Here is a 103,529-nt window from a genome sequence, read left to right on the forward strand (position 1 = left end):
ATCCTGTACTTCTGAGGTTTTCCTCCTCTGGTTTTAAAGACATTTTATTTTGGAAAACATTTAACATTTACAAAAGTAGATGGAATTATATAATAAATCCCTGCTTCTGTTGTCCAGTTTCAACAATTTTCAACTCATGTTTAACCTTTTCTGTCTATAGTTATCCACTACCACCTCCTACCAGATTATTTTTATAAATCCTTACTATTATTTAATCCCATTCATAAATATTTTAGCATGCATAAACCAAAAGTAATAACTCTTTTTAAAAAAGCCCAAATGTCATAATCATACCTAAAAATATTAGCAATAATGCTTAATATTAACAAATACAATTAGTGTTCAATTTTCCCTGTCCTATAAGTATTTTTTCTTTCTTTTTAATGTTTTAAATTTTATTTAAGCAAACAAACAAAAAAACAGTTCACCCACTTCTCCCACCCTCAAACACCTGCGTCAGGAAACCACCATAAATTCCTTAAGCTATCTTCATATTTTTTCATTCTTTTTCCTTTTGGCAGCTCCACTGCCTGGTCTTCAAGTTGACTGGTTCTTTCTTTTTCTGTTGAACAGCAGTGTATTTTTCAGTGTAGTTACTGTATTCTTTAGCTCTGTGACTTCTAGTGGGAACTTTCTGATATTTCCTATCTCTTTACTGAAGTTCTTACTACATTCATCCATGCTTCTCCCCACTTCTGTGAGCATCTTATGACCTTTACTTTGAACTAGTTATCAGATATATCACTTACCTCCATCCTATTAAGATACTTCGCCTTACCCCCCAAGGTTTTATTTTGTTCCTTCACTTGGAGTACATTCCTGTTTTTCATTTTCCTTGACTGTTAGTTTCCATACAGTAATGAAACAACCAATTCTCTCAGTCTTGAAGCAGTAGCCTTATGTACGAGAGGAAACTTGTCATTCAAATAATCCTGCCTCAGGTCCTGGTTGTCTTTCAAACCTCCATGCGTGTCCAGGCAGACTATGATATTTTTTAATAGTGCCAGTAGTTGAGGATGTGCCAAGACCTGTCAGTGTCCCCAAAAGGAAAATCTCAGTCAGGGTGACTGGAAGTCAGACCCTTAGGCATCAGGTTTGTGTGTGTGTGTGTGTATGTGTGTGTGTGTGTGTGTGTGTGTGTGTGTGTGTTTTTAGGTATCAGCTTTTAAAAATATGCAGATATATACAGTCCTGTGAGGCTGCAAGCATCAGATCTGAAGGTGTCCCCTGAGTGGCACTTTCAGACATCAGGGTGCCAGACAAGTGTATATACTTCCTTCTGGGAGATATCTCCAAACCGAAGCAAGACAGAGGGAGAGCGCAAGGACAGTTCCACAGACTGTTTCTTCAGAGAGCTTTATATGCCACCACACATGTGCCAAACTACAGCCTGCTCCCCAGGCTGAAGCCCCAGGACAGGGAGAGGCCTCCTTCACAGGAACTCTGGGGAATGTGCCTCCATCTGCTGTCTGCACAGTGATCTGAATGTGCTAGGCTGGCGAGAACTATCTTTCAGCACAGTCTCATGGGACCCAGGAATCCAAGCCTTGCTTCAGCCACTGGTGCCAGGGAATCAAGAGGTGTCTCCTGGGCAGCAGCCACAAAAAAAATGGGAAATAAAAACAAAGGCACTAGCCTTTTTTCTTTTTCTTAAGATTTTATTTATTTATTCATGAGACACACACACACACACAGAGGCAGAGACACAGGCAGAGGGAGAAGCAGGCTCCAGCAGGGAGCCTGAAGTGGGACTCGATCCCCAGACCTAGGATCATGCCCTGAGCTGAAGGCAGACGCTCAGCCACTGAGCCACCCAGGCGACCCTGCATTTAAGCTCTATTCTGTATCCAGAAAAGCTTTAAAGTTTTTTCCACATGGGCCTATAAAATATTTTGCCCTGCCCTAGTTTTATTGAGAAATAATTAACATATTATATTGTGTAAGTGTATGGTGTATACATGATGATTTGATACATGTATATATTGCACCATAATAAGATTAGTTAACCTACCCATCACCTCACATGATTTTTTTTTTTTGTAGTTAGAACATTTAATTTCTTAAAAACTTTCAAGTATACACTACAATGCAAACCATAGTCATCATACTGTACATTAGATGCTTAGAACTTATCTCCTAACTGTAAGTTTGTACCCTTTGATCAACATCTCATTTTCCTCACCCCTCAACCCCTGGCAACCAGCAATCAAATCTTTTTCCATGAGTTCAGCTTTTTTTAGATTCCACCTAAGAGTGATACTTTATAATATTTGTCTTTCTCTGACCTATTTCATGTAGCATCTTGCCCTCAGGTTCCACCTGCAAATGACAGGATTTCCTTCTTTCTTATGGTTGAATAATATTCCATTTTATAAATACATTTTCTTTGTCCATTCATCCATTGATGGGACACTTAGGTTGTTTCCATATTTTGGCTATTGTGAATAATGCTGCAATGAACAGGAGAGTCCAGACATCTCTTCGAGATGATTTCATTTCCTTCAGATATATACTTAGAAGATCACTGGATCATATGATCGTTCTATTTTTTTTTTTTTTTGAGGAACATCCGTACTGTTTTCCATGGTGCCGCACTGATTTACATTCCTACCAACAGTGTACAAGGGCTCCCTTTTCCCCCACATCCTCACCAATACTTATTATCTCTTGTTTCATTGATAATAGCCATTCAAACAGGTGTGAGGTGATACCTCACTGTGGCTTTGATTTGCATTTCCCTGATGATGAGTGATGTTGAGCACTTTTTCATGTATCTGTTGACCATCTGTATGTCTTTTTTGGAAAAGTGTGCAGATCCTTTGCCTATTTTTTAATTGAATTGGGGTTTTGCTATCAAGTTGTAGGAGTTTCTCATATATTTTTGCTATTAACTTCCTGTGAGATGTATAGTTTGTAAACATTTTCTCCTGTTCCATAGACTGCCTTTTTGCTTCCTTTGCTGTGAAGCTTTTTTAGCTTAATGTAGTTCCACTTGATTTTTTTTTTTAAGATTTTTTTTTTAAGAGAGAGAGTGTGAGTGGGGGGAGGGATGGAGGGAGAGGTAGAATCTCAGACTCTGCTCAGCACAGAGCTCAACATAAGGCTCAGTCTCACGACCCATGAGATTATGACCTGAGCTGAAATCCCAAGTCAGATGCTTAACTGACTGAGCCACCAAGGTGCCCCAGTTCCACTTGATATTTGCTTTTGCTGCTTGTGCTTTTGATGTTGTATCCAAAAAACCAGCCAAGACCAATGTCAAGGAAATTTTTTTGTTTTCTACTAGGATTTTTACAGTTTCAGGTCTTACATTTAATGTTTTAATCTATTTCAAGTTAATTTTTTATGAGTGGTATAAAATCAGAGGCCAAGTTCATTATTTTGCATGTGAATATAGTTTTCCAAACAGTATTTATTGAAGAGACAATCTACATGTCTTAATTTTATTGCTATAGTAAATTAAATCTATACTTCTAATTTTTTTCTATGTAACAAAGCTATTGATGTTTGCATATTAAACTTGTAGTTAGCCCTCCTCCTAAACTTTCCTTTTTTATTTTTCATACATTTCACTGAAAAGAATCATTTGTCTTCGTCCTTTCCATATTTATAGCTCATTTCTTTTTCCTAATTATAATAAGCTTTACATGACTGTCTTGTTCTCACTTCTTAGATCTCAGCTCAAAAGCCTTGTCTTTTAATGTTTTTCCTAAACACATGATTTAAAATCACTACAACTCACTTCTCTGTTGGTCTCTAATTTATTACTTTATTTTATATTCTTCACAATTATTTCTGTATTTAGCATGCATTATGTATTGAATTCTTAATTTTTTGTGCATTTGCTTTTGCCTTCACTTAAATGGAAGTTTCAACTAGAGTGATCAGTCACCTTTGGACTTTCTAAGACAAAAATGAACCCTTTTTGATGCACTTACATTTCCTTCCAACTTCCCACCATTCCCCATTTTTTCACTTTGTCACACTTCACTACATTCATGTATTTCCCATGATTCTGTAGTTGCATGTGTAAATTGCTTCCCTAACACCAATAATGCTTTTATCACCAATCTCCATTCACCCCTTGGTTAGCTTTTATCACTTACTGTTTACTCCAAGTCTCATGAGTATAATAATAGTCTTAACCCCTTTCATATTTGGGAGTCACTATTGCTTTTACATTTGAACAATTTACTAAATGTAATAGTTGGGTCACAATACATTTTCTTACACATTTCCTAGAACTTCATAGACATGGTTCCTATCTAGGAAATGTGGCTCGAATTGGCATACTCTTCCCTTTTTCTTGGCAAGTAGGGTCAGAGGTTTTGCTGGTCGTTTGCTCCCAGTTTCATTTTTCTCTTTATTCTCAGCATTGCAGAGACGGTCCCAAGCTCTCTTGCTTTTGAGTAAGTTCTGCCAATGTAGGCCGAACTAGAGGACAAGTAGAGGGGAAATCCTGGGTTTCTCCCTCCATTTCAGAAGGTATCTTGGGTCAGCATCTTTTCCTTGGATCCAGCTCCCTTCTTCTGTCCATATTCCCAACTCTCTCCTTTAGTCATTTCCTCTAGTAAGGCCTGCCTTGGCTTTACTCTCCACTAGTTTCAAATTCTTTTTGAAACACCTAAGGTGATTTCTATTTTCTGACTCAATTCTAATTCAGGATGATTAAATGTGCTTAATTATACTAAAACTTTCTATCTTCCTTTCTTTCCATCCATCATCGAAGTCTCATGTTTCATTCACTGTTTTGATGTTCGTGGAGAAATGTTTTGTTTAAATATTTTTGTTAACCACTGGAAGATATTTCATCAGCTACCTTATCCTGCAATTCCATTATCAGTATTTTACATATTATCATTGGAACTTTTGGGCTTCTGTAACAGTTACAGAGAGATGTAGCCTGAGACTTAGGCTGGCATTTTCAAAGTCAGAGCTCTTGCCAACCATGGTAATATTTTATCATTTTTAACAGTTTGAGATGACAAAATAAATGTCAAGGCATCTAAATGAGAAAAAAAATGACATTTAAGCAAGAAGTTTTTAAAAATTTCAGTGACTCTCTCTCTGCTCAAGGTCCCTTTAATAATTTAAGACTTTAAGTAATCTCAACACCCAAACATGGGGCTTGAATTTACAATCCTGAGATCAAGTCATAGCTCCACTTGACTGAGCCAGCCAAGTGCCCCTAAACAGATTTTTAATTTAAAAAATATTTTTGAAAACATTATGCTTAAAGATTAAATACACATTTCAGCAAATTTACAGAGCAAGTATTTAAAATGTATAGATTTCACTCATTCATGCAAACATTTTGAGCCTACTTGATTTTTCTAGGTTGGGAGATACACAAGAGACAATTTTGTCCTTGCATTCTACCTTTTTCACCCAAGATGATAATCCTGTAACTGCCTAAAAGAAATAAGAAAATTTATTTTGAGCCTAACACAGCCACATAGCTGATCAAATTACACAATAAACACTACACACCTTAGAAAATGAAAAAATCTGGTTTATGAAGTGTATACAATCTCAAATCTTTCACACCTGTGAAGGGAAAAGCAGGGAATTCCCAGATCCCAGCCATTTTCCTGCAAGATGTTTACATGTAGATTTTCTATTAGTGACACATCTTGAATGTCAACTTGAATGTCTCTTGCCTCACACTCCTGTCCTAAAGTCAGGTCTGGTTGGATGTGAAGGCATCAAGTGGGCCTATCAAAAGCATCCTTTTTTTAAAAAAAAAAAAGATTTTATTTATTCATGAGACACACACACACAGGCAGAGGGAGAAGCAGGCTCCATGCAGGGAGCCTGACATGGGACTTGATTCCAGGTCTCCAGGATCACGCCCGGGGCTGAAGGTGGCGCTAAACCGCTGAGCCACCTGGGCTGTCCTCAAAGCATCCTATCTTGAGGGCACTCTATTATCGATTCACAGTTGATTAAATTGCTTAGAGAGACCGTATTTTATAATGGGAACAATAAATATTAGGTTTGTAGTTAGGTTTTGGTTAACTTTAGTAAATTGCAGTCATTTCTTAAAAAAATAAACCCCAAACCAAAAAATTAGTTGCTGTTTCTTTCCTTTCTCCCACGGTGAAAGGACCAAAAATCAAAACTTAAAATCAGCAACCTTCACAAATTGAAAGTTGTTTTCATAGCCTTTTTCTTAATTCATTCAACACATTTCGGCTGTACTTACTATGTATCAGTCACTGTTCTATTGAAGAAAAAGAGTGAAGAACAGTGATGGTCTTCTTTTAGAAGGAAGGCCAGGAACAGGTTTCTTTGAGAAGACTGGGCAGCTAGCTGCCCAAGTCTACAAAACCAGAGCTTTCCAGACAGAAAATACAAAAACCCTGAGGTGATGGAGAACTAGTGGACAAGATTGTGATACAGTATTCATGGGCTTGAACACAAACCACAGTAAGAGCTCTTGATTTTGTTATGTGAAATCACAGGAGTTTAAGATTATGAACAGAATGACATGCTTTTGATTTCACTCTGGTATCAAAGGACCGGGTATGTGTAGTGGTGGTGACTGAAGCAAAGACAAAGGTTAGGTAGGAGGTTGTGGCAGTGGTCTGGTTCACAGAGGATTGTGGATTGGAATAGAGTAGTAAACACGGAGATAGTGAGCTCGCAGATCCAAAATACATTTTGCAGAGTTTCTGGTTCTTGATAATGGATTACATACAGGGTGTTAGAGAAAGGATGCCTCTTGTTTAGGTCTCAAGCAATGGGGAATGACACTTATCAATTACTGAAAATGGGGACACAGCCAGAGAAAGTCTGAAGCACTTTTTTTTTTTTTTAAGAGAACTTCCCATGTTAAGTATCTGACTGCTGTTCAGAGCTCAAGAAAGAACTCAATACTGAAGACAATTTGGATGAAACGGACCTAAGAGTAGGATTCTAATAGCCAAGGGCCTGGATGAGATCACCTAGGCAGACTGCACTTGAGGGCACTCCCAAAATTCAGAGGCAGGAGAATCTACAGATCTTAAAAGATCTTTAAGCCAAAATTTTCATTGAAATAGTGCAAAGAAATTGAATGGAAACTACTGAAACACTAATTTTAGCTGTAATTTGGTATTTTTTTACTCAAATGCAAATTATGCATTCTAAGACTTCCAAAGACTGTTCTGAAATAACTGCACAATATAGTCAAAACATATTTATTACTTTAAGTGTCATTTTGTACACTCCAGTACAAATACAAGAATATAGCCATATTTACAGGTATTGAAAAGAAATCCGTACGTATATTCAAACCCCTTATCTAAATACAGTAGCTTTAAATTCTGAACTACAATAGTTCTGGTTTGCAGAGTAAATTATTTTATGACACCCCTCCCTTTGAAATAATCCCTTACAGCTAGTTATGTTTAAACAATAGATTGTTTGAAATGGGGTAACAATTCATCTTTGCAAAGTTTTAAGCACCTCCTTTCCAAGGTTTTATAGGTGTGAAATATAAAACTAAGATAAAACCATTCATCTGGGCTATTAGAAGCGTTGAATCATGGAGTTTTCCGTGTGCTTAAAATCTGTTCTGGTCCAAGTTTTGAAATTAAGTTAGTCAAACTAATTAAACAGAAAACCAAAAAAGGGTAGGAAAGCTGGTTCTTAAGAGGACAGACTTTCTAACAGACCCACCTTAAAAAAAATACATTTTATTACAGCTATCAGTTTTTAAGGTTTGAATATAAGACTCCTAATGTTCTCTTAAAAACCCTGAGGTTTCCTGGGGGCTCTTTGTATTTCTATTTCCATATCATGTGAACCAAGGTGAGAATCAAAATGAGATACATGTCCAAAGCCATGGCAACAGGCCAACTATATAAAGAATATTCTTAGATGATATGCCTATTTTAATAAGCATTCCCTAGTTATCAAGGTTAGTAGCTGGATGAAATGTGTTAAAGTGCAATACTTAAAATAATTTACTACAGAATAAGTGAATCAAATATTGTAAAAATATTTCCATAAAAATTTTAATTTTAAAAATTCACCAAGAAATTTCATATTAGGCATCTTCTCCTATATATATATGTGAGCATTTAGGGACATAAACATTTTTTAAAGCAAAGGAATAAGGTGACATAGGCCAATAGACTATTAGCAAATAAAACTCAAATTTACCTTAAATCACAAGTCATGTTGCCATCTGATCAGGAAACATTTGCCTACTACATCACAAATTGCTCACTTCTTTCCAGGAAAGATACAGGACTCCACCAGTGAGAGTTCTAGCTTAACATTGCTCTTTGGAGTTTCATTTACATGCACTAATCAAGCCCAGTAAATGTTAACAATCTTACAGGTATGAACATTTCATGATGATATAATTTGACATTTGTCCTTTCTTACATTTTATAAGTATGCTCAAGTTACAATTAAAAAAAAAAAAAAACAAAAAACAGTTTCCAGTCTAAGATTTTTAATTCCTCTCAATTACACTGGAACATTTTTTGTATTTTAGAAAATCTCATTCATACTATCACTTACAGTTTACTTTTTAAAGTTTATTGAAAGGTCTGAGCATTATCGTCTACACTTTATATATGCTTAAAGCACAAGAGCAATTTTGGAATTTTCACATCCAAAAATGCAAGAACATTAATGTCTAACATCACAAAATAAGCCCTTGGTGCTGGCAGTTCTGAAAGCACATAAATACATCTGCCTCAACAGCAAAGAAGTCTCTAAATCGGGTAAGATTTTGAAATTAAGATTAAATTTCCTGCATAAAGAAACCCTTGTGATTTGATATCATACTGGCAGTGTCATGTTAATAAGGCCATGTGACCAATATTTTAGAAAAGAAAAAAAAAGCCAAAGTAATTTTATAGTAGCAATAGTTTCTTTTTTTATTTTAATATACTTTAGGAAACAATATACAAAGCTGAGCTTTCCCACCATTTCCAGATAACAGAAGGAAGCTCCAATTACACAAATTTAGCGTTTTGTGATGGCTAAGAACAGCAGTCAGCACCAGACTTGAACAGTTAGCTACAACACAAACATCCTTCAAAATGAAATGTCCTAATAGCAAGACAGGTTAAACCAGGGTTTATAACAAATGACAACCACTTGGGAAGTGACTTAATCATTCTTGTTGAATGTCATATTTCATTAAATATCTTATACACAATTTCCTGTTAATATGCTTTAACAAAACCTCCCTTAAGGAATTATTTCAATTAAGTATAAATATTCAACAAGAATAGTTCTGATAAAGAATCCCCAGGTAGTTCAAATTCTAATATGCATTGACCGAAGGAAAAGAAAAATAACAATTTTTTGTTTGTTTTAACATGTTTATTACAACAGATACAATTCACATCTGACTAGCTTTGTTTCCTCTTTCCCCTCCCACAACCATGTTCATTGGGCCATTTCCTTCTATTTGAGCAATCAATGTACTTTCAGCACACATGCCCAGCAGTACTTTTAAGTCCATTCTTACAGGGTGCAAATGGATTTCAATAATTTATACAAACAAGTGGGTTATGCTCAATCACTGCAATTTTAAGCTACTGTACACAGGAATGAAAAGGTTATAGAAAAGTGCCATAGCAACAGTGCCTTAAGAAAGGAGAAAAAGAGGAGCCTTAAAAAAAAATGGATAAAATCAGATCAAGGATTTCAGAGGAAATGGAACACACGGGAAACGAAAAACATTTCTCTGCAAAACAAATGGAGAAGCACTGCTCTTGATCAGGTGCAAGTGTGGAAACAGTTGTTTCATGGTATTTTGTACACTGCCCGTATGGTTCAAAATCGTATCCTTTAGACACAGATCGCCTGGCGCTTGCACTGAATTTTTGAAAATGCAAGATTTCTGAATGATAAATTAACCCCCCAAAATTTTTTTTTTTAAAAAAGCTAATTTTGCAGACAGGTTTACATGTAAAAGGCTAGGTATTTAGCCACCTCAGCATCGATTAGTTTTGGATGTCTAAGCTCTGTTACACATGGCTTCCCATGGCTTCACTCTACAAAACATATTTACAAGGTGAAGAATACATCTACAAGAAATCTACATTTCAAGGGTTTTACAAATCAATCTTGTATCTTTCCCCTGAATTGACTCTCACAGACCCCGTTCCCCTTGTCATTTCCTTTGCCCAGCTTAACGGTCCAAAGTCTACTTAAATGCAGCTCAAAAATGTTAAGATTGGGCAATAAGATTTACAGTTCCTGTACGCAAAACCATGTGCAATTATTCACATCTTCACACCATGAAGGAATTCTGATTTTTTAGCTTTTCAAGTTCCTTAATTTGTTGTCTCAAAAATAGTATCCTGGGGGGGAAAAGAAAGGGCATTAGAACTTGTGTGGTTCATGTAAATGAAACAGAAAAACCAAACAAAACTTTAACTACAAAAATATCTTTAAAAGATAAAATGAGGGCAGCCCGGGTGGCTCAGCAGTTTAACTCTGCCTTCAGCCCAGGGCCTGATCCTGGAGACCGGGATCGAGTCCCACGTCAGGCTCCCTGCATGGAGTCTGCTTCTCCCTCTGCCTTTGTCTCTGCTGCTCTCTCTCATGAATAAATAATTTTTTTTAAATAAATAAAAAATCTTTTAAAAATGTTAAAAAAAAGATAAAATGAATAACTACAATTAAAACTAAGAAATTAAAAATGGATTGGTCTAGGGGCACCTGAGTGGCTGAGTCAGTTGGGTGTCCCAACTCTTGCTTTTGGCTCAGGTCATGATCTTAAGGTCCGGTCCTGAGATCAAACCCCATGGCAGGCTCTGTGCTCAGCAGGGAGTCTGCTCTAAATTCTCTCTCCCTCTGCCCCTCCCCATCTCAAATAAATAAATATTTAAAAATAAATAAATGTGTTAGTCTAGAGTTAAGACAAAATGACCAGTGAATGCATGAAACACTAGGATGACAAAAGTTAGAATGTCTCCTGGTTTTCTAACAATTTCTCAATTAATTTGACTATAAAGACTGATTTTTAAAAATGTCATTTACTGTATCACCACAGATACACACAAAAGGCAGCACATATTAAATATGAGACACATATTTTATTTTATTTCTTTATTCATGAGACATACAGAAGCAGAGACATAGGCAGAGGGAGAAGTAGGTTCCCTGCAGGGAGCCTGATGTGGGACTTGATCCCAGTACCACGGGATCACAACCTGAGCCAAATATGTTTTCTAGGCCACAACAGAATAAGCCTAGAATAAACTAGGTGCAAGAGGCTAATCATTTTGAAGAACAAATTCTCAATATAAACATAGGCTCATAAAGAAAGCTGAGTCAAATTCCAATTAACAAGCATATTTAAAACAAAAAATAAAATAAACTCCACGGCTAACTAGGTTTCCATGAACTTCATAAACCTTCCATGAACTTCTGACCCTTCTTTTCTATGGAGTATGATATTTACTGCCTGTACCAGTGAAATAGGCATAATTATATAGTATTTATAGCTTGGTAATCAGTGTATACTGTTGTCAATAGTTGGGGCAGCAAATAATTTCCTAAAAGTCAAATCACCTGTCTTATTAAGCCAAAATGTAGTCAAGTTTTATGTATGTTTGAAGTCCTTTCAGAGCAATCATAAACAAATCCCAGTTGATATTCAAAATACAACTCCAGAGAATTTAATAAAGGATTAGACAAAAACAGTTTTCAATTTTTACTATAAATGCCAACTTGGTATTTACTAAATATTTGTAGATTCATGTTAAGACTAACTCTACTTGTGACCCAGTGACTTATAAAGATAGGATGTGAGAGGCCCTTAAAAATTTGTCCTTGATTTTATAAGACACATGTAAAAAATATCTGTCCTATTTACTTGGATGTAGATATCCTTGCTTGAGTAGGATACTAGATTAAAAACTGAGAGACAAGAAGAGTTTAAGTGAAAACACCTGAAACAGATATACTTGCTAGACAATTAAATTTCCAAGGGATCTTGGAAAGATCCAAAGACAATGTTAACAGTGATTTGAAATTTCAACTGAAACAAGTATGGCCAGCAACCAAATACTACCCTCAATTGAAGAGGAGACCCTTTATAATTAGTTGCTGTCAACTGTGTTAACAGTTGTTGTTAACATTTAGTTAACATTATATGTTAACAGTGTTATAACATTTCACTATTTAAATACTATTGTACTTTACAGAGTTAGAAGACAAAAGTCTAATGAAGCATCTACCGTGAGTTAGAGAACTAAAATCTAGATGCCATTACCATTCACCAGGATTATTATTAAATTACAAAGTGTAATCATAGTGTGGGGCACCTGGGTGGCTCAGTTGGTTGAGAGTTCAACTCTTTGTTTTGGCTCAGGTCATGATCTTATTATGGGTCTAGAGATCAAGACGTGTTATCAGGCTCCACATTTAGTAGGGAGTCTGCTTAAAGATTCTCTGCCTCTGCTCCCCCCCACCCACCTCACTCACTCACTCTCTTAAATCAATCGTTTTTTAAAAATGCAGTTACAGTGTTATGGAACACGTTCTATCAAAGAGAACTTTAAATTTCAGAAATGAAATTTGATTTATATTCTTCAGTCTGATTTAAGATATACTAAGACAAAAACTTTGTCAGTGAAAAACTTACCTTTGCTCTCGCAAAGTTGCTTGAATTTCACATACTCGGACTAAAGATCTTAAATTTTTTAATTCAGTACAAATTTCTGACATGTGAACACTTCCCATATTATGGGCTTCTTCTCGCAATCTTGATGCCTATAATTAAAGAAATAAAGATCACATACATGCCACAATCACGTACAAAAAAAAAAAACAAAAACCCCAAAACATTAAATTTCTGACAACTTTGTACCAAGATTACAGAATAATCCGCCTTTAAATCCACAAAAATGATAGTGAATCTAAGGGAGAAAAAGGATTTTCTTTAAAAAACTGTCTAATGGTGGAAAGAAGGTATTTTTCCAAGATTTCCCCCTTCAACTTCTGGAGGATATAGTATTTCCAATTTTAGTATTGCATAGCACTAAGGATAGAAGAGCTCATGATTCGTGGTTAATAAGATGCTGAGTCAGCCAGAGTAAAGTTCAGGTGTAACAATGTTAAAAGGGACTTCACTGTATTCTGATGTCATAAGATATGCAATATTACCTCTGTGAACTTAGAGAAAATTTCAGACAGTCAGTAAGCTGCTAAAAGGGAGAAGCCAATGGCAGTTAATTGGAATGTCCAAAGGTCCCTCATTCCAAAGCAAAACTGTTTTCTAACTTCTACTTGCTAGTCTAGTGGAGAGATAGAAGAGTAATAGTATGAACAAGTTCTAAAACTATCAGAGCAGCTGGCTGAGAAGCATCCTGGCTTTAAGCCTCATAACTATTCTAACTGGGTGACTTTGGTATATAATTTATTTGGTCTTAAGGGTCTTCAATGGTAAAATGGGAGAACTCATCTGCACTGCTTAACAGTTTTGAGAAGTGGAGAAAATAAAGCACTCAGCACAGTGCTAAATGCTGAGTATATTAAAATATTTTATGTGAAACCATAAAAAGTTATCTCATAAATGCCCTAAAATAAGTGCTTACCAAATATTTAATTTAATGCACTGACTATAGACAAACTAATTAGACATTACTTTAAATGTAGCTTAAATTCAGTGATCTAGATTAGATTTTCTAGAAGAAATTATATTTTGTCATTCATCCAAAGGTAAAACATCTGCTATGAATCATGTAACATACTTGCTTCTCTGCATGATCTGCAGGCCATCCTTGAACATGTTTTATGAGATTTTCATTGAAGTGTGCTGCTAGCGTAGGTGTTAATGAACATGTAGGTCGGGCAGATGAATTCTGTGGTACAACTGTTGCGTTTGATGCATTACTACTAGAAGTATGATTTGGACCAGGCGATGGACTTCTCTGGCTACTGGAAGAGAAAAAAGAATTGAATGTATAGTATATTTTAAAAAGGAGATACCTAAAAATTGTCAATATCTTCTATTAAATTAAAGATATCCAAATTCCTAAGAAAAATCTGTTATTTTAACATCAAATACATAGAATTTAAAATCCAAAGTGTAGTTATATATCATGTACTCCTTAAACACACTTTTGGGAGGAAAAAGGGCCCTTCTAAGAACACTAATGTCAGTTAAATTTAAACTAATAGTGCTCTTCAAATTTGACAGCAGAACCTGTGATTTTGTATACCAGAAACACTATTCAGAATGTAACTAAGAAATGGTCATATTTTAACAGTTGTAGATATAAGGCACAACTGAGTATTGCATCTTAAGTACATGTAGATAAAGAGGGGGAAAAAAATCTATTGCCTTTGTTTAGTGTCAGAACAAAATACTGAATCAGAGGGTAGATAATGTGAAGCAAAATACAGGCATTTTATTGGACAGCAACAAATGAGTTTAGTGGCAAAATAAGACCCAAAATGACACTCTGAGATAAGTTATCTTCTTTTAAAACTGTATGGTTTGGCTAGGGTTTGGGGATATGGTGGTAAAAACCAAAACTTTAATCACCCAAGTTGATTTCCTACCTGCTTCACCAGACTTGGCTCTGAATGAATTTCAGTTATTTCCAAAAACTAAATCTCCCAAAGGATGAAGAGTTTTCATCACTGAGGATATTTAAAATAATACTGCAGCCTCTAAAGACAATTTAAAAGAAGTATTTCCCAAAAATGTTCTGAGCAATGGCAACATTGCTGGAGTAAGTAGACAGCTTCCCAAGGTGATTATTTTGAAGGGAACAACTCTCATTTGGATGTAAAAGTTCTGAAATGCTTGTTTAGAAAACAACAATAAAAACAACAGTTGAATTATTTTGCTACCTCATAGCAAGAAATCAAAATAGGAAAATCAATCAAATGAAAATCATTTAAAGTTGTATTTGTTAATTAACAAAGAAACATGTAACACAATACAGCCCTATCTGACAAGCACTCCACACAGGGGTCAAAATTGAAGCTCTTAGGAAAACCTGACACATACCAGTTGAGAAATAGTATTTCCCATTTTTGGATTCAGCAATACACTCATATCTAAAACTGCTATGAGGAGGTTAAAAAATGATGTCATTTCCAACAAGTATTATAAAATCAGGTGCCCTCTTTGTACAAGTATGACATATTGTTACTCCTATCATATTCTATTAAGTAAAATCTGAAGAATGACTTTCTTCAAAAAATAAGCTGGCTTCATTACTAGAGACAACAACCTACTTGGAGTAAGATTTGCCTTTGTAAATCTTATAATACATAAAACTTAGGCTAACCATGGATTCTTACAAGATCAAGTTCTATTATACATATATTTTTATAATATTCAAACAATGCAGCATGCAACATTAATGAAAAAATATTTCAACACACATGAACTTACTTTGAGCGCTGAAGACTTCGAGGAGAGACAGGTTCATGACCTTGCTGTTTGTCAGCAGTTACAGGCTGCTGTGTGGCCGATTGTGAAACCGGTCCTTGCTTAACTACTGGAGTACTAACCTGAAATGTCAAAATCTGGTGAGACAGGCTTCTATTATATGCATAAATACCATGGAAAGTACATAAAACCAAAAGTACTATCAATGTGAAGTCTCTTATTTCTATTCTTTAGTAATTTTTAAGATAACATGAGCTGTCCCCTAATTGTTTCATAATTATTAGTGATATAGACATATTTAATTGTGTAAATCATGGTCATCCAGGTCCCCAAATCCATACACCCCTCCAAATCTAGTTGGATAGTCTTAAACTCTGAAAAATCTAGAGACTTCAAGAATTGCAGTTAGATTAAGTTCCCAAAGTTCACAGTTAGAAGAGCCACGTTCATTTTGAGACTAACATAGAATTTCTTCATAAAATGGCCCAGAAGACTTTAAGATTACTTTTTGTAAAGCAGAAGAACACAAACTAGTTCTCTAATGTTGAGCCCAGTTTTCTTTCTAATACACTAAGATAGCTCCTCTGATTCAGTTATTTTTATATCAGTAAAAATTAATGTTACTATATCATACAAATACAGCTGCTCAAATTTAAACCACATATGCAGAGCGTATAGATTGGTCTACCAGTGAATGAGTCAACACTGGAGTGGTCTTCAAAGACATGTTACCCTACAGAGGTGGAACAAGAGGACCATGATTGTCAGTGAGGATATGTACACTACACATACTTACATGCCACAGAAAAAGAAAACAAGTACTTTTAAACACAAGCCCCGAATTAAGGCACGAAGGCAGACAGCCATTTCTGATTAAGTCACATCCTCCAATAATAGTTTTGTTTTTTTCTTCTTTCTTCCTTTTTTTTTTTTAATATTCCCCCAAACAAATCTGGATAGCCTGGCTACATAAAAATCATTTTTATAAGCATTTTTATAAGGTCTACTTAATACTGAATTCCCACTTAAAAAAAAATTTGATGCCCATATACATAAGGGATTTGAAATGCTAATCTTATAACTGATTGTAAAACTTTACAATCACTTTTAGTCATTATTTATTGTACTCCTAAGATACTACACCCTGATGAGTTTTAAGCTCTAAGAAGATCTCCTTTGTTGAAACAATTTTTTCCTTCTCTCACAAAGTGCAAACAGTATGAAATTGCAGAATAGACTAATTTCTTTTTAAATTTTGAGTTAAATGTATCAATCCAGACTGACCCTAAAATGAGTTTAGATAAATGACTTAAATAGGGAAGGGATAAGCTAAGGAAGACCTAAAAGCTGTCCTAGCATCAATTTCAAGTTATCTTTCAATACGTTTTTATTTTTAGGCTTCTGTGAAAAAGCCTAAAGCTTTAAGCCTTAACTTTATTTCAATATAAAATTTTGGCAAGACCCCTGGTTGGCTTAGTAGGTAGAGCATTCGACTCTTGGATCTCAGGGTTGTGAGTTCGAGCCCCACAATAAGCGTAGAGATTGCTTAAAAATAAAATCTTAGGGATCCCTGGGTGGCGCAGTGGTTTAGCACCTGCCTTTGGCCCAGGGCGTGATCCTGGAGACCCGGGATCGAATCCCACGTTGGGCTCCTGGTGCGTGGAGCCTGCTTCTCCCTCTGCCTATGTCTCTGCCTCTCTCTCTGTGTGACTATCATAAATAAATAAAAAATAAAAAAAATAAAATAAAAAAAATAATAAAATCTTAAAAAAAAAAAAAATCTTCAGGGGATTCCTGGGTGGCTCTGCGGTTTGGCACCTGCCTTTGGCCCAGGGCCTGGTTCTGGAGTCCCAGGATCGAGTCCCACGTCGGGCTCCCTACATGGATCCTGCTTCTCTCTCTGCCTGCCTCTCTCTCTCTCTCTCTCTCTCTCTGTGTCTCTCATGAATAAATAAATAAATTCTTAAAAAAAAAAAGTTCCTTCTTAAAAAAAAAAAATCTTCAGCATAAAGGATTGAAATAGCCTACTTTTTAACTAAAAAGAATTTCTTAAATTTACCATTAAGAAAAAAAACTGCAATTTGTGCATATACCAACTTCCAAATCTTTTAATGTTTTGCTGGTAATAGGACTACAAAGCAAAGAATGAGTATGACTAAGATTTGCTTAAGAAATTTTGGGTAAGGGATACCTGGGTAGCTCAGCAGGTAAGCGTCTGCCTTCCACCTAGAGTGTGATCCCAGAGTACTGGGATCAAGTCCCACATCGGGCTCCCTGCATGGAGCCTGCTTGTCCCTCTGCCTGTGTTTCTGCCTTTCTCTGTGTCTCTCACGAATAAATAAAATCTTAAAAAAAAAAAAAATTTGGGCAAGACTCAAATGATATAGTATAAAATCTGAAGGCAGTGTTGTTAAGGTCTGGTTTATATTCCAGTAAGAAGAGACCAGCAATTTTCTAACATCTCTGAGGAGCCATTCATGCAAACTTTTGCTTGGAGAAACACAGGTAGTATAAGCTTAGTAAAATGGATTCTGTGTTCAGAAAGACCTAGGCCTTAAATTCTGATTCCACCACAAAAACTGGATTTAACTGAAGGCTTAATTCTCTTATCTATTAAATGAAGCAAATAGTAGTTGATTCTCATGATGTGAAGTTAAATATAATACTATTAAGCTCTTAGCACAGAAATGGATTCATTTCTAAAATAAAAGTATGGGAGGAAAGCCACTGGAAAACAGGTTATATCTTTTAAAAAGTTAAAAAACTCTACAAATATTAAGACAATTATTTTATCCTTCTTTATCCCACTCTTCCTCCAGGTCACAAATCTCAGCCAGTAAGAGAAAACAATCAGCGTATAAAAGTAACACATATGATGGGGGTGCCTAGGTGGCTCAGTCAGTTATGTGTCTGACTTCCCGGTACTAGGATCAAGCCGCCAGTGAGCTCCCGGCTCAGCAAGGGGTCTGCTTCTCCCTCTGCCCTCCCCCCCCATACCCTCTCTGTAAATAAATAAATATAATTTTTAATTAAAAAAATGTTTAAAAGTAGCATAGATGCAACTCCCTCTAGAGTCCTCAATTTACTGAGACTAACCTGCATCTAAGCTGACCCATCATTCACTCCACCACTACTACACGTTCTCAAAGAGGGCTTTTCCTACAATAGAGAGTCTAAAACATTAAACTTGTTTTTCCAGAAGTGAGTGCTTTCGTGCTTTCTTTTCCAAATTTCCCTCAAAAGCAACATACCTTTGGCTGTGATGAAACAGGAGGAGTACTAATCAAAGGTTTGATAGGGACTGTGTTAGTCTGAGGTGTGCTTATTCTTGGAGACACATACGATCTTGGGGATGATGCATCAGAAGTTAAAGACATTGGAGACTGATTAGATGGCTGAGCTGTGAAAAAGTAAAGCAATAAATTAATTCCAAATAAACCAAAACTTCCGTAATATATATGTAGAGGTCTTTCCATCCCTCTACATGCCCCCTGAACACCAGACAGAACACTTAACTGTTTAAAGTCAGAATCTGAAATACTCACTGGAGTCATGGACTAAAAACGAGCTGTGAATTAGAGAAGCACATCCAATGTATGCCTCCTCCAACCTGTTTTTTCAGGCTGAAGCAAGAAGGTAAGCCTGAACTATTCTCACATGGAAGGCATCCTCACCATTCTTATTTGTTCTTTCTTATTCTATATTTAGGCCTGGTTATACCCCTTTATCTCCTGCCTCATGAGGATAACCAGAGAGTTAAGTCTTTGCACTATTATATTTCAATTTCAGAATAAGTGTTTCTGCTCAGTTTATTAGTTTTCAGAATTGGGGCAGGGGGACAAGTCAAAGTGACCAATTCATTTCTTCTTTGTTCCTATATATGCCTCTTTCCATTGGAGGTTTCATGGAGAAGAGAAATAGGTAATTTAAGACAGGACTTGAGCATTTCTGTATCCTGTGGTCAGTCAAAAATCATTAAACATCAAATGTGAACCAAACCAACACTTAAAATATATTCAATGTTTCATAAAAATTGAGGACCTATCAGTTTACACTCAGCTTTAGAGTACATTGACAACTTAAAGTCTGAATTAAATATGTATTACAGATTTAATGGCAATACTGCAAGATAAATGTCAATGTTTGCCTCATCTGGAAAAAAAAATACTGTATATACTAGTGTTAGAAAAAAAAATCATCAAACATCAGGGGTGTTTGAGTGGCTCAATAGGTTGGGCATCTGCCTTCTGCTCAGGTCATGGTCTCAGGGTCCCAGGATTGAGCCCCACATTAGGCTCCCTGCTCAGCAGAAAGTCTGTTTCTCCCCGCCCTCATGTACATTCTCTCAAATAAATAAATAAATAAATAAAATTAAAAACAAATTACAGGATCCTGTAAAACAAACATCAAATTGTTATAGCTAGTCTCTTCAGAAACCAAAAAGTTTTACCATGAACCCCCTGCTCCAAATTAATATACAATTCTCACAATACCTAAGAAAATGAATACCTTGTGTAGAGAGCTGAGCAGCTTGAGAAATCAAAGAAGTTATGTTGAAAGCAGATGGTCCAGCAGTAAGAAACTTATGAATTATAGACTGCAATGAGGCTTGTGTCACAGCTGCTGTAAGAACTAAACACATATCTTAAATTAAAATAAAAACATAGTGGCACAGTATGGTATTAGTAACAACTTGAAAACTAAAAAAAACCCCAAAGAAACTGCAGTGTTTCAAACTAGAACTCTCAAAATAAAAATCTGTAAGATGGTAATAAAATGGGTCCAGAGATAGGAAATGATCAGAGGTAGAAGAAATTTAATGGTTTTTTTTGTAAAGGAAAACAGTAGTTTTCCTTTGCATTAAAATTTGTGTTCAATTTAAGAAACTCCGGAGACTTTTTAAAAACAGTAAAGAGTGTTCCCTGGAAATTCTGATTATACCAGAAATCTATTCATCAATAGCTAAAGGGCTTTTGTAGGTTACCTGAAATTAAAAAGATAAAGGGTAGTTATTTCATGTGAATGCTTTACTAAACAAAGTGACCATTAAAACCCTACATTAGGGCAGCCCAGGTGGCTCAGCGGTTTAGTGCCTGCCTTCAGCCCAGGGCATGATCCTGGAGACCCGGGATCGAGTCCCATGTCAGGCTCCCTGCATGGAGCCTGCTTCTCCATCTGCCTGTGTCTTTGCCTCTCTTTCTCTCTGTGCCTCTCATGAATAAATAAATAAAATCTTTAAAAATAAAATAAAATAAAACCCTACATTAATACCCACTCCAACAATCTTTTAAAGAACAGACATTAAATAAAAGAAGCTAGGTAATTTAGGAACATCATTTATTTTCAAAGCACAAGATCCTTTATTATTGACATTTTCTTATGCTATCATCTCTTCAAACTGCATAAAGTCCTACTTTCCCTAGTAAAACATGTACCTATCAAATAGAATGGCACAGTTATCTTAAGAGAATAAAATCAAAATGCAAGAAAGTACAGTAAGAACAAAATTATTGACCAACTAGCGTGAAATAGCTCCATTTTTAAGATAAAGGAAGAACTTAACCATTTAGCACTACTGTTAAATATATTATGTAACAATGTACACATACTGAAATGGACTATTCTAAACAGAAAATTTTAAAATGCTCTTAAGACTGTTTGAATTTGAATAGCTTGTCAATTAAAACTATATCCACTTTTATTCAGACTTCTTTGATGTTGCTAGCTAAATAGCATACTGAAAAGCAAAGTTGGAATTAACAATATGCTAGAATTTAAGTGTTTTTATATCAGTTTTTAGAAATGCTCTTTAATTAAAAAAAAAAAAAGACATTTATTATACACATTAAGCAGACAGAATAGCTTTATCTCTGGTAAATACCGTACACAGCAAGTCTTGAAAAATATACAGAGAAAAAAAAAAAGAAAAATATACAGGAAAAATCCAAGTACTACTAACTTAATTACAATACCAAAGGTTTTCAACAACCATGAGGTTATGATATGAATTTCAAAGAATGACGCTCAAATGTGAATTTCAAAATGAAACAAAAGACCACTCCTAAATTGGGGAATTTACTAACGACACGAAGCAAATAATAATAATAAAACTGTTACCAATTTACCTTCATTTATTTTGGATATGTCCACATTAGAATTATTAAGTTGCAGCGTGGCTTGCAAAGCAGGAAGCAGCTGTCTGAGAAGGTTGGGGTCCTGAAGTAATGGAGGTATCGGTGACTGTGGAACAGGAGAAACAGGGATTGCTGACGCAGATGTTGGAGGTGCAGATGTGGGATTCAGTCCAGAGGCAGAGGATGTGGAAGGAGTTGTGCAAGAATGTGATACAGATTTGTCTCCTGGTGCAGACTCTAAGTAAAAAGGAGATAACAAGGCTGAAAAAAAACTACTTGGAGAAAACTAGAACCAACATCAAAAGAGCAACTTTCATGTGCCAAACACCAAAAAAAACTACTTGGAGAAAACTAGAACCAACATCGAAAGAGCAACTTTCATGTGCCAAACACCCAACTCAAGTAATTTCATTCCATCTTCCCAAGGTGACACAGGGAGGGGGCTCAGTAAAGATCTACCTACTTAGAATAATAGGGTTAAGTATTTTTATATCCCAATTTCACAGGTGAGAAAACTAAACAAGAAAGATTATGTAACTTGCTTGAAATCACAAAACTTGGTAAAGCAGTGATTCTGCTATATTCATGTCTGATTCTAAAAGTCTCATGTTCTGTTTACTGGTAATGCTGTTTCAAACACAGTTATGTATTAACTACACGTTCAAATAAGCTTCTATTAAGATAAAGGTACAATACAATTCTCCTGGACTTAATTTAAGGTGAAAATGTTTATGACCACAGTAAGAGCCCTCCAAAACATGACAATGACCAGAAAACAAATCAGGATTTAACACCATGGCGAGCACCTCCAATATAGGCTACAGATCAGAAGAATGAAACTCCAACTTTGAACTTTCATACTTAACAATTGAGTTTCCAGATTACATACTTTCCTTCTATAAATATATCTATTTGTCACATTTAAAACTTATTAGCACTAGAAATGATGCTTTTTTAATAGCAACCCATCCACAATACATATATTCAGTATTTTAAATAAACCAAAAATAAATAAATAAATAAAACATGCACGGAAAATGGTCATTATCTGAAAGCTATAATTGCAAATTACATATATAGAGTCAATGCAATCGCAATCAAAACTCCAAAAGCATTTTTGGCAGTATTTGAGAAGTTGATTCTATTAACTTATTTGAAAAAGGTAAGGGCTAGTACGGCCATGAAGTTCATGAAAAAAAAAGAACACAGCTAGTGAAATGTGTCTTGCCAGTATAAAAACTCACAATTGAAAGAAACCAATATAAGGTCGATTAAACTTCTGTTATGTGTCTTTAGAACTAGAAGATGAAAACAAGAAGGTATCTTTGACATCTAGACGCAGAAAACTACAAAAAGCAAACCAATTACATTCAAAGCACAGATAAGTATTCTAAGGAACTCCTATAATCAGAAAAGACAAACTACACGAAAGAAAAATGAACAAAAGATGAAATAAAGACATTTCCCAGAAGAAACTGGAATGGCTTTACAATTTTTATAATAATACAATGCTTGTTTCTATTTTAGCACAAAACTAGAAACAAACTAAATGTTCACCAACAGAAAGATGAACACTGTACTTTCATACCATGGAATATTACTAATATAATAACTTTAAAGAAAGAAAAAAAGAGGAACAGAGGACCCCTGGATAAAAATATTAAAACAACTAATCAAGATGTTCATGCATATGCTTACAATACTGGCCTAAATATGAAGATTTGCTAAAAATCTTTAATTTTCCATACACACCTATTTCTTGAAGATTTTCAAGTTTGTGTGTGTGTGTGTGTGTGTGTGTGTGTGTATATATATATATATATATATATATCTCCCAAATTAAGACTATTATATGATGTATAAAAGTTGCAGGAATACTGCATCTGAATATTACACTGCTACCTAGTAACTGCAAATCCTCATTTCCAATTCTAAGAACTAAACATTTATTAATCTTCATGTCCCCACAGAAGCTGGGAATTACTAGTAAACCTGTCAGTTCTTACATTTATGATGACAGTTTTCTCCAGATCATACTCCTTAAGGGTCAGCTTAGGGGCATTCCTGATTAATGTTTAAAATGAAAACAAGTTCTGCATTTTTACTTTCTGCATGAACCATCAAATTAGTGCTTACATACCTCTGAAATGATCCTTACTCTTTTGTTACTTTTATTGTGGCTTTCTTCTGTTTTTTAACGTATTCTGATGCTGCTCAATCTATCCACACATTTTTAAAATAAGCACAGCTTAAAAAACTCTTGAGTGCTGCCCTTTAATCCAAAAAAGGAAACACCCCAGAAAAGAAAACTATACATATTACCATAAAGAAATAAAGTAACAAAAACTAAATATCCTTAACTCTTAGTTTTAGTAAGTTTGTTTACTCTAAGATAAATTTCTTTTGAAGTTCTGTCAAAGAAGATCACTGAAGAGTAGTATGGAAACCAGGTGATCCTGCTTAATATCTAGGAGACCCTTGAACAGGCAACATCTTTAAAGGCCAGAATTTTTCTATTAAAAGGTTTGAGTATCAGTTTTCAGCAGAAAGCTTATCAGAATTATCTATAAAGCTAAAAACAAAACAAAACAAAACAAAACAGATACCTGGGCTCCACTCTAATGAACCTGGGGAGGCCCAGGCATATGTTGAAGTTGTAAGAATTCTATAGGTGATTCTGACACCCTAGTTGATTCTGAAAAAACAGGTTAGAGCTTTCAAGGTTGCTTTTCACCTTAAAAACCAAAGGAAACAAAACCAAAACAAAGCAGCATAGCACAAAGGTACAGGAGTGAGTGGAATTAAGGATAAGATGCAAGACAGAAAAGCTAAATCATTTTTCCCAGGTAGGTCTCCTATTTTTTCCATTGAGGTATAACAGACATACAACATTCTAGTAGTGTCAGGTGTTCAACATTCTTATCTACATATACTGCAAAATGATCTCCAAACAGTTACAAAATTATTTTTCTTGCTATGAGAACTTTCAAGACTTAGTTGAAAATATGCAACAGTATTATTATGCACATTATGTCCCCATTGCTTTATAACTGGAAGTTTGTATCTTCTGACTTCCTTCACTTATTTCTTCCCAGCAACCACCAAGCTGTGTGCTCTGTATCTATACACTTGGTTTTGGTTTTTTAGACTCTTCACATATATAAGTATTTCCACACTATTTTAATAATAGCTCCACTCACCTTGTCTCCCTATAAAGACACATCCATACAAATGCTCTTCCAAAACATGTTATATGTTAAACATTTTACATATTACTTTCCTCAATCTATATATATAACTGAGAACAATGTACTGAGTTTAATAATATAAATATGGGATCCCTGGGTGGCGCAGCGGTTTGGCGCCTGCCTTTGGCCCAGGGTGCGATCCTGGAGACCCAGGATCGAATCCCACATCAGGCTCCCGGTGCATGGAGCCTGCTTCTCCCTCTGCCTGTGTCTCTGCCTCTCTCTCTCTCTCTCTGTGACTATCATAAATAAATAAAAATTAAAAAAAAATTTAATAATATAAATATAAAATGCTACTCTGTAAGGTAGTCTTAAAATATTACTAAAGAAAGGTATTGGTTGGGTACCTCTCCTGTGTTTTGAATGCCCTAAAAGAGATCTATTAACGTTACCCAGTATCTTCTATTATATAGTTTATTGTCTTTCCTTTCTTGCAGAACTTTAACAACTTCAGTAGGGGGATTTTGTTGTATTTATCTCTATAGCCCTGGTACGAGAGGACATGACACCAAGATGGCATCAACATGTACTTGTTGAATGGGTACCTGATCCTGCAGTAAAGGCCCAGGTCCACGTACATGCATTCTCCCTCTAATCTCTAAGTATAGAATTTATGATAATACGGAGGAAAGTCTAAGATCTCCATCCTAAATAACTGACAATTACAGCTTTATGCTACTTTCATAAAAGTAAGGAACTATATGTAGTCTTAGAGATAAATTTAACTTATTTAAACTTATTTTAAATAACCCTATAAAATACTCAACCTTTCTTTTTAAAAAACACAGAGAGGAAATGGAACTATTTGGAATAAACAGTAATGTCATCAAATATATATTTTTATCAAACTAAACAAATAAAAACTTGGGTCTTTCAAAATAAAGACCAAGAAGTAAATGTAGGTAAAAGAACAGTTTTTGCATTACAAAGCCATTTCTATAGGCTCTTCCACTTTTAAAGAATATCATCCTCCAGTCTCATTCCTTAAATGTAAACTCTCCCCAAGCAAATCTAGGTTCCTTTGAGCATTTTTTTCAATCTCTTACACACCTATTTTAAACTTAAACTAAGTCACTTTCCCTTCTGATTATTTCTAAGACTTACAGATCTCTAACCAACTCTTTACTATAAACTTTAAAATTTTATCCTCTCATTTTTGGTATATATGCTTTGACAAAATTTTTCTTTCCCCTTATACTTGTATGAATTATTCACTTACATTTCCAATGCTTACCAGTAGGGGGCATAATCTACTAAAGACTAAACTTCAGAGTCACCTAAAAATCTGTTACTATACCCTAATTCTTTTATGGTTTAAAGTTAATATTCACCTCTTCTAAATCTAGGCCCCCATCCAAAATATCCAAGAGCATAAACCAAAGTCAAAATCTATTTTTGACCTACATTTTTCTGGCACGCCAAATAATTCCTTCTAGATCTACAATAAGATCTAAAGACACTGCACTTAAAAAGGGTAGAAGGTACCATACTACATTTCTAATCATTAATTTCCTCTGATGCTTGGAGAGTTGCTGTAATAATATTCAGGGGAACATGTGAACAAAGCTCAAACTACTGTTGCAAGAAGGGCAGTTTGTTTTGTTCTGTTTTGTAGTAATGGTGTTACACTGAAGATTACAACATGGGGAAGTTACAAAGGAAACAAAGTATTCAAAAGTAGTAGGAAAAAAATGTAATAATAAGGTACCTAGGTGGCAGTAACCTGGTATATAATCTGTGATTTTCACTTATTTTTAATTTGATAATTCATGAATATGTTAAATCACATATCCACCCAGAACCTTTTCTATGCATTTTACAAACGTACAGAAATATGGTGATGTAAAATATGTTAAGATATATTTTTGCACCTTGCTTTTTTATTCAACTGAGGAAATCTTTATGCTATACATGTAAAGGATAAACATACTCTGAAATTTATTCATGAGAGACACAGAAAGAGAGGCAGAGACACAGGCAGAGGGAGAAGCAGGCTCCTCGCAGGGAGCCTGATGTGGGACTTGATCCCAGATCCCGGGGTCACGATCTGAGCCGAAGCAGGTGCCCAACCATGAGCCACCCAAGCATCCCCGTATTGAAACTTTTAACAGATTTTATTAAAGGGATTCCTCTAATAACCGACATACACATTCCCACCAATTGTGCTTCCCCACATCCAGCTGTTAACTGTCACTAATCTTAAAGGTGAAAAATCTTATTTTAATCTTAATTTCCAATATGCACTGATAATCTTTCTCTTGAAATTTTTTAGCCTGCTAAAATATATATAACATAAAACTTACTACTTTAACTACTTTCTAGGTTTACAACTCAGGGCCATTAAGTATTTACAAACTGTTGTGCAAACATCACATAGCACTATCCATCTCCAAAACCTTTTCATCTCTCCAAACAGAAATTCTGTCACCAATTAAACAAGGGCTCATCATCCCACTCCTTAGTAGCCACTATACTACCTCCTTTCAGCATAAGGTCTTCAATTTCATCTATGTCACAGCAGCATGCGTCAGAATTTCCTTCCTTTTTAAGGCTGTATGTCTAGCTAATATATATTTTTTAAAACCTGTAACAGCTGATGGACACCTGAACCATTTCCATCTTTTGGCTATTTTAAATAACAATGGTACAAATATCAGTGTATAACCACCGGTTTGATTCCCTGGCTTTCAATTCTTCTGGTTATATATCCAAGCACAGAATGGTTTGATCCTATGGTAATTCTAGGTTTCATTTTTTGAGGAACTGCTAAACTGTATTCCACAGGAGCTGCATCATTTTGCATTCCTAGAAGCAATGTACAAGAGGTCTTAAAAAAATAAAAAAAAGAGGTCTAATTTTTCCCACATCCTCAAAAACATTTATTTTCATTGCTGTTTGTTTTCATAATAATCATCCTATGGGTGTGAAATGTTTTTTTTACTGTAGTTTTGATTGCTTTCCCTGATGCTGAATGCCTTATGTGCTTACTGGCTGGCCTTGGAGAACACGTCTATTCAAGTCCTTTGCCCATTTTTGAGCTAGCTTGTTTCATTTAATTGCTCAGTTATAGGATTTCATATATTCTAGATATTAATCCTTTACTGGATATAGGATTTACAATTTATTTCCTCCTACTGTATGGGTTGCCTTTTGACTCGAGTGCCCTCTGATGCACAAAAGCTTTTAATACTGATGAAGTCCGTTTTATCTTTTTCCTTCGTTGCCTGTGCTTTTTGTGTCACATCTAAGAAATCACTACCAAATCCAACGTCACACAAATTTTCACCCGTTTCCTTCTTAGAGTTTTTATAGTTTCAGCTCCTAACTTTAGGTATTTGATCCATTTTGAGTTAACTTTTATAGCTGTAAGCCAAGGCTGGCAATTTTAATTTCCTCTTCTATAACTGCTTGTTCATATCTACTGCTTATTTTTTCTATTAGATTGTCTTTTTTCCTACTGTTTTGACGTATTCTTAATGAATCCTTAACATATTGCTATACGTGTTGCAAGTATTTTCTACCAATTTGAGATATGTCTTGTGTTTAAATTTATCAACATTTTTTTTTAAAAGGCAAAGGCATACTGGATCTTGATTTAAAAAGCCCTTCCCCACCCCTCAAATTATAAATAGTATATTCTTTCATCACAGCTATTCCCCCTGTCCCATTGTTAAAAGTGCCATCTTAGATTAACTAGCATAATTTTAAAGTTATAGACTAATACAGACTAAATTCTTCTACTAACGTATTCAGTTATTCAACAAAATTTGAATCATGGGGGGCCTGCATGGCTCAGTTAGTTGAATGCCTGCCTTTGGCTTAGGTCATGATCCCAGAGCCCTGGGATCCAGCCCTGCATCCCTGCATCAGGCTCCCTGCTTGGTGGGGTGTTTCTCCCCTGCTTGTGCTCTTTTACTCCGTCAAATAAATTTTTTAAAATCTTAAAAAAAATTTGAGTCACTAACACATCTGTAACCAGTTTTCCTAATTTTCATGAAGAGTTTAGTAATCCTAAAAATTATTATAAAGTAAAGCAAAGGAGTGAGGGCTGAACATGGCCCACTCAAGTTAGTTAATGACCTACTACACTAGCTTATAAAAGGCTAGTACTGCCTTAATGCATAATGAAATCTTCAGGTTCATTTAAATTTCACTCAGTCTACATACCATCAAGACACAAAAGCAAAGTTTATTCCAAGTGACTCACACCTCACATTAATGACTAATCCCCCCTCCCGTTAGATTGAGTGCGGAATTAAGTAACCACATTAAGGATTTAGATGCAAACTAGCCCTCAGCAGATTAGCATTACTCAATGAATAGGTCTGCTTCTTTGGTTATTTTGCCTTACTTTTCAAGTTTGTTTATGCTAATAAATCATAACTCTAAAATTACTAAGTAAGAAACTTATTAATTAAGGTCATTAAACTCCTCTCACTCTGGCAGTTATTTGGCCAAAGCAATGGTTTCCTGCCTATTTTGTCATTTCATGAATCTGGAAGAAAGGGTAGAGTTAGATACAATTTAGAACAGTCTATGGGCGACTGAAGAGGCTCCTGGATGACTTCTCATCCAGGTTCCAGTTTCCAACTCCTGGTTTTGGCTCAAGCTCCTTGTCAGGCTCTGCACTATGCTCTGTAGGAAGTCTGCTAGAGATTCTTTCTCCCTCTCCCCGTTAGTCCCCCAGTTCATATTCTCTCTCTTGCGCTGTATAATAAATAAATAATATATATATACATATATATATATATGAGGAATGGTTAATGGGATACCAACTGATAAAAACCAAGTTTTAGGTGTTTAAGTATATCATTGTCTCTATCACTCTGTTATATGGTTGTCCAATAAAGTAATATGCCAAGAGATGTTCAAATGTTATCCTAACAACAAATACAGATCTAAAAGAAGATGCCTGACCTTGTTTCACCCTACCTAACACCAGGATTGTTTCCTACAAAACCAGAGCTTCAGATTTTCCACACTCTGTCTCTCAAGCAAGCACAGACTTTGAATTTATCCTTTAAATTAATTAATTTAGTTGCTTCTTCTCAAAAGGCACACTGGCATTAAACAGATCTAAATCTTTAGGTTTACAACAATTATAATACTCTTCTTTTTCTCCAAATACATTTCTTAAACCATGAACTACTGTAAGTGCTTTCCAAGCCCTTAACACACACACCATTACCATTCTCTGTTACTTATCCATCTACAAGTATTGATGGTCTATTATTTTTTCCAGAACTAGGGATAGAGCAGTGGGTCATAATGACAAAGATCTTGCTATTATTTAACACAGCATCTTACCATGGACACCCCCAGATAGAGCCTAGCCATACTATTAGCACTTACAACCAAGAGTCCAAAAGTCTGATATTACCCAATCATCAGCCTTTTAATATAAATTATTTGTTAAGGAAAACTCAAACAAGGAAATCAGTATATTGATAACAGTCAATAAAAAGGCTTAACTTAAAGAACATGGATGTGCCTGAGAGAAAAGAAATATTTCAAATTAATGGACACTTCACAAATTTAGACCAACTAATGAACAGTTTGAAAATAGTAGTCTTCATTTATACACAAGGAATACTTGGGAAAATTATACAATTTTTCCTATTTCAATAGTCAACTGCAAGGTAACCAAGTTTCTTCCTGTAAGTTTAAAATTACCATATGTAAAAGTTTTAGAAAAAGTTTGTGATTAGCAAATATACTTTGTAGTATTAAAATGGAATCATCTAGGATTTGTTACCAATTTTTAATTACTGGGGTTCAAATTAATATAGATTTGTGTCTTTCGTTACCCTAGGGTTTTATGGAAATAACATGAATTTTGGAGAAGCTGCCTCTAACATCATGTACTTAAACAGTGGCAATGTTCAGGTTCTTCTTATCTAAAAGATACACCATCTTTGCAATACTGTCTTAAAAAATAAACTAAAATATGTAGTAAACACTTAGCACCAAGCCTGGTACACAGTTAATTTTTAATGGTATTTGGACAGCCCTGGTGGCTCAGTGGTTTAGCGCAGAATTCAGCCCAGAGCGTGGTCCTGGAGACCCCGGATTGAGTCCCACGTCGGGCTCCCTGCATGGAGCCTGCTTCTCCCTCTGCCTGTGTCTGTGCACCCCCCACCCTCTCTCGCTCTCTCATGAATAAATAAATATTTAGAAGAAATTTTTTAATGATATTTTAAAAATTTGTCAGGAATGGTGAAGCATGGAGGGAGAAGGTAGTATAGGTGAACCAAGTTCAACATGTAATTAATACCTAACTCTAAACAGTTTAATTAAGTCAACTAAAATTACAATATGATAGGTGCTATAATAATAAATAAATATAACAGGGAGAGGTTTGGGAAACACAGACTGAGAGAGCATAACTGACGCTGAGAACCCAAGGGCATTGGAGCTGCCTCTTAAAGAGCTCGACAGGATGGAATGTTAGAGCATGTCCTTTTTCAGCGAAAGCTCACAACAAGAATGGATATAACATGCCCAGGATATAACAGGCTGCAAGCAGACTGTCAGGCACTAAGAAGTATGGACGTATCCTGTGGATAATGGAAAAGTATTAGAAGTAACACAATCCAATCTAAATTTTATAATGAAACAACTGTCAGTGAATAGTGTGGATGGAAGGATGCAGAACAGTTATTAGAAGGCTTTTTCAAGAGAGATGCCTGGAGTTTCCATAGTAGTGGCGACAACCAGAGAAAGGATAGAGAAGGCGGAATCCAAGATCTGCTGACAGGTCAGTAGACAGAGATGAGGACAAATTCTAAAGAACAAGAAACAGTTGGGAGGACAGTGTAGTTACTTACCAAGAATCTGAGAATAAGCTGTGGGGAAAGGGAGGCATTTGGGACACAACAAGTCCTTATTGAAATAAAGCAGATAAAAGGTAGGAGTCAGAAATAAAGATTTGGGAGTGACTTTTGTAGATAAGACTGCCTGGCAAAAGAGAACATACTGAGCAAGAAAAAAAGAAAACAGTAAAAGGATGAACAATACTGGTTATTTAGGGGGCAAGAAGAGAACTAGAATATTGAAAAATAGCATTATTCCAGAAGCCAGTGATGGAAAGAATTTCAAAAAGGAGGTAAGAGCTAAGAATTAAATTAACAAGAGAGAAATGAGATAAAGATATTTTTTTTAAAAAAAGATTCTATTTATTTGAGATTTTAAAAAGGTGTGAGAGAAAAAAAAAAAAAGGTGTGAGAGACAGAGGGAGAGCACAAGTAGGGAGGAGGGGCAGAGGGACAGGGACATGCAGGCTCCCTGCTGAGCAGGGAGATGGTTGCAGGGCTCAATCCCAAAACCCTGGGATCATGACCTGAACCAAAGGCATTTAACTGAGTCACTCAGGCACCCCAAGATAAAGACTTTTAAAAGGCCACAGGATTTAATGATTTTTAAAAGAATTTCTGTGACTAAATAATCAAAATTATAAAAATTGAAAAACCGTTAACATCCTTTAGAAAGTACTACCACATTAACAATTACTGCATTAATTCAGATTTCATCCCTCAAGAATTCTCTTTACAAATTTAATTCTGCATCAGGGTAAATATGACTTCAACATATGGATTTTGGTACAAATTATCTTAGGGGAATCTGACAACATTTGGGACGATCTGTTTATGATGCATTAAGCACCAGATGATAAAAGTACGTGGCTTATTTATTTATTTAAAGATTTTATTTATTCATCAGAGAGAGAGAGAGAGAGAGAGAGAGAGAGGCAGAGACACAGGCAGAGGGAGAAACAGGCTCCATGCTGGGAGTCTGACGTGGGACTCGATCCCGGGTCTCCAGGATCACACCCTGGGCCGAAGGCAGCGCTAAGAAGGCAGCGCTAAACCGCTGAGCCACCCGGGCGGCCCAAAGTACGTGGTTTAAATATGGAATGAGTACTTACAGAAGAAATTCAAATAACATGCATAAAAGAAAACAAGCAGCAAAGAAATCTATGAGAACCCTTTGTAAGCAAATTAAATCAATGTGAAATAATGAATCAAACCATAGATTAAAAGCTTAAAGACTCATTAGCTCCCTGTAACATCTCTTAAACCCACAGGACGTTTAAAAGTTTCTCAGAATTTACTCATGCTAATCTGCTAATTAGGCTGCTAATGGGTCTGCCTATAATTTATTTGCCTATTGTCTTTTAATTTCCTTCATTTCTTAAAACACATTATAATGTGTTAAGTTTAGAATTGTGAGTGGTCTGTGCAAATAAACTTATTATCTCATCACTCTGCTTCTGTTGTATGTTATCTCCTGAGTAGTTGTAGCCACAATTTTTCTCCTTTAACATGCTACGGTTATCAGCACTGAGCTGGATAAACACAATTGGAGTTCTGAAGTTAACTTCTACCCTTCAGATTTAAGTTCTAATTCAGACTTTAAGACTCTTTGTCTTCTGGCCCAGGACACAGTTTTCTTATTCACAAACTGAAACCAATAGTTGCATGTTGTGCAGAAATAACAGGTTTTAAAAGGTCTCTATTCATATCAAATTTTAATTAACAGAAAATTGAGACAATATCTCAACTAAACCATCATGACAATTATCACAAAAAACAAAAATTACTTTTACACAAATATGATGGGACAGTCCTTTGACTTTAAACCATTACTAACTTATAAATTAATAAGCACTTGACTTCGAAGTGTCAAAGGCAAAACAGCTAAGGCTTAGTAATTAAAATTAAAAGAAAAAGCTAAATATGGCTAACTCTAGACCTAAATCTACGCAGTAACATTTAAAAGACTTTTAAAAAGAATTTATAATTAAGAGTCTTATTCAAGCTAATGGAGATACTGTAATATAATAAAAAAAACTCAATCTACAGTTCAACGTGCAGCATCTAGTAATAATGGCATACCTTTTCTTTCTGTTTTCTGTGCAGGGACAGAAGATGTGGGTGTAGGCAGTTTTGATAAAGTAGATGCTCCATTAGCATCAAATGATTTCTTTGGCTGGTGATCAGACTGTAGCGTAAATGGACTAGAAGGAAGAGTGCTTGGGGTAGCAGTTGGATGAACCACTGGTTTGATGGGGTGCTGTACTGGCGTAGAACTACTGTGAGTCTCTGCTCTTGGCAGTCTGTAGTCTCTGTCATTGTGTCTGCTTGTTTGAGACAAAATATTCTGTGGGAGCAAACTACTGGCATCACTGGAATGCTTGTCTTCCACTTTAGTTCACAGTTCGAAAAAAGAGATGTTGGAATGACAGAAGGGGGAAGAAAAAAGATTACGTTAGAATCCTGTCTATAACATCAGCTAATTTAGCAACATACTTATATCTTGTTATAAAACTGCAAGCCCAGTTAGTATCTGCAGTTTTACCACCAGCAAATACTGAAAGAGGATATTTAGCCTCAACTCTAAGTAATCTATAGTCAGATTTCAAATGAGCTATGAGCTTTTGGGGATTCTTTAGAACCACACCACAATTCAAACAAAACACTGGAAAAAAAAAAAAAAAAAACAAACAGTCCATATATGGAGTTTTAACGTTTCACTCAAATGAAAAATTTTAAAGTATTTTAAAAATATAAAAAGCAAATGGTCCATTCTTTTAAAATATGGGCCATGGGTTCTAATAATTGAATTATCCACAGTGGTTCAAATGCAAAGGAATATTAGCTTTATTAGCCTGATTTTTCTGAATACTGAAGTAGCTAATTAGTGGTCTCTAAAGTAGTTTGTGCTAGGGCTTTAAATGGGACGGCTGAATTTATGATGAACTGTGCAATCAGTAATTAAATCAGTTCATATTTTTGAAAATGCTAACAATACAAGTTAGTAACAAGCTCAAGTTATAGATAATGCTATCTGAAAACAGAGAAGGCCTACATCCAGCAGCATAGTCAGAAAAATCTACTTGCTATTACCAGTTATATTAAAAACATCCTCTTCCAATTTTAAACCTCAGAAATACTTCTGCTTCCACAAAAAAATAAGGAAAATTCCAATCTTGATAAAATTTATCAAAAAATCTCTAACCAAAATTATAAGTCTAATCAATAACTGAAACTTAAAACAACTTTCAAGTAGAGAAATATCTTAAGATTCAAGCACATATGTAATAATAATATTACCAAAAGATGCCCTCCCCATTGAGTATTTTAGGTTTTTTTTCCCAATTCATGGTTCCTCTGAATCTAGAAACCAAGACAGCACAAAGAAGGAAGTATGCTTAAACTACAAGTCAGTTTCCAAACCTTCAGCGTACAACTCCTACATGTTATACTAAACAGAATGTACTGGCTACTGCCAAAAAGCTTTAGTTATATCAAAACACAAAGTCTTTGACTTAATAAATGAAATTCAGTGTTGTAAGTTACACATATATTAACCTTAACAGAAAAAGGTGAACAGATTGAGCTAATCACAGCAAAATACAAACATCTGTTGCATGATATTAACTCATCAGTAAACTATCCATTTGCATGCACAAGGAACTTAAATTTTATTCTACAATTTCTTCCTGAAAAGAATACTGCTACAACAGAAACGTTTAGGAATAAAACAGAAATAATACCATACCCAATTCCCACCAATCCTGTCACTTGATTACCAATAACTTTTATTTCCTGGACACCAAGAAAAAAATCTCACTTCTGTAAGACTAGAGTCAAAGAGTATCAAGCAAATGTATTCAGATGAAAATTAAAGTTGATACTTCTTCAGACACTTGTAAGCTTTACAGTGGCAGCAGCATTATAGGAACTAAGGAAGCTGTAGCTACAACAGCTTTCTATGATTCACAACTCTAGACGAAACAGTTAACATGGTGACTTTACTTGCACACCGCCTCCACAACAAAGACATTTGGCAAATATAAGGAGACATTCTTGGTTATCACAACTTGGAAGAGAGGAGGTGTGCTACTGGCATCTAGCATGTAGAGGCCAGGTACAGTACTCTATGTCCTAAGACACAGGACAGCAACCCACAACAAAGAATCACCTAACCCAAAATGTCATTGGTGCTACAGTTGAGAAACACCAAGTTAAGGTTTCTCTAAGTATAGAGCAATAATTCTGTAAGGCACAGATTAAAGACAATGAAAATAATCTAGTAGCAGTAAAACCAAATTAAAAATTTTATCCATAAAGTTTTCAAGGTCAAGTTCTAGATAACATTATTTGCTGTAGTGCATAAAATAAATTGATTTTCTACCTTTTTCTCCTTTCATATAAAATCTTTCAATCTGCCCACCCCCACCAACACGCATACCTTGTATTGGCAGTTCAAGCTGCAAAGCTTTAGGTCTTACCCAACATGAACACCAATGTGCTGGACACATGGGAAAATTCTGCCAATACTTTTTGGACAGAAAAAGTTAAGCACTTAAATGACTTAATGACTTCATTACTACCACACTTAGGTATAACTCAGTTGACCAATTAAGGAAAAATAAAAAGAAATATAGCTAAGGTTTGTTTTTTTTTTCTAATTATCACTTAAAACTGAAAAAGTGAGACACATGACTGTACTTCAACACACACAGAGACCTACTGACTCCTCATTTGCACTTTTAGGAATGTGACTAAGGAAGTAATGGGCAAAGATAGACATCACAGCACTGCTGACAGTAGGAAAAGGATAAAAACCACCCAAGTATCCACAGATGATTACCTATAAATGAGGGCACATCAAAAAAAAAAAAAAAAAGAAAAAAAAGAAAAAGGAAAACCATGTAATTTTAACACACAGGGATTTCTAAACTGACACAGAAATATTTCCTCAAAATATTAATGAACAAAAAAAGGTTAAAAATAGTAACATAATGCCATTTATTATGTAAAACACACACATATGTAGTTTTAATACACATTTATATACACGCAGAAAAAAGTGTATGTCCCCAAATGTTCTTGGCTCATGAAATTAAAAAAATCCCCTTTTTATTTTTTAGTAACAAACATGCTTCACTTTTGAAATTACAAAGAAAAAAGAGAAGGAACTCCTTCATTTGTGAAAGAAAAAGATGCACACAATTTAAAAACACAATTCTGATTTTATTTCCTTAAAGATGGTTTATTAGAAAGACAAAAAACACTACTTTCACTTTCATCAATACTTCCATCAGATCTTTATTTACTTCCATTTACTTCAAGAGAGGAGAAGAGACTTAAAATGATAGGGTATTTTGGAAAGAATAAAGCTGACGCACTAGGCTATTTTTTTTCCCTCTCTGGGAACTATCACCCACTAAGTGAGAGGCCTGGCCCAAAATCTTAAAAAAAAAAAAAAAAAAAAAAGTGACTATTTTTTTACAACCATTTGCCACTCCTCCACCATATCTTCTCAATATCCTTCTGCAGTTTGTTCAGACAGAACTACTACAAGCTGGGTGCGGTTTTTTTTTTTTTTTTAAACCTGGAGAGGAAAACCTTTACCTTATTTCTGATTGTTTGCAAGAAGTAACAGTTATTCAAGATATTAAGTAAAATGGAACCAGGACCCAAGTCTTCTGTCTCAAAAATAGTTTTAATTTCCTTACTTCAGTACACTAAATCATTGTTTTGTAAGAATTAAGTACAATTTCACTAGTACAAAAAAATTAAATGTTCAAAGGAACATATCTTAAAAATTCAGTGAAGAATTATGTTACTTTACTATCTGCTTCATCTTAAAACTTTTCCCATCAAAAAAGCAGTACTGTCTTGCTAAGACCAAATACAACCTTCTATGTAAGTTACAGGAAGAAGATGTCCAACAATTCCCTGAACACATCTTAAAAATTCTTCCAAATTTCAAAATCTAGTAAAAAGCCTAAGAAGTCTATGGTGGCATTTAAATTCTATTCTGGGCAAAAGGAAGCCACTGGGAATAGAGGACCTTTACTAAAAGCTTCAAATTCAAATTTAATTTGAATTAAGAAATAAATGCATATTACTCATATTGTCCCACTTAGACAAAATGTGACCTCAAAAAACTTTAAGGTATGCTCACAGTATAGAGATGCTATTCACATCTATGATGATGTAATCAGTTCCCAGATAAAAGGTAAAAAAGTTTCTCACTGATAAACACAAAACACCAAGAGACACTTTAATGTTACCATCTGTGTGTGGCTACAATTCAATTGTTAGATTCAAACATTCAATGAGTTTTGGAAGAAGTTTCACTGTCCAGTTTAACAGGACACAATTCAGCAAAGGGGGGAAAAAAAACCCAAACAACTCCTGTTTTAAGAGTCAATCCACAATATGAGATTTTGTTTTCCACCAATTCAACTGCATCATAGCCAGTATGAGTAGTGAAGAATAACATACGTGTACTAATCCTCCATGAACTCTTTTCCTTTTCAGGAAACAAAATGGTGGAGGTTAGGAAGACAGATCTAACATAAAAGAAACTATACATTTATATTATTTTAGTTTACATATGTAAACAGCTATGCATATGGATATAAACATACAAACTATAGGAGTGAATTAAACATCATGTTGTTTCAAAGAAAAAAAAAATTAATACTTACTTCCACTGGCAAACCCACTAGTGGCTGTTGCTTGCATCACCTCCCTTCTGTAATCCCTATCTTTTGGGAAGCTGTTAACCGCCATCTTGTTTGCTTCTTTTTGTCTCTGTTCTCTAAAAATAAAACATAGATAAACTCATAAAAATTACATCAGGTACAATGAGTTTACATATGACACTTCTGACCAAATGCTCAACAGAATGTTATATGGAAAATAAAAGAACTGAACATAGCCATAATATCAACTGGTATGGGAGATGAAACATAGCTAACAGAACATTAATGTTTCTCAGTGATGGCATTATAGCAATTGTTTATAACACCATTAAACCCTACAACCAAAACTCCCCAATATTAATTCTACACATATGAAGGAAACATTAATATACTTCAAATTATGAAAATGTTCATTATAAATGATAATATAGGTTGATATAAAATCTTAAATATACTGATGGTTTACAAGGTCCTTGTGGACAGTGACTTATCCAAGTTTTTTCTTTCTTTCTTTTTTTTTTTTTAAGCAAAGAGAAATTATAGAAAACATAATGGGCCAACTATTGCAATTAAAGGGGGGAATGAGGAGTTTCACTAAGAAACCTAAGCTGAGAAAGTTCTAAGATGTTAAGCTGTAGTCAAGAATAATAAGTATTTTTTAATGAGTAAGAGCAAATACCTTTCAAGCCACTCTTTTGGTTTTTCCCATTGTGAAACTTCGGTTCGACAATTGTAGTAGTATTTTTTCCCAGAAGAGCTAATATGCTCAGACCAGTCATCTGCAGAATCATAAGGCTTAAAAATACATTTTTAAAAATTAGAAAATATTAATACTATTTAACCACTTATTATGAAACTTCAACAGTCAATGGTTTTCAAAGCACATATAAGGGAAAAGACCATAAAAAAAATGTACCCTGATATAAAATGTAATTGTGTGTGTGTGTGTGTGTGTGTGTAGATATCTATCTATGTGTGTGTGTGTGTAGATATCTATCTATATCTCTTAGGAGACTTTAGTCTATGAAAACCTTCAAAAATAACAATGGAAAATCCAGTAAAATACGAAATTAAAACAGATTCATATACATTAGTTTATTAAGCACAGAATGAGAAATGCAAAATTAACATCTTGACTTTGGAAAAGCATTACCAAAGTTCCCCATTACATAATTTTAATTGCTGAAATCCTGTCACATGGGGGGGGGGGTGGAGATTAGAAAACCCATACTTAACTGATTTCATGACATGATGGCGTATCAATTTTAAACTCATGCACAATAATACTCATATATATTAGTAACCAAGAACAATTGGTCTGTATTCACTGTTACTTAGTGAAGAAAAAAAAAAACCCACAGAATTTAAAAATAGAACTATAAACACAGAGCTAATTAAAAGCCATATATTTGCTTCACCTTCAAAATCCATGAGATTGGGCAAGCTAAACCTTGTCTCACATAATATATGAGGTCAGCAGCATCACTCATATCCCTGTAACAAAAACTAGCCTTTCAAAAACTCTCAGAAACATTCTCTTTAGGTATTTTACTGGTATAGTAAAATTATAAAGAAATTAGAGAAATCTGAAAGGAGGGCCAATTTCCATGCTACTGATCTAAAAAGTGTAAAATTTAAAGAAGTGCACTGGCCCCAGGAATCTGGAAGAATCCCAAGTTACTTCTAGATGAATTTCTGGACTATTTCCTCAAAGGAGCTTTGAGATTAATGAAATGTTATACGTTGGTAGTCTACAATTCTGGTTCACCAGTGGACAGTGACACAATCTTAAAGCTTGAGGAAAAGAATGAACCTTCATGCCCTGCTGACTCAGCTTTAATTTTGCCAAGTAGGCAACAAGCCTAGAGATAGTCGTAAGAGTTATCCATACGCCATAAAACTAATTGGTGACAGAAAAAAGGATAAAAACTTAAGTTTCAGGATGCCCATTATTGCCACCAAATCAATACCAATTCTCAAAATGCTGCAATAATTTTAAGAGATGAAAAAATATTGCAGATTCTGTCACGCTTATGCTCTTGGGATTATGCCTCAAAATAATGAAGCTATTGGCAATCAGCCCTGTGCCTCCAAACCTCTCATATAGAAAGTTAATTCTCAATCCTTCTAGTTTCCAAAGGTAGGCTACAACCAAGTTGCAGAAACCCAATCACAGAAGGCCAAGTTCTAAAAGCTTTTTCACCACTTACTACTCCCTGTACCTAAATTATTATACAAACTGAATACTTTTTTTAAAGATTTTATTTACTTATGAGAGAGAGAGAGAGAGAGAGAGGCAGAGACATAGGCAGAAGGAGAAGCAGGCTCCATGCAGGGAGCCAACGTGGAACTCGATCCCGGGTCTCCAGGATCAGGCCCTGGACTGAAGGTGGCGCTAAACCGCTAGGCCACCTGGGCTGCCCCAAACTGAATACTTCTATGCATGTATCTGGAAGATTTGGGTTGCTTGGAAGGTGGTTGGTTACATGAGATTGATTATGATAACTAGTCTGGTCGGAGAGGTAGATAAGATTTGAGACAGGTGGATGAGAGGACATCAGAGCAGGGCAGAGTGATCTACACCAGTGCTCTTCAAAGCGATGGCTTTGTGAATTGTTACCTGTTCTGCAGGGGATAAGGAGCATGCATCAAAAAAAAAAAAAAAATATATATATATATATATATATCAACATACTTTTTTCCTTGTCAAAGTCTCACTTTAAGAAAAAAGGGTATTTTTTTTTTTTCCAGCTCAAGTAAATGGTATATTATTTAATGACAGTTAATTTACACCCAGGTTAACTCCAGGACAGTTAAAAGTTTACAGGCCAGAACCTTGAAGAATAGGAGTCTATGACACTGTGTGGATTCTGCCCACCAAATCTTAGCTCAGTATAACTTAATGTCTTACTTAACAAAATGTGTTTCAGCGTACAGCATTACAACAACATACTAATAACTCTAGTTTATCTTCTCCACCCCACTTCCATACTCAAAAAAAAAAAAAAAAAAGTTGTGGGGGGGAAACCTTTTAGTAATGGGAAATATTTAAATACTGTTGTGCAATAGGTGTTACAATGCTTTTCTTCATTGTGTATTTTCAACCTTATTGAAGTATGATTGACAAAACTGGAAGATATTTAGTGTATGCTGTGATGATTTGACACTGTGAAAGGATTCCACCCATCTGGTTCATTAACACATCATCACCTAACAGATTTTATGAAAACATTTAAGTCTTCATCTCAGCAAATTTCAATTACACAATATAGTGTTACCAGTTACCATCACCATATTAAACATTAGATCTTAAAGTTGTTAAATTTGATTAAAAAAAAAAAAAAAAAAAAGAAGAGTATCTAAAACCAAGAACTAGGGATCCCCTGGGTGGCTCAGCGGTTTAACACCTGCCTTCGGTCCAGGGCGTGATCTTGCTTCTCCCTCTGCCTGTGTCTTTGCCCCTCCCCCCCGTGTGTCTCATGAATAAATAAATAAAATTAAAAAATAAAAAAAAAAAAACCAACAAGCGAAGAACTAAACTTCAAAAAGGTCTGCAAACACTTCAAATTTGCTAGCTTAGGCTTGATATACTAAGGCAGGAGTTTTCCTCGTGTTGTCCAGGAACCCTTGAGGGACCCCAAAATCATTTCAAAAGATCAAAACTATTTTCATAATAACACTAATATGATGGTCTTTTTCTTCCTCATTCTACCACAAAAACAGTGGAGTTTTCCCAGATGCTGTAGAAAAGTATGTTATCATGGAAGATTGAATGCAGAGCACATCTGAAGTTTCCTCTTAAGAGAGGCATTAAAGAGATACTCAAGATCTATTTTTTTAATTTTATAATTATTTTTCATAAAAACATTACATAAGCTAACATTAAAGGGTTTACAATCAACTGATTTTAGAATTATTTTTCATAGTTATCAAGTTTTTTAAATAAAGATTTTGAGTTGGGGGACATGGCAGGCACTCTTAGGCAAGGGTGAGGAGCGGCGGGAGAAGCAGGCTCCCCACTGAATAGTATGACATTGAGCTCTATGCCAGGACCCTAGGATCCTGACCTGAGCCTACGGCAGATGTTTGATTGAGTCACCCAAGTGACTCATTTATCAAGCTTTAATTTTTAATATGGTAAATATTGGTAGAAGATAAACAACAGCTCTCAGTTTTCATGACTGTAGAGACAGAGGTCTTGAGACCAAAAGGGATGAAAAGGACTGCTCTGAAAGAATGTACTAAACAAATAAAGAGGCACCCATCTGCTCTCCTTCAATTCAAAATGTCTTTTAACCATGTTTTTCTCCTCTTAAAAAAGTGTATATCCCTTTCTGCACTCTCCCTTAAAATACAGAATCCTACTACTTCTTCCCCAAGTGAAAAGATGGAAAAAAAAATAGTTAATCCTAGAAATTAACTGATGAATTGTTAATAAGGAATGGTTCACTGAATAACATCTACAACATCAAGGAAAGGCATTTACTATAACAAAGAAATTCATGGGGCCTAAGAGTTTTCTGATAAATTTATATATTTTAAAAAATTAAGTAGAATATCTTCAGGCAAAGACTGGTTACAGAAAGTAGATCTTGAGAGCCTCAATTTGAAAAGCTCCAAAAAATGCAGAAGATATTTAAGGGATAACAAGTGGTGCTGGAATATAAATGCAAAGTCATCTGTGATTGAATTTAAAGAACTTCCCAGCAAATCAAAATTGGTAGATATGTAGAAGGGAAGATATCAATTAAGTCTTTAAATGTGAATAATTTTTTTTTCTAAATGAAGCAATTCGGAGGCGTCTTAAAAATCACAAATATGCGTAACTAATCTATAACAAGCTACATGTGATCTGTAAGTCTTATTATGATTTATATTAGGAAGGAAGAGACATTCAAAAAAGTTTTTCCTAAATAGTTTATCACAGGCTAGGTTCTATGTTAAATCACAATAAATGTTCATCACAGGACTTAGGGAACTACATGTGAGTATCTTAATCTAATACTGAAAAAATAAGGTTAACTTCTACTAGACCATCAACGTTTGATACATATAAATCATTCATACAACCAAATGTCTATGTAGATAACTAGATAATATTGTTACTGATTTTCAAAGTTGGATTTAAAGTCTGAAAACTTCAAAGAGAAAAAAGAACTATTTTTTAAAAAAAGTTATTCCATAACTTCTTAAACCTAGGTTAAAATAATGTCTTACCTACATTATTCATCTGTTATTTTATTCTTTCATTATGAAAATATTAGATAAAAACTAATTTTATGTTTTAAAATTTTTACTCAAAAACTTCCATTAAAAGTGATTTAAAGACAAAGTGAGTTTACAGTAACCTGCAGAAAGATTCAAAAGCTAACATCTCAGATAAGATTAAATTTGTAATTTATAAATAATTTAGGTGTTATGCTCACAGCACTGGGTGCATTATAATGAAAAAGACCATTACTCGGAGATTATATACCTATACTTGAAATTTATAGAAAGGGAAATCCTGATTCTGAAAACACGTAACACTTAATCCATTCAGGTAACAGTCTTCAGCTTCCACCCATAAAATGAAATCCCCTGACACCGTTTATGATTTGGGTCCATCAAGCTTACATGCCCATTATTTATTCTTTCTGATTTCACTACATTTAGCCCATGTCTTAGAAATCAAAACAAGCAGAATTAGTTTTCTCTGAATTATGATTTTTTAAAAAGCCAAAACAATGTCCAAGTGGCCTGCCACTGTAACTATCAGCAAAGAACTACCAAATTGAAATTGTAATGATAAATGGCACTTTAGAGTTTGTTACTTTGCAAATTAACAAGGCCACTTTCCACGAAATTAGATTCATTCTAAAATCCTGAATATATACTTTATTGGAAATAACTCATTACAAGTAGTCTGATGACAACAACTATTAAGGTTTACTTAGCTGCTGTCTCAGCCTCAACACCACCCCCTTCTCTACTGTGATGCTACTAGGACTGGGATACTGCAAATAATGCTGTTTAGTCAGCTAGCTTCCTGTTAGATTCTGCCCATAGGAGGCACTGGAATTCACACTGAGAGGCAGGACAAGGAGACACCTAGCAGCCACAGCTCCAGTTTCCAGTTCTCTGTTATCTGACCCAAGCCAGAACCAGCTTCATCACACCGCTTGCAGGTACTATATCACCAGTTCTGCAGGGCCCCTCCTTTAAGCCATTAGGTTCTAATAACTACATCCTCTTCCTACCATACTTCAGCTCTCAGGGTAAATACTATATATACTGTATGTGTGTTACCTCAGTGTTCCTTTTTGGTTTCTCCACTCCTCAATAACAGGCAGTATGTGCTTAACCAATCCTGCATGTAAAATTTTCTGTGTTGTCAAATTTTCTGTGCTAAAATAACTAACATGTTTTGTTTTCCTACCTAGACTCTGTTACAGTATTTAAAATTATTCTAAATTTATCTTCATGAAAATGCTATCATTTATGTTTTGAATTTCTTTGGAAATGTACTACCCACAATGTTTCAAGAAGGGGTAAGAAATAATCAGTCTCAAAGACCTTTCAAATCTGATTAAGGTAGGATGATCACCCAAATATCCAAGGCAAAATCTGTTGGATTCAACCTACACTTTTATAGCCTTCTAGTTGTTCTTTCCTTTCTGTATTTTCCACGCTACCATCTGATAGAATTTTTTAAATTCCAAGTACGAGGTTACTTCACCATTTATATTATTCAATAGCTCTCCACTGCCTTTATATAAAATTCATATTTCTTGGTAATATACAATTTTTATGATCTAGCTCCCACTTATCTCTGTAATCTGAGCTCTTGCGCCATTCTTTCACACTTTCAAAATACGTGCAGTTCTCCAAATATGCTATGCCATTTCACACTTCTGTGTCTTTATAGATGCTGTTCCCTTTGCATACAACAAAATTCCAGACCTCTTCAACTGGCTGTTATATTCAATCTGCTGGGGAGTGTTACTTGCACCCATACCTTCTTCTCATCCAAACTGAGTGTTCCCCTTTTGAGTGCTCCCAAGCCCACTTTAACATGCACTGTTTTAATTTTCACCACAGGTCCAAAAGTTCCTTTAAGATGGGCCACATTTTCTACTACTATCTACAACCTAGCATATGCTTGGCAAATCGAAATGTTATTTTATTAAATGTTTGTTGAATTAATGCATGAAAAATTTTCATTTGAACCCTGACTTGAAAAATAAAAAATTCCAAGCTGAGTTACTTTAGTTTAGAAATATATAAAATTCTTTTCATTCCCTTGAGGACAGAAATCTTTATATCACTAGTGTTTAGTCAGGTGTGTAATACACAAATGTTCTGAATAGTTGTTTAAAGTTTATATTGTAGTTAGAGAACGAGAACAAGCTCAAGGTAAACCACTTTAACTCAGAAGTTTCATAATCTACAGTTCTTTATATTTCAGGTATTGCAATGGCAAACCTTGCTTTATATAGGAAGTGATGAAATAATACAAATGGTATCTCCTGATTATTCTCAGTTCTAATACGATTAGCTCATTACCTCAAATACATTTTAAAAAACGTCAATCTTGATTAAAATAGAAAAAAAAAAGACATTAGATTTAACATACTTGTTGGAGGAGTTTTTTTTTTTTTTTTTTTGAAGAGGGGAGGGTAATAAATTAAACATACACACATACACATGAAATGCCCCCTCAAAACAAAATTGGGCATGTTTATATACTTACTGTATCTGAAGTTTTGCTTGGATTATTGCTTGGATTAGAAGAATGTGAATTTGAACTATGAAGAGCACTGTGGTTGTGTGAATTTTCTTGTGGAGAGTAACTGGTCCCTTAAAAGAAATAAAGACCAAAGTGAGTTATAAGTTGTATTTCATGTTTCATTTCAACTGGCTTCTATCCCTAAATCATCATTTTACTTAAGCATCTTGTATGTGCGTGTGTATACAAACACGTATATGTGTACATACACACACACACACACAATTTCTTACATATCAAGTATTTGTGAGCCTACTAAATATGTGGCTTAAAGAGCATATAGCTTACATGGCCGATAGCCTATGGAAAAATGTTTTGTATAATTAGATGAGCAAAATCTCATCAATATCATTTCTAACGACTTTTTCTTTAAATAAGAGTTTTATTAAAGACAGAAACACAACATAAAGAAAAAAGGCACAAAAATTCACGGATATAGAAAAAGAACTAAAGTCATAAATATTCAATATGACTTTGCAATTATTTTTCAATTTCTTCAACAGCCTCTGCAACTTGATTTTTAAAGTTTTGCCAATATTTCAACTAAAACAATATTGAGAGTTAAGTCTTCCAGAATGTACTACTCTCTTTCAAGACAATGAAAACAGTCTCAAGCAACTCTAAGAATTGCTTAAAAGTATTTCATGAATTTTATGAATAATCCACACATTTCAAAGACCATCAGGGTGACAGTGTTTATTGTCTTAAGAAAAGCCAAAGTATAAAAATACAGACCTTCAAAACACTGATTAAGGATACAAAAATGTTCACAACAGATGTCTGATTGTTATGTTAGTATTTCAATTTCATTCCACATTTTAATTTTTCATCAAAAAGGTACCATAATTCAATGTTAAAAAAAAAAAAACTACACTGGTAATGGTATGAAGGTTACATCGCAATGAGCAAAAAGTGGGGGAGAGTCACAGAAATGGTTGAATGGTCTAGCAATCAGTTACGGGTTCAAACTACAACAGTTATGAGCAGAAATGATTAAGAATTAACTATTTCAGTCAACAAGGGAAGCTAAGTAGGTAAGAAAAGTGAACTGAGACAGAAGATAACTCTGACATCCAAGTGGAAACGGTCAGCAGATCTACATAGCACTAGGAATTAATAAGAAGTTGATCTGGAAGTCTCCTACGCTAGAAGTGAAAGGTAGGGACTCTAACTTTGCCTTATACAATATCAACAAGCACTATGAGTTTGGAATGAAGAGTATGGCACAAAAACAGGCAACGGCCAAGGTTATCTAACCTTGGGTAAGGGCCAGTTTGTAAGGGAACCTAGAAGCAGATTCAAAGACCTAAAAAAGCTAGTGATGTGACAAAAGACAGCAAAGGATTACTGAAAAACATGGCACACAGTGTAGGTATAAACAGAGGCAATTTCTCAACAAGGCTACTGCTTGATGACTTCTTTATCTACTTGTTTTAATCTTGCTGTATGACATGTGTTTATATAAAACACCCTAAACTTTAATACAGCAGGCAAAATATTCTTCAGTAAACATTTTAAGGATAAACACAATCAAAAAGAAATCAGTCAAGATAAACTCAGTGGGCATAAAAGTTAACACAGCAGGCCTAAGACTGTTATCCTTGGAAAAGCCTGCCTGCCTGTTTGCACAGTTGGTTTTTGGCTGACAAGTGGGAAGCTAGATTTCTGGAAAGTTCCCACAAGAGCTAACAGTTGCTCACTGTGCCTAAGCTGTTTGTGCATACAATATGGGTTATGCTTAACATGCTTTCCTATTGGAAATCCAGATTTTTGGTACATGGTAGGTAGAGGTACCCATTTAACAAGCCAAATCCAATAAAAATCTTGGGTACTAAATCGCCAATAAGCCTCCTTTATAAGTCAACCTTTCACAAATATTGTCACAATTCATTCTTGAAGAAATCAAGTATGTCTTGCGTGACTCTACCAGGAGAAGACTCCTGGAAGCCTGCACCTGATTTCCTCCAGGCTTTGCTCTGCATAGCGTTTCCCTTGGTTGACTCTGCTTTGTATCTTTTCACAGTAATAAGTCAAAGCCATGATAATGACTAAAGACTGGGTCCTGTGACCCTCTTGGGGAAGGGGGAGAAATAAAAAACTCCAAAACACTCATACAAAGAAAAATTTTCACAAGTTTTTAAGAAAATCTTAAACATGGGGCACCTAGGTGACTCTGTGTTTGAGCATCTGCCTGTGGCTCAGGTCATGATCCCACAGTCCTGGGATCAAGAAGCAAAGGCTAAAAAAAAAAAAAAAAGAAGCAAAGGCTTCTCCCTCTATGTTTCTCTGCCTCTTGTGTCCTTCATTAATAATAATAAATAAATGTTGAAAAGAAAAGAGAGAAAAGGAAATCTTAAACTGAGGCCAAAATTTGCACTTTTCAGATGTAACTCTTTTTTTTTTTTTAAATCAGGTTTACAGGACAATACAGATAAGAAACAATAATATATAAAAAGAATGTCATATTTATGCATCCTTAGTAGAGCTGAGATTCCCATAGAAACTTCAATATGTTGGCAATCATGAAGAAAAGGCCAATTTTATAGACTAAAATGAATCCTAGAATAATCCATTAAGCCTGGGTTAGATGCCCTGACATTTATTTGCATATATTCTTTTTAAGATTTTATTTATTTATGTGACAGAGAGAGCGAGAGAGAATATGCACAAGCAGGGGGAGCAGCAGAGGGAGACGGAGAAAGCAGACTCTCCACTGAGCAGGGGAGTTCCACGTGGGTCTCAATCCCAGGACTCAGGACCTCAGCCGAAGGCAGATGCATAACTGACTGACCCACCCAGGCAGCCCTGCATATATTAAGCAAGATGATCTATGCTTAAATCTATAAAATTGACAAGCACCCAATTAGTTAAGCTCTTACCTCTAAATAAACAGTGCATCGTCCATCAGTCTGACAGGTGGGATCAGACAGCTTTTGGCCTAGCCTATGTTTTTTTTTTAGAGGGCTTAACAATGAAAAAACACAAGTATCAAGGCATACTAGCCTAAGACTTTAGAGACAAGAGAAAACTGAATCAGCTGTTAAGAGGGAAGACATTTTCAGAGACAGGAGCTTTCTGACTAGGGATTAGAGTCTACATCCTGTGAAAAAGATTTTTCTAGACCATAGACCACTTAGCAAAAAAGAAGTGAGAAGCAAGATTAAGATATAGATATTTTAGTAAGGGGCTAAGAATAAACTGACGTTCATAAATAGGATCCAAAACTAAGTAAAAGAGGTTTTATAGAAAGCATGGTATGGTATAGCAGGCAATAAATCTTTAGATTCCAGCCAAAAGGATGTGCTTAAGAACTGAATGCAGCGCCGATTTGCCCCTACATAACAGGAGCATACTGTTATGTCTAACTCTCCTTAAAAACTGCAATTTATATTATCTTCCAATGTATTTGGGGGGGGGGGTAATTTCACTTGAGCCTTTTAATTTCTCCACATAGTTCTTTCCAAACTGAAGTAATACACAAGTAGAAAAGCAAAGTGATTATAAACACCCTACCCAGCATCAGAGCAATGATGATGGTGGTTATGATTTTCCAAAACTGCATTTTCCATACCTATATACAAAGTGCTACAACACAAAATTTCTTTAAAATCTTTTATCTTGGGACGCCTGGGTGGCTCAGCAGTTGAGTGTCTCTGCCTTCAGCTCAGACCCCCCTGGATCCTGGGATCTAGTCCCACATTGGGTTCCCAGCAGGGAGCCTGCTTCTCCCTCTGCCTGTGTCTCTGCCTATCTCATGAATAAACAAAATCTTTAAAAAAAAAAAACTTTTATCTTAAAAATCCACATGAATTTTTGTTATCCTGCCCTACAATGAAGTTTGTATGTTTTAGGATAAGAAGGTTTTTTTTTTTTTTTTTTTTTTTTTCAGTAGTATGGTGCATGTAAGCCTAAGATTGAGAGAAAAAAAAACACGTGATTTGTGGTTGGCAATATATCCAAAGAAGAATAGAGCCATGCATAAAACTTGGAAGTCAGAATTTTAGTATTAAATTGGTGATTATTCAAGTGCACAAAGGAAGATAATATATATACTAGTAAAAGATAGTCTCATAGATGCTATTTGGCTCAAGAGAGTAATGGAAGCAAAAGCTGTTTATGTGGTCTGGTGCCCTTTATGCTCTCTACATATTACCAAAAAAGGGGGCTCAGTACTTAAAAAAAAAAAAATCTCTTTGAGGAAAGGTATTTATGGATAAGTGAGAGAAAAATGATTTTAAATGATACTTTAAGAAATTAAAGTTAGCATTAATGAAGCAAGTCTTATAAAATTTCAAAGAAATGGATACTATTGAGATTTTGAGTTTGGGGGCAGGGTTATAATACATTTATGCCTGAGCAAAGTTCTTTCATCCAGTGCTTAACCAAAGGCAAATATGAAATGGAGGTGTATTAACTTGATTGGATGCTAATAATGTCAGACTAGAATCCAAAGATCAGCAAATTACAACATGCTTGGTGCATGTTTGCATCATTAAAGTTTTATCAGGGGATCCCTGGGTGGCGCAGCGGTTTAGCGCCTGCCTTTGGCCCAGGGCACGATCCTGGAGACCCGGGATCAAATCCCACGTCGGGCTCCCGGTGAATGGAGCCTGCTTCTCCCTCTGCCTATGTCTCTGTCTCTATCATAAATAAATAAAAATTAAAAAAAAAAAAGACAAAAAAAATAAAGTTTTATCAGAACACAGCGACAGTCAAGCATTTAAGTATTACCTATGGCTATTTTTTTTTTAAGATTTTATTTATTTATTAATGAGAAACACAAAGAGAGAGGCAGAGACACAGATATAGAGAGAAGCAGGCTCCTTAAGGGGAGCCTGTTGTGGGACTTGATCCTGAGGCTCTGGGACCATGCCCTGAGCTGAAGGCAGACACTCAACAGTCCCTACTTTTTTCTCTTTTAATTGTGACAATGATTGTGGGACCTACAGGACTAAAATATTATTCAGCTTTTTAAGAAAAATTGTGCCAACTCCTAGATTAAACATTAATTTAAGATAAATAATATAACATACTGCAAGATACTGACCTTTTTCCCTGACAGAATCTTCAATATTTAAAAGGCAAGATAATCCCTACTTGGCATCCTCTGTAACTTCAGAAGCTAAATCTTAAGGGTGAGAAGGCTAGAACCTCCAGGCTGAGAAAGATGGGAGCCCTAGGAGAGTACTCTGGGAAATGGGTCAAAATATGTAGCAATATGTACCTGTCTCAGCTAGAAATTAAGCAATTACATTGTACTTCCATTTAGAAAAGGAACTTGGATATTAGAGGAAAAACAGAAGGAATATATATATATATCTTATATATATATTTGTTTTACTTACTTATTAGAGACAGAGAGAGAGAGAGAGAGGCAGAGACACAGGCAGAGGGAGAAACAGGCTCCATGCAAGGAGCCCGACGTGGGACTCAATCCAGGGTCTCCAGGATCAGGCCCTGGGCCAAAGGCGGCACTAAACCGCAGAGCCACTGGGGCTGCCCCAGGAACATCTATTTCTATATGAGCAAACAAGGCTCGGAAATGCAACCAGCTTTTCAAAAAGTGAAACAACAGTTTTCATTCTATTTAGAAGTAAATACTATGGCATTTTTGTGTTATTCAGAACATGACAATCACTAGACTTCACTACCACATCCTCAGAGTTGGAGATTAAGTCTTAATGCCATCTACAAATAACTGGAAAGAATGTGTAAGGTATACCTAGAATACTAAGTGAAAGATTTCAAGGACATCTGTCACCCTAAACTGCTATTCAAACTAATAAAAACAGATAGTAGTTAAGACTGAATAAAGTTCAGCAGTGGATCTCAAATTCCAGTATATTAAAATATAGATTTCAAGGCTGCATCTCACAGAGATTTTGATTTGCAGTATATGGGATGGGACCCCCAAGGTGTAAATTTTTAGTAAGATGGTTTTGATGTGGTTAGTATGTGAGCCACACTTTATTTTAAATGCTCTACTGTCTTCTGCAGTCTTTGGTCTTCCACTCATTAGTTCGAAACAAGAGACCACAAACAGTTAAAAATAAGGAGATTTTAGAAAGAAAAAACCACATCTATAATGAGTATTTTTACTATAACATGTTTTCCTGACAAACCTTAAATTCTGCAAAATCACACTAAAACCAAGTCTTATGGAAAAAACAGAGTAGGAGAAAATCACTGCAAACTATGCAACTTTATTATAACCAGAGCTTTAACAAAAACTTGAACAGCACAGGCAAGCAGCTCAGCATGGTTATAAATTGTTTCAGGAGATACTAAAAACGCAAACAAAACAAAACAAAACAAAACAAAAAAAAAACCCAAAAACAAACAAAAAAATTAGGGTAGAAATGAGGCTTGCTGAGGCTAAGAACACAAAAGTGAAGTTCTGAGCACTGTGGCTATCGTTAAAATGGACAGATAAAAAGTGTAACTTGCCACAGACAAAGCCATGCAAGGCTGGGAGAGCAGAACTGAATTTTCTTTAGAGATCTTGCCTGTGCAGCAGCTGGAGGAGAGCTTTTTCTTTTCTATTTGAAGGTTATAACCCTACTCCTGCTATTCTGATTCTCCTTGCCTAAAAAAAAAATTGCACATATGAACCAACACAGCTTCAGTTTATTGATGTCATTATCCAACTTACTAATTGTACATGAGCTAAATGGTGGTGGAAAAGCAAAATGTAGCTAACTAGACTATGTCTCCTGGTGAAAGTGGAAAGGATTAAGATAATGTGTCAACAATAGACTTTCATTTGACAGTGCCCTATAGTTGAATTACTCCCTCTAGGGTTGGTGTTATCCAAGTGATAGCCATTAGGCCAGCTACTAAGTACTTGAAATGTGGCTAATCTAAATTGAAATTTGCTGCATATGTAAAACACATACTGGATTCAAAGACTTAATACAAAAATAATGTAAAATAACAGCATATTAAAATTTTAAATGGATTACATGATGCACTATTTTCAACATATTAGATTAAATGGTATATATAATTAAAGTTAACTCCAGACATTGGCTAGTAGAAAATTTTAAATTGCATACATAGCTCACTGGACAGCACTGCTCCAGATGAAGTTGCCCATTGTCACCTTCACCTAATTAGCTGAGCCTAGAACCTAATTCTGCTTAACACAATATGCTACATTTTTTAGGACTATAACGGCTGTGAAAATTGTACTGTAGAGTACTTAGTTTTGTTTCAAACTTTTACCAAGATGTTTATCACTTGGAAAAATTTCATCACCAACAATAATGCCATACAATATATCTGCACTTTTATCTGTCATGAACAAATAGTAACAAGAAGATTCCTTTGTTAACAGACTAAGGACCAAAAATTAATAAACTAACAGAGATAAATCAAAGATGTAGCTTTCACTGAAAAAACTACTGCTGGGGCACCGTGGTTTTTCAGCTCAGGTCATGATCTCAAGCCCGGCCATGTGGCTCAGTTCTCAGCAAGGCGTGTGCTAGACATTCTCTCCCTCTGCTCTCCTACCCTGGGGCTCACATAAATGCATTCTTTCTCTTAAATAAATAAATCTATAAAAAAAAAAGAAAAAAAAACAGCACTACCCTTTACCCTTTATCCCAAACGAATATGCACATATCTTTTTTGCACAGTGATACAAACTACTTTGTACAAAGTATGTATTACATACTTCCTTTGGAACAACCCACATCTTTCCTACTCTGGTATGTGTAGGTAACATGTTTATCTACAAACCAGAAATTAAATTTATAAAATACTTTAAGGGAAAGTACACATGCAAAAGAATAAAGCTAAGTTGGACTCTTCACACTATACACAAAAACTAATACAAAATGAATCACGGAGCTGAAACCCTAAGACTCTTATAAGAAAATACAGGCTTATTTCATCACCAAATTTCAAGTGAAAAAATTATATAAATTAGACTTCGTTGAAATTTAAGCTTTTCTTGCTTCAAAGGACATCATCAAGAAAGTGAGAAGTCAATCCAGAGCATAAACAGATTCGCAAATCCTATTCAAAGGACATTTATCTAGTTCTATTAGAAGAAACTCTTACAACTCAATAAAAGTAAACAGTACACTTTAAAAATGACTGAAAGATAACAAACATCTTTTCTAAGACAACATACAAATGACCAAAAAGCACATGAAAAGATGCTCATTAATATTAGCCATTAGGGATTTGACTATCAAACCTACAATGATACTACTCACAGCCACTTAGGTATTATAGTCAAAAGGACAGACTGTAACAAGTGTTGAAGATGTAGAGAGACCAAAACGCTCATACACACTGCTGTCGTGAATATAAAATATTCAGCTGCTTTGGGGAGATAGTCTGGCATTTCCTTAAAAGGTTAAACACATAGCCTTAAAAAGGTTAAAACACAGATTTACCATATGATCCAGTAATTCTACTTCTAGGTATATATCCAAGAGCAGTGAAAACATGTGCCCACACGTGTTCATGGTACATTACTCTTCATAGCCAAAGGATGGAAACAAGTCAAATGTCTGATTAACGAATATGTATTATTCAAAAATAAAAACGAACAAGTACTGTCACAAGATGACATGGATGAACCCTAAAAATATTATGCTGAGTCCAATAAACCAGTCACAAAAGACAACATATTGTAGGATTCCACTTAAAAACATCCTCCACAATAAGCCCATCTATAGAGATAGGAAAGAGATTGCCTAAGGCTGGGGGCAAAGTGAAAGCTATAGGGTTTCTTTTTGTGTGATCAAATTGTTCTAAAACTGATTGTGATGACACCTGCACAACTGGGAATAATACATTAAAAACCACTGAACTGCAAACTTTAAATTGGTAAACTTTACGAGAGGTGAAGTACACATCAACAAAACTGTTAAAAAAAAAAAAGTACCATACATGTGACTTTGACTTGTCTAGCTTAGATTCCCATTTCATCATTTTTCAAACTCTAATATCCTATGAGATGCTTTAAATAAAAAACTGTCACATGGTCATGTAAATCTGGAAAAAGTGGAGTATGATATTCTCCTATAGAAAATTTTAAAGGACCTAAGAATTACTGAAGTAAACAAACTTTAACCTGGGAAAAAAATAAAGAGAATTAAGTACTGACACATGACAAACATAGATGAATCATAAAAACACAATGTTAAGTCAAAGAGGCCAGTCACAAAGACTATATATAATCCATTTATACGAAATGTCCAATATACAGTCCATGCAGCATGAAGATGGAAGGAAAAAAAAAGTCCAAAATAGAAAACTCTCATCAGGATACATAGATGATCAGTGGGTGGGGAGTGGGCAGGGAAAAGAAATAGGGAGTGACTACTAACAGGTATGGTGCTTTTGGTGGGAGTGGGGGTGGTACGTGACTATACCTCAAATTTTAAAAAATAGACATGTGAAATGACCAGTGAGATAAACACTCAATCCTGTAACCTGGGACTTCAGTCCAGATTTTGCCTCTGCCTAATAATAAAAGTGAAGGAGGTCACTTAACTTTTTTTTTTTTTTACCCTCTAAAACAGATTTCCCCTCAACCACCTCCTACTACGTGCCATTACCATTTCAAATCACTATTTCATTTAAGGCACAAATCATAATGTAAAATTATCCTGTTTGTCCATTTCATATTGTCCCTCTATTCTACTACGAGAGAAAAACTCCTGGAACAGAGGGACTTTTGCCTGTTACGTCATGGCTATAATCCCTGTGATTACAACAGTGCTTGGGTCTGTCAGTAGACTAAAATATAATGGGAAAAGTGCTTTTCCCAAAATCATGAAGTATTAGAAGGAAAAAAAGCTGCATATTATAGCAGAGGTATCTCAAAGAAAACATGGGGTTTTCCCTTATAGGTAAGACATTTTTGATACTGCTCTTGAGTGTCTCTGTACACTGCACACAACATTATCTATCCAAAAATTCCCATCTGTCTGCTACTTAGTCATCCTGCCTGTGTTGAGACAGTCAAGGTGGTTGCAGTTTTGTATATAGCTACTGGTCATCTACCATTGGACACTGAGTCTAGGTGTTAAAGGGTTGTCTATTAAAGAGAAAGTAAACATTGGCACACTGCCTAAGTCAATTTTATATACATTAAGTAGCAGATGCAAATGTTGCTTACTATAAGGTATTTTAAAAATTAAAACAGAAGCTTAATAATTAGGAGAGAAGAAGCTCAATAGATCCTATTGGCTGATAATGTTTAACCGATGTATCAACTTTATGGCAACATTCTTTGGACAAATATTACATCCCTTTTCACTCTCTCTTCAATCCTATGTGGCCATTTTCTCACCAGATTCCTTGTCCAATCATAACCCTAGCCAGATTTAGATTATATAGGTTTATTTAGAACAGTTTCAAACTTTCAAGGAAAAAGAAATTCCTATAATGTATCTGTTCCAGAAACAGATTCAGTCATAAAAGAAACAACTACAGGGCACCTGTAGTGGCTTAGTTAATCATCTGCCTTTGGCTCAGGTCATAATTTCAGGGTCCTGGGATCGAGCCCCATGTCAGGCTCCCTGCTCATCAGGGAGTCTGCTTCTCCCTCTCCCCTTGTGCTCTGTATCTCTCTCAAATGGAAAAAAAAAAAAAAAAAAAAAACCCAAAAAACAAAAAAACCCCAAACTATAAAGTCCTCACAAAGATAACAAGAACCACAGAGCAATACAGAATTAAGAGAATTTACAACTATATACATACCTCAGGCCAAGAACGCACAAAAGTTGAATACTGAGAGACTTGCATGAATACAAATCTTGAATGCTTATTTCTTAAAAAGATTTATTTTAGAAAGAAAGAGCAGGCAAATGAGAAGGGGGAGGGGCAGAAGGAAAGAGAATCTAAAGCAGACTCCCCACTGAAATCTTGACCTCACAATCAAGAGTTGGACACCTAACTCACTGAACCACCCAGGTATCCTTGAATGCTAATTTTGAAAAGCAGATAGTGAGAAACCATTTGATAAAATTTAAGCAGACTTTTGACAACAAATTACGATCTATAGGAATAAGTAGACGTTTCCTTATTATGAAAAAGATGAACTTCAAAAAGGGATGAGCTTTACATAGTGATCATTTATCATAAACTAATACCTTTCAATACCAAGAACCTCCCCAATCAAGTATTTTTCCTTTTTAACCACTCTTTTGGAAATGTCATAACTTACCTTTCTAAAATAAAGAACAGGTAATATTACACTCAGAATCTAGAAAAACTTCAAGAAAAAGAACTCTAATCTCTTAGGCTTTTTTCTACATGTACTTTTAATATTCAAAAGTAGAATCATACTACTTTAATGCATGGATTTTCCTACTTAAAATTCAGAGCCATTTTCCCTCATCAATAAAAGTGGTTCTACTACATCATCATTTTTAATGGCAACATTATACATCACATTGCATGCATATACCATAATATGTAATCAAAGAAATGGTTACCATTTATCTAGGTGTTGGAATTTCCAACCCAGCAAAGAACCATAAAAGAGTCATCTTAAGAGACTACTTCCAGGGGTGTATAGGTGGTTCAGCTGTTTGGGTGTCTGCCTTCAGCTCAGGTCCTGGGATCAAGCCCCTCATTGGGCTTCCTGCTCAGTAGGGAGACTGCTTCTCCCTCTCCCACTTCCCCTGCTTGTGCTCACTCTCTACCAAATTAATAAATTAAAAAAATTTTTTTTAAAAGAGACTACTTCCAAACTAATTTTAAAAGCCAGTGATACAAGGATTCATATAGCACAAAAATAGGGCAATAAAAATTACATTAAAAGCAGACTTCCAGAAAGATAACAGCATAAGCATGTTTCTGTATTTGCCCTCTGTAAAACCTATCCAAATTAGAGGGAAGAAAAGAAAATTTAATCAAACCCAACAATGGAATAGTTACAACCCAATAAACTGGCATTGACAAATGGTTTAAGGAGAAAATTAAAATTCATACACAGCACAGAAAAATTACTAAAGACCAACACCCAATTCCTCTAAAGTCTAACGTTACATGCATACTTTAAAAACTATGGCAGGCAGAAGAGCTAGGAGAGAAAGGTCGTTTGGCCCATAGACTTTTTGGCCCAACTGAGCAGAGAACTACTTGAAACGGGAGGGAGGGCCCCACCATTCTAAACCTTTGCCTAGAGTCCAAGAGTGAGCTCTGAGAGGAGAGTTCATCACATACAGAAAAAACAATGAATGAATTGCCCTTTCCCACATTATTATCACTCTCCTCTTAATAGACACTTCTCTTACCCTTTTCTCTGATCTTTAGGCAGATTATAAGCAATTAACTTCTAAGGATACGTTAATGTAGTGTCCAGGAGAATAAGAAACAGAGTCAGAGAACTGAATCACTCTGCATATATACATTCGCATATATCTATATATACAGATGTACAGATACTCAAATTTACTCAACACAAGAACATACATAGAAAACATCCTACACAGGGCCTGTACAGAGACGAAAGTGATGGTATATTAACATTAATATGGTGAAGAAAATAATTTGAAAGAAGTATCAGGAAGCCGATAATTTTTAGACAAATTCTGTTCTATTTTAAACAGGAATTCTATGAAACAAGAGATAAAAGGATAAAATAAGGCGTGGGGGAACTGGAAGAAGTAAGAGGAAGAACTTAAAGATGAAATCATCAAAGAAACAAATACTACATTTGAAGTAATAAAAAAAAAAAAAAAAAGCTTCCTGAAATATAGGAAGCTCTCAACCTGGAGATCGAAGGGGGTCACCATGTACCGGGAAAAATAAAGAACGAATAAAACTGAAACATTATCTTCATAGTCCGGTGAAGCTGTTGAAATTTAAAAAAAAAAATTCTTAACGCATTTAGGCAGAAGAAGTATACCACTTATAAAACAAAAATGCTAGAATACAAAGTAGTAATGTCTTGTGCTAAGAGAAAAAAAATGGATGGGATCCAGAAAATTATTTTTCCAACTAGGATGCTATTTATATATAACAATAGGAGGACTTATCAAATATTTAAGAATTCAAAAAATCAAAGCACTTATAACTTGGGGATGGGATTATTAACAAATAACAAAAATCGTAAGAAAAATCCAGCAAATCTGCAAATTGAAGCTATACTTCTAATACAGCAGTGTGCACTAAATGCACCTAAACTCACCTGGCTTAATATGTGGAATCAACAGCCACTTAGGATTACTGTTTATCTTGAGGATTTTTATGCCAAATGACTGACATTATATATCAAATATTAATTTCCTCAAAATATACTCTTTAAGTTTTTCCTTTATTGTTATTTTAATTCATAAAAGCATTCTATAACAACCATCCCTACACACACACACAGTACTTATTTGACAAATACTGAACAGCAAATGCTCAAGATGGTAAAAGACACTTACAGAATCAAACGGAACTCATTCTTCCCTGGAGTTTTACTTAGTTTCCCAAACTTAACTAGGTACCAACAGAAACCCGAGGTGCTTTTTAAAACTGTTAATATTTCTGGTCCCATATCACCCCTTTTAATAAGGAGTACTTTCAGATTTGTTTGTTTGAACTTCCTAGGTGATTGATAGATACTTGCCAAAGCTACAACATATACTGTAACTTCTTCAAGCCTCCTTATCTTCAAGGCAGATTAAATAACATCCAGTAAATTTTACCATTTACTGTATTTTATCCTATTGCCAAGTTTTTTGACAATTGTAGTTTGGTAGGTATTGGCACTCTGGTATGTCAGATTCTAGATTGTGTCACTAGATTTGAACACAACTTTAAAATCTCTTAAAAATACAGTAGCAGCAAAATATACTTCTGTGAAAAAAGAACAGCTCAAGAGTTTGGTAAGTTAAAAATTAGCTTAAATATATTAAATGAATAGTATATTTGTCCCAATGAATATACTGACCAAATATGAAAATACAGGTTATCCAGAAAAATTGTATATATTATTTTCTGAGCAAAGGAGAAAGCAAATAGATACATTTACCATCACTCTACATTGGATATAAATATTGAAGCCTTAAACTAGCATATAGTAATTAAGCCTCTCCTTAAAAAAATTCAGATACTTGTGTAATGACTTACAGAAGAATGTGAAGACGACCATCAATGAGAATTAAATTCTGGTTAATAGTAATGATTTATAGTAATATAGTTCAATGACTGAGGACAGTAAGTAAACAGTTCCCTACTTATAATTGTCATTAAAAAGTTAAAGCAGCTAACAAAGAAAAGCTGTTTCACACAAAAATGTGTATGTGAATGCACAGCTAGTTGGTTAAAAGCCCCAAACTGCAAATCACCCAAATGTCCTTCAACAGGTGAACAGTTCAACAAACTGAAGTGCATCATACCATAGACTACCCTGAGCAATGCAACAGAAATCCATCATGGATATATACCCCCTTGGTTCTCTAGGGAATTACGCTGTGTGAAAAAAAACTCAACCTCAAAAAGTTACACAGTATGCTTCTATTTACATAACACTCTTGAAATGACAAAATTCTAATGATTGCAAGACACTAGCTAGCTTGCTAGAGTTCAGGGAAGAATGGAAGGAGAGAGACGGTTGTGGCTATAAAAAGCACAAGATATTAACTGTGATCAAACTGTGATGAGCTGTTCTGTATCTAGACTGTGGCAGTAGTTAATCTATTACTGTGTTAATCTCATGTTAATCTATTCATGTGATAAGACTGTATGAAACACAAACACACATACATCACATGCAAAACTGGTAAAAATCTGAATAGGGCCAGTGGATTGTGAAGAAGGACAGAATGTCACCACAAAATATGCCACTTTGGCATGTACTAAAAGACCTATGTGTATGGCAAAGCAAAATTCTATTACAAACATCTGCTCTTCTTATGATGCTGTGAGTTGCCCTCCTTCCCCTACAAAGCTCCAGGCTCCATGCCATTCCTTAGCTCAGGTTGTCTCATATAACTCAACTGCCAGACTCGCCCTAGAGTCCAATGTTTGGGGCACTTGTACAAAATTAATTTGTTTTCCTCCTACTAATTGGTTTTATGTCAAAGAACTTTAGAAAGAAAAAATTTTCCACCCCTACTATTGTAACTATGTCAAACTACTGGTTTTGATAATAATATACTATAGTTATGCCATGTTATTTACAAAGGCAAACTGGATAAAAGGTACACACTCTGTAGTATTTTTTGCTGGAAGGGCAATTTTATTATTGCTCCTCACTAGCCCCACTAAAGTTCCTCATCTCCATGAAGTATGTTTTCGGTTTAATCATCCTGGTCACTCATCTAACCTCCACATTCTCCATCTGTCACCTTCAAAATCAGTCGTTTTGCCATGCAGAGAAAACACCAGTATCAGCCAATCACACCAACAAACTCTACACTATTCCTTTCCCACTGCTCTTGCTCCTTGAGTTTTCATTTTTCCCTTTTTTTCCCCCTACAATTCTAGGTTTGGTACCATTTCAGAAAGACTTTATTCAAATAATGTTTTACTGTAATTCTCCTTAAAAATAGAGTAATCTCAAAAAAAAAATAGAGTAATCTCTTTTGTTGCTATCATTAAATTGCCATAAATTTTTTTAAAAGTTAAGACAGTTCAGGTTAGGCTTACTGTGAAATTCCCAAATCTAACTGACTAGTGCTAGCATTTTAAGAGTTAAATTCTATTCAATATTATCAATGAAAGAAAAAACAGTGCCACATTTAACGTTCCCTTTTTCGTATTATTTTTAAACCCAAAATCTCATGTGTTCTACCTCTAGAACACAATCACAAAGCTTGGCTCTAAAACAAAATAAGAAATATTAGGTATTACTAAACATTCCAAATATAGGAAAAGAGATTACTTGAAAAAAGTAATTCTGAAAGAATATAGTTCTTTGTGCCTAAATCAAACAGATTTTTGCTCAAAACAGAAAGAATCATAAAACAGATAAAGTAAAATACTTTGATTACCTTGAACACATTAGGGATTGTTACAGATTTCAGGTACCTTATTCCATTTAATCCTCAAGGAAATTTACAGGGGGAGTAATAAAAGTAAGTATTTTAGGGGTGCCTGGATAGCTCAGTCAATTAAGCGTTTGACTCAGTTTTGGCTCAGGTCGTATCTCAGGGTGGTGAGATTGAGCCCTGCCTCCTTGGGCTCCAGGCAAGATTCTCTCCCTCTCCTCCTCCTGCCCCCTTGCGCACAAGCGTGGCTCTAAAATAAATAAATCTTTTTTTAAAAGCCTATTTTACAGCTCAAAATTTATTTTTTAAAAAATATTTTATTTATGAGAAATAGAGAAGCAGAGACATAGGCAGAGGGAGAAGCAGACTCCCTGCGGGGAGCCCGATGCAGGACTCTATCCCAGGACCCCAGGATCAGTCTGTGAGCCAAAGGCAGCCGCTCAACCACTGAGCCAATCAGGTGCTCCAATTTTATTAATTTTTGTTACCTTTCTCATCTCCTAAAGTATTTTAAGTTATATTCAAATTCAGAAACTACTATTGACCATAACATTATTTTCTCATTAAATCACCATATATTTCAGCAACTATTATGTGTAAGAACAAGACACACCAGATCAAAAGTATAAGGTAAATATAAATAGTGAAATCATTCTATTTGAATCAGATTTTCTTTTTTTTTTTTTTTTTTTGAATCAGATTTTCAATTAATGTCACCACCCTCAAGGAGCTTGGGGGAAAAAAACACTGAAAATATCTATGAGGAAACAACTCAAATGTCTGCAACATATCATGTATCACAATCAGTTCCTAGTTCTCTGTTCCCCTATCCTCTCATGCTAACCCTTCCCCAACCATGCCCATTCCAAAAAAAAAAAGATTCTCATATAAAAATCTAGAGGGGGAAGCCATATTTCACTCACCATCCCACCTGATGAAAAAACTTAGAAGTTCTGCAATCCTTGTTTACCCCTTAGGGTCAAACTCCATTAAAATACAAACATATCCAAACACCCTAACGTAAATTGTTTTTAAACTACTGTTTTAAAAACACCACTTAGGAGTATCTGGGTGGCTCAGTTGGCTAAGTGTCTGCCTTCAGCTCAGGTCATAATTTGAGTCCTGGGATCCAGCCTCGTGTAGGGCTTTCTGATGAGCAGGGAGTCGGCTTCCCCCCTCACTCTCCCAAATAAATAAAATTTTCAAAAAAGTTTTTATTTTTTTATTTTTTAAAGATTTTATTTATTTATTAATGAGAATACACAGAGAGGAGAGAGAGAGGCAGAGACACAGGCAGAGGGAGACGCAGGCTCCATGCAGGGAGCCTGACATGGGATTCGATCCCGGGTCTCCAGGATCAGGCCCTGGGCTATAGGCAGCGCTAAACCACTGAGCCACCTGGGCTGCCCTCAAAAAAGCTTTTAAAACACCATTTACAAGTGAACTTTTCCTTTCTAGTTGAATTTTATCAAAAGATAATTTACGTAAGTACATTTTAGATAAAGCCTACATAAGAAAGTCAAATTCATAGAAATGACAAAAGGATAATTTTAGGAAAGGGGCAGGGCTGGGGGTGGGATGTCCAGAGGATAGTATGATTGAAAAAGGGTAGTACCCAAGAAGTTTCCTTTATTTTAAGAATGTATTTCAAATTAAGTGGGGAGCATACAGTTCTGAAGAACAGATCATTACCTTTCATTACTGTTCCTTTGACATCTATCATTTCATATTAAAAGAATATACTTTGACAAATGGTTTTTAAAGTCTCTAAGAAGAATCATTCCAAAACAAAATCCTACCCAGAACAGATATCTAGAAGAAATAACAGTAGAGTTGGTCTCTCCTCCCTTGCTCCTCCTAACAGTAACCTGCAAGGTACTTTTTTGCAGAACACCAATGGCACCAAAATGGCAGCTTCAAAGCATGAAGGACACCGATTTAGCAACTATAGTTTCAAATAAATCTTCCTTCAACTTAAAAAATGGTGTTACTGTGATCTCTCCAGCTATAATTAAATGACAAAGAATAATCAGTATATAACACTGTAATAGTAATAAGCTGCCCTCTTAGTATCAATGAACTGTTAATGCTCTGATCTAAGGCCACTCTTCTATTTTGTATACTAAATCTCAACACTGCTCCAGCAATTGCCTCTTTGTAATATCCTACTCTGCTATATCAGTTTATCAGCATATCAATATACTTTAATGGCTCTCATAAAGGAAAGGGGAAGGGAGGAAATGAGGAATGGATGGGAAGGGAAAAGGGGAAAAGGAAAAGAAAGGAAAAGAAATGAAAAGAGAAAGAGAAATCCCTTTCCTTTAACCTACATCCTACTCTAAAAGCCATACTTTTGTTGTCTATTCCTTTTATTCGAAAACTGGTGCCAGATCTCACATTATCCAACCAACTGGCAGACCTAGACGTAAGTCATCCACACACATCCTGGAACACTTTCTTCATTTGGTTTCCAGGAGATATTGTGCCTAAGGTTCTCTTCTACTCCACTGGCTGCTCCTTCCCAATCTCTTTGCTAGTTACTCCTCCAATCCCTGAACCTGCAGCTCTTTGTTCATGGCAGAGGTATGCAAATGATTTGCTAGTTGAATCTGATCACACCCATTCCTTTACGAAATGCCAAAGCTCCACCACACTACATTAGCTGAGTGGGGGTATTTGCAAGAGACCTTATGGCTGCAAAGTTGAAAATATTTACTCACCTTCTATAGTCTGGGTGAAATCTGGTCTTATGGTTTTAAATTCACTCTATATGCTAACGTCTCCAGCTCAATCTCCTTGAATTCCAGACCCAAGTCATCTGCCTACTCCACATCTCCCTTTGATGTCTGAACAGGATTCTCTAAGACAACCCAAACCCACAAAACTCACAATTCTACCCATATTCCAAACTTTTTGTTGTTTAGTTGTTCTTGACCTCAATAAACGAAAATTCCAGCTTACAAATACTTAGGTGAAAACTTTTGGAAGTCATTTTTCACTTCTAGTTTATCTGTTGATTCTTTCAAAATACATCCAGAATCACACCACTTCTATTTTATCATCCTAATCCAAGCCACTACTCTCTCTTTCAGCAAATCCAACAATGTCCTAAGTGATATCTCATTGTTGCTGCTTCTCTTATCCAGATAGATTAAGTCACTCAATATCCTCCAATGGTTCTTCATCTTATTCAAAGTAGAAGCCCAAATCCTTTCAAAAGCCTACAAACAAGGCCCTGCTTGATCTGGCCCTTGCCTCACCTCTTGAACTCATCAACTTCTATCACTTCCTCACCCTAAAAGCCTCCATCATCCATAGCTACCTTGCTTGTTCAAGCATATCAAACATGTTCTCATGTGATGCCCTTGCCATTTACTGATCTCTGCCTGGAACAAACTTTCTTCACCCCATAGTCACATGCCTACCCTTCCTCATTTCTATATAGCAACCCTTCCAAAATTTCTTTATAACAACCTCTACTTCCCTAGATTATTTTATTTCCTCTTATTCAGCTTTATTTTTCCATGAGGCATTACTTTTCTCTAACTCATATTATTGGTTTATTATCTCTCTCCCGTGAATGTCAATTTCTTAAGGGCAGATTTAACTATCTAGTTGTCTGTGGTATCCAGAGTGCCTGGCACATAAAACATGCCCAATATACTTGTATGTGCTACATCAATCTCTTACTGAAAATATCATGTTTTTCCTTACATTTTCTTACTTTACATATTCATTTGCTATAGTAAATTCATGTTGGTTGATCTGTACCAATGCACTACTACAGATTGCTTGATCTCTTCTAACTTTGTTTCTAGTCAACCTTTCACTTCTAGGTGCCTGCCAACTGCATCAATTAAAAAGTTTACAGTGTATAAAAATTTTGCTTCACTTTTTGCAGTGTCTTTAAAATCCCCAGGGCAGTCCTACCTTAGGATTCCTTAAACTTCTTGAATGCAGATTTTTATTGATTCTGAAACCAATTCAGTATTTTTTTTACTTGCTTTTGTTAATATAACTGTAGTCTTTGACACAACGGAGTGCAGTAATAAGGACCAAGGAGAAGAAGAAAATTCTTAAAACTTACACAGGTTGGTCTGCTCATATAAAACTTATTTTTATATATAAAAAAAAAAAAGCAGACTGCTGGGGTGCCTAGGTGCTCAGTCAGTTTAGCGTGGGACTCTTGATCTCAGCCTAGGTCTTGATCTCAGAGTTGTGAGAATTCAAGCCCCGCACAGGAAAAAAAGAAGAGGAAAAAAAGTAGATTGCTGCATATAACACTGAAGAACCAAGTAGAGTAGCAGCAGGAAAAAAATGAAGAAAAATAATTTCACAGAGGTAAAATTTTATCTCTTAAGACTGAGCTTGCTAAATCTCATATACCTTATTTAGGTAATGAGAGCACTTTATGAAGCTAACAGTCTTATAATGCTGTTATATACTGCCTCAAAATGACGCATACTGGCATTGAAAATGCATTAAATTATGCCTAACAGAGCAGCGCTATGGCGGTTGGCAAGAACAAGCGCCTTACGAAAGGCGGCAAAAAGGGAGCTAAGAAGAAAGTGGTTGATCCATTTTCTAAGAAAGATTATTGGTATGATGTGAAAGCACCAGCTATGTTCAATATAAGAAATATTGGAAAAACACTAGTCACAAGAACTCAAGGAACCAAAATTGCGTCTGATGATCTCAAGGGTCGCGTTTTTGAAGTTAGCCTTGCTGATCTGCAGAATGATGAAGTTGCATTTAGGAAATTCAAGCTAATCACTGAGGATGTGCAGGGCAAAAACTGCCTAATTTCCATGGCATGGATCTTACCCATGACAAAATGTGCTCCATGGTCAAAAAATGGCAGACCATGATTGAAGCTCATGTTGATGTGAAGACTACCGATGGTTATTTGCTTCGACTATTTTGTGTTGGTTTTACTAAAAAACGCAATAATCAGATTCAGAAGACTTCTTACGCTCAGCACCAACAGGTCCGCCAAATCCAGAAAAAGATGATGGAAATCATGACCCGAGAGGTGCAAACAAATGACTTGAAAGAAGTGGTCAATAAATTGATTCCAGACAGCATCGGAAAAGATATAGAAAAAGCTTGTCAGTCTATTTATCCACCCTATGATGTTTTTGTTAGAAAAGTAAAAATGCTGAAGAAGCCCAAGTTTGAATTGGGAAAACTCATGGAGCTTCATGGTGAAGGTAGTAGTTCTGGAAAAGCTACGGGGGATGAGACCGGTGCTAAAGTTGAACGAGCTGATGGATATGAACCACCAGTCCAAAAATCTGTTTAAAATTCAGACATTTAATGGTGACAAATAAAAACATATTTGTGATGTTTAATTTCTTATCATTCTTTTTAAATAATCAGGCTCGGTGAAGCAGATGTTCTGAACTGACAGTGCGAACTTTTCAGAACTGTTGTATGGATCTTATCCATTGCTCTTGGCTACTAAATAGCTGCAAAAGGGTAGTGATCTATTTTAAGCTGTAGTGATCTGGATGGAAGTATTCTAGATGGTTAATAAAAGGAAACTTTTTTTTAACGTGAAAAAAAAAATTATGCCTAACAGTTTATAAGTCAATTACACAGGTACTCAAAGCTAATTTCTAAACACCTCAGGCTATAAGTACCTGTTTTTACTAGAAAAAGACGGTTTCAAGTTAAATAATTTTAACTTTAAACAGTCTTTTCAGAAACATAACCTAAGTATCCAATTGCCAGTCCCAAATGTTAGGATAATTTCCAACTTAAAACTGTTATACACTAAATGGATTAAAGCAGCAAAGTTTTCACAACAAAACTGTGAGAAGGTAGGAAAAAAAATAGCCAACCTCAACCCAAAATAACCCATTCACATTCAGGCTAAAAACTGAGTGCTAATGTAAAACAGTTCACAATGACTATAACACACATCAAATTTCTTGATGCAACCAAAACACTAACACAAAAGAGGCATTTCCCTTGAAATGCCTTGAAAGGGGTTTGTAAACCCTTAATACATTATGTTTCTGTGGTTTGAATCAAAGAGTAGTCCCAAGGTTCTCTAGTGTAATCCCAAGTAACAAAATGTCATTAAGAATTAGAAGGCACACAAATACCGGCAACTCCTACTGGATCCAAAATCAGTCCAAAAATGTTCATACTTGACTCCGGGAAAAAAAAAGGGTACTTCTGCACTCTTAAAGAATCTGTTGTCTTAGCATCAATATTATATAACTTAGAATTGTTTTTTAAGTTTTAAATATATTTAAATTAAATGTCAAGTTTTAAATTAAAGTCCATCCCAAACTTTCTGCCACTAATCAATCACACCATGGAATTCTTAATTCCTCTATTCCATTATAATTTTATCACTCTTATAGCACAAAGCAGTGGTTGTCAAACTTTTATGTGCATCAACATCACTTCCAGGAGCATGTAAATATGCAAACATCCAGGTTTTGTAACCCAGAGGTTCTCTGATTCAGTTGGTTACTGAGTAGGACTGGGTGGCATTTTTAAACACCCCAAGGATTCTGGAACAAGTGGTTCTGGAACATTTGCACATGCTTCTGACCATAGGTGAGGAAAGAAGTTGGAATGTTACTCTAAAAATGTAATAAACACAGATTTCTCTGAAATAAAGTACGTTCTGAAAAACACCAAAAAAAAAAAAAAAAAAAAAGATTAGTTAAGGTTACTAGCAGTATATTTTATAGTAGATGTTCACCTTCTGCTAAAATAGAAAAAAAACTAGACTCTAAGTTACTAAATTGGATTTTAGTTCTCTGGCAGGAGAAATAAGATTCATGAGAAACCAACCATTTGAACCATCTGTTGCTGTCCCAGATAAGAACCACAGTACCACAGACGTTACTGTAATCATTTTGATTATTCCATTCAATTATTTCTCTTTAATAATTACTCTTAATCACACATTTTTAAAACACTGAGAATAGAAGATACCAGAGATATCCAATAAGAAGGAAAAGTAAAGACAAACTGTGAGGCAGGAAAGTGAATTAAATGCTCATGAAACTACAAGGATGTCAGTATGGTTAAAGCTGAGCAAATGAAATGTAAAATGAAACAAAGTCAGAGAGGTAACACTGGGAAAAAGCAATGAATCACTTTGGGCCACTGTAAGGACACCTGAGAACGTTCTGAGTAGAGGAGCAATTTGATAGGACTGCTGCATGGAGAAGAAACTGAAGAGCTAGAACGTAAGAAAGCAGAAAGACTGGTTAAGGAGGCTCAAGATTATTGGCCTGAGCAACCGAGAGGCTGCATTTACTATTTAACAAAGTACAGAAAACTGGGAAAAGCAGGTTAGAGAGGGGAAAATGAGAAGCTAAGTTTTGGACACTACCATATAATCACCATAAATGAAGTGTTACATATGATAACAGATGGGCTAATAAACCTAGATTGGTAACTGGGAAGCTAGAGGAAGTTAACTTCTACCTAAATCCAAGCCTAAAAAACAGGAAGGAATTAACTAGGCAAAAGGGGCTGGAGGAGAGATCATATTCTAAAAGGAAACAGCATGTGTGAAGTACCCATGTGTGAGAGAACTCATTATCTTCAAAGAACTGAAGCATATAGGAGTGCTAGAAAATTAGGAGATGTAGCAAGCTGTTCAGTGAAACACTTTTACTTTATCTTAAGGGCAGTGGGAAGACTTTGAAAGATTTTTACATAAAGAATGAGCAAACATACTTTCCTTAAAAGGTGATTCTGGCTATGGTGGGGAAAGTGAACTGTAGGGGAGGGGAAGGAAGAGGAGTATGCTAGTGCTTTAATTCAAGCAAAAGATGATCAGGGTCTGAGTTAGAAAAAAATGAATGGATTCAAAAGCTGCTTCAGAGGCAAGATCTAAGAGACTCATTGAGTGGATATTGGGGATAAGGGAGGATAATGGCATTAAGAAAGTCAAGAGCTAAAGAAAGGAAACCAGGATGCAAAGAGAACTGAAGTTCATACAACTGGTAAATACATAATGAGGATGTTTCACCCAAGCCTCAGGGCTCATTCCATTCCACAGCTACATGAACCTATACAACATTACAAGTATTTACTTAAGCCAGATATTTGTGTTTTGAAAAATCAGTTTTCACGGAAAATAAATTGTCAAATTAGGTATTAACATTTATACTTTATTTATACACTTTAAATATAAAATACCTGTACAGACTTTTCCCAGTTTTTTGTGTTTTGTTTTTTTTTTAAAGATTTTATTCATCTATTTATTCACGAGAGCCACGGAGAGAGATGCAGAGAGACATAGGCAGAGGGAGAAGCAGGCTCCCTGCAGGGAATCTAGTGAGGGACTTGATCCCAGAACTCCAGAATCACAACCTGAGCCAAAGGCAGATTCTCAACCACTAAGCCACCCAGGTGCCCCTTCCTCTTCCTACAGTTTTAAATGGCACTACATAATGCCTGTTTTAACACACCCATTAAGTATCTCATCCATCATGTAAAACCCAGAAAAGGCTCTACATTTAAAATACAAAGAATACAAGATTCTCTGGAATATGAAATTAGTTTAAAAAAAAGTTACCCCACAAAGAAACTGGTGTTTGACCAGCAGATAAGTTTAGATAATTTAATATACTCTTATAGGAAAGTCAAAATGAGTATATCCTGACTTAAAATAAAAAATGAATTCTGTATTTGGTGGGCAACTTAAGACTTAAACTGAAAGCATGTATTGGTTAAAAAAATCAAAACCACTTTTTATATGAACAAAATCTGATTTCTACATTATATATAATGAAAACTATTAAGATTTCTGTTTAAAAAGCCTTCAAAAATGTCAACCTTGTTTCTCAATTTAAACTTAAAAAAATGCAAAGAAAATTATGCTATTCCACCCTTCTCTATAAAGTGGTAAAAATACTAAATAACACTGGGGGAAAATATTCCAAAGGTCCCCACAGAAACTATATTTACAAACTATATTTGTATAACTGTATTACACTCTGGCAGGAAGAGTGTTTCAGTTACCATGGAATGGCAGGACACACAACAAATATCAGAAATCAGAAATCACAAAAATCATAAGGTTCTCCTGTACATATCTCAAGTCATTTATTTTGAAAGGACGTTGGAGATTATTAATCCAACCTTGTTGAAAAAAAAAAAAAAAGAATAAAAAGCAGCAGGCAAGAAGTTACATGAATATGATCTGTCCATAGTTAAAAAGCTAATAACCAACAAAACAAAAACTATAATATCCACATCTCAAGACCGGTACTCTTTTCACTTTGCATGGTTTTCACCTCAATTCTTCTTATCCAATTAACAATGATCTATTCTAGCAGCATAGCAACCTGAAAGATACATTATATCCAAACCCCAAAAGGAACTTCTTATAGAATTAGAATCCAGTCAATATTCAAAGAGCTCTGGCTCTATGATTTAATATCTTTCATTTTATGTTTTAAATGTTTCAACATGATACTCTGAGGGTGCCTGGGTCAGGCTCCCTGCTCAGCAAGGTATCTGCTTCTCCCTCTCCCCCCTGCTCATGCTCGCTTGTTCACTCTCTCTCTCTCAAATAAATAAATAAAATCTTAAAAAAAGAAAACATGATGCTTGGACATACATATTAAAAACTCAAAGGCCAACCACTAAGGCTCTTCTGAAATAGCACTATACATAATGGAAGCTCTCTATATGCTTCCCTGCCTTCCTCCATTGACATTAATCTTAAGGATATTGAAAGGATTACATTACAATGTTTAAAAAAAAAAAAAAAAAAAAAGACTAGGCTAACAAACCAAAACTTAAGTACCACTCTACCCAAACAATGGACTTTCTCTACTTAATTTGATCAATCCTGAGCCTAGAGGAAAAGAAATCTTACAATATACCATTCTAGTATCTATAAAAATAAATTAGTGCTTTTCAAAGCCAGAAGACCGCTTTTAGAAACCACACATATCCTTAAGAATAAGCACAAAGAAAAAGATTGGAAAAATGACGTGATTAAAAAAAAAAAATAGAATACTCACAAAAAAAATTAGGAATCTTCAACGTATTCACTTTATACCTCCTTCAATGTCAATTCTCAATTATTACTCCTCCTTGAGAAACTTTTTTGAGAAACCATTTCTGAGCCTATAATATATTCACTCAAATTTATCTTTTTTTTTTTTTTTTTAAGATTTCATTTATTTATTTGACAGAGAGAGAGCAAGAGCAGGGGGAGTGACAGAGGGAGGGAGAGGCAGGCTCCCCAGTGAGCAAGAGGCTCCACGTGCTCGATCCCAGGACCCTGGGACCAAGGACCCTGGGACCATGACCGGAGCTGAAGGCAGACACTTAACTGACTGAGCCACATAGGTTACCCTCACTCAAGTTATCTTACGCTAATTTTTTTAATCACTGAAGATGAGTTTGGCTATTAAAGACAATGAGTAATTCAATGAAAATACTGCTAAATACAGTAGAAGGAACATTGGTTAATGTTTTATATCAAAAACAAAATGAAACTAAAGAAAAATTAAGAATGATCTGCTACAGTGGCTCTTGGATTTTCAACAAAATGTAAATTCAATCCCAGAAGACTTCAACTGAGTCATTGCTGGGTTGAAATAGCTTATACTCTTTCAAAGAGTTTACCTTTTTTTTTTTTTAAAGTAGGTTCCACAATGGGCTCGGTGTAGAGCCCCAACACAGGGCCTGACCCCACAACCTGAGCTGAGATCAACAGTATGACACTTAACAGATTAAGCCACCCAGGTGCCCCTCAAAGAGCTTACTTTTATTTTTTTATTTTTTAAAGATTTTATTTATTTATTCATGGGAGATACAAAGAGAAAGAGAGGCAGAGACACAGGCAGAGGGAGAAGCAGGCTCCATGCAGGGAACCCGACCTGGGACTAAATCCCGGGTCTCCAGGGTCACGCCCCAGGCCAAAGGCAGCGCTAAACCGCTGCGCCACCCGGGCTGCCCAAGAGCTTACTTTTAAAAGTCATAGTTTTACTGTAAAAATACACAAGTTCAGGCAGCCCTGGTCTGCCTCTCTGTCTCCATGAATAAATAAATTAAAAAATCTGTCTCCACGAATAAATAAATAAAAAAATCTTTAAAAAATTACACAAGTTCAAGAGCTAAAATATGCCATGTTATAATTGCATTCTTTTTTTTTTTTCCTGATTCAAAATGATCTTCAGTTAACATTTTAGTCACTTTTAGGAATAAAAATCAACACAATGAATCACTAACTAAAAATAATTAGGCAGCAATTCACAAGGGTTTACCCTTGAGAAATGAAGCACTATATACGAGAATTTCTAGGAAAATTCTTAATTTCAATAAGCCTGAAAAATCTACTGAATATTCAAATATAAGGTTATATTTGGAAAACAGACTAACAACAATTAAAAAACAAAAAAATCCAAACCATTATTCTGCCTAATATACTTAAGAAACTAAAACTTTATAGTGGGCCATAAAGTTGAGAGTTTGAGAAACAGTAATTTAGGAACAGTTAAAAACTAGTAAAAAGTCTAGAATTTAAAATATCCTCTATAAGATTATAATAAAACTACTGATAGGAGTCTAAAAATCAGGGCTACCTAAGGGATTGGTTAATAATGTGGTAGAATTAGCCCACCAGTTACGTACACAGTGTTTTTTTTAAGTTTATAACTAAACCTATTTATGTATTTTCTTGAAGGTCTGAATAAAACTATTTGCTTCCTTCATAAATAGTACAAAACCAAGTTTAATCGCTTTAGGAATTCTAAAATAGTGAATTCTTACTATTTTACTCTTAACTGGCACCTGAAAAGGTAACTTTCACTTGAAACCAATTAATTCCCTGAAGGTTACTACCACTCACCTATTTCAGACACATACAGACAGGTCAAGTGGCATGTAAGATATTAATTTAATATTACCGAGCACCTACATTTATATGCCAGGCCCTGATACATAAAAATTAAGTCTCTGTCTTCTAGGAACTAACAGCAGAGCAGGCAAATCACATATACAAACAATTACAATTCCCTATAAAAGAACTGTAATAGAAAAAGGTCCAAGGAAATCTTCATTCAATGAAGAACTGGAATCTTGAAGAATTCAGAGAGGTTTGCCCCCTCCCAAAAAAGTGGTAGGAATGGGGAGAGGACAGCTTTAGCTGTGAAAACATACAGAAGGGCAATAGCAATTTGATGTTCTAGGACTGGGTAAGTAGATTTACATGACTTAGTACAGAGAGAGGGAGAGTCGTTTGAGAAAAGAGGTTTGGACTCCTGGCAAGGATAACTCAGAAGATTTTAAATTCTCCAAAGTTTCAAGCTATATTTACGAGAAAAAAAAAAAAAATCTATCCTAAGATGTCAAATCTCTGGCATGAACATCACAGTGTTCAGTTTTCATTTCAGTGTCTTCTATGTACACCAGACAGAAAGATTTCCTAGATACGTACATGAGAAAGGAGGAAAAGTCATGTATTTGGACAATTATGTTGTCAGTACAGAATCAATGAAGACTTTAAGAGTTAATGAAGAGAATAATGTTTAAATGTAGCCTAAAATTTTCACTCAGACAGCAATGCATGAGGAATGAGACAAAAGATCTGTTAAAATGATAGTGCAATAGTTAAGAGGACAGTGCAGTCTAGAAATCCCCTCTAAACACAGGAGATTAAGAAAAGGAAATAAGTGATGATTTCCTAGAAGCATTAACTAGGGAATAATCAAGTTAGGAACAGATTTTAATAATCCATGGAACACCATATGAAACATGCTTAACAAGTAAAATGACATGTGGGCTTGGAAACGAAAGGGTAGGATTTACAGAACCAAAAGCAGCAAGGACAGAACACCTTAGGGAATGCTAACCGTTCAGGGCAGGTAATGAGATGAAAACAGCACATGAAAAAAAACCCAACATCATAATACACACACACACACACACACACACACACACACACATCAATAAAAGGACAAATCACTTCAAACAACTTATGGCTTGAAAAGCTTTTAGTGGACTTGTTAACCAAGAGATACTTAGTAGTTGCAAAAAAAAGAATCTCAAGTGAGGAGAGAAGCAGCATAATGGCAGTAGGCTAAATTTAAATTAAGTAAACATTAAAACTCAATTTCATAGTTCATAGTTCTACTAGCCACATTTCAAATGTTCAATGAGCACTTGTGGCTAATAGCTACCATATGGACAGCTCAAACAATGAACATTTTCAACCACACATTCTACTGGACAGTGGCTAACCTAGACTCTTATTCCCAAATGTGAACAGTCAACTACAAAGAGCAAACATCCACGGAACCCAATAATGTGGAAGAGATGCACCAAACTCAAATAGAAAACCTTCTGAGGAAACATATTTGACATGGAAAAAATGAAATATAATTTAAATTCCCCAAGTATTTCTATTTAATCAGATTCATAAAATTATAGGTCACAAAGAAATTAAAAGTCGGCTGTCCAAAATAAAACTTCCAATAGGTGAATGAAATGAACACATCTTTAAATAGTTAGAATGCTGGAAGAAATATGCCAAGGCATTCTTTCCAAAGTACAATGTATTCTCACTCAAAAAGTATCCAAGTCTACCTGCTTACCAGGAAAAAGATAAATAGAATATAATCAAAACACATCTAACAAAATTCCAAAAGGCGAAGAGTCAAAAACAATTTTAAAAAGAAGGGGCAGGGGATCCCTGGGTAGCTCAGTGGTTGAGCAAGTGCCTGCCTTTGGCCCAGGGCGTGATCCTGGAGACCTGGGATCCAGTCACACATCCGGCTCCCTGCATGGAGCCTGCTTTTCTCTGCCTGTGTGTCTCTGCCTCTCTCTGTCTCTCATGAATAAATAAATTAAAAATCTTAAAAAAAAAAAAGGGGGGGGGGGTCACAGTAGGAGGAGGAAGAGAAACAATTCTAAGGACTCTAATTTAGACAAAACAGCCCTATCAGGAGAAGTATGAAAAAGGAACTCAGTTACAAAGAGACTGGTGAAGTTTTACATTTTAGGATAAAGGAAAAGAAAAATCCTAAAGGCTCCTCAAGCTAGGGAATGGGAGGTTTAAAGTAAAAGACATGGGATCCCTGGGTGGTTTAGCGCCTGCCTTTGGCCCAGGGCGCGATCCTGGAGACCCCGGATCAAATTCCAAGTCGGGCTCCCGGTGCATGGAGCCTGCTTCTCCCTCTGCCTGTGTCTCTGCCTCTCTCTCTCTCTCTCTCTGTGTGTGACTATCATAAATAAATAAAATTTAAAAAAATAAATAAATAAATAAAGTAAAAGACATACATCATAATGGAAAGCTACGTATAAAAAGAACCAGGTTTGAGATCAGACTTCTTATCTGCAACAATGAACATCAGGTAATCATCAATTTAGAAGTATCTTCAGAAAAGGGGAGGAAAAGGATTCATGTTTTTTAATTTAGCCAAAAGATCATTCTCATATAAGGACAAAATGAAGACTTGTCAGGACATGCACTCATAAAAAATATTAGTTATAAATCTTCATGCAGAGACAGAACATAGGAGGCAAAAAATGTTTTAAAAATATGAGAATATCCACTATCACAATGGAAAACTTTCTTACCAGTCAGAAAACAAATCGAGTAAAAATTAAGATTACTAAGGATTTTTATTGTAGTTATGCTATGTAATTAAAGAACTTGATCGGACAGAATTCTCCGTACCATAAAGAAATACATACATATTTTTCAAGATTTTATTTATTTGCCAGAGACAGAGAGCACAAGCAGGGGGAGCAGGAGGCAGGAGTGGGAGAAGCAGAAGCAGGCTTCCCGCTGAGCAGGGAGCCCAAAGCAGGGCTCAATCCCAAGAACCCAGGACCATGACCTGAGCAGAAGTCAGGTGCTTAATCGACTGAGCCACCCAGGCACCTCAAGAAATGTATTATTTTCAAACACCTGCGAAATACTCCAATAATTATTATGATAAGGAAAAAAATCTTAATTCCAATAGGTCAATAAAATCAGAATTTAACAGAAAGCCAAGTAATAGTAATTTTTAAAATACTGATTAATAAAATTCATTAAAAATTTTCTAAGGGGCACCTGGGTGGCTCTCGGTTAAGTGTATGACTGAAAAAAAAAAAAAAAAAAAAAAGTGTATGACTCTGGATTTTGGCTCAGGTGCTCATGTCCTGATCTTGGGGTCATGAGATAGAGCCATGCATCAGGCTAGATGCTCTCTTCTCCCTTTGCCCCCACCCCCCACGGCCACACAACTGTGTGCACATGCTCTTGCTTGCTCTAACAATAAATAAAAACTTTAAGTATTTTTTAAAAGCATACTCTTGGGTTAAAAAAGAAAAAAACAAAACTGGAATCAGACCTAGACTTGAATAAAAATGCAGTCACTCTACAACTGCACCAAAACCTATGCAGTATGAACAAAGCAGTAAAGTATAGAAAATTTACATGTTTAAAGGTTTTCAATAAGCAAAACAATCAAACTATTCAACTGAAGAAATTAAGGCCAAAGAAGAATCCAATAAAAAACAATAGAGTTGTTTCTCTGCAGCTTGTTTAAAGCTACCAATACAAGAAATGAGTCTTTGGTTAAAGTTTGATTCCTAAAAAGTATAGGAAGCTCATGATACAAGAAAAGAGTCAACTGTTGATAGAATTTTAAACTTTGTATCAACACATTTTCTAGTAAAATATTAAAGGCTATAGGGAAAAGGAATCAATAAGCATATAAAAAAATGTGAAAAGAGCCAAATTCTACCACTAAGGCAGGAAGAGCAGAGTTTTACAGCAAAATTCAACCACAGTTTTCAGAAACAGTTAATTATGGTCTTATTTAAGCTGCTTCAGGGCACAGAAGACAGAAATGTTTCTCATCCATTTTCAACAGTGCTTCTCGTTTGTGGACGTAAATGCAAAAAATTAAAAAATAAAAAATACACATCAGAACACACACATCAAAACCATGAATCCCATGACCAAGGAAAGGTGCTTTAACATTAAGAAATCTGTTTTATTAAACTTCATTAATAAACTGAAGAAAAACCGTATCATCACCTTTCTTAGCAGTTGCAGAAAAAGCATGATTCAAGACCTATTCCTGATAAATACTCTTGACAAACTAGGAAAAGGAAAATGTTTTACTCGGTAAAAAATTACCAAAAAATTAAAAGCAGCATTCTTAAAGGTAAAACTTTATTAGTATGCCCATTACAGCGAAAAGCAAGGATGCTCATTATCAACACAATCAACATTATGTAGATGGCCATCTTGTGGCAATAAACATTAAAAAAAGATCATCAAGGCAGGAAAATTTAAGTACATCCTAGAAAAACAGGGGACTGCCCTAACAAGAGATAGAATATGCTACAAATCTGCTATAACTTATGTGGAACCACATGAAACTGGGGATATTATTTTTTTTACTTACAGAAATAGCAACACAGTATGATTTAGCCTCATATAAAACTACAGTGAGGGGCTGCAGCAGAAAAGTACATTTTACCTTTCATCAACACTGCTCTTCTAATTTTAATGAATAGAACATGCAATTAGCAGGAAACTACATATAATGACTACCTTGAACATGCTTTCATCGTTGTAACTGTTTTCTCTTTGGATACCATCCTATTTATTTTATAAAAATTAAATAAATCTTTTTGTTTTATAACAGAAAAATGTAAAAGGTTTTTAACTCATCCCATTCTACACTATCAGAGTAGAAATGAGAAGTGTCCACATTAGTGAAATTTTGGTATGGTTCCCATATAGCAAATTTTAAACAAAATTATAAAAGCAATAGAAATAACCCAATAACACAACATGTCTAAAAATCTAACTTTCTAGGCCTCTATGCCCCATATCTCCTGGATTCTCCCAGTGTATCAGGTTCAAGCTTGAGCTCTTCCTTATTAGCATTTCTAATCATCCTGATGCCAAAATATTCTTATCAACTGTAATTCTCTTTAAATTCTACTTCCACCATCTTAATCCAAATTACACCAAATCTACAATACAAGCAATGCTAGTAACATATGGCTTTATATAACCAAAAGTTAGCTAATGTGCCCCAAATCAAATCAGCATACAAAAGGACAATTTCAAATCCTAAATGTATAATGTGCCAATGTGCAAAGATTTAAGGGGGAAAGTAGTGAACAGTATATAATTCCGTAACTTCACTAACAACACGTGCTGACAAAGTCAGTTAAACAGCTAGGGGTAACAGCTCCCACTCCTGCTCTAGACCACACTTAAAAGTCTTCCCATGAACTAGTTTTGTAATTACAATGAAAATCAAATACATTAAAATAAACAGTAAATAAGTTTTCCGATTCCCATAGCCTGTACTGAAGATAATAGTTTAAACATCGAAATACTAAAATGAATGCTGCATTTTGAAATCTGTTCTTCCCAAGAAATCCCTACTTGTGAGTCAGTGTCTGGGACTCACCCACTCCTTGTCAAGGTAATAATAAAACTAGCCCAAATCAAAGGGGAGATTTTGAAGGCTAAGCACTTTGTCCTGTTTTCCCAAAATAATGCACACTGACATTTAAGTTATATAAAAAGAAACAATCGTAATTACAAAAAATATATAAAATTAAGGTTAGTCTACAGTTTACAAAAGTACGGCTTTGTGACTTAACTTTAATACTTTTTTAATTTAAATGTCTCATGATAAAGACTCAAATATTTATGCATACAATATTAAATACAAAAGAAAACCCTGATAAGGAGCCAAAAAACACCAGGAACAGAAACTGGACCAAACCAACACAGAAAAGGCCACAGGCAGTAGAGAACACTACTTCTTACAGTCTACCATACTGTGCTCCAACTTCCTTTTTCCCATTACATCAAGGTTTTCATGATAAACCTGCACACATTTTTATGAAGTTGCAATAGTCTGCAAAATTATTCTTCACAAATCAATCATCAAGTGCAGAAACTTTATCATGATCCTCTCTCTCATATGATCCAAATATTCCAAAATAACCTACTTTGCTAGTGTTGCTTTCTGGCTACCAGAGACAACTAGTTCTATTAGGATAGCACAGGTCAGAACCTTTCAGAAGATGCCAACATTATGTCATGCTCTTCTGGTATACTGTCATACAATTCAAAGGTAATCAAATATATCTTTTGGTAATCAAACCAGTAAACTAGCACTATCCAAGTAAATATATATCAATCACACTCAGATCCTGAGTTTCTTTTAAAATGCAGTAACTCCCAAGGGTAAATTTCAAGAAAATGATTTGCTAACATCGGAAGTCAGCCTGAGTATACCAACGGGTGAAACCTATCTTTCAAACAAAACTAAACGAAGTTTACCACTGACCAGTCTCAGGACAACAAGAAGGTGCAGGGATTGGGGGAAGTGAGGAGGAGGAGAATACAGAGTGCCAGAGAGTTTTATCTGAAACAACAGTAGCTCCTGATATTATCTAAATAGATCTCACTGGTCTTCCAGTTGCAGATACTGGTTAGAAACTCTCTACTGTCCAGTATTAGTTCTACCGAGGGGCATTAGATGTCCGTGCCACAGGATACTAAAGTACTAATATGTAACTACATACAAACTGTACTATCTATATATCAGGAAAGGCCAAAGAGAAGAAAATTCATTAGAACTCAGGATACAACACATTAACACATGATTTGGCAAACAACCACTCTAACTTCTGGATTCCTAACAATAAAATTCTTAATGTCCTGCTCAGAGCTCCCTCCTCTATGTGCTCTCCGCTAGACCTGTAGTTTGTAAGTATCTAAAATAAATCGGTGTTTAAAAATTCAGTTTTCTAGGCTACATCCCCTACTGCTCTGATTCATGATAATTCAGAGGGAGTCCGTAACTTGTAACTTTAAAAGCTTCTCAGAAAAAAAAAAAAAAAAAAAGCTTCTCAGGGGATTCTAATAAGTAGCCATATCTGGGAGAAATTATCCTTATGTCTGTCCTAAAAAATCTCTGAACTGCAAACTCCTGGGCATATAAGCAGGCACCAAGTCACAATTACCCTGGAGCCCCCTTCATGTAGCTGTCACTTGTCAGGCTCTTCAGTTTGGCAACTTAAAATATCCAGTGTTTACTTTCCAACTCTAAGGAGAATAGTAGTTTGAGACCTACAGCTGCTGATCTGATACTAACTTAGCCAAATGAGTAAGAGCAAACCTAATCATATAAGATGTCACAGTCCAGGTACTTAGTTAACTGCTTTAAAAGTTTTAGATGAGAGATGCCTGGGTGGCTCAGCAGTTGAGTGTGTCTACCTTCGGGCCAGGGCATGATCCTGGAGTCCCGGGACTGAGTCTCACATCAGGCTCCCTGCATGGAGCCCGCTTCTCTCTCTGCCTATGTCTCTGCCTCTCTCTCTCTCTCTGTGTCTCTCATGAATAAATAAATAAAATCTTTAAAAAAAAAAAAAAAGATGTTTTAGATGCACAATTTCCATAACAATCCTAAGGGAGTGGACTCAAAAACTCAGATTTTATAGTGTGCCTAACTAGCTACAAGTATCAGAGACTACAAGTATCAGAGACTAAACTTAAACACTAATCTAACTGAGTATTTCAATCCATTAATTAAGGGTAAGATATCCTCTAAGAACCAACTAAAAGTATTTCTGGTCAGTCCTCAGAGACTGAAACTGTCAATACCAAGTGTCCACTGAACCCACTACACAAATATTAAATACAAGCCCAAAAAATGTATAACGAAATATAAAACCATTTTAATAAAAATTCTGGAGGAAAAAAAAAAAAATTCTGGAGAAGCTATTTATAAAATCCCTCTGATATTTTAGGACCTAAGAAGGTGTCCCATTCGATTAAGTCCAAATGACAGGATTTAAGGCAATTTGCATTTATACAGTATTTTAGAAATCAGGCATATGAAAAATTTCTTTAGAAAATTAGAGGAGTATGTGTGACATTAGATAGACCAGAGTGATCATATTCTCCAGAACTGTGCTGTCCAATTCAATAGTCACAAACTACATGTGGCAAGTAAGCACATGAAATGTGGCTAGTCCGGGCAGCCCAGGTGGCTCAGCGGTTTAGCACCGCCTTCAGCCCAGGGCATGATCCTGGACACCTAGGATCAAGTCCCAGGTCTGGCTCCCTGCATGGAGCCTGCTTCTCCCTCTGCCTGTGTCTCTTCCTCTCTCTCTGTCTCTCATAGATAAATAAAATCTTAAAAAAAAAAAAAAAAAGTGGCTAGTCCAAACTGAAAAGGTGCTATAAGTATGAAATACTAGATTTCAAAGACTTCCCACAAGAACAAGAATGTAAAGAATTATTAATAGCTTTAAAAATATCAAGTACACGTTGAAATGATAACATTCTGGACATACTAGGTTAGAAAATATACTAAAATTTCACTTTACTTTTACTTCAATAGAACTACTAGAAAAACCACACATGTAATTTGCATTTGTGGCTCACATTACCTAGAACATGCATTTTAGCCAAGATCCCCTGGTGATTATAATACACATCGAAGTTTCAGAAGCACTGCTCCAGAAAACTGAAATTTCATTTCCTTTAAATCATAATTACAATTCCAATATTATTTTATCTACTCATTTACTGAAATGCTACAAGATGTCAGGCACTGTTCTGGGGAAGAGAAATACAAGTTAACAAATTCACTCTCTGTTCTGGTGGAGTGTATGCCACAGAAGACTAAGAAAAGCTAAAATACGGTTAGTTTTGCTATTAACACTTTTTGAAAATGCACATGTGTTCCAGTACTACTAATAAATAAGGAAATTATCTGAGCATAACACAAATTTTCCCTAAGAGCAGTTTCACCTCTGAAAAATACTAGCTGTACCCATTTGAACCAAGATACACAGGAATTTACAATGTACCCCAAAAATCTGCCAGTTACCTCAATTCATCCTATGAGTTATGAACCATATCCATCCACAATTGGCATTACAACTTTGAGAGGGTTATTTCAGATAACCCTCCTTCCATCGCTTCATCAATAACTCACAAGCTGCAACCGTTTCAAAATATACCCTCACAAGCTAATTTCTGGTCTTTGTGAAGGTAAAGAACCATCCATACTTACTGTACTGTTACTGTACTCCTTAACCATTAAATATGTTACGCTATAATTTTTGTCAGGTGCCTGTCTTTTTAATGTGCGCCTAACTACATTTTCCCCTAAGTCCTGTGGTGCGATTTTGCACAGCATGAGGATTTTCAGGAACACACAAGTCACATTATAGCAGAATGACTATACGTAAATATCATTAGGTAATGTTAAGTACAAGGAAGGCACACTCAGTAAAAAGGATAGACAGTGATGGGGATGGCTGCTTCAGAGTGAGCAGGAAGGCCTCTGGGTGACACTTAAGCACATTACTGAAGTGAGAGTGCACCAGGCAGACATAAAAAAGAGAACATCCTAGAAATGAGGAGCATAACGTGCTGTAGTCTTGAGACAAGAACAAACTTCTTTCTGTAGGCCAGAATGAACAGAGCAGCACAAACAAGAGCCAAGAGTGGTAGGTAAAGAAGCTGAAGAAATACCCAGACACCAGATTAAACAAGGTCTTTGACAGGCCTTGTAAGTAACAGGGAGTCACTGGAAGGTTTTAAGCAAGAAAATGAGGTGAGCTGACGGGCATTTTAACTGGACCACTCTGGACTGTGGGGGGAAGTAACTGTGTGACGCAAAAAGAACACCATTCAGAAGCTTCTGCGGAGTCCTGGTAAGAGAAGGTGGTGGCTAGGAGTATAATGGTTGTATTTCAAGTACTGAGAAGTGGTTATAACTACAAACCAAGTGAAGTATTTAAGCTACTAACTGTTAAAACTAGAAAGCAAGTCTCTTAGGTACATGTAACACCCTAGCTCTATCCTCAAATTGTATTCCCAAGTATAACCACTTAAACAGGAATAATCTTCATCAGTTTATTTCAAAGGCTTCTTGGGGAATCAGAAGAGAAATAGTGTCAAAATTTTAAAAGGCTTTCAAAATTATGAAGCATCACATAAATTGTGTAAGTAGAAAGGAAACTCTACTCTTAGAGGAGACATTTGCAATACCTAAATAACTGTTTTTGAAGTGATTAACAAATAGTGTCTCTGGTACAAAGTACAGAGTCCCAGAAACAGAACCGTTAGAGATGCGGTCCCACTTAAAAAAATCTCTGTAAAGATGTCCCCAGCTCATTGCTACCTTCATTCTTTTTAGCATCATAACAAAATGATAAACTACATGTACTACAACCATTCTGCACAACAGAAGACAATAAGCAGACACTTAACAGAGACAGTCTAGAATAAGTAAGTTTTCTGTGAATTAGGGAACAAAAATCCTAAGTATGTTGTACCAAAACTTCAAATTTATCTTGCACAACTAAAAAAAGTTCAATTAAGACTGCCTTAAAAGATCAAAGTGAACCATTCCAAAATATGATGGTAAAATAGAAAAACCATTATATCATTAATAATAACCAGTTAAAAAGTGGTGACTCTAAGACAAATGACATGGATGTGTTCAAATACTCGCACACATTTCTAGGGCATACATATTTTCTAAAATTAAAAAAAAATACTGAAGAGTTGAAATATTATGACTGCTAACCTTATTCTGTTTCTCTTGGAATGAAGTATCTACTTCCTGTGGTCTTTAACTGACCTATGAAAATCCAATGCAAACACATCTGCCTACTTTATTTACTATCTTATTATAAAACATGGATGAATAAAAATAGGTAATATTTATCTCCTGTTTCAATGGACTAAAATCCAAATACACTAACTTTAGATTCTGTATGAAATGTTCAAGTTGCTTTGAAAACAAGTGTCTGGCAACGCCTGAGCGGCTCAGTGGTTGAGTGTCTGCCTTTGGCTTGGGGCGTGATCCCGGATCCAGGGACTGAATCCTGCACTGGGCTCTCTGTGAGGAGCCTGCTTCTCTCTCTACCTAAGTCCCTGCCTCTCTTTGAGTCTCATGAATGAATAAAATCTTAAAAAAGGAAAGAAAAAGAAGAAAGGAAAGAAAGAAAGAAAAGAAGTGTCTGAATATGAAGGCTTGAGAAAAATGGCTGCTTCCAAGCAAAAATTTTGGCAAATTTTAACACTAAAACTCTTTTTAAAAAACACTGATGTGATAACTTGGTCTAGAACTACACACACATATTGTGCCAATGTCAATGCCCTGGCTTTGATACTGTACTAAATTAGGTAAGATGTAACCATGGGAAGTTGGGTGAAAGCATTACAAAGATACAAGAGGATATGACTGACTTTAATTTATGCTATTGTAAACACCCACCAAATAAGCTTTCAATTCAATATGCCTAAATGTTTCCTGACAGTGTAAACAATGTACTAGGGTAGAGATGCTATCTGTTCTACCTTCCAAGAACAGGAGGATCAATAGGAGATTGTTCATTTTTATAACATTTTCTAACATTACAAATGGAAAGCACATTTCATTTTATCCAAAAGTTACCTGATTAAGGCTATGCTACATAAGTATCAGTCTATCATCCAATGTGAAAAGATTAAAACATTACTAAATTATATTTTTAAAAATACAGAAGCACTAATTATCCCCAAATACTCCCTACAGAATAATTCCTTCAAATGTTTTACAGTGTCTTGTTTGAAAATTAGATGAATATACATTTACAAAATAACTCCAAATATGGCTAAAAGACAAAACAAGATAAAACTTTCACTATGCAGCTAAAAATTTAAAAATCTTTAGAAACAATGGTTACCAAACCAATAAGGGCACCTTTACATTGTACTCAAAGATACCTAAATGCTCAGGAAACCAATGAAGAATATTTTTCAAGTAGTCAACTGAGCTATCTCCCCAAAAAAGAAGTTTCCAACAAGTATTCCAAGTATATAAGTTTCTTACAGTTAATTCTGGGAAGGATAATGTGGAAAAAATGGGACAACCCCCAGGAGGCTGAAGTTTTGTGGACCAGCTTTCAGAATCCTTATAAAAAGATATCTTTCAGTCCTAAACTCATCTGTACTATCATTCTTAAAGTTATTTGGTAAAATAATCATTGAAAACAAGTCCTCAAGAAAAACATTAATAACTAAAGACAAAGTGTTTTTAAAATTCCACAAAAGCACAAATTCAACATATATTGTATGCCCATACTTCTCAAGTTCGGATGTCAGCTCCACTTTTAAAAACGTGCTTAAGCTATAAAAAACAAACCTTAAGATTTTTGCTTTTACTTATTTTTATTTAAACAAAAAAACTGTTCTGCAAATAAGTCACAGAATATGTGAAAATAACCTGATTCACCAAGTTAAAGAATCCTTTAAGTAAATTATACTCACATAACTTCCCTTGATTTACAATAATCTACAAACCGTTTAATAAATTCTAAAAGGACAAAATGTAACTCTTTTAACTGTACATACTACGCTATAGTAAGTCTTTTTTAAACTAATTATTCTACAACTGACAATCCTTCTCAGTTCTTGCTTTCTTACTTTTCCTAGTAAATTACTTAAAGCCCCATCTTGGATTTTACAAGTTCCACATTTAACTTTCTTTGTAAAACGTTAATTACAAATCACAGCACATAGGCTCCTAAGTTATTAGATATTTACTAAAGTCTTTAGATATTTTTTAAAACCCTAAAATGAAAACAACACATTTGATATTAGATCAATAAACGATATAGGGCAGCCGGGGTGGCTCAGCAGTTTAGCGCCGCCTTCGGCCTAGGTTGTGATCCTGGAGACCCTGGATCGAGTCCCACGTCGGGCTCCCTGCATGGAGCCTGAGTCTCCCTCTGCCTGTGTCTCTGCCTCTCTCTCTCTCTCATGAATAAATATAATCTTAAAAAAAAAAAAAAAATATATATATATATAGTAACTTGTTCGTAAAGATTTTTAAAGGGGGGGGGAGGGAAAGAATTTTAAGCAGGTTCCACGCCCAGTGTGGAGCCTGATTGCAGGACATGCTCTTACAACCCTGAGATCATGACCTGAGCTGAAATCAAGAGTTGGATGCTTAACTGACTGAGCCACCCAGGTGTGCTCCATAACCTGTTAAATTTCTTTATACAGGTGCAGATAATCCAACTCAGTGCGTTTGACTTTGGGTAATGGTTCTGACTCTACATATACGAATACTTATATATATTTACTTAAAAAGTAAATACCTAAAAGAATACAAATGCCTGTAATAAAATTATATACATGCACTTTCAAAATTCAGCTTCAAACACGTATCAACTATAAAAAAAAATACCTGTAGTCAGTATATAAGGACTAAGTATCTATTAGATAAGAATGACAACTTCACATCTTTAAAAGAATTAACATCAAAAATACACTCCAAACTTCAGAATGGAGATCTCATATTTTATGGTATATAAATATATAAATACTCATACATAGTAAAAAGGAATATGGCAGTCAGGCATATTAGAAATGGTAGACAGAAATGAGTTATTTTATTAGTTAAGACTCCAGAGGAAGATAAACAGCTAAAAAGCCAATTAGAAAGTGCAGCCTAACTTAGCAAATGACTAGATCAGAGAAGTATCTTACGAATGAAGCATCAGCAACCAGATGCAAATAAAAAGAAAATTAAAATCCTAGAAGAGGCATCTAGAGTTCATATAGGAAGCATAATTAAAATCAAAATGAAGAAAAAAGGAGTACAGAAAAAGCAGCTAAAACCACCTCTAGTTGGCAAGTCAAAGCCTTTCAAACTAGCTTTTCTCAAGGTCAGGATCACGTTTTATCTTTACTTCCAGGAATACCACACAACTGTTGCCCCATGTTTGTTGAATGAGTAACAGAATGGTCTTGGGATTATTTGACCTATAAAGAAATTTTCAGGTATGGTTAACTGTAAATGTTAGAAAGCACTTACAGAACTTTCCCAGAGTGCCTAAACTGACTTCTTCCTGGATTTGGAGATATAGGATACATTAAACCAGATCACAATCACTAAAAGAGAACCTAAGACACTTATCTGTAAGGAGATGAAGTACCACATCCTATTTTGTCACAATCACAAAAATGTTAAAAATAAAGCACAATATAATGCAAACAGTACCACTATAGAAGAGTAATTGGAAATAGTATCATCTCAGACCATATCTAACACTGGAAAATTTTACCCACAAAATTAAAAGTATTAGTAGTTTAAGTAATTTTACTATCAAAGGGCTTCTAACACTTTAATAACCAAACCCACTTACTACTGGTTACTTACAAACAAAATATAGTTTTATCTGCAGAAGTAGCACAACACTATAGCTATATTCAACCGAACTTTATTCTCCTTTCATCCAGTAAATGTCTAAATTCTTTCATCTCAATGCAATCTTCTACTATTAATTTCCTCAACCCAGTTACCATGGACAGAGGAAACCTATGTTTCTAAATATCTGACTGCATTGAATAAAGCTGATCTCCACCCTAAGAGGTGGAAAGAGGACCAGAAAATGCAGGACATTTTTAAAAAGTGAGCAAAGTACTGAAACCTCCTTGATAGAAAGCCACATGGCACTTTTGAGTTTCCTTAAAGCCTCTGAAAGCACAATCACTGTTGTATATATATGTATCTCAAACATGTTTATCTAGTAAGCAATTTAAGATTTTATGGTGGAAAAAAACATTTTAATTACCCTAGTGAAAATGGTTTATGCCTCAATACACGCTCTAGAATGAAATCCAATTTTTTGGTAGATTCTGGGCAAATTAAATCTGAAAATAGTTACCGAGTTTCTCTACTTAGCCTCCTACCACAAAAGAGCTGGAGGCAGGGCAGTAACTGAAAGGACACATCACTATACAAAAGAAATGAGGCTAACTTTTAAAAAGTTGGAATATTCGTATGAATACAGTATAAAAATTACATTAATAAAATCCTGGAGAATATGGAAAGTAACATTTTAAAGGTCTACAAATAAAAACCCTAAAGAAGGGCAGCCCCAGTGGCGCAGCGGTTTGGCGCCGCCTGCAGCCTGGGGTGTGATCCTGGAGACCTGGGATAGAGTCCACATCGGGCTCCCTGCATGGAGCCTGCTTCTCTCCCTCTGCCTGTGTCTCTGCCTCTTTCTCTCTGTGTCTATGAATAAATAAATAAAATCTTAAAAAAAAAAAAAAAAAAAAACCCTAAAGAACTTTATAATCACAAGTGGTTTTTTTAACCTGTAAACGATCTCGAAAACCATGCTAAGCTTTTAAATTGAAAATTTATCAGTAGGAAACACATTTGAACTCCTTACAAAAATAAATTTAAGCAGCAACAAGAATCTCAAACTGAGTCAAATAAACTGAAGTCTTTACTTGAAAAGATGTAAATTATCTTGTTAGAAAAATGTCCCACATTTCTCTCATCATTAATAAGCATTTGGTAAGTTATACTCAAATACATTCTCTTACTATAAGCCACTGGTATCCATTTTTAAGATGTACAGGTCAGCACCTTACTTCTACAATGACTTGATAGAAATAAAATATTTTGATGATATAACCATATGGTAACATCTGAAAGCTGGAAATATTACTGCCACCCATTGTTTTACAGAGAACTATTGTTAAGTACATGTAGAAGTTTCATCAAAAAAGCTACTCACCACCATCCCTTTCTCTAACTCTGTGAATATGCACATTTTTGGCCTTACTGTGACCTGTGCCATCACTATATTTGTTTTCAGGACTATCAGATCTCCGCAACATTTTATTTGGTGGTGAAGGATCTGCGGCGTCTCGCATTTTCTCATGTCTGTGATCACCACTACTGGGGTGACTCTTCGATGAATACTTAAGTGCCTGTAAAACATCACCCCCCCAAAAAAGAAGAGAGAAAGAATTGAAACTTTAAACTTAACTTCCTAAACGAATTTTATCATAAAATTTGGCATATTCAATTTATGAACCTGTATTAAAAAAAATCAAAATTTCCATTCTCAATTCTGCTTTAAGTCATTCAGACAGTACCTAAATGCCTTAGAGCTTCTCATATAAAAAAAAAAAAATCTTTAAAAAACCCCAAATATTTCATTAAACATCTTGTAACTACAAGAAATCAAACACCTTGGTACATTAATTCCTTAATAAATTTTTCTGGGAATTACAAAGTTAAATCCAAAGTAGAAACTAGTGTACTAGTTTCATCTCGAGTACTAGTGCACTAATCTTGTGTTCTACAACTGGTATATGTAGACAAGTATACATAAACATAAACATGTTTCTGCAAACCTACAAAAAAAGATAATGTTTCCCCAAGTTTTTGATTCAAGGAAAATGTCTCACATTTAACTTACCTACTCTTGCAGGTATAGAAAATCATCTCAAGGTACAAAAAATGTTGGTGGGTATTTCTAACATAATTTAATGGAACTCCCTCAAAATAATGATTTAGTTTTATTCTAACACATTTAAGACAATCATAATAAACCAGTCTTTTACTATGTGTTAATTTAATTAGTATGTTTCGGAGGAGCAGATTCAACAGGATTTAATCTTTTAACTACACAAAGATAACCAACAACATCTTACACACCAAGGGACCTCGGGTTTTTAACTTGAGCTTTAACAACTCATGCTAACCAGTAACAAAACTACCAGCTTAGAAACTCCTTTAAGTGAGTAAATGTAGAATGTGTAAAGTATTCCTTTCTGGTGTAATCTGATGGTTACCAACCATTTACGAGATTTCCCCCATCAAAACAGAGCCCACTTCTATCACAATTTTTAAAACCTTTACATGCAGAAACCGCAGTCACAAAAAGGAAACCTAGCTACCTAGAACCATCGATACTAGAATGAATTACCCATAAAAGACTTCTGAGCAGAAAATGAATTATCCAAGTATTCAAAGATCTCAATCAATTCTTAGAAAAAACGAAAAGCACTCCTTCACTAGTGAAGCAGCTATATGCACCAAAAACAATTAAAATGGGGAAGAGAACAGTTCAGGACACACATAAGAGTTGCAAACCAATTAAGTTGTTCCTTCCCAAGCTTTCCGTCTAATTTAAGTATCATTGTGTTAAGTTCCCAAATACAATAAATATGGCTCAGAAGTCACCTATCACCTCACCCCATCGATTCCTTCACACCGAAATAATTGAGACAGGTCCTTCCTGGCTAGGAATGCTTTTTTCTTCCCCCCCCCAGTAGGAGGAAAAAAAAAAAAAAAAAAAACCACCCCACACAAAACCCTGAACTTCCTCCAGTCACCTGTCAAACTAAGTCACTAAACGTTGTTGGCGAGCGCTAAGTGAACCAAACAAAATTTCCAGGGGACCCGCGGTGCTAGTTTCAGATTTGTTGCACCGAAGGGCCTGTAGCGACTTGTGAAGCCTGCGCTCGAGTAGCAGTTCCTCCCTTCCCCCTCCGTCCCCCCACCCACCCCTCCACCCCGGCCTCGGCTGGTACCTGGTAAGGCTGCGAGTCCCCCCTCCGGTCGTGACAGCTGAAAAACAGGAAGAGAGACGGCGATATAAGACACCTCGGGGAGCCGGGGGGGGGGGGGGGGGGGCGGCCCCCCAGCGCCCCTCCCCGCGGGAGACCTACCAAACGTACCAGCAACGAGCCCACACACACTCACACACCACACACACATTCGGCTGAAAGGCGGTACCGAGGGCCAGACGCCGAGAACCCGGCCTCCGCCGCCTCCACACGCACTCCGTCCTCGCCCGCCCGCGCGGCGGCTCCTCCTCCCAGCCCGATCCGGATCAGGGTTAACAACAAAAATGGCGGCTCGGCCAGCACCAGATAAGGAGGAACAGCCCCCCCCCTCCTCGCGCCGCCGCCGCCGCCGCCCCCCGCCCCCCGCCCGCGCTGCGGCCCGGCCCCGAAACGAAAAGACAATTTACCCATCACTGAGTCTCTGCTGTTTCCTCGCATACATTACCATCAATGCCCGGCCTGTGAGTGTGTGTCGGGGGAGGGGAGAGCGGCCGCGAGAGGCGGGCGGGCGGGCGGGCGCGCAGGCGGCGGGCGGGCGGCGGCACCGGCACCAGGGCCCGGCGCGCCCTCGGCGACTCTCAGCACCTCCCCGTTACTGGCGCCGGCGCTCCCGGGCCATCTCCCTCCGCCGACACCACGCTCACGCTCAGCCCGGGCAGCGGCGCCAACTACACGGCGGCAGCGGCGAGCCGGGGGGAGGGGGGCAAGAAGACGCGTCCGGCTCAGCCCCGCGGAGAGCTACTGCCTCCTCCGCCTCCTCTTCCTCCTGCTCCGCCGCCTCCTCCCCTCCTCCCCCCGTCGCCGCCGCTGCCTGGTCCTTCTCCTCCGCCTCCTGCCGCCGCCGCCGCCGCCGCCGCCGCTGGTGCCGCCGCTGCCGCTCCACCAACTACATCCGGGCAACTCGGCCGCCGCGGCCTTCGGCAAACCTCGGCAGTTTCCGCCGCGCCCCTCCTCTCCCACCCTCGGCCTTCCTCCCCGCCCCGCGCGGCTCGGGAACGCCGCCTTCGGCAAACCTCGGCTCGCCCCGGCCTTCCTCTTCCTCTGCGGCCTGGCTCGCCTCCTCGCGAGCCGTCAGCTCTTTCCGGTTGCCGCTTCTTGTCCTCACGCGCAAGTCCGGCCGCTGCCGTCCCAGTTTAAGGATAGTCCCGCTCGGGGCCCTGCTCGAGGCTGGTCCCGGGGGCTCCGGGGTGCGCGGGGAGGGAGCCGCCTGCGGGCGGAGGACGGTGCGGCGCGAGAGAAGCCATCGCGGACCAAATAAAGGCGGCGGCGGCTGCTGCGCGTGCGCCCAGCGGCGCGGGGGAGGGAGGGCGCCCCGGAGTGACTCTGCGGCCGCCGGCCCCCGCCCCTCGGGGCCCCGGCGGGGTGGTCGGAGAGCGCCCGGGGCGGCGGCGGCGGCGGCGGCGGGCGGGCGGTGGCCGAGGGGCGTCCGCGGCGGGCGGGACGGCCGGCGCCCTCGGGGAGGCGGGGCGCGGGCCGCTGCTGCCTGCGGCCGGAACCCGGGCCGGGTTGCGAGCGCGCGGCCGGCCTCGGCGGGCAGGGGCGCCCGGGAGCCGGGCCGCCGGCGCGTGGGAAGTCCGTCTCCCCGCAGGAGCGCGCAGGATGGCGAGCTGCCGAGCGAGGCCCGGCGCGGGGGCCCAGGGCTGCCGCAGAACCTGCGGGAAGGCTGCGCGCCGCTGCGGCTGGGAGGGGGACGCGCCGAGGGCGGGGAGGGAGCGCCGCTCCGGGCGTTGGCGCCCAACGCCGACCGCGCTGCCGGGGAGCGGGGCGCGCTCGCTGGGGCCGAGGCTCGGGCCGCTGCGTCCTTGTTTCCTGTTTTCCGCCCCCGGCTGGGCCTTCCCCACCCTCTCTTCGTTCCCCATTTTTCTCGTCTCGTTCCTCTTCCTCGCCGAAGTCCTTTGGTGAAGGAAAATGCATTCGGACATTCTGCAAGTGCCTAAAGGCACGGGGTGTGCTAAATGCGGCTGCGGCGAATTGCACTTCCCAGACCGCTTCGGGCACAAGACCGGCATTGGCACGTTGGAGGGGGCAGAGTCCAGTGTACCCCCCCGCCCCCGCCAAAGTCAAGCTTTACTTGAGGATAGCGGATGATGCTGAGGTGGGGGTTCCCCCCCCCCGCTCTAAATTCCTTATAAGGCAGCGTTAATTTAACGAAAAGGTTGTAATACACATAAATGTGTATTTGCATAGAAGGAAAAGATAAAGGAGGAAACAAGCCAGAAGACCCCACCAAAAACCTGTATCAAAAAGTAACCGGCTAACTTGGTATCCAGCAAGTTACATTATTGCTGAGACTAATGAAGGAAGGATGTGGGGAGGAGGCCCTGAAATCTATTGAAAGAAGTAATTACGTGGCCTTATTTGTCATACCCACTTGCCAGAAATCAGGATTACTGCTGTTTTCGAGAACCTGTAAAAGCCTACTTAATGCCCACATAAGCTATCAGTACCTAAAAAAAAGTTGCCATTGACTGAAATGGGGGAAAGAAATTAAAAACCTGGAGTCTTATATGCAATTTTTTTTTTTTTTTTTAAGATTTTATTTTAGAGCAGTCCAGGTGGCTCAGCGGTTTAGCGCCGCCTTCAGCCCAGGACCTGGTCCTGGAGACCCGGGATCGACTTCTGCATCTGGCTCCCTGCATGGAGCCTGCTTCTCCCTCTGCCTGTGTCTCTGCTTCTCTCTCTCTCTCTCTCTGTGTCTCTCTGTGTGTCTCTCATGAATAAATAAAATCTTTAAGAAAAAAAAATTTGTTTATTTTAGAGTGAGTGGAAGGAGAAGGAGCAGAGGGAGGAGTAAGAAGAGAGAGAAAGAATCTCAACTATACAATTTTATGTTTTTAAGGATTGTATTTATTCATGAGAGACACACGGAGAGAGGCAGAGACACAGGCAGAGGGAGAAGCAGGCTACACACAGGGAGCCCGCCCCGGGACTCTATCCCTGGTCTCCAGGATCAGGCCCTGGGCTGAAGGCGGCGCTAAACCCCTTGAGCCACCAGGGCTGCCCTCAACCGTATGATTTTAGCCAGGAGCCTCACCCTGGGCTGGATCCCACCACACTGAGCGGAATCCAAGAGTTGAACACTTAACTGACAGCCTCCCAGACGCCTCTCTTGTGCAATTTCTAACACTTTTGTAACAATACATTGAAGACAGGACACCGGATTTGCAAAGTACAACAAAATTTATTGCTAATTTCTTGATGGTAATCACCTGCTGGAATTTTGATATATACCATTTGATCAAAAGCAACAAATGAAGAAAATGTACCAGGCAATGTGTAGTCTTCATTATTCATAGATCCCACATTTGCAATTTTGCCTACTCCTTAAAATTTGTAACTGTCAAATCAGTATGCATCGCAGCCATGGACATGCATGGAGTGGCAAAAATTTAACATTCCCAGCTGAGTTTAACAAGGCCACATTGGTTGATTCTGCTTTCAAACTGTAAATAAATGCACTATTCACAATATGTATACTTAAATGTTTTTTGCACTTTTCATTGTTTTTATTGGTGGTTTTGCTGTTTTAAATGCCCCTCCTGTAGTGCTGAAGTGCTGTTTATTAGTCTTAAACACAAGATATGATGTTCCTGGTGGAGAAAACACATGTCCTAGATAAACTTCCAGGCTTATCATTAGTGCTTTTAGCCATAATGAGTTCAGTGTTAAGGAATCAACAATATTATAAGATGTCTAAGTAGAAACACACTGATGAAAATGTGACCAAAGTTTCAGGAACAGGGACGCCTGGGTGTCTCAGTAGTTGGGCGCCTTCCTTCAGGGCACCATCCTGGGTCTGGGGATCGAGTTCCATGTCAGGCTTCTCACAGGGAGCCTGCTTTCTCCCTCTGCCTGTGTCTCTCTTGAATAAATAAAATCTTAAAAAAAAAAAAGACACAATGTCTCAGGAACTTAACCCCTGTTTTCACAATGACTTAATAGAATTACCTCAAATAAGAACAATCAGCTATTTACTAAAGGATCCATATAAATGTTATACCCATTTTTTAAAAGCTCATCACCTATTTTAGATTCCATCATCCATTATTATAAATCCTTTCTAAATACCTTCAGTCCTTTCCTTCTCTCTTCCTCTATTTTACCTGTCTAAACCACAATCCTGGTTAATTCATTGTATACTTGGAACAGAGCAGTTGAACTTGGCTGGAGAAAAACAGCCATGCTAACTCTGAATTGAGCTCTTTGTGTTCATCACCCTCCTCAGGCCACTTTCTCTAATCCATTTACCAGTTATTTCTAACAGCTAGTTAATATCCTTCAGACCTAAGAAGACATCCTCCACTCCTCATTCTGTGTAAGGCATTATCTTGTTTCTTATCTCTCTAGGGAAGTAGGAAAAAAGTCAAATCAATGACAGCCCCCTCCTCACCATTGTACCTACCAACCTTCTACATCTGAATACACTGCTACATACCTGTAACTATGGGTAATTGCCAAAATTCCTAAAATTAAAGTTCCCACCTTTTCCTTTAGAGCCATTTTACTCTTGGACTTGTCTGTTTTCCTTTTGAATATTTTCCCTCACAACTGGATCACTTCTGTCAACTTATAAAAAGGTTTTAATAGCTACCATCATTAAAAAAACTAAAAAAAAAAAAAAAACTGACCTGTATCTCCCTCCAAATATCCCCTTGCTTTGATTTGTTCTCCTTACAAATTATTCCACTTCTGCTACTGTCTGTTAAATCCACAAATCAGACTTGATCTCCACAGTCCACTGTAAAACTGCTCAATATCATCAGTAACCTCCATGTTCTTAAATCCAATTTTTGTTTCTTAATCTTCATCTTATTTCACCTGTCAGCAGCATTTGACACAGCTGACAAATTTCTCTTTTCCTGAAACTCTTTGTCTTGCCTGCCAGGATACTGTTCTTTCTGCTTAGTCTCTTTGCTGGTTCCTCCTAATTTTCTAGCCTCAAAATGCTGGAGTACCCCAAGATTCAAATATCACAACTTGGTCTGCTCTGATATCTGTTCTCCCTCACTAGGCAATCCCATCCATGTCTCTGCCAAAATGTTTGAATCTCCATGTTTGAATCTCCAGCCTATACCTCTCCCCTAAACACTAGGCTCAAAATCAACTGCCAACTCTACAGTACTGCTCAAATGTCCAGGTATCCTAAACTTAAAAATATATCCACAACCAAACTCTTAACTCCTTACACCCCTAAATAAATTCTGTTTAGGTCTTCCCTGTTGTGTGAAATAGTAACTTCATTCTACCAGTTGAGACTAGAGACTTAGGGATAGTTTTTGCTTCTTTCATACTTCACATCCACTCCATCTGGAAATGCCACCAGTATTATCTTCAAAATATACTCAGAATCTGATCTTGGTTCACTACCTCCATCACATTCACTCATCCAAGCCACTATCCTATCCCTAGGCCATAGCAAAGGCTTCCTAACTCCTCTCCCACTTCTACACCTGCTTCCACAGCGTTTACTAGCTCACACAGTAAGTAGTCAGTGATCTTTTTACAAGTCAGTATTATTTCTACCTTAAAACCCACCAATGGCTTCCCATCTCAGAATAAAAGCCAGTATTCTTACCATACTCTATAAGTGAACTACTCCTGCCCGTGTTATCTCCTGTTTCATATCCAATGACTTTTTAACTTGCTCATTTTTTCCCCATCACTTTCTTCCCTTTTCCTCCAATATACCAAGCATGTTGGAGGACCTTTGCTCTACCATCCTTCCTGGAATGCTCTTCCCCTTTGGTCCTATTTGGTTCACACTGTATCACTCTCACCTTATCAGAAAGATCTTTCCTTTGAGAACTCTATATAAGTGGTACTCCACTATCTCTTTCTCTCTGCTCCCTTTTTTACCATTTGCCATATAATATATATTTCATTTATTGGTTGTCTCCTACTAGAATGATATCTATCTCTGTGACAGCAGATAAACATATTTGTTGAGTGAAAGGATATTTGCCTACAGAATTACAAAGAAAATAGCAAAATATCGTTCATTCCTAAGAGGAAAAGACCTGATTATAAGATCCAGTCATTCTGTCACAAATAGGGAAAAGCTGGCTTATTCCTAATACAGATAAAATACTGTATTAGATAATATTTGAGAATTTACATAAATTTGCATATATAGCAAATCTTATGCTATTTGTGTTCCTCTCTTTTGAGAGATTGCAAGTTTGTAAGTGTGCAAAAGACCTATATTTCCACCAACAGATAACACATATCAACCAATAGAGGGGGAGAACTGTCAGCCCATAGGCTGTAGATGACCATGATTTTTTTTTAAGATTTGTATTTATTTATTCATGAGATACACAAAGAGAGAGAGAGAGAGGCAGAGACACAGGCAGAGGGAGAAGCAGGTTCCTTGTGGGGAGCCTGATGCAGAACTCCATCCCAGGACCCTGGGATCTCGACCTGAGCCAAAGGTAGAACTCAACCACTGAGCCACCCAGGTGCCCTGGTGACCGTGATTTTAATGTGATCCTGCTCAGGGAGAAGAATCAAAAAATTAAGTCCTCAAACCTCTAGTTGTAAAAGGGACTTAAAAAGGTTTTGCTAGAATTTCTAAAGGATCACAAAATAAGAATGTATTCTCTGAAATTTTTACCTACTCTTTTTATCTTTTTTCTCTGTCCTTGGCTTCCTCTCAAATAGCATAATGTAGTGGTTAAAAACATGGCATTTTGAATCAGAATGACATAATGTAGAGCTCTGGCTACATTACTGATTGACTAGCAATGTGATGTTGGGCAAATTACCAAAATTTCAGAGATTATGCCTCCTTATTTCTAAAATAGGTTTGATAGGGCATAGGGCTGTTTGTCAGAAGTAAATGAAATCACTTTACATAAATTAGCAGCACCAGGCACACACATGCCCCACTGCTGGTGGTTATTATTCATTCATTAAACAAAAAAAAATTAACCTGTGTATCATGTCTTGAGAATACAGTATTAAGCAAAATCACTTGGTTTCTGCTTTTATGGAGTTTACATTTTAATATATAACTAAAAGGAGACCATTTGATTATCAGAGTTGTGATGTGAGGCTTTCATTCAAGTATGTGGAAAAATAGGAAAACTGCCACAAAAATCACTATTTAGAAAAGATGAGTAAAAACATCCAGGACAGCACTATATCAGTATATGATGTATCTTTTTAGGCAGAGATAATAATGTGGATAGTCAACAGATCCAGAGGTTCTTTTTTACTCAAGTAGAAGTAGTAGAGGTAAGCTCTGGATTTATAAACTGGCCACTACCCCCCACCCAGGCCACTTTTTAAAGTCCTTCCAAGTGATGGATGGTTAAGTATAGCCAAGATTGAGAACTGTACCCTAACCCCTTTGCCTCTGTCTGACAAAACTGCAGCCTGAATTAACCCATTCTCAGTGCCTCTAAGCATTTGCACATTGCTGAAGGCTATTGGACAATCCAATAGACTGATTTCCACTAAAATCTCATGATCACCAAAATCAAATGAACCCCCAGGACATCTAGGCCATCTTATATTTCTCTCTTTGCCTCTCACCACTTTAACAAGGTTTTCAAACTTCCACTCTCCTCAAATCTATCCCTTTCACTTTACTACCTCCCCTTCACTCTCTGCAGATAACATCACCACTTTCCTCCCAAAATGAAGCTAGCAAAGGGAAATTTCTTTCTGTTTTCAAATATACAAATCTACCTACAGTCATCCTTCCCCCTATTTACTCAACAATGCATTGAGTACCTACTATATGCTGGGCATACATCAATGAACCATACAAAGAAAGATCTTTACTTCCGTCTTGCCCTTGAGCTTATATTTTAGTGGGGAAAGACAGGAATAAAATAAGTAATACGGTGATTTAGAAAATAGTAAGTGTACTATGGAGAAGAATGGAAGTTTATAGGAAGGAGCTGATTAAGGAGTAATATTTTATTTTATTTATTTTTTTTTTTAGGAGTAATATTTTAAATAGTCCTTGAGCAGATGACATTTGAGCAAAGACTTGAAGGTGGTGAGAGAGCAAGCTATATGGATGTTTGGAGAGGAATATTCCTGGCAAGGGGAACAGCAAGAGCAAAAGTCTAGAGGCAGGAATGTGCCTGGTGTGTAAGAATAATAAGGAAAGCTGTGGGGTGAAATGTGACTGAGGGAAAAAGTTTTAGGAAGTGAGCTCAAATAGGTTAAAGGAGGGGGTGAAGGGGCAGATCATGAAGTCTCTAATAAGCCATTGTAAGAAGTTTGGCTTTTATTCTGAGAGATGAGAAGCCATTGGAGAGTTAAAAGCAGAAAAGTGATGTTGGCTACTATATTAAGAATGTCCATATGACAAGGAAGGAAGCAGGGAAACTACCTAGGATGCTACTGCATTGTCCTAAGGTCACTGTTTCAAAACAGGAGTTAAGCTTCCTCTCTAAGGCCATTTCCTTCACATATACTTTCCTTCCACCTCTTGAGTTATACTGACAATTATCTCTTTGTATACTTAAACTCTCCCTTTTATCTAGATCATATCCATTGTTTCTAAACACATCTGAATCCTATGTCAAAATAAACCCTTCCTTGACCCCATTGCTGCCCTGTCAAGTTCCTTACTTCAGCCAAATTTTCAGTAAGCCTTGTCTCTGGGATCTCATTGGTTTCATTCTTTACCTCTTTATTCATATTCCAGGTTGCTATCATCTGACATCTGCGCCTATAATATCACCAAAATAGATATTCCTAATGTAATTTTTCTTCAAGAGAGTGCTAATTCTCCAGGGGACATTTGGAGATACGTGGCAGTACTTTTGGTTTTGATTTGTATATTTTTTGTTATGACTTACAGATGAAGGGTGCTACTAGTGTTTAGTTGTCAGAGGTCAAGGATACCTAACATACTGCAATGTGTAGGACAGTCCCTCACGTTTAAGAATTATCCTGCTCAAAGTATCAATATCAACCTCTTGAAAAATAATCTTGGGCACCTGGCTTACTCAATTGATAGAGCATGTGGTTCTTGATTGTGAAGTCAAGTTTGAGCCCCACATTGGGTGTAGAGATTACTTAAAAGAAACAAAAAAGGGATCCCTGGGTGGCACAGCGGTTTGGCGCCTGCCTTTGGCCCAGGGCGCGATCCTGGAGACCCGGGATCGAATCCCACGTCGGGCTCTCGGTGCATGGAGCCTGCTTCTCCCTCTGCCTATGTCCCTGCCTCTCTCTCTCTCTGTGACTGTCATAAATAAATTAAAATGTTCAAAAAAAAATTAAAAAAAAAAAAGAAACAAAAAAAGAAGAAGAAAGATTTTTGAAAAATACTCTTAAGGTCACAAATGACTTTTATATAACTTTCTTCACCAAAGATTTTACAATCTTTTTCTTAGAATCTTAGAATATTTGCCATTGATAGCTACTCTTTTTGAATTACATTTCTCTCTTGGCTTCTATAATACATCACATTTTTTGCTTTCTTTCTACCTCCGGCAGCTCCTCTCATTCCTTTTTACAGATTTATCTTCCTCTACTCCACTACCAAGTGTTGAGATTCTCCAAGAATCAGTCTTTGGGGGGTGATGTCAGTAAAAATGGCCATTATGGAACTCCAAGGACTGTCCTCCAAATAAACAGCAAATAATTTGGCAAAAATTATCAGAATCAAGTTTATGTGAACTCTGGAAATTGGTAAAAGTTTACAATACCAGGCAAACATTAAATCAAGAACAAGGTAGCTGAATACCAGTAGGAAGCTTTGTGTTACCAACACTTACCCTAATCCCATTTCTTCATACCCAGTTCAGTGGCAGTTTTGGACAAGAGCCTACATTTCTGGTGTAGGTACCTGGTGCCAGAGGTAGCAGAATGGACCTTGTTCCCAAAGAATTGTAGTAATTTATTTTGACCTGTCTGGTGGCTCTCTGAAGGCCTGGTGCAAGGGCTTGTCCTTATTTTGCCTAACTTGAGCTCTCCTGAGGCAGAAATGACTACTCAGGAGATATTAAAGACAAATTATTAGCTGCTGCCAGTGGGGGAAAGGAATAATAAGCAAACAATAGACACAACAAAAAGCCTGGGACGAAGGCCTGAAGAGTGAGATAGTTTGGAGAATAAAATCATTGAAAAGCTCCTACATATTCCTGGGAATTTGAAGTGCTACCTAGGGGCACCCACCTAGCTCAGGTGGTAGAGCACGTGACTCTTGATCTTGGGGTTGTCAGTCCAAGCCCCGTGTTGGGTGTAAAGATTACTTAAAAATAGAATTAAAGAAAAAGGCTACCTGTATATCTAGGGTGGGGAAAATACACAGAAAAACTTGCAAAGTTCCTAAAGTCTCACTTCTGACTAACATTCAGGCTCTGCTCAGAAAGAAAGTGAAAGATAAGGTAGATTTATAAATTGCCCATTTGAATGATAAAGACATGTCCCAACACACCTGCAAAGAGCCCTCTGACAAAGCCTGGAAATTGTTTTCTTCATTCTTTGGTTATAGACATTTAAGAAAATCTCTCTTTACTCACTAGCTGACCACTAAGCCAACAGAATAGAAATTTCAGTGGTCACACATAAGAAGGGATACAGACTTCACAAAGTTAGCTCAGAAAAGTCATTAAACAAACAACAACAATCACAATAAGCAGAAACAACAGGGAGGGAAGAGATTCTGATTTCCAGACTTGCCACATTATGATAATCAAAATGTCCAGTTTTCAACACAAAATAACAAGGTAGAGAAAAAAATGTCGCCCATATACAGGAAAGAAAGAAGTTAATAGAAACTCTTCCCAAGGAAGCACAGACATTGGACTTACTAGACAAAGATAGTTCCACCAACTATTATTAAATAGGCTGGAATAGCTTAAGGAAACTATGGAAAAAGAACTAAAAGAAGTCAGGACAGTGTATCTCACCAAATAGAGAATATTGATAAAGAGGTTGAAATTATAAAAAGGAACCAAGTAGAAATTCTGGAGTTGAGGGCAACTGGATGGCTCAGCGGTCAAGCCTCTGCCTTTGGCTCAGGTCATAATCCTGGGGTCCTGGGATCAGGTCCCACATCAAGCTCCCTGCGAGGCTATGCCTGTGTCTCTGCCTATGTCTCTGCCTCTCTTTGTGTGTCTCTCATGAATAAATAAATGAAATAGTTTTTAAAAAAGGAAATTCTAGAGTTGAAAAGTACAATAGCTGAAATTAAAAATTCACTAGAGGGATTCAACAGTAGACATGGGCTGTCAGAAGAAGGAATCGGCAGACTTTAACACAGGTCAACTAAGACTACCTAAGCTGGGGAACAGAAAGGAAAAGGAATGAGGAAAAATGAATAGAGCCTAAGAGACCTGTGGGGCAGCATCAGGTATACGAATATATGCATAACAGGCATCCCAGAAGAAGAGAGAAGGAAAGGGACAGAAAGAATATTTGAAAAATAATGGCAAAAAACTTGCCAGATTTGATGAAAAACATGAATCTAGGTGCCCAAGAAGCTCAATGAACTCCAAGTAGGATAGATTCAAAGAGACCCACAACAGGACACATTGTAATCAAACTGTTGAAAGTCAATGACAAAGAATCCTGAAAGCAGTAGGAGAGAAGTGAATCCTCACATAGGAGGGAACCGCAATAAGATTTAACAGCTGAAAAAAAAAAAAAAAAAATTTAACAGCTGATTTCTCACCCAAAACTATGGAAGCCAGGAGACAGTGGAATGACATATTCAAAGTGCTGAAAGAAAATCTGGTTAGCTAAGAAATCTATATCCAGAAAAACTATGCTTCAAAAATGAAGAAGTTAAGATATTCTCAGATAAACAAACACTGAGATAATTTGTCATTAGTAGACCTGTCCTACAAGAAATACCAAACGGAGTTCTTTAACCTGAAATGAAAAGACTCTAGAGAGTAACTTGAACCCACATGAAGAAGAACTGTTAAAGGTAACTCTGTGGGTAATATAAAAGTCAGAGTTAATGTATTTTTGGTTAATAACTTCTTTTTTCTGTATGATTTAAAATACAACTATGAAAACAATAATGATAAATCTGTGTAATTGGGCACATAATGTATAAAGATGTAATTTGTGATAACATAAGAAAGAATGAAGCATAAGAGTAAAGATGCTTTATACCCTTGAAAATAAATTGGCTTTTATTTTTAAAATATTATAAGTTGCTAATTATAGTCCC

The 103,529-nt window shown here is 36.5% G+C and overlaps 1 protein-coding gene and 1 pseudogene across 3 annotated transcripts; one reads left to right on the forward strand and one right to left on the reverse strand.

Annotated features, from left to right (window-relative positions):
• Nucleotides 1-8,850: 8,850 nt before the first annotated feature.
• Nucleotides 8,851-92,638, reverse strand: WAC (WW domain containing adaptor with coiled-coil). 3 transcript variants are annotated; one of them, XM_077896970.1, is made up of 14 exons: nt 92,395-92,638; nt 91,346-91,382; nt 89,539-89,734; nt 45,983-46,089; nt 38,930-39,045; nt 38,254-38,366; nt 33,644-33,952; nt 21,493-21,738; nt 19,877-19,999; nt 18,619-18,767; nt 15,371-15,489; nt 13,713-13,899; nt 12,605-12,732; nt 8,851-10,313 (listed from the first exon to the last, which is right to left on the reverse strand). In XM_077896970.1, exons 3-14 carry the CDS (start codon nt 89,675-89,677, stop codon nt 10,244-10,246), a joined length of 1,806 nt encoding a protein of 601 aa, XP_077753096.1. In that variant the 5' UTR covers nt 89,678-89,734; nt 91,346-91,382; nt 92,395-92,638; the 3' UTR covers nt 8,851-10,243. The 3 variants fall into 3 exon arrangements, with proteins under 3 accessions (XP_077753096.1, XP_077753098.1, XP_077753097.1); XM_077896972.1 differs by having other exon boundaries at nt 89,539-89,751; nt 91,345-91,382; XM_077896971.1 differs by lacking the exon at nt 92,395-92,638 and adding an exon at nt 91,551-91,642.
• Nucleotides 66,477-67,287, forward strand: LOC144313343 (small ribosomal subunit protein eS1 pseudogene; annotated as a pseudogene).
• Nucleotides 92,639-103,529: the final 10,891 nt, after the last annotated feature.

This window comes from Canis aureus, chromosome 5 (genome assembly GCF_053574225.1).
Source record: "Canis aureus isolate CA01 chromosome 5, VMU_Caureus_v.1.0, whole genome shotgun sequence".
Classification (NCBI taxonomy): domain Eukaryota; kingdom Metazoa; phylum Chordata; class Mammalia; order Carnivora; family Canidae; genus Canis; species Canis aureus.

Bases quoted from the DNA above. Each gene is read 5' to 3' on its own strand.
- WAC (XM_077896970.1), bottom strand. From the start codon at position 89,677: ATGCGAGACGCCGCAGATCCTTCACCACCAAATAAAATGTTGCGGAGA. The intron at 33,953-38,253 runs GTAAGTATTAAT...TGTGAACTAAAG, and splicing joins TAGTGGGTTTGCCAGTGGAA to TGGAAGACAAGCATTCCAGT. The intron at 15,490-18,618 runs GTATGTTGCTTT...TTGACATTTCAG, and splicing joins CTGTTTCATCACAGCCAAAG to GTTAGTACTCCAGTAGTTAA.